The 116,960-nt window shown below is 53.1% G+C and overlaps 10 protein-coding genes and 1 long non-coding RNA gene across 19 annotated transcripts; 6 read left to right on the forward strand and 5 right to left on the reverse strand.

Moving 5' to 3' along the window:
* Nucleotides 1-14,759: 14,759 nt before the first annotated feature.
* On the forward strand, nt 14,760-34,521 carry ZNF335 (zinc finger protein 335). 2 transcript variants are annotated; one of them, XM_080814269.1, is made up of 27 exons: nt 14,760-15,420; nt 16,740-16,980; nt 17,833-17,910; nt 18,137-18,436; nt 18,528-18,662; nt 19,449-19,595; nt 21,605-21,857; nt 21,938-22,115; nt 23,094-23,206; nt 24,300-24,318; nt 24,461-24,577; nt 24,659-24,735; nt 24,832-24,992; nt 25,687-25,919; nt 26,841-26,934; nt 27,054-27,148; nt 30,218-30,477; nt 31,456-31,567; nt 31,654-32,028; nt 32,795-32,937; nt 33,023-33,177; nt 33,269-33,372; nt 33,450-33,527; nt 33,615-33,698; nt 33,778-33,843; nt 33,928-34,009; nt 34,096-34,521. In XM_080814269.1, exons 1-27 carry the CDS (start codon nt 15,220-15,222, stop codon nt 34,221-34,223), a joined length of 4,029 nt encoding a protein of 1,342 aa, XP_080670395.1. In that variant the 5' UTR covers nt 14,760-15,219; the 3' UTR covers nt 34,224-34,521. The 2 variants fall into 2 exon arrangements, with proteins under 2 accessions (XP_080670395.1, XP_080670396.1); XM_080814270.1 differs by having other exon boundaries at nt 19,449-19,592.
* A 712-nt stretch (nt 34,522-35,233) lies between these two features.
* On the reverse strand, nt 35,234-46,683 carry PCIF1 (phosphorylated CTD interacting factor 1). 2 transcript variants are annotated; one of them, XM_080814272.1, is made up of 17 exons: nt 46,543-46,683; nt 44,344-44,517; nt 42,818-42,960; nt 42,603-42,727; nt 41,305-41,442; nt 40,981-41,111; nt 40,696-40,850; nt 39,961-40,108; nt 39,767-39,850; nt 39,427-39,526; nt 38,292-38,454; nt 37,427-37,599; nt 37,200-37,286; nt 36,926-37,110; nt 36,144-36,237; nt 35,869-36,044; nt 35,234-35,772 (listed from the first exon to the last, which is right to left on the reverse strand). In XM_080814272.1, the coding sequence occupies exons 3-17, from the start codon at nt 42,939-42,941 to the stop codon at nt 35,547-35,549; spliced, it is 2,109 nt and encodes a 702-aa protein (XP_080670398.1). In that variant the 5' UTR covers nt 42,942-42,960; nt 44,344-44,517; nt 46,543-46,683; the 3' UTR covers nt 35,234-35,546. The 2 variants fall into 2 exon arrangements, with proteins under 2 accessions (XP_080670398.1, XP_080670397.1); XM_080814271.1 differs by having other exon boundaries at nt 44,242-44,517.
* Nucleotides 46,684-47,565: 882 nt separating this feature from the next.
* Nucleotides 47,566-70,784, forward strand: PLTP (phospholipid transfer protein). 3 transcript variants are annotated; one of them, XM_080814273.1, is made up of 17 exons: nt 47,566-47,806; nt 57,737-57,790; nt 61,449-61,559; nt 61,647-61,746; nt 62,614-62,742; nt 63,451-63,606; nt 64,560-64,623; nt 64,696-64,759; nt 65,417-65,508; nt 66,261-66,437; nt 66,525-66,584; nt 67,774-67,938; nt 68,032-68,099; nt 69,564-69,606; nt 69,711-69,774; nt 69,860-69,936; nt 70,375-70,784. In XM_080814273.1, the coding sequence occupies exons 2-17, from the start codon at nt 57,766-57,768 to the stop codon at nt 70,504-70,506; spliced, it is 1,527 nt and encodes a 508-aa protein (XP_080670399.1). In that variant the 5' UTR covers nt 47,566-47,806; nt 57,737-57,765; the 3' UTR covers nt 70,507-70,784. The 3 variants fall into 3 exon arrangements, with proteins under 3 accessions (XP_080670399.1, XP_080670400.1, XP_080670401.1); XM_080814275.1 differs by lacking the exons at nt 47,566-47,806; nt 57,737-57,790 and adding exons at nt 60,672-60,838; nt 61,262-61,358; XM_080814274.1 differs by lacking the exons at nt 47,566-47,806; nt 57,737-57,790 and adding an exon at nt 60,594-60,838.
* On the reverse strand, nt 70,628-76,508 carry CTSA (cathepsin A; the record flags this gene model as incomplete). Its single annotated transcript, XM_080814276.1, has 15 exons — nt 70,628-71,134; nt 71,356-71,460; nt 71,639-71,728; nt 72,386-72,461; nt 73,119-73,261; nt 73,340-73,418; nt 73,495-73,586; nt 74,173-74,257; nt 74,580-74,671; nt 74,985-75,140; nt 75,374-75,460; nt 75,551-75,601; nt 75,838-75,949; nt 76,093-76,274; nt 76,455-76,508. The coding sequence occupies 15 exons, from the start codon at nt 76,506-76,508 to the stop codon at nt 71,051-71,053; spliced, it is 1,488 nt and encodes a 495-aa protein (XP_080670402.1). The 3' UTR covers nt 70,628-71,050.
* Nucleotides 76,509-76,583: 75 nt separating this feature from the next.
* On the forward strand, nt 76,584-79,827 carry NEURL2 (neuralized E3 ubiquitin protein ligase 2). Its single transcript, XM_080814277.1, has 2 exons — nt 76,584-77,622; nt 78,843-79,827. The coding sequence occupies exons 1-2, from the start codon at nt 76,881-76,883 to the stop codon at nt 78,956-78,958; spliced, it is 858 nt and encodes a 285-aa protein (XP_080670403.1). The 5' UTR covers nt 76,584-76,880; the 3' UTR covers nt 78,959-79,827.
* Nucleotides 79,828-80,031: 204 nt separating this feature from the next.
* Nucleotides 80,032-81,276, forward strand: SPATA25 (spermatogenesis associated 25; the record flags this gene model as incomplete). Its single annotated transcript, XM_080814279.1, has 2 exons — nt 80,032-80,263; nt 80,645-81,276. The coding sequence occupies exons 1-2, from the start codon at nt 80,143-80,145 to the stop codon at nt 81,274-81,276; spliced, it is 753 nt and encodes a 250-aa protein (XP_080670405.1). The 5' UTR covers nt 80,032-80,142.
* A 43-nt stretch (nt 81,277-81,319) lies between these two features.
* Nucleotides 81,320-85,292, forward strand: LOC308349543. The gene is made up of 3 exons (XR_013967455.1): nt 81,320-81,802; nt 81,909-82,018; nt 84,600-85,292. It is a non-coding gene; the product is annotated as an uncharacterized lncRNA (long non-coding RNA).
* Nucleotides 81,934-84,938, reverse strand: ZSWIM1 (zinc finger SWIM-type containing 1). The gene is made up of 2 exons (XM_080814280.1): nt 84,908-84,938; nt 81,934-83,942 (listed from the first exon to the last, which is right to left on the reverse strand). Exon 2 carries the CDS (start codon nt 83,795-83,797, stop codon nt 82,427-82,429), a length of 1,371 nt encoding a protein of 456 aa, XP_080670406.1. The 5' UTR covers nt 83,798-83,942; nt 84,908-84,938; the 3' UTR covers nt 81,934-82,426.
* Nucleotides 85,293-86,089: 797 nt separating the features above from the next.
* On the reverse strand, nt 86,090-96,123 carry ZSWIM3 (zinc finger SWIM-type containing 3). The gene is made up of 2 exons (XM_080814281.1): nt 95,924-96,123; nt 86,090-88,500 (listed from the first exon to the last, which is right to left on the reverse strand). The coding sequence occupies exons 1-2, from the start codon at nt 96,076-96,078 to the stop codon at nt 86,565-86,567; spliced, it is 2,091 nt and encodes a 696-aa protein (XP_080670407.1). The 5' UTR covers nt 96,079-96,123; the 3' UTR covers nt 86,090-86,564.
* Nucleotides 96,124-96,493: 370 nt separating this feature from the next.
* On the forward strand, nt 96,494-108,598 carry ACOT8 (acyl-CoA thioesterase 8). Its single transcript, XM_080813061.1, has 6 exons — nt 96,494-96,699; nt 97,959-98,095; nt 103,879-104,104; nt 105,998-106,155; nt 106,701-106,895; nt 108,338-108,598. The coding sequence occupies exons 1-6, from the start codon at nt 96,581-96,583 to the stop codon at nt 108,454-108,456; spliced, it is 954 nt and encodes a 317-aa protein (XP_080669187.1). The 5' UTR covers nt 96,494-96,580; the 3' UTR covers nt 108,457-108,598.
* Nucleotides 108,562-113,893, reverse strand: SNX21 (sorting nexin family member 21). Of its 5 annotated transcripts, none has more exons than XM_080813057.1 (4): nt 113,807-113,893; nt 113,264-113,479; nt 112,618-112,785; nt 108,562-109,618 (listed from the first exon to the last, which is right to left on the reverse strand). In XM_080813057.1, the coding sequence occupies exon 4, from the start codon at nt 109,598-109,600 to the stop codon at nt 108,944-108,946; it is 657 nt and encodes a 218-aa protein (XP_080669183.1). In that variant the 5' UTR covers nt 109,601-109,618; nt 112,618-112,785; nt 113,264-113,479; nt 113,807-113,893; the 3' UTR covers nt 108,562-108,943. The 5 variants fall into 5 exon arrangements, with proteins under 5 accessions (XP_080669183.1, XP_080669182.1, XP_080669181.1 ...); XM_080813056.1 differs by having other exon boundaries at nt 113,212-113,479; nt 113,807-113,887; XM_080813055.1 differs by having other exon boundaries at nt 112,628-112,785; nt 113,212-113,479; nt 113,807-113,877.
* Between the last annotated feature and the right edge of the window lie 3,067 nt (nt 113,894-116,960).

Consider the following 116,960-nt stretch of genomic DNA (forward strand, 5'->3'; position numbering starts at 1 on the left):
TGCTTATGCCTTAACCCTTTCCTTATTCATCCTGAGTCAGACTAGCACTCTTCTGGATAAGCAGCACCATCTCCTGTCACTTCTCTGTCCTAGCCTCTGGAATAAAATTGGAAGACTAGCCTCTACCTTCATTCCTACCCTTCAGGCAGGCAGGCAGTCAGTCAGTCAGCAAACCTTTACCAGGCTTCTTCTAAGGGTCAGGCTCTGAGCTGGGCCCCTGAACTCAGAGGGTGACAGAGTGATGTGTGTAAGACAAACACATTCACAGACATTGACAATCCCCTTTGACAAAAGCCACAGCGAAGACCATCCATCCCTTATTCTCAGGGCCTGGTACAAAGTAGGTGCTCAATAAATGTGTGGAGCACAGAGGAAAAAGTGATGTGGGGACAGTGGGCTGACAGGGGGGAGGACCAGGATAGACTTCAGAACCCCTTCCTCTCCCTCACTGACCTCCCACCACGCAGCAGTTGGATGCTGTGGCGTGTTGGTAATGATGACAGGCTAAGGACAAGAAAACTCAGACCCAGACTCTGCCTGAGCTCCCAGCTTTGTGCGCTGATTGGTCTAGACCCAGACTGTCTGACCCTATGGCCAGCAGGCCCATGTGCCTGTTTGAATTTAAATTAATTAAAATTAAATAATACATAAGATTCAGTTCCCCAGTCTCACTAGCCACATTTCCAGTGCTCAAAAGCTACTTGTGGCCACTGGCGACCACAGTGTACAAACAGTACAGGTTAAGGAACACTGGCATCACCATAGTGAGTTCTTTTGGACTGTGCTGCCAGTCTAGAGCAGTGACTCACAGGTTTTGAATTTCAGGGACGAGTCCATGTTCAAAGGTATTTGAGAAAGGACATAAGATCGCCAACTTTTGGGGGCACCTGGCTGGCTCAGTTGGTAAGCATGCAAGTCTTGATCTCGGGGTCGTGAGCTCCAGCTTTGAGTGTAGAAATTACTTTAAAAAAAGGGTTGTGGGCACACCTGGGTGGCTCAGTCCATTTAAGAGTCTGCCTTCAGCTCAGGTCATGATCCCAGGATCTTGGCACCAAGTCGTGCATTGGGCTCCTTGCTCAACGAGGACCCTGCTTCTCCCTCTGCCTGCTGCTCCCCCTGCTTGTGCGCGCGCTCTCTCTCTGACAAATAAATGAATAAAATATTTAACAAAAAGATTTCTAACTCTTCACTTTACCAGAAAACCTTAAATGCAGTAATAATGATTAAAAAAAAAAAAACATGGTTAGTAGAAGTAATATGAAATCTTGCACTGGATCCTGGGCTTAAATGGCCCGCATTAAGATATATTCATGGCATAATTGAAAAATTTGAATTTAGATTGTATATTGGAGGGGTGCCTGGGTGGCTCAGTTGGTTAAGCGGCTGACTCCTGATTTCAGCTGAGATCATGATCTCAGGGTCCTGGGATGGAGCCCCCCCACCCCACCCCCCGCCCGAGTCTGGCTCCGTGCTCAGCGGGGAGTCAGCTTGGGATTCTCTCTCTCTCCCTCTGCCCCTCCCGCCACTCTCCCCATCTCTCCCTAAAATAAATAAATCTGAAAAAAATCTTTTAAAAGGATTGTATATTGGATAATTGTGCTGTGGTTATGGAGACAGTGGCCTGCATTCTTCAGACATTAGGGGGGCAGCTTTAGGGGTGAGATTCGAGGATGTCTGCACTAACTCCCTTCCTTGTGGTTCAGGAAAAAAATACATATTTATAGAAGTATAAATATAAACATCAATGAACATAAATATAGAGAGAGAAGGAGAGAAGAAGCAAATGTGCCAATATAGTCACTGGTGAATCTAACGAAAACAAGTAATAAATAGTAAAGTGAAAGCAGACACAGAGCTGGTGACTCTAAATGAACATTATAGGTGAATTCACTGTACCCTGCCTGCAACTTTGCTGGAAGTTGGAGATTTTTTGAAATATAAAGTTGGGGGGCACCTTGGTGGCTCAGTGGATTAAAGCCTCTGCCTTCGGCTCAGGTCATGATCTATCCTGGGATCCCAGGTCCTGGGATCGAGCCCCGCATCAGGCTCTCTGCTCGGCAGGGAGCCTGCTTCCTCCTCTCTCTCTCTCTCTGCCTGCCTCTCTGCCTACCTGTGATCTCTGTCAAATAAATAGAGTCTTTAAAAAAAATTAAAAAAAAAAAAGAAATATAAAGTTGGTGGGGGAAATCAGAAGTCAACACAGTGGCTCCTCCCCCGCTGGGCAGAGCCCGAGGGGTCCTGCAGGGTAGGGTCCTGCCCAAGTTCTTGATGGGGGATCTCGATCACATGGTGAGCTGTTGGGTTACATTGTAACCCTGCCCTTCCCCCCAGAAAGCGATACCCACCCGGAACCTGTGAATGTGACTGCATGTGGGGAAAAAGGGTTTTTGCAGATGTTGTTAAGGGTTTTGAGATGAGGTTATTCCGGATTAGGGTGTGCCCGCAATCCAAGGACTAGTGTCTACCTAAGAAGAGAAAGGTAGAGGGAGGTTTCCCCAGAGACAGAGAGAGGAGGCTTAGAGGGACGTGGTCACAAGCCAAGGAATTCCTGGAAACACCAGAAGCTGGAAAGGAAGGATTCTCCCAGGGAGCCTTCTGAGGAAGCATGGCCCTGCAGACACCTAAATTTCAGACTTGCGGCCTCCAAAACCAAGAAATAAATTTCTGTCCTTTCAAGCCACCAGGTTTGCGGTCATTTGTCTTGGGCAGCCCCAGGACGCTAACATGGGTGCGTGCGCTTAAGGAGAATTCATCAAACTGTACACTTAAGATTTGTGCTCATGCTTCTATCCATGTGTGTTATACTCCTTCAAAAAGGTACTTGGTGGGGGGGGCATCTGGGTGGCTCAGTGGGTTAAAGCCTCTGCCTTCAGCTCAGGTCATGATCTCAGGGTCCTGGGATCAAGTCCCACATCGGGCTCTCTGCTCAGCGGGGAGCCTGCTTTCTCTTCTCTCTCTCTCTCTGCCTGCCTCTTGGCCTACTTGTGATCTCTGTCTGTCAAATAAAGAAATAAAATCTTAAAAAGAGAAAAGAAAATGTACTTAAGGAGCTCCTGGGTGGCTCAGTCGGTTAAGCCCTCAGCTCAGGCCATGATCCTGGGGTCACGGGATGGACCCCCGCATCAGGCTCCCTGCTCAGCGGGGAGTCTGCTTCTCCCTCTGTCCCTCACCCCTCTCTCACTCTCTCTCAAATTAATAAATAAAATCTTTTTTTTAAATGTACTTAAAAATAAATAAATAAGAAATGACTATTTACTTTCAGCTTTCATTTTTTAAAAAATCTTAAAAGAAAAAGTTTAGTAAGGACATCACCTCAAAATGAAATTTAACATTGTGACACTATTTCCCTTCATTTTGCTAAGAATCCGCAAACATATCTCACCATAGATAAGCACCGACTACAGATGGGCTGCGTCAGAATCACCAGGGGAGCTTTAAAAAATACAGAATCCCAGACAGAGAGGTCACAGAGAAAGGATAAGGAGTCCAGAAATAGACTTGAATACGTGTGGGAATTCAGTATATGCTAAAGGTGGCATTTCAAATTAGTGGGGGAAGACAGATTATTCAATATGGTGTTGGTTCAACTGGCTAGCCACTTGGAAAAAAATAAAGCTGTATCTCTACCTCATTCCAATTTACCAAAATAAATTCCAGATGGATGAAAATGTTAATTAAGGAAAAAAAAACCACAACCCTAAAAGGACTACAAGAAAATGTGAGATGTTTTCCTTTTATAATCTAGAGGTAGGAATTGCCTTTAACCAAAATTTGCTGAATACTTATTCTTTAACTTTGTGCTTGGTGCTAGAGATGGGAACAAAGGTGCTTGCTCTCCAGGAGCTCATACTACTGAGGGTGATCTAAGACACTGGTGTCCAGGTTGTACGAGTTCACTAACCATTAATAATAATGTTTTAAATTCTTTGCTTTTTAATAATCTTAGAGTGAGGGAAGCATTTCTATGCACACCGAAATCACAAAGCTGTTATGAAAAGATTCATAAATTTTACTACATGAAAACAAATGGTAAAAAAAAGCAAAAAAAAAAAAAAAGGTCCTCATGGGCAGGAGAATGAAGATATATTGCTTAATGGGTATGAGGTTTTCTTTGGGGGGTGATAAAAATATGTTGGAACTAGATAGAGGAGGTGGTTGCATAACATTATGAGTGTACTAAATAGTACTGACTTGGAAACTTTAAAGTGATTAATTTTATATTATGTGAATTTCACTTCAATTACAGAAAATAAATAGAAATGCAATTTTTAAAATCAACTTTAAAAATTCCAAATGGAGGGAGAGACTCCAAATGCCTCACTGGGAAAAAAAATTGGTAACACCAAGGGGAGACAAAAAATTCATTTCCCTAGGGGCACCTGGGTGGCTCAGTGGGTTAAAGCCTCTGCCTTCGGCTCAGGTCATGATCCCGGGGTCCTGGGATCGAGCCCCACATCGGGCTCCCTGCTCCGAGCCTGCTTCCTCCTGTTTGTCTCCCTGCCTCTCTGCCTATATGTGATCTATGTCTGTCCAATAAATAAATAAATTTAAAAAAATTCATTTCCCTAATATACAAAGAGTTCTTAAAAATCAATAAGACAAAGATAAACAATCCAGTGTTGGGGAGTGAATAACTGGAATAACAGACAACCTCATATATCACCGGTAAGAATGTAAATTGGCATGAACTTTTGGGAATGTAATTTTGAAACACTGCAATTTAAATGGACATAAAGTTTGACCCAGCAGTTTCATTGCCGAGATTTCTCTTCTTACAAATACACTTACACAAGAGTTCATGGCGTTATTCTTGCAACTCAAGAAGACATACAACTTGAAAGGTGTTTTGGGATACACTGTTTATAATAGCAAACAAATAAATGTAGGTGTCCTTCCATAGAGAACTGGTTAAATGCGATACATCCACTGGGCATTGTATCCTATCCAGTCCTCAAAAAGAACAAGTTGTATCTACATGTGCTTGTGGAAAATTATCCAAGACAAGGACGATGAAGTGTGTGTTGGGGTAGGGAAGGAGCAATGTCCACAGAAGTTAGTGTTATATATCCAGTGTGTGCAGATTCTTTTTTTTTTTTTTTAAGATTTACTTATTTGGCAGAATTTGGGGGAGAAGGAGCAGAGGGAGACAAGCAGATTCTAGGCTGAGCTCAGAGTCTGACACAGGGCTCGATCCCAAGACCCTGAGATCATGAACTGAGCTGAAATCAGGATTCAGACTGAGCCACCCAGATGCCCCCAGTGTGTGTAGATTTTTAAAACATTTCTGGACAATACACAAGGACTTGGTAACAGTGGTCACCTCTAGGAAGTCCCCCTTAACACTGAGGGACAGGGAGAGAGATTTTTACCTGAACTTTCTTTCTTTTTGTACTTCTTGAACTTTTAAACTATGAACGTATATTGCTTTTTTATATATTACCTTTTATGGTTAATTTTAATTTTTTTAAAGGATTTTATTTATTTATTTGACCGAGAGAAAGAGAGAGAGTGCAATCAGGGGGAGGGGTAGAGAGAGAGGGAGAAACAGGCTCCCCACTGAGCAGAGACTTGCGGACCCCGGGATCGTGACCTGAGTTGAAGGCAGACTCTTAACCAACTGAACCACCCAGGTGCCCCAAGGTTAATTTTTAAATTATTAAATTGTTAAATTTAATTTTAAGTTTCTTAAACATAGGAAAAGTATAGATAATAACGAAACAAACTCACGTTCTCACCAACCAGATGAAGTAATTTAACATGACAGATGCATTTGAAGATCCCTGTGCATCATTCTATGGCTCCTCCCCTACCTCTCTCCCTAAAGGTCACACCATTCTGAGTTTGGTGTTATGAGATAGCCATGGTTTTGTGGGGGTTTGTTTTGTTTTGTTTTGTTAGGTTTTTTATTTATTTATCTCACAGAGTGGGAGAAGCAGGCGCCCCACTGAGTAAGGACTTGCGGACCCTGGGATCGTGACCTGAGCGGAAGGCTGATGCCCAACTGACTGAGCCACACAGGCACCCTGTGATAGGTATGTTTTTATTCCTGTGCCTTAAAATTCTTATTAAAATTTCCATATGTGGGGCACCTGGTGGCTCAGTGGGTTCATTGCCTCCAGCTGAGGTCATGACCCCAGGGGCCTGAGACTGAGCCCGGCACTGGGCTCCGGGCTCACTCGGGAGTCCACTTGTTCCTCTCCCTCTCCCCCTGCTCATGCTCTCTCTCTTTCAGATAAATAAATAAGGGACGCCTAGGTGGCTCAGTTGGTTAAGCGGCTGCCTTTGGCTCCGGTCATGATCCTGGCGTCTTGGGATCGAGTCCCGCATCCAGCTCCTTGCTCGGCAGGGGGCCTGCTTCTCTCTCTGTCTCTGCCTGCCACTCTCTCTGCCTGTGCTCACACACGCGCTCTCTCCCTCTGACAAATAAATAAGTAAAATCTTTTTAAAAATAAATAAATAAAATCTTTTTAAAAGTAAATAAAATAAAATAAAATTTCCATACCTATCAATAAAAACCATTATTTTGCATGTTTTACCCTTCGTAGAAATAGTGTTAATTTTTACAGTATAGCTCTTAGGGGCAAGTCAGGTCTTGGATCCAGAGGTCTCCCTCCCGCCCTTCTCTGTCTGTGCCCCTCTCCACAGGACAAGGAGCCCAAGGGAATGTGACTTGCGGTGACTGTGAGCCTCTTAGAGACCACATGAGGGTATTCGGGCCTCCAGGACTCCCAGTCCAGACAGCCTCCCGTGCTATGCAGCACCTAGGCAGGATTTCCTCCAGGGTCCATCCTTCTGAAGGCGGGCCATCTACCCGAATGCGCACCCCTAGATCAGAGGGGTGGCCAAGGGCCTACTGTTTGGGAAGGGGCGAGATGGGGAGTAAACGGAGTGGAACCTGGGGGCGGGGCACACAAAGTGGGGTGAGGAGGCTTCAGTGGGATGCAGATGGGGGGGTGGGCCTCTGTATTCTCGCCTCGGGCTATCCTCCCCCGCCCCCCAAGCACACACATTAAATTCTGTGCATTTGACTACTCACTTTTCCACTCAACATAACGTTTTGGGGCATGATTGATTTTCACGCCTGTATAGTATTTCCTTAAAATTTTAAAAGTTTCAGATCCCTGGCCCGTCACCTAGAGAATTCTGACACGGGGAACGGGCCAGATGGCTTCTGCAACTTTTGGAAGCTCTGTGAGGTGCAGCTGGGCAGCGCCATTTGGGAACCATGGGAGATAAGCCCCTCTTGGCATGCCCCTGGTTTTGTACCAGCTCACATTGTCACTTTCCGCTGCTCCTCCACGGGGTCCTCAAGGTCGACCTGGACGGGCCACTCGCGGCACAGGCCACCAGCCCAGCGGCCTGGTTCCGGGCTCAGGGACCAGGCGGAGGCGGCGGGCGCCCCCTGCTGGAGACAAGCGCGAGCTGAGCAGATGGGTCCCTCCGCGCCTCCACTCTGCCGCGCTCACCCAGGCTTTCCCCATCTTTTAACGTGCATTTAGGGTACTCCACGTGGACACAAATTATTGCCATCTGCTCTGCCTTCGTAAGACGTTCACACGGAACACAGACATCCTGATAGCTTCCTTTTATGGAACCTTTATTAGGAATGAAGGAGTGCCCTGGCAGAGGAGTTGTGGACTCAGGTCTGGGTCCGTCGTCTGATCCCTGTGTGACCTACAGCAAGTTATTGAACCCCGGGATAACTCAGTTCCTCGTGAACAAAATACGGGGCGGTAGTCCCACCGATCTCACGAGACTGCTTTGAGGATTAGAGTTTAAAGTGGTGCCTGGCGTGTGGCAAGGACCAGTCACTATTAGATGCTAATGATTAGTCACAGCGACAGAGAGCTTACTGGGGCCAGCTGCTGTTCTATGTTCTTTCTGCTGATTATATCATTTAATCACCACAACTCCCTGAAGTGAGTATGGTTCTATTCTTCTCCAGTTTACAGAGGAGGAGAGTGAGGCACAGAGAGACGAGCTACTTGGCAAAGGCTCACAGGGTCAGGGGTGAAGCATGATTTGAACCCAGGCAATTGTACTCTAGAGCCTATACTTTTCAGGTTTTTGAGAGAGAGAGCAAGCGGAGCGGGATGAGGGGCACAAGGAGAGAGAGAATCCTCAAGCAGATTCCATGCTGAGCACAGAGCCAGATGCAGGGCTCCATCCCAGGGCTTGATCCCAGGACGCCAAAAACAAGAATTGGGTGTTCAATGGACTGAGCCAACAGGTACCCTGAGAGCCCATACTTTTTTTTTTTTTAAGATTTTTATTTATTTATTTGAGAGAGAGAACATGAGAGGAGAGAGGTCAGCAGGAGAAGCAGACTCCCTGCTGAACAGGGAGCCCGATGTGGGACTCGACCCCAGGACTCCAGGATCACGACCTGAGCCAAAGGCAGTCGCCCAACCGACTGAGCCACCCAGGCACCCCGAGAGCCCATACTTTTAATCACTATATCCTCTTGGCAATCTGGTGAGGCATATACTATGCCCATTATACAGCTGGGGACACTGAGGCTCAGAGAGGTGAAGTGACTTGCCTCAGATCACACAACTAATTAGTGCTGGAGCCCTGGCCTGGACTCACCCCAGTTCTGTTTCTTTGCACTGTCTCATGTAGCTCTGTGACAACCCAGAAGGCAAGGTGACCCTGTGTGACAAGGGAGGACCCTGAATGGAAATGATTGAGGGACTTGCTCGCAGTCACAGAGCCAGTTAGGAAGTTAGTAGGAAGCTTTCTCTTTTGGGGGCGAGGCCCAAGGACGTTCTCTCTGGGGCCCAGCACCTCCTCGGTGCTCTGCTGTCGCCGGCGGCCATCCCTTGCCTGTGTGATCACAACTCCAGTTCCCAGGCACCAGAACCGAGCACACTTGCTTCGGGGCCAGCCTGGGCACAGCTGTCAAAATGGGGTCTCAAGCTGTCTCAAGCTGTCACTCAGGCTGAGCTTGGCCTCCAGATTGGTTGCTGGAGCTTCCGGTATGGCTTGAGGCTCGGATTTCATTCCCCTGCCCTCTGGGAGGCAGCTGGTACCATGGAAGGGGTAGGCGTTCGGAACGAAACAGTCCAGGGTTCAAATCTAGCTGTACCCCTTCATTTCTGCACAACCTTGGGTGAGTTTTCTCATCTCCCTGAACTGCTATTTCATCACCTGTAAAGGGAGGGTAAGGTTCATCACTTTGCAGGCTCCTGCAAGGATGAAATGCAATCAGGTATGTACACCATTTGGACACAGAAAGTGCTCAATAAACGTTAGATCCCTTTGCTAGTCCTTTGCTCCAGACCTTTGTCTCCTGCCCTTTACAGCTCCTCCCAATAGGCCCAGCAGTCCCCACTTTCCCTTCCTGAATAAGATGTCTCCAGGCTTGGGTTGGGCTGGTATAGAACAGGCATCCTCAGGACACCTGGGTGGCTCAGTTGGTTAAGCGGCTGCCTTCGGCTCAGGTCATGATCCCAGGGTACTGGGATCGAGTCCCACATCGGGCTCCTTGCTCAGCAGGGAGCCTGCTTCTCCCTCTGCCTGCCTCTCTGTCTGCCTGTGCTCACTCTCTCTGACAAATAAATAAATAAAATCTTTAAAAAAAAAAAAAAAAAAGAACAGGCATCCTCTGCAGTGGTGGCAGGGGCAGGGGCAGAATAACATCCCCACATATAACTCAGTACTGTTCATTGGCCTCAGAAAGACTGACTGAGCACCTACTATGTGCCAGCCACTATGCACCTACTATGTGCCAGCCACTGTTCTTGGTCATGGGGCTGCAGTGGTAAACAAGAAAATCAAGATCCCTGTTTGCTATATATCACTGAGAACCGACCAATTCAGTGTTCAACTGCTGGGTGGGACCACCCACGCTGACACTAGACCCATTCTCTGCCAGCCGGCACTCTTTTCCATACATCGTTTCGTTTAATGCTCCCAGATACCAGAGGAAGTATTCATATCCTCAATTTATAGGTGAGGGAGTGGAAGTAAGTAACTTGAAGAGGAGGCAGGGACTGACTGTAGACAGTCTGATTCCAGGACCTGAGCTCAACTGTGTTCCTGCACACTCTCCCATTTACTCTTCAAAGTTTGTATTGTTATTCCCATTTTACAGGTGAGGAAACTAAGACAAAGGGAATGAGGGCTGGCCAAGGTCATACAACATATAAATATACTGGGCTATTTGGACCCTAGGTGTGGCCTGACTTCAGACCCCAGGTTGCCCCTGATTCATTCAACAACTATTTTCTCCCCAGCAGGGGAAGAAAAAAATTGGACCTGGGCCTGGCCTTGGGAGGCCAAACCTGTTGAGGAGGCTGGGGGATAATCGGCAGCTGTGGCGTAATCACACAGCGGTGTATGTCACGGCAGAGGCGTGCAGAACGTGCTGGGGAAACATACACTGGGGAGATAGCAGCTCTGCTGGGAAGCAGTCCTGGAAGGCTCCCTGGAGGAAGTCATGCTTAAGGTGAATGTGGAAAGATAAAGCGATAAAGAGCCTTAGAAGGATCAAATGGAGTTTGGGGCCAGGGAGAACTGCCTGACAGCATACACATTATGTGGCTCCTTCCTAGGTGTGGGACTATTTGGGCCACTTCATTTTTCTGTTTATCTTGAGTCCATTCACTGCCCTCTGCTCCACTCCTTACGGCAGAGGCTGGTCCATGCGAACCATGCTTCCTGAGCTCCTTTGACAATTGGCTTCTGGTTGTTTCGGCCAATGGGAAGCCCTGGAGAGATCAGAGTAAGATGAAAGGAGAAGCTGGGGTATTTCTCCCCATCTCTCTCAGCCTTGGAGGTGGGGAGTGGCTGCATCAATTTCAAGGTCTTCTCCATAGTGACGGGTCCTGCAAGAAAGGCCCACTGTGGTCCCTGCTCCTCTCTGGGTGGCTCTGGTTTCTGGTCTTGGGGATGCCATCTCCTCCCTGTAGAGCTCCAGCCCTAAGCGAGAGAGGGTCTTGGCTTCCTGAGTTGCTGCTAACCTCGGGATTGCCTCCGCTTCCCCTGGTTGATTTCTGCTCACCGCACAACTTTGTGATGAACTTTCCATATTAGATTCCCTCTTTAGAATCATCTGGTATGGGTCTCATTTTCCAGGGTAGACCCCTGACACTCTGTGTCTCTGTTTCCTAGCCTATAAAAGGAGGGTTCAATGATTCATTCAACAGATAGGGATCTAGTGGCTTCCTCATGACTGCGAAACTATGCTAAGTGTTGGGAATATCACAGGAAACGAGATCCATTAAAAGGCATAACATCCACACACTGCCCATCCTTCATGTCTCTGCGATGATCAGAAGAGGTGCTTGCATAAACATCTCCTGCTGCCTGGGTTTCAGGAATTGCCATCACCAGCGAATACTGCTCGGACCACAGCCTGTTTTCTGAATCCAAGTGTCCTGGCTCTGAGGCCTTGCCCCACCCTTCCTCTCCCCAATCCTCAAGGAGAAACATTTCGGACAAATGAAAGGAAGCCTTAATTTACACCATGGGAAGTCAACTTAAGGGATTCATTATCTCAAGTGGTGGTACAGTTTTAAGCTATAAATAGGTTTTTAAGAACAGGTTTAGCTAAACCCGTAGATGGCCGTGGGCACGGAGACAGAAGGTAGAGTTGTGCCCAGAGCACCCACCTGCTGATTGTCTACTCTTAGCTCTGCTGCCCTCCTGGGGCATCTGGTATAGTGGAAGGAGCAGTGCACTGGGAGGGAGGAAACCAGGGTTTGAATGCCGGCTCTGCTGACCAAGTACATGACCTTCGACAAGTCACTTCATTGCTCCTGAGCTTATTTCCTCATTGGTCACATGGGAATATGGAGAGTGTCAAGGATCTCTGGTTGTGACGATTCCAGGTTAAAAATGCAGGTAAAGCCCCTCCTGTGCATAGGGTACCTGGTGAGCACACAGTAAACACTCCCTAGTGCAATTATTACTTGCTGCAGGAGCTCTGGCCTGGAGTCGCAACCCTCTCCATTAGACCAGGAAACTTGCTGTGTGACCTTGAGCAAGTCACTTTCTTTCTCTGGGCTTCAGCTTCCTCATCTGTAAAATGGGAAACTAGCCCTGCCTGGCTGAGGAAACAACAGTTAAAGGGTCACCTGTAGGGGCGCCTGGGTGGCTCAGTGGGTTAAGCCTCTGCCTTCGGCTCAGGTCATGATCCCAGGGTCCTGGGATCGAGCCCCGCGTCGGGCTCTCTGCTCAGCGGGGAGTCTGCTTCCCTTCCTCTCTCTCTGCCTGCCTCTCTGCCTACTTGTGATCTCTGTCAAATAAATGAATAAAATCTTAAAAAAAAAAAAGTGTCACCTGTTAATACAGTTACTGCATGAGCAACGGCACAGCAATCTGAAAGTGTGGCGTCTGGAGCCACACTGCCTGGTTTTCAATCCCAGCTCTACCCCCTACTTAGATTGCTTTCATACTCTGTGCCTGTTTCCTTGTACATAAAGTGGAGTTAATGACAGCAACTACCTCACAGCGGGGTTGTGACGTAGGTAAAGTGCTTAGAACAATGACTGGCACACAGCATTGTAAGTGTTGTGATTACTAAGCATACAGCACAGGGCACCTAAACTGCTTGGGGCTTTTGAATCCCACAGACCTGCGTCTGCCCATATCCCACCCTCCTGGTGGTGTGACCTTGGACAAGTCATTTCCCCTCCCTGAACCTCAGCTTCCTCTTCTCTATGATGGAAGATGATAACAACCTGCTTCCTTAAGGCATCAGGATGCAGCAAAGCGTGTGTGCAGTGCCTGACTTGGGAGCGGTGCTCATTTGCAAGTGCTTCCGTCCTCTTCACCTCTTGGCTCCTCTCCTCAGCATTCTCCTCCATGGTTCACTTTGTCCTTCTGAGGTGCTTCTTCGGTGCTTCTAAGAAGTCTCCCCCTCAGAGGGGAGGCAATAATGACAAACAGCATGTTTGGGTGGGAAGAACCCTGGATATGCAGTCAGAAAACCAGGGTAGGCTTGCTTGTCTTTGTAATGGAAGGATTCTGAGATGCTGTTTCCAAGGAGCCATGACCTTGGGTAAAGAGCATTCCCTCTCTGGATCTTGGGCCCCTCTTCTGTTCCATGATGAGGTTGTTACCTTTTGCATTGTGATATCCTGCAATCCTGTGATCCGGTGGCAAAGGCCAAGGTTAGGACTGAGCCTTAGTTGGACTGGGGATGGGAATGCATGCTGTGGGGCTACAACATCCTTGGGAGAGGTGGCATGGTCAGAGGCAGAATATATCCTACTGGCAGGTGGTGAGGGTTGGGGGTGGCTCTGGAGAGGTGAGAAATCAGGTCCTCATACCTGCCATCGCGCCACTGTTGACCCAGGCCTGCTCTGGGGGCCTAGTCCTGCTGGATGGGAGGGAGGGGGTGAAGGGGGGACCCAGCCCATCCAGAAGCCTCATGCCCTATCCCCCCTATGAAAACCTGCTTCTAGTAAAGGACCAGGGAAACCCCCTCATACTCAAGTACACACAAATTATAACAGCTCGAAGCACACTTTGCCTTTTTAAATAGGGTTGATATTTTTTTAACAGTTTTTTGAAGTCTTCCTCCCCTCGACCCATTTATATTTTTCAATTGAGGAAAATAACTCGTGTAACACAGATTTGGGGACAAACCAAGGCACCAGGCTCCCTCACAAAATGATATATAGGCTTAAACAGAAAATAGTGCCAAAAAAAAAAGAAAGTAGTGCCAAAGATGGCATTTGCGGCATCAGAAGAGCGGCAAACCCGAAGGGCTGCAAAGCAGGACTGTGGAGGCTGTCTTGACCTCCAGCTCTACTAATGCAACAAATACGTATGACTAAAGTTCACTAAGGCCCGGGCATTGACTCCTCTGCATTTCCCCGAATCTAGCCACTGGCACTTGCCTCCGGAGTGCCCTTATGTTACTTTAGACCAGCCACTTCCCATCTCCGGGCCTCAGTTTCCCATCTGTACAAGGATTGTATGTTCCTCTCCTCCCAGGACACATCAAACCTAATTAGGAAGGATTCGATCAGGCTCGATAAGAGCGTTAAGTCATCGGTCCTGAGCCAAGCGAAATGACTAATGTTTATCCCTCTCCGGCCAAGCCAAAACCTCCCCGGCGCCGCACACCCTTAGTAGCTGTTCCGGGAGGGGCGTGGTCAGGCCGCTGAAGACCACGCCCCCAGGCCGTAGGGCAGTCTTCGCCGCGCCCAACCCTGCGGCCTAGGGAAGGGACCCAGCAGTGACGTCACATAACCACTCCCAGTGTAGCCCTCCGCCAAGAAAGAAAATAGTCCCCAATCCATCGCAGACTCTGCCATCCAAACTTCACGACATATAAAATACTAGACTCTCTCCGGACTGAGCAATGGTTCTGAGGCCTCAGGACAAACTTCTGACACACCGGAAAGCTGTCTTTCTCTGGGTCGGCGTAGGAAGTAGTCCCGGCCTACGGTGGGCCGACGGGTCCCTCCGCAGCGGGGGAAAGAGGATGGCGACCTCGTCGATGCCGGAGTCGGAGAGGAGTGCGGCTACGAAAGCGTCAGGTGAGCATCGGGTAGAATCAGGTGGCCCCACTGCACCTTGCCGCGAAGTGGGGGCAGACTGCGGGGATAGCCGGCGGCGAGCTCCCGGGCCGGCGGGGCTGTCCGAACAGGGCCCCGGGGTCCCAGGCCCTTTAGTCGCTCTCGCACTTGCCTGAGCGGAAACCCGGCGCCGCCACAAGATGGCGTCGGGCCTGGAGCGCAGGCAGCGCCGGGGACAGCCCCGAGTCGCCAGGCCCCGGGACCGTCGCTGTCAGCCCCCTCCGCATGGGAACCAGGGGAGGGGGGAGCGAGCCACTGACCCAGGGGGCCTGCGGGCTGTACCACCGACCCTGCACCCGGGGGGACTCGGGGGGCCGAAGGGCTAAACCACTGAGCTCGGAGCGGGCTCTTAGAGCGAACCACGCTGCGGGAGTCATGGAGGAGAGACGAGGAGGGTCAAGATTACCGGCCATTGACCACCCTACCGGGGACGGGGAAGGGTTCCGGACTGGGAGGCCAGGCTTCTCGGTCCGGTTTTCCCGAGGCTCCTGTCTCTGGGTACACGAGAAAGCCCCTCCCGTAGGAGACTCAGTCTTTGCACCTGCAAAATGGGCACTCGGGCGCAGCTGGGCGGGCCGTGGTTGCCCGGGCCGGGGAGGAGGCCCACCTGTTCCAGCCCGCGTCACCTCTCGCAGAGTGAAGGATCCAGATCCTGCGCCTCGCTGTCAGGCGGCTCCCCGAGCCAATGGAGGAGAACGAGGTGGAGAGCAGTAGCGACGCGGCCCCTGGTCCTGGCCGGCCGGAGGAGCCCTCTGAGAGCGGCCTGGGCGTGGGCACCTCTGAAGCGGTGTCCGCCGACAGCAGCGACGCCGCTGCCGCTCGGGGGCCGGCGGAGGCCGACGACTCTGGCGTGGGGCAAAGCTCCGACCGCGGCAGCAGCTCTCTGGTATGGACCTTGCTGGCCGGCGTGGGTGGAGGCAGGGACCGCAGGCAGCATGCCTGGCAGCCAAGGGAAGCAGCCAGAAAGGCTGGCTTGTAACTAATACTTGTTGTTGGTGTATCGTGTGTCGGGCACCTCGCCAAGCTCCTAACATGGATTTTCTCATTTAAGCCTCATACCTCGTAAGGGGTATATATCACTCTTGCACATCTTAGAGGGAAGGAAACCGAGGCGCAGAGAGACGACAGAGCCAGGGTTCAAATCTAAGCTGTAGTCTTATCCACTCCACTACCTACTGTCCTCACTCTTTGAGATGCAGGTGTCCTGCTTCAAATCTTGGCTCCGCCTCTGATTCACCGGGAGACGTCTTTGAGCCTCATTCTTCTGTCTATAAAATGGAGCAGGAAGACCCGCCTCAGAGGGAGTACTCTTGGACACGTTCTGTGAAACCTTTATCATTTCCTCCTGGCTCTGCCATTCCTGGCTCTCTGATCTTGGACAAGCTACCCTACTTCTAGCTCAGTTTTCTCATCTGTAAAGATGAGATCTTTACAATGTGAGGATTAAATGAGTTAGTACATGCAAAGCAATTAAAACAATGCTCAGCACATAGTACACATTCAGGAAATATTACCCATTACTGTTCTTATTACCTGCAAGATAATGAATGGCTTCCAAGGCATCACAGTATAGAGCTGCCCAAAAATGGACCCCCTTTTGGGGTCCAAGGGTTTTGTTAATTCAGCAGAGACGGGCCTACCATGTGCCCAGCTTGTGCTGAACTCTGGGGATACAGCAGGGAACAAGACAGATGTGGGCCTGGCCCTTATGGAAAGTACAGTCTGACCTAGGAGATATTACACTACAGAGGGAACCATGATGAGGGGACACAGGTGACTGTAGCACCCAGGACAGAGAGGTCCTCCTTTGGCCTGGGGGTCAGGGTTAACTTCCTAGAAGAGGTACCAGCTAAATGGTGGTGAGAAGGCTGGGTAAGAATCAGCAATGGTGCAACGCTGAGAAGCATTTCAGGCAGAGGGAAGAGCTAATTCAAAAGTTCAGTGAAAATAGCTCTGCCAGGCTGTTGTGTAGGTGTGGGGATTATGGGGCCTCTTACCTGACCAGAGTCAGAGACCCTGGAACTTGTTCTTTGGTGGTCCTGTGACTGAGAGGCATCTACCAGTCATCAGTGGGCCTGACGATGTGGATGGCTCCACTCACCATGTTTTCGGGCCACGGAGGTCGATCTAGTGGGTGGCAGGCGACGACTGCCTTGCCCCATCGCGGCTCCTGAAATTCGTCTCTCCTTGTTTCCTGTCACCCAGGAGGAAGTATCTGAGAGCAGCTCGAGCACAGACCCCTTGCCCCATGGCTACCTGCCTGATTCATCTTCTGTGTCCCATGGGCCAGTGGCAGGGGTGACAGGTGGCCCCCCAGCCCTGGTGCACTCCAGCGCACTCCCAGACCCCAACATGCTGGTGTCCGACTGTACGGCTTCTTCCTCAGACCTGGGCTCAGCCATCGACAAGATCATCGAGTCCACCATTGGGCCGGACCTAATCCCAAGTGAGTCCCACAGAGGCAGCGAGAGTCAGCCCATGGGGCTTTCCTGCGGGGTCTAGCAGAGCCAGCTGTGCAAACTTAGGCAGGTAACCCTATCGCTTTAAGTGTGTCACATGGACACAGTAGCCCCTGTCTCATAGTGGTAAATGAGGTGAAGATTTCTGGAAACACTGTCATATCGTGCTTGGCATTGATAAACACTGAATGAACATGGCAACTATAATACCTGGCTATGTACTGGAGTTTGCTCTAAGCACTTTACATACAGTACCTCATTAATTCTCCTGGTAACCCCAAAAGATAGGTACTATCATCCTCACGGCCTAGGAGAAAAGTCTCAGGTACAGAGGACCCACTGAAACCAGCAGGTGGGGGGCCACAGGCTCAGAGGGGAGGCTGTGAGAGTCTGTACTCGTGATTTACCACACTGTACCCTCTGTTATCAATGGTGTATATAAAGGCCACAGACTTCAAAAAGCCTTGGGGTCATGTGGGAAGCCAACCCTGAGAAAGTGGTAAAGGGGCTAGGCCTTGACCTTGGGGGAGTTTGGAGACAGGGAGGGGGACTCTCCAGGTTTTAGTTAAAGGTCAGAGGTGGGGCAGCTGGGGTAGCCGTGGCATCTGTGCGATGGTGAGCCAGCTGCTCGGCCAGCCTCCCTACAGCCCTACACCAGACCTCCCTACAGCCCTGCTCTGGGCAGGGGTACACGGGCAAGGACAGGGTGCAAGTGAGGCTCGGGGGTGGGGGGCGGGGCAGCACAGCTGGATTGTAGTTGGTGCGGGTGAGCCAGAATGAGTGTGGGCAGTAACAGTTGTCATTGTCAGCTGGGACTCCCCTCCCCCATCTCTGCCCAGGCTGTATCACCGTAACCAGTGCTGAGGATGGTGGGGCTGAGGCGGCACGGTACCTGATCCTGCAGGGCCCAGACGATGGTAAGACCCTGGGGAGCAGCCCCGGGGAGCCCTGCAGTGAGTGAGGGAGCTGGAGAGGGAGGCTCCTCCACAAACACACTGTGTGATCTTGGCAGGTTGTCCGCTGCTCCCTCTTGAGGGAGTTGGGTTCTAGGATCCCTGGTCCTGCCTGGGAGGGGCAGCTGTCACTCGTGGTCCACCTACCCCTCTGTGTCCCCTCCCCTCTGATTCCCTCACCCACCGACAGGTGCCCCCATGGCTTCGCCTATGTCCAGTTCCACCTTGGCCCACAGCCTGGCAGCCATCGAGGCCCTGGCTGATGGCCCCACATCCACGTGCCTGGAGCCACCGGAGGAGGCACAGGGTAGACCCAGCTCCCCCTCGCAGCCACCCCCAGGCTCTGGCACCGAGGAGCCAGACCTGCAGAGCCTGGAGGCCATGATGGAGGTCGTGGTGGTCCAGCAGTTCAAGTGCAAGATGTGCCAGTACCGGAGCAGCACCAAAGCCACACTGTTGCGCCACATGCGGGAGCGGCACTTCCGACCAGGTGCACTGATAGCTGCCTTGCTGGCTGGGCTGCGCGGGTTGGGGTGGAGGGCCGAGAGCCAGACATGGCAAAACTACTCTGATCTTTGCAGCAGCGGCAGCTGCAGCTGGGAAGAAGGGGCGTCTGCGGAAGTGGGGCACCTCAGCCAAGACCCGGGAGGAAGAGGGGCCAGAGGAGGAAGATGATGATGACATTGTTGATGCCGGCGCCATCGATGACTTAGAGGGTAGGCCACCGTGGCTCCCAGGCGTGCCACCACTATGCCCATCTCCAAATACTTAGCTGCATCTGGCCCACGTGGAGGGCTGGGAAAGAGGAATCAGCACAGGTTCAGCCATGCAGGTGCCTCCAGTATAAGACAGAAGTTGGGGCATTGGGGTCAGGATCTCTGTGTGCAGTTGTGCAGGCTGTGCACTAAAAAAAGCACCACATCTAAGAGGGCCACATTCACATTTGTGCAACAGAAATAGAAGACCAGCCATATGAACTTTTTTTGTAGCTATATTTAAAAAGGTTAAAAGATAAAATGAAGCTTAATCATAATTATCAGTGGGATATTTTACTTCCTTTTTTTATACTAGTTTTTGGAAATCCAGTGTCTCAGTATAGACCAAGCATGAGTGCTCAATAATTACATATGGCTAGTGGCTCCTGCACTGGAGAGCATTGTCATCAGAGTTTATAGATTTGAATGTTTATTCCAACTATTTTCTAACAATGGCTGTAAAGTGTCTTAAGGAAGGGGCAGCTTTTTCTAGTTCATGCAGTGGTGCTGGGTTAGTGGTAGGAGTCTGGGAAAGTGCAGAGAAAGGATTGCAGGGGCTTAGAGAGAGGCGCTCAGAGCCAGTGGGAGGTCAGGAGGGCTTTCTGGAGGAGGCATCAACTGGTTGGTGGGCTTGGAGAAGCAGGCAGGGATGGGAAGAGAGCCTCTTCCCAGGGAAACGAGGCCAGGGGTCAGGCCTGAAAGGGCGGGCCCAGGACTGATACCCACCTTCTCTTGCGGTCCCCACAGAGGACAGTGACTACAATCCAGCTGAGGATGAGCCCCGGGGCCGGCAGCTACGGCCCCAGCGCCCTACTCCCAGTACGCCAAGACCCCGAAGGAGACCTGGCCGGCCTCGGAAGCTGCCTCGGCTAGAGACCTCGGACCTCCCAGGTGGTGAGAGTTGGTCGTAGGTGGGGCCACCTGTCCACCTTCTGTAGAGTCTTGGGGACCAAGTGTGCCATGCAGGGGCAGCACATAGCAAACCTAGGGGACCTGCAGGCCTCCTCGTAAAGGGACAGCCCTTTCAGACTGAGCTGGAGAAACCCTGAGTTAAGAAGTGATATGTGGAAAGAAAAAAAAAAAAAAAGAAGCGATACGTGACAAGGCTCCTCAGTGGTAAAGTGGTAAGGTGTCACAGCACAGGAGAAGTTGGAACCTTTATAACGAACTAAGAAGATAAATTTTATTTTTTATTTTATTTTTTTAAGATTTTTTTTATTTATTTATTTGACAGACAGAGACCACAAGTAGGCAGAGAGGCAGGAGAGAGACAGGGGAAAGCAGGCTCCCCACCGAGCAGAGAGCCCGATGTGGAGCTCGATCCCAGGACCCTGGGATCATGACTTGAGCCAAAGGCAGAGGCTTTAACCCACTGAGCTACCCAGGCGCTCCAGAAGATAAATTTTAAGTATGATTACTAAAATGAGAACCAGTCTGAGACCTAAAACTGTGTCCAGGGAGCCCTGACTTGGAGCATTACAAGCTGTGGATTGGAAAGCCCCATGGGCATGATGGCTCTGCCACCTACAGGCTATGTGACCCACAGCATGTGACTTTGCCTCTTGAATCCCCTGTTGCCTTTTGATGAATGGAGGTGATAGCACCTGCCTTTCAGGATTGCTCTAAGGTGTAAAGACACAAAAATACACTGCAGCTGTTTTTGTATATGCAGTCTAGGGGAGATTCTTACATTTTTCTTAGCATCCTTTTAAAAATAAGATTTTAAAAACCTTATTAATATCCGTATGGGAAAGCTCACATATCCTAAGTGCCCAGCTTAGGGAATTTTGACAAGGGGAATACCGCGTATAGCCAGCACCCCTGTCAAGAAGCAGAATGTCAGCAGGGTTGTCTAGATCACTCTTCATTTTCTTTTTAAAAGATTTTATTTATTTATTCGAGAAAGAGAGTGAACGAGAGAGTGAGCACAAGCCAGGGGAGCGGTAGGGCAGAGGGAGAGGGAGAAGCAGGTTCCTCACTGAGCAGGAAGCCCAGTGCGGGGCTCAGTCCCAGGACCCCGCGATTGTGACCTGAGCCAAAGCCAGACACTGAAACGACTGAGCCACCCAGATGCCCCTAGATCACTTTTCATTCTTAAATTGTTAAATTGAGGGATGCCCTGTGTGGCTCAGTTGGATAAGCGGCTGCCTTCGGCTGGGGTCATGATCCCAGAGTCCTGGGATCGAGTCCCACATCGGGCAGGGTGTGGGGGGTGGGTGGTCCCGGCTCAGCAGGGAGCCTGCTTCTCCCTCTGCCTCTGCCTGCTGCTCTGCCTGGTTGTGCTCACTCTCTCTCTCTGACAAATAAATAAAAATTTAAAAATAGATAAATTAAAAAATGTTACATTGGAATGCTGCTGATGTTTTTGAATAGGTAACACATTCAGGTTGCTCAGACTTCTAGAGGTTCTGATTATGTACAGTGATGTGATATCTCCTCTCTTCCTATCTGCTCTCCAGCCTGCCAGCCTCCCTAGGGAAAACCAATGTTAAAGTACCTGCTGTCACTCCCAGACTCTATAGAATGTTCCCGTGAGGTCACTAGCGCAGCAGTCATCACCTCCACTTGCCAGATGAGAAAATGAGACTCAGGGCAGCGGCTTTGCCCGAGGACACACGGAAGTCCCGTGTGCAGGCTCAAGCAGTACACGGGTCTCTCAACAGGGAGGTCCCAGCTCTTTTGCTGCTGCTGCGGACTGCTGGGCGGGGGTTGTGCTGTGCTAGTCGGAGGCCAGTGTCCACACTGCCCTCTAACTGCGGGCCGCCTGCACCAGTCGGTGACCTGACGTCCCCATCAGCGGTCTGTGACTGTGCTTTAGGGAGATATTTTGGCTGGCCTCTGGCGCACCTGTCAGCATCTGCCCTGGTGTGTCTGTAGCTGATTTGTGACCATGTCCATGGCAGGTGTGGAAGGAGAGCCTCTAGTGAGTTCCCAGAGTGGACAGAGCCCTCCAGAGCCCCCAGACCCCGAGGCTCCCAGCTCCTCGGGCCCAGGATGCCTGGTTGCCCTGGGCAAGGCCGACAGGGCCCCCGTGGACCCCGGTGTGAGCCAGTCAGATGCGGAGAATGCGACCCCCTCCTGCCAGGATGAGCCTGCTGCCCCGCCCCGCCGCCGTGGCCGGCCCTCCAGGCGCTTCCTGGGCAAGAAATACCGCAAGTATGTAGAGCAGGGATGGGAGTAGGGGAGACAGCGGGGGGCGCAGCCCAGCCAGACTCTACCCTGTGCCCTCCTGGCAGGTATTACTACAAGTCCCCCAAACCGCTCCTGAGGCCCTTCCTGTGCCGCATCTGCGGCTCCCGCTTCTTGTCCCATGAGGACCTGCGCTTCCACGTCAACTCCCACGAGGCCGGGGACCCCCAGCTCTTCAGGTGCCTGCAGTGTAGCTATCGCTCCCGCCGCTGGTCCTCACTCAAGGTACGCAGCATGGGGGTGGGGGGCACTGGGATGGAGGCGAGGGCTGGCGGGCAGTGCCAAGATGGAGTGGCGCTCACAGGCCATTGGCGGGGCCCTCCCACTCCTCTACAGGGCACGTTCAGTGGTGTGCCGCTGTGCGCTGAAGTTCAGATGTGGGCGGCATGGGCAGTTGTGCAGGCTGCACACTGTGTAGTGGTGTCACATCCTCAGAGGTGCTGTGCCCAGTGCAGATAGCAGAGATTTACTTAATCACCACACATATGGGTGGATGACAGTAAAGCCCGGTTCTGTCTCGTTTAGTATGTTAGAAAGTTTTCCAGTAGATGGCAGTAATGTGTCTCAAGAAACGAGTTCCTTTTTATATCATTTACCTAAGGTGCCAGTGGGCTCGCTGCAGCCCTAAGCCGTTTTACCAGGGTATGGTAGACATGCTCGAGTTCCATGCCCATGCAGCCTAAAGAGGTCGCAGGTATCAACTTTCCCATTTGACTGACCCAGGAATCTGTGGCTTGGCTTGGCCAAAGTAAGGCAGAGAGTTGGCATTCGAGTGCAGTAGGGGGTACCTGGAGCACAGGCCAGAGCCCCTCTGCTTTCTGCACACAGTTCTTCCTACCTCAAGACAGGGCCCCGTGGCCTGGAAGTTGTTCCCAAAACCCTGCTGGGGGACAGTTGTCCCCAGGGGCGGTGGGGAGGGCATAGGCTCTGGAGCCGTGCTGCTTTGGCTTGGCTCCAAGCTCTCGCAGTCACCAAGTCACTCGGGGCCAAGGTTACTTCCCTCTGAGCCTCGGTCTCACATGGTAAGCCAGCATAGGGCCTAGCACAGAGTAGGTGCCCTTATTGGGGAGAGTCCCCAGCCCTAATAGGCTCCAGCTCCCTCGTTCTGTGAGCCTGTGCCCACGGCAGCCCTAAGGCTGTGGGCACAGGTTGAGGGTACAGGGGAGGCCAAACTCAGCCCACTGTCATTCCCCTCTATCCTAGGAACACATGTTCAATCACGTGGGCAGTAAGCCCTACAAGTGTGACGAATGCAGCTATACCAGTGTCTACCGGAAGGATGTGGTCCGTCACGCAGCCGTGCACAGTCGAGACCGGTCAGTGCGTACAGGCCAGGGGAATGGGCCAGGGCGGGAAGCGGAGGCCCAGCATCACCGTGTTTCCCCCTTGCTTGAGCACCTGCCCTGGGCCACCCCATTGGCAGCACTTACAGACAGCAGAAAGATAAGGCCGTTCAGCCCAGCTCACTTGGCTCAGAGCAGTATTGGGGCCTGGAGGGCTCTTGTCCCATCTCTTCTCTGCCGTGTGCTTTGTAAGATTGGGACAGTCGTTGTTGAGGGGCTACCTAAAGGAGTTCAGGAAATCATCTAAAGGTCTTGTAGACTCCCAATTCTCAGAGCATAGACCGAGCAGACACAGGACACCTGGGCGGAGGAACGAATCCTTCGGGGCCCTGAGGTTGCTCACCGAGTTGTCATTAGATCTGCAGCTTCAGGAAAGCGTTCGCTTCACTTGGCGTGCTGTGTGAGCTGAGGTTGGATACAGTAGTCCACGAGGACAGGGACTTTTTTTTAGATTTTTTAAAAATTTATTTATTTGACAGAGAGACACAGTGAGGGAACACAAGTAGGGGGAATGGGAGAGGGAGAGAAGCAGGCTCCCCGCTGAGGAGGGAGCCCGATGTACGCCTGGATCCCAGGACTCTGGGACCATGACTTGAGCCAAAGGCAGATGCTCAACAACTGAGAGCAACCCAGGCGCCCCAGGAAAATGACTTTGAAAATGTGCTTGTGGGAAGCCTGCTCTCTATGATGCTTACGGGTTTTCTTTTAAAAAGGTAGGGCAGGCAGGGGAGAGGTAAAATTATGGACATCAGGTCAAACACCTGTTTCACTAACTCTTTCTGCAGGACTTCTCAGGGCTCTAAAATGCACATTAAAAAAAAATAAATAAAATAAAATCCCCTTTTTTTTTTGGAACAAGGAAAGGAAGAAGGCACCATTCTAGAATTTATTTACAGCATGCCTCTTAGCATTTCCTAGCGAACTCCACTTGGGGAAACCCTGCTCTGAGAGAAGGGCTTGGCTGTGCATTAGAAACACTCAGAGCTGAGGGTGGGTCTGGTCAATGTGAGGTTTGAGGTGGGCTAGGGGAAGCAGTGGTCTGACTCCTATGCCTTTCTGCCCCCAGGAAGAAGAGGCCAGATCCGGTGAGTCTGGGACCCTGGCCCAGGAAGGGAGCCTGCTCGAGGGCTGCTTGTGAGGTTGGGGGCAGGAAGTGAGGTCTCACCCTCTCTCCTCCTCCTTCTTTCTTCATCTGGTCCCTTCTTGTCCCTTCTTGTCCCTTCCCAGGCCCCAAAGCTGAGCTCCTTCCCTTGCCCTGTGTGTGGCCGTATCTATCCGATGCAGAAGAGACTCACACAGCACATGAAGACACACAGCACCGAGAAACCCCACATGTGTGACAAGGTGTCTGGGGCTGAGAGCTGGGGGCAGGGTGAAGGGGTCTCCCTGGACAGTCCCCCATCTAACTCACCCTACCCCTCACAGTGTGGAAAGTCCTTTAAGAAGCGCTACACCTTTAAGATGCACCTGCTCACACACATCCAAGCTGTTGCCAACCGCAGGTATATCCCCAAGGAGGGAGGGGGCCCCAGGGCTGGAGCACCCTGCCCCAGCGCCCCATGTGATTGCTGAGCTTCCCTCCCTCTCACCACCGCCAGGTTCAAGTGTGAGTTCTGTGAGTTTGTTTGTGAGGACAAGAAGGCACTACTAAACCACCAGCTGTCCCATGTCAGTGACAAGCCATTCAAGTGCAGCTTTTGCCCCTACCGCACCTTCCGGGAGGACTTCCTGCTCTCCCACGTGGCTGTTAAGCACACAGGTCAGGCCAGCCCCGCCCCACCTCCACTCACCCTGCCCCCAGTCGCAGGCTCAGTGCTGTCCTCTTCCTCCACCTCGGCAGCCCCTGTCCCACCAGCAGCCCCTATCCCGCCGGGAGAGTGGCCTCGGCTGCTCGGTCGTAAGGGAATCTCCCCCTTACAACTCAGCTCAGCCGGCTCTTCTCTGCATGGTCATGGGCCACCTTGCCCGGTCTGAGCCTTCCTTGGCTATGAAAGGAGTACCTACCATGTGATGGTTGTAACAGTGAGCTCTGTTCCCTGAGCCCTATCTGTGCTGGGTACTGGATGGGAGACGTGTTGACGGGGGCCCCGTCCTCACGCATGCAGAAGGTGCATGAAACAGTTGGTTCTTTCTCCTCCTCCACAGGGGCCTGTGCCTCTGATGGGCATGCTGGGGGAAATTAGACACACCCGGGGGCCAGATTCCTGTCTATCTGGGGGCAATGATTCATAAGAGAAGTGTGTGGTCCTGTGATGTGAAACTAGGACTGTCCGAGGAAGACTGGGAGTATGAAGGGTGGGCCTGGTTCCTGTCTGGCCTCGGCCACCAGAACGAGCTGGGGCGCGCAGCACTGGCGGGGAGACAGCTGGAGAGGCCCGGGGACCCATGGAAGGCTTCCTGGCCTGGGGGTGCGGGGTGGGAAAACCCAAACGTCCGTCCGCCTGTGCCTACAGGGGCCAAGCCCTTTGCCTGTGAATACTGCCACTTCAGCACACGGCACAAGAAGAACCTGCGCCTGCACGTGCGCTGCCGACACGCCAGCAGCTTTGAGGAGTGGGGACGGCGCCACCCTGAGGAGCCCCCTTCCCGCCGTCGCCCCTTCTTCTCTCTGCAGCAGATTGAGGAGCTGAAGCAGCAGCACAGCGCGGCCCCCGGACCACCCCCCAGCTCCCCAGGCCCTCCTGAGGTAAGCTCAGCCAAGCAGGCAGCAGACAGAGGGGACTGGGGGGGGGAGGGGGGCATGGTCCAGGATGACAGTGTCCCGTCACCTCTCCCATCCCCAGCATCCTCATTGGCATGTTGGGGACAACAAAATGGTCCCTGCCTCTCCAATTGTGGTAAAGAGCTGATGAGGTCACAGACCTGTCAGCCCTAATAAGCTCACAGGGGGAGTGGCTTTCCAGGGCTAGAAATAGAGAATGAGACCGCAGTAGCTTAACTGTAGTAGTTTATCATTCTCAGAAATGAACCCAAAGGTCAGCAGCCCAGAGCTAGTGTGGCAGCCCCATGGTCAGTCATCAGGGACCAAGCTCTGTCAATATTTTTTCCCAGCCATCCTAGGCATACGACTTCCATCTTTGTAGTTGCCTCATGGTCCAGTTTAGCTGCAGGAGCTCCAGCCTTCTAGCCACATCCCAGGCAAGAAGCAGGAGGAAGGGATGGGAGAAAGGCAGAAAGGAAGCCTGCCATCCCCCCATCTGTCTTCCCGGTGAACTTAACCAGAAGCTCCTGCTTAGCCACAAGGCCACATTACCTAGCAGCAAGGCAGGCCAGGAAGTAGTCTCATAGCTGAGAACATTGCTTCCCCCTCCCCTGCCCCAAAAGCTGGACCTCCACTATGTGCAGGTGGAACACAGGCTCAGGCGTCAGCCTTGTGTTCAGATCCTAGTTCTGCTACTTAACTAGTGGTGGAATCCTAGCCTGTTGCTTCTCTGAGCCTGGGTCTGTTCCTCGGGCGCGCTGAGCTGAGAAATCCCTTGAGACGTAGTTGTGTGAAGGTGAAACAAGCCGACGCATGTAAAGCGCCCGACCGGTAGGAGGCGCTTGGCAACCAGTGCTTGCCTCCGAGCTGCCCCCTCTCAGGCTTGGCCACGTCCCCACCCCGCAGATTCCCCCCGAAGCAGCACCTTTCCAGGCACCCGAGACCCCCCCACTGCTCTGTTCTGACACGCTTGGTGGCGCCACCATCATCTACCAGCAAGGTGAGCTCTGGAGGAAGGTGGGGGCCTGGGGATCTGGGCGGGGGCCGGGCTCGCGCTGGGGCCCGAGGAGGGAGAGGGGGCGGTGGCCAGCTCTCAGGCTCCCGTCTCCCCCAACCCAGGCGCTGAGGAGTCCACGGCAATGGCCACACAGACGGCCTTGGACCTGCTGCTGAACATGAGCGCCCAGCGGGAGCTGGGGGGCACAGCCCTGCAGGTGAGCCGCCCCAGCCGCCTCCCCACCCCCCAACCCCGTGCAGCCACCTTCGAGGCCGGCCCTCAGGGCACCCCCACTTAGCCCGGGAGACGGTCCACCAAAACCCCGGGAGCAAACGCGGAGGAGGGGGCTCCCCTGGGCCAGGGAGGTCAGAGGAGCTCCGCTCAGCTCGCGTCCCCGTGACCTCTGCCGGCACCGGTTAGCGCCGCCCCTGTGGCCCTGTTCGGCGCTGGTGTCCCAGCTCCGCAGCCTCTCTGTGTGGTGGGTCCAAGCCGGCTTCCCATCTAGCCTGGCGCCCTCACCCGGTGACACCTGGCACAGCCGGGAGGCTCCCCGGCTGTCTCCGCTCCAGCCCCTCTTGCCGCTGCACCTCCAGCCCGGCAGATCCTCCCCCAGCTCATCAGAACTCCTCCCTCCGCCCAGCCGCCTGGGGTCACTTTTACCCCGCTCGCCCCCCCCCACCGCCCCCCTCCTCTGAGGCAGGGAGAGCTTTGTTAGCCCCTGCTGCCTCCCTGCCCTGAGCCTTGTGAAAACGTAGAATCTGTATTTGAGATATTAAATTCCAAGAACTTGGAGCAGTAACGTGCCACTGGGGGCCTAGAAGACAGACAAAACTCTGTGCAGGAGGGAGCCTGGTGTCAGACCTGGAGAGCTTCCTAGGATTTCAGTGGTGCCTTTGGGGGTGTATAGAAGTTGCACATTTTTAGATAGTTCAATCTGTCTTTTATAGTTTTTGCCTTTGTATCCTTCCTAGAAAGGCCTCCTTCACCCCAAGATTATATGAACATTCATTTTTATTCTCTTCTTAGGGTTTCATTTTTTACACTTAAGTCTTTACTCCACCTGGAATTTATTTTTGGTGTATGCAGAAAGGTAGGGGACTAACTTTACTTTTTTTCCCAAAAGTTCTCCAGTGCAGTATATGAAATAATCTTCCCCAGTGGTTGCAGATGTCCCCTTTATCATGATGTCGATTGCCATGCGTCCGGACAGGTTCTGTTCTATTGCCCTGTCTGCTGCTCCCATGCCAGTATATAACATTTCCCCTCCCCGCCCCTGATTACAAAAATAGGTGTGTTTGAAAAAAAACCAAAATGGACATTAGGAAATGTTCTATACAGAAAGTGAAAGTCCTTAACATCCCTTCCCACCCCCTGTAAATGGGCTAATAAGCATTTCTCCAGTTTCGTCCATGTACACGCTAACACAGAGACATTGTGTCCCTTAAAAAAATGGGATCAACGGGGCCGTCTGGGTGGCCCAGTCGGTTAAGCGCCAGCATCCCCGCTCATGGTTTCAGCTCAGGTCATGATCTCAGGATCAGGAGATTGAGCCCCGCATTGGGCTCCATGCTCAGTGCGGAGTCGGCTTGAGATTCTCTCTCCTGCCTCTGCCCCTCCCGCTTACACATACACGCGTGCTCTCTCCTTCAAATAAATAAATCTTTAAAAAAAATGGGATCACACTATTCATGCTTATCCACAGCCCACTTTTCTTCCCTTGGCACATGTGAGGCATGGTCTGGCTTGTGGCCTGCAGACGTCCTCTCTCCACCACTGCCACGTTACATCTCCACATCATTCCATCGTCCCCATGTTGTTAAGTTCATGCCGTCATTTATTGGTTGGTTGTTTCCAGTTTCTCATTAATCAAAGGCAGTGCTTTAGTGCGTGTATATTTCAGGTGCTCCTAAACATTTTTTAGTTTTAAAAAAAAGTCTCCTAGAAGTAGAATTGGTGGGTCTGAAGGTAAGAAGCCTCGTAGAGATATGCCGGTTTCTGTGACTGCCACTACTAGAGTGTGTGTCCCTGCACCTTTGCCAGCACTGGGTGCTGGGTGTCTCCAATCTTTATAAATATCTTCTACACAGTAGAAGTATATTTCGTGGTATTTTTTTTCTTAAATTTAAGTAATCTCTAATCATTGTAGGGCTTAAACTCCCAACCCTGAGATCAAGGGTCACATGCTCCCTTGACTAAGCCGCCAGATACCCCTCATGACCTTAATTTATAATTTTGTGACCATAAATGAGATTGAACTACTTTCTATATGTTCATAAACCATTTATTTCTTCTCTGACTGACATGTTTGTGTCCTGTATCAGTTTTCCTATTAGTTTTTTTTTTTTTAAGATTTATTTATTTGAGAGCATGAGAATGTGCATGAGGCATGGGGTTGCAGAGGGAAAGGAAAACCTTAACAGACTCCCTACCATGCCCAGAGCCCGACTTGAGGTCCAGTCCCACATGAGGTCCAGTCCCACGACTCCAAGATCACAATCCAAGCCGAAACCAAGAGTCAGACACTTCACCAGCTGCGCCGCTCAGCTGCCCCTATTGGTCTTTTTATTATCACTTTGCAGAGGCTCTTTACATATGAAGGAGACTTTTCTCTCTCGAATGCATTGTTAAATACCACATTTCTCTTGTTTTCTGATTTCAGTTTATGGTTTGTTTTGCTGATTAGAAAAAATCTTCCCACCCCAGGTCATAAAAATACTTATCCACATTTTCTCTTCATATTTTTAGAGGTTTTTTCCTATTATTACATTTCAGTTTTTGATCCATTTGAAGCAGACTTTGAGTAAGATGTGAGGTCAGCTCTTTTTTTTTTCTAAAATGGTTTGCCACTTGTCCCTTTACCCTAGGATTTCTCAATCTTGGCCTTTTGTGCCAGATAGTTCTTTGTTGCAGGAGCCGCTGTGCTGGCTGTGGCTGGCATTGTGGGTGGCATTGTGGGCTGGTTAGCCGCATCCCTGACAGATAACCCCAGGGTGCCAGTACCGGCCCCATTCCAAGTGCGAGACCCACGAATGTCTGCAGACTTGCCCAGCTGCCCCTGGAGGGCAGTGTCGCACTATCCTGGTCTTGCTAAGTTTATTTCCAGTTGCTGGGTGGGGCTTGGAGAGCCAGAGGGTACTTTAGAAAGAACATAGGGCTGGGATTGTACAAATGAGTGGTGGCAGCACTGAGTGTGGGCAAGCTTTGAGGCCGCGAGGTAGAGAAGGGCCCTGAACACCAGCCCCTCTGCCACAGCCCCTGCTCGTGACGCCCAGCGGGTCTGTTACAGGTGGCTGTGGTGAAGTCCGAGGACGTGGAAGCAGAGTTGGCATCCCCTGGTGGGCAGCCCTCCCCAGCAGGGGCCACTCCGCAGGTGGTAACCCTCCATGTGGCAGAGCCGGGAGGCAGCGTGGCAGCAGAGAGCCAGCTAGGCACCCCTGACCTACAGCAGATCACCCTGGCACCTGGCCCGTTCGGTGGGACTGGCTACAGCGTCATCACAGCACCCCCTATGGAGGAGGGGACATCGGCTCCTGGCACGCCTTACAGGTGAGACCTGCTGCCTGCAAGGCCCCTTTAGTTTGGTAGGTGTGCAGGGAGGCCTCAGAGGAGGGCTCTGCCCACCCGAGCCTAGTTGGCAGGAGGCAAAAATCCTAACACACGTAACATAACGAGCCACAGGAGTCCTATCTTTCTCAGGAGATTGGAAGCTACTGTTTTTTGGCCACTTAGATGTTCCAGGCACTGAACATTTGGGGACTCACTTAAACCGTTCTCGTGAGGTCCACGTTTCTCTCATTTTACAAGTGAAGAAATAAGCCAGAGACATTGAGTGACTTGCTTAAGGTCAGACAGGCAGTGAGTGAGGCGTCGACCCCTTGGTTCTGGAGTCACGTGCTCTCTGTTCTGGGTGATCCCTGAGGGGCTGTCCAGTTCTGAGCTTCGAAGCAAACTCTGGCTCCTCGCTGGCACTGGAGGCCTGGCAGCTGCACATGGCTTCCTCTACACTGAGCAAGTTCGGGGCAGAAATATTTGTATGCTCACTGAACTCCTGGGCCGTCTGAGAAAGCCTTTAATCCAAGCACTGTAGCGCCGCAGTGTGCGGTTGGGATGGGAATCCGGATCCCCGGGCAGCCGGCGGGCAGCCCAGTCTCAGCGTCTGCCATCTGCTCTTGATCTCTGGGTACTTGCTAGCCCTGCCTCCCCGCTCCCCTCACTGGCCCTCCTGCTGCCGCACTTGGCCAGACTGGCCTGGACCCCTGGACTCTCGGCCTCACTGCCACCCCACCCCGCCCTTCAGGGGAGCCCGATGACTACTGTTGGCACAGGACAGTACATTGGACCTATAGTCATCATTTATGGAAGAGACTGTTGAGGTTCAGCTGGAAAAGAGGAGAGCCAGAATTCAAACCAGGGAGTCTACCTGTGGTGGCAGTCCCCCCTCCTTTGATGACTTTCCTGGGGAAGGGGACTCCTGTGGCCTTCCATCCCATTAGAATTCACTCCTCCCCTCTTCGGTGCCCACAGTGAGGAGCCCCCAGGGGAGGCAGCCCAGGCTGTGGTTGTGAGCGACACCCTGAAAGAAGCTGGCACCCACTACATCATGGCAGCCGATGGGACCCAGCTACACCACATCGAGGTGAGGCTTGGGGTACCAACCCCTCCCCGGTGTCCCATCCTTCCCCCATCTTCCTCAGTACCTCATGCTCCCCCATCTCTCTACAGCTGACTGCAGATGGTTCCATCTCCTTCCCAAGTCCGGACTCCCTGGCCTCCGGAGCCAAGTGGCCCCTGCTACAGTGTGGGGGGCTGCCCAGAGATGGCCCTGAGCCCCCGTCTCCAGCCAGGACTCACCGGGTAGGAGACCCCCAGGGCTCTGCCTCCCCACCTCCTGCGGCCAGCAAAGCCCTGAGCCTGGGAGTACCACCATCACCACCGTCTGCAGCCGCGGCCTCATCGAAGAAGTTTTCCTGCAAGATCTGTGCTGAGGCCTTCCCTGGCCGAGCAGAGATGGAGAGTCACAAACGGGCCCATGCTGGGCCTAGTGCCTTCAAGTGCCCCGACTGCTCCTTCAGTGCCCGTCAGTGGCCCGAGGTCCGGGTAGGTGCCGCCCCCCCCATGCCTCCCCTGGCACTCATTTGGCCACTCCCCCCAAGCCAGGCCCTCTTCCCCTTCTAGGGTCAGAGAGGACTCCACAAGGTCTCAGCATTTGGGGAGCTCAGTCTGGTGGGGAACCCATTCAGACAGGGTGACTAATGCCAACAGTGTATGTGGTGTGAACAGACTACAGACGGCAGAGCAGACAGGGAACGGGTCATGTGAACTTGGGGTGCTGGCGCTGGCCAGCCCGGGCCAGGGAGGGGGCAGAGGCACAGGGGTGGTGGCAGGAGGCATGCTTAGGGAAATGCCAGTTGTCTGGAATAGAGAGCGTTCAAGGTACAAGGGAGGCAGTGGAGACAGTGTGGAAAAGGCGAGGAGGGCAGGTTCTGCGCGGGAGTTCTCCCCTTAAGGATTACAGATCCAACTGTGCACTGAATCCTTACAGCAGCTCAGTGAGGGGAGCAGGGCCCAGAATCCTAGAACGTCAGGGCTGGAAGAGCCCTTCAGAGGTTCCCTCATCTGAACATCTATCTCATGTTTACGCGGGGGTAAACGGAGTCTGGGAGCAGGGACGGGATTTTCTGAGTGACGTAACGACGGGCCCTGGGACTTGTTCCTCCTTTTGTACGCAGCAGTGCCAGATCTTGGTCTGGTTTGTACTTGTTACACAGTTCGTCCCCACCTGCAGACAGGTTCCCCAACAGCTCTGTCCGTGCAGTGCCGTGTGGCCCCCCAGCCAGCGCCCCTGCCTCTGCCCCTTCTCCAGGCCCACATGGCGCAGCACTCAAGCCTGCGGCCCCACCAGTGCAGCCAGTGCAGCTTTGCCTCCAAGAACAAGAAGGACCTGCGGCGGCACATGCTGACCCACACCAACGAGAAACCCTTTGCGTGCCACCTCTGCGGGCAGCGGTGAGGCCAGGGACAGGCAGGCGGGGGCTGCTAGGCATGCGTGATGGGGCTGTCCCTGAGCCAGCCTTCTCTCTGCCCCCATCAGCTTCAACCGTAACGGGCATCTCAAGTTCCACATCCAGCGGCTGCACAGTCCTGATGGGAGAAAGACGGGGACACCGACTGCCCGGACCCCAGCCCGGACCCCCACCCAAACCATCATCCTGAACAGTGACGACGAGACGCTGGCCACACTGCACAGTGAGCTGCCCCTGGGGGACCAGCATGGGGGGGCTGGGGTATGTCAGGTTTCACGCGAGTCCTGTGTGAGCACCCTCCCCTCTCTGCCCAGCTGCACTCCAGTCCAGCCACGGGGTCCTGGGCCCAGAGCGGCTGCAGCAGGCACTGGGCCAGGAACACATTATTGTGGCCCAAGAGCAGACCGTGACCAATCAGGTGAGCGCCTGGGCTGGGAAGTCACGGGCCAGGGTGGGGGCACACAGTCGAGGCTGGAGCTGGCTTGGTCCTGGCAGGAAGAAGCCACCTACATCCAGGAGATCACCACCGCGGACGGCCAGACAGTGCAGCACCTGGTGACCTCCGACAACCAGGTGAGCACCTCTGCCAGCACTGCCCTCCCTCTGCCTGCCCCCAGTCAGCAAGGCCTCAGCACCTGCCTTATCTCCACCCTTCTCCAGGTACAGTACATCATCTCCCAGGATGGAGTCCAGCACCTGCTCCCCCAGGAATATGTGGTGGTTCCAGAGGGCCATCACATCCAGGTAGGCCGGGCCTGGGCAGGGGAGGGCGGGGGAGGGGTGTACAGCCTCCTCACTCACCACATTGCCTTCCCCTCTGCAGGTACAGGAAGGCCAGATCACACACATCCAGTATGAACAAGGGGCCCCTTTCCTTCAGGAGTCCCAGGTAGGGCCTCTAGGGGGATCAGATGGAGCTGGGGCACAGGCAGAGCTCCTCCAAGGCCGTATCTCACTGGCTTCTCCACTCTAGATCCAGTATGTGCCTGTGTCCCCAGGCCAGCAGCTGGTCACACAGGCCCAGCTGGAGGCCGCTGCACACTCAGCTGTCACAGGTACGGGGCGGGAGCCTGACGCCCATGGGGACCCAGGTCGATCTTCTGGGGCCTCAGGCTCACCGTCTTCTCCCCTCCCCTGGCAGCGGTGGCCGATGCTGCCATGGCCCAAGCCCAGGGCCTGTTTGGTGCGGAAGAGGCGGCACCCGAACACATCCAACAGCTGCAGCACCAGGGCATCGAATACGACGTCATCACCCTGACCGACGACTGAGCCCCAAGGGCCCAACACACACTGTGGATATTGGGGCCAGCCATGCTGGGGGTGGGGGGGTGTGGGACCCACTGGGACTCCCTTCCCTGTTTCACCTAGGGTCTCTGGACACTGAGCAGCCAGTATCCTGTCACTCTGAGAGAGCCAGACCTGTGCTGCTGGGTTTAGGGGACAGCCATGGGCCCCGGCCAGGACATGCCGGGTGCCCTAGCCTGCAGGCAGGCTTTGGGGAGAGAAATTTATTTTTGTTTGGATGGACCCACTGGCCCCTCAGTCTCAATAAAGGGACCAGAGTCCAGTCCTGACCATCTTATTTTTGTCCGAAAGGACTTGGGAAATGGAAGGAAGGAGGAGCCTATTGCAGCTCACGAGAGCTGCCCTGGGCCCCACAGTGAGGCCCGCCCTGCCCCTTTAAGTGTGGTGGCCCAGCAGCAGGGCAGGCCCGTGGGGCTGAGGCCTGATACTGGGGGAGATGGCTGAGCTGGTAAGAACCCCCTGAGCACCTTCAGACCTTCTTTCCCTCTCCTGGGCCCCAGGAGAACATCTGCTCCAGGCCTAGAGGTCCTCAGAGGGCAGCACAGCCAGCTACCTGTCCGCACGGAGACCGTACCCTGAAACCCATGGCGGCTCCGGGCTGCTCTTCCCACTGAGCCCGGACTATGAATCCTGGCTGCCCCCTTGCTGTGGAGGCTCTGGGTCGAGCAGGAGTCCAGCTCTATTCCTGGGCACAGCCCCCATCCTCTGCTCCCTGGAGGTAGGACTGCAGGCCTGGCTGTGGGAGTCCGGGGCCTGCCGACAGACGACGCAGGGCTCTGGACCCCAGACTCGCCAGACACAGGCGGGGCTAGCAGGGACCCAGCTGGGGGCCAGCAGGGCGAGAACTTAAGACACTGGAGCCTGGGTTGGGGTGCGAAGACCCGGGGGATCCTAAGAAGGTGAGCCTCGATGTAGAGGGTGTGGTTCCAGGACTAACTCCAGGTTCTCCACCTTCTCTGCCCTCAAGACCCTCACACATTCTTATGGGGGTTTCTGTATTTCCTTTTACAAATGAAACAAGATGGCGATAAGATGGTTGGGATTGGGGGGAGGAAGGGAAGGGATGGGACCTATTTACACAGGAGTCGGAGTGAGTTTGAGGTGAGGAGTTGGGGGATCGGGCAGGGAGGGGGAGCCCTGGCAGAGCCATAATCTTCCTATGACACTGGCAGCCTGAGTCCCGCTGCCACCTCAGGGGGAGGGTCCTGGGGTCTGCTCTGCCCCAAGAGGCCCGAGTCCCAGCAGTCCATACCAGCACCCTGGGGCTCCTCCTCCCCGCAGGATGTGTTAAGTGGGGTGAGGCTCGCGGCTAGGGCCCTGTTCACGGCCCGAGTCCCGGTCCTTGTTCTCCGAGGAAGAAGAGGAGCCGGAGCCATGGCTGCGGCCTGACTGCCGGTAGGCGGAGCTCAGCTCCTGCAGCCGCTCCGGCGTCGGCCCCCACTTGGCAAAGCCGGGGTCATTCTGTAGGAAGAGCACGGCCGTGTTGTGGACAGCCTTGTAGTGCATTTCTTCCCTGTGGACAAAGGAACAGCTCAGGGTGGGGCTCGGCCTGGCATGATCAGCCTGGCCCTCCTCCCCCACCCCACCCTCGCCCTCCCCGGGCACCCACTTCTTGCAGACGTGCTGGGAGCCACTGCGGTACTCGTGCTCGAAGGCAGGCAGGACCAGCTGGTGGCGTTTGAAGCGGCTCTGCTCCATGCGGGTGAGCGCCGGCGTGGGGGGTTCTCGCCACTCGGGGATGAACACGATGAAGGACAGGGGCTCTGGTGAGCTCTCGAGCAGTTTCTACGGGAGGGGGCACAGGGTGGACATCAAAGGCTGCCCTCCAGGTGGCTGGCAATCCTACGTGCCACCCCTGCCCCCCACCCACAGCAGCACACCAACCTCGAAGTGAGAGACCATGGCATCCATGAGCTCCTCGCAGAACGGAGGGTTGGCCTCAAAGGAACCACTCAGCGGGGAGAAGTCCAGGCAGGGCCTGGGGACAGAGGTGAGCATTCTAAGTCCTACCAGGACCCAGGCCCTCCACCAGAAATGGGTGCTGCTCCCACATTGTTGAAGGGATGGGCCCTGGTCAGGCCCTAGGCCAACACTAACCCAGAATTCATCCTGGGACAAGGTGTCGCCAACTCCATTGAAGGGCTGAGGATGGAGAGGCTCAGGCTTGGTGGCCAAGTCCACCAAGCCACTTAGTAGAAGGGCAGGGACTCAAACCCAGTTCAGACACCACAGCACAAGCCCCAGCTGGTAGTTCCCAGCTACTGAGCCTTTCCCCTTATTGGCTCAGGCCTGTCTTCCAACTGGAGGCTAGGTCTCCTTTCACCCACGCTCACTCCCCTCCACCCTCCCAGTTAGTCTGAAAGGTCTCCGACGTCTGAAGTACCACTTCCCGAGCCTCTCGGTGCCTGGACCACGTGCTCCTACCCCAGCCTGGGCTAATTCACCGAGAAACCTGCAGGCTGGGTTACGGGCAATTAGGCTCCCGGAAATAGAGACCCGTCTGAGATCACACAGCAAGAGTTCTGAAGGCAGAGACTACACCCAACACTGCCGGACTCCCAAACCCAAAAGCATTAGGAAGTTGCTGGCCCAGGTGGGATCTCTCTGCTCTAGAGGAGCCCTTCCTGGGCCCGGGCAGAAGGGCCCCAGCAGCCCCCGGCTCTCACCCTCGGGAGCCGAAGTAGCCATCTGTGTCCGGGAAGGCAGAGCAGTACTGGCGGAAGTAGCAGTTGAGGGGCGAGGCGAAGCACTCAAAGGTGACGCCGAAGAGCCGGTGGAGGGCCTCAAAGACGTGCACAGGCAGCGATCCCTGCAGGCCTGTCCCCTCGTAGAGGCCGACGCCAAACATCATCTGCACAGTGGCCACCGCCGTCAGTCCCCTGGCCTTAGCCTTCTCCCCGCCCTCCAGCGGAGCCCGCCCCTGCTGCCCCAGGCCTGTACCTGGTACCGTCGGAGGAGACACCAGACTCGGGGCAGGAACCTCTCAAAGGCAGAGTCGTCAATGCAGCTGTAGCGGTAAAGCAGCCACTGTGGGACAGAGAGCAAAGGCCTTCAACAGCGCCCCCTCCTCCTCGCTGGCCTCCTGCGGAGGATGCTGGCTCCAGAAGGAGCCAGCCTTCCCCTCTCCCACCTGGGGGGACCTGCCTCCCCTTGACCCCAGCTCTTACCAGCTTGCTAAAGTAGTTGCGGCTGACTTTGACCATCTCTCCCTTATACCGGATGCAGACCACATTATTCTCCATATGCATCTCCACACTGGGCATGGGGGGCGCAGACACGGCCAACCGTACTGGGTAACAGTACACCAGGCGGGGCTCCACTTCTGGGGCCTCCACCTCCTCTGTGGGCAGGGAGAGCAGTGAGAGGCCACCCTGCCCCGGCTCTGCTAATTCTCACCCTGGAACCCTGGACAGCCTCCATGCCTGCTGTGCACTGGGTCCTTCACATGCGTGTCCCAGTAACCAGGGGAGGTAAGTCTCGTCCCATAGAGGAGCAGAATGCAGCTCAGACGGTTTGGTGACAACATTAACAGCCAGGCAGCTGGCAAGGGCAAGAGCTGGTGGCCTAGGCCAGCATGTTCTGTACTGACACAGGCCCCCAGTTCTGTACTGACACAGGCCCCCAGTTTTCCAGGCAGGAGTATGAGAACTGCATCGCTTGCCTAGGCCTAGGTGTAGGCCTAGAGCTTTCTGGGCCAAGCACTCAGAGTTACCCAAGTTCACGTCCGAGCCTGTGGCCAGGCACGAGACTGCAGTGTGGGGAGAAGTCCACCTAACTGCTTACCCCCAGCCTGTCTTCACCACATTCACCGCCTTCTGCCTTCCCCTTTCCCCAGCCCTTCTCCAGTTCCTAGAGGAGGGCTGAAACCCCTGAGCCCCAGGACAGCAGGTCCTGCCCCAGACACTGCTGGGGGAAACAGGCTCCCCCAAATCAGCCTGTGGCCTGGAGGGTTAGCCTCGCTTGTCCCCTCAGTCAGGGCCCAGGAAACAGAGTTGGGGCCTCACAGTTGGCTCCCTGCCATGGGCTCCCTACCTGGGATGTTGTTTTCCTTGAGGATGGCAAGGTGCTTCTCACGGATCCGTTTGACATACTCCAGGGAGATGTGGTAGATCTTACTACAGATTCCCTCCACGGAGTCCTTTGCTGCGGCTGACACGTGGGGGCCACACTGCCTCCGCAGGTGCTCCAGGCGGTCCTGGAGGAGACACTCCTGATCAGGGCTCCAGGGAGCTACTGGGGGAGGGCTGGTGGGTTCCAGCAGTCCTCGTTTTTGATACCAGCTCTGCTACTAGCACAGTAGCTGTGTCACTTGGACAAGTCCCTTGTCATCTCTGAATTTAGTCCTCCACTGTTAAGGAACACAAAGTACTTACCGGATAAGGCAGTTTGAGTATTAAATGTGATCATTCCCATTAAGGGCTTAACTGAGCCCCTGCCATACAGCAAGTGTTCAGTAAATGCCAGCACCTATAATGGGAGTTACACTGTGCCAGGTGCCATGATAACTGCTGGGGAGACAGACAAACCAGGTACAGTCCCTGCTCATAAAGCACTTGCCATCTACCACAGTGAAGAGACCATAACAAAACAGGGTACTTGGTCATTGCAGATTCGAAATCTGAGCTTTTAGCAACTGGCAAGGATTTAACTAGGCATTTGTTATTTTCCTGAATCACACGTGTGAAAGTGATGAGTGAAAATGAGTCACTCTGGCTAGTGAGTACACCTACCTTTGTCACTCTACGTGTCAAGTACAGTTACTATCGTGAAGTGCGAAACCTTGCCTCTTGTGAAAAATGGTCCTGAAAAGAAAGCCCATTGCTAGTGCTGGTGGAGACTTAAAGAAGTGACAGGTCTGGGCCAGAAAATGGAATCATTGTGGACGCAGTAAAGCAGGGCATTGAATCTGGTGCCAGCTCTTTGCTGTGGTGTAAGTTGAAAAAGCAGCTACTTACAGTGTGTGGCTGAGCACAGGATTCCATTAAGAACCTTAATGGAGACCGTCTTTAGGACGGAGCCGGAGCCTGGACAAATATCTCTACATGCAGAACTTTGGGGACCGACAAGCATCAAAGGTCTGCTGGGGGCCCCTGCCCAGCCTAGGCAGGCAGCTGAAGGAAGGAGCCACAGAGCCTTTCCACCAGCCTCCTTACCCGGGGCCACTCACCATGTAGTCCTCCTTGGAGGCGGAGTGGTCCTTCCGCAGCCAGCTGAAGGTGTCCTCCACGTTCCATTTGACCACCTTCCTGCTGTCGGGGGACGCACTCCTGCCAGTTGAGGGCATGTGATGGAGCCAACAGTCGGGCATCTGCTCCACACTTACTCCCCCCCCCCCCACACTGACATTCGGGCATCAAGGCATCCCTCACAGCCCCCGTGCTGCCTCTGGGAACTGGCTGCCTTCTGCCGCAAAGAGTGATGCCGAGCTCCATGAGATGGGCCAGAGAGCCCAGGACCTCCCCACTCTGATCACACACCCAACCTACTGGGGACAGGAGAGAGCAAACCTGGATTCAATGAGCCGCCTTGCCGCTTCTGCGTATTTAAAGAGCAGGCGCTTGGCTTCCTCCCGGAACTTGATTCGGGATAACCTGGGACCGAGAGCAGGCAGAGTGAGAGCCCTTTGATACAGGAGTGGCCGCACACACACCAACACCCACCCCTCCACCCCACCAAGTTGGCCCCAGCTCTGGGCCTGTACCTGATGGGAATGTCATTCATGATTTCACGAAACATGGAGGGTGACACGACTGGTTCACAGTTGCTTGGCAACAGGGGGTCAGAGCCTTTATCCACAACCTTGCGCTCCAGCATCCAGCGGTTGAAAGATTCTCGTGGGGGCTCGATGCCTGCGGGACAGACAAGCTGGTGAAGGTCTGGCTCGGTCAGCAGCCTGCACACTGGCCCAGCCCACAGGGGGCATGCAGGCACCAGAGGGGCAGCAGTAAATGGCACGGCCTATTACATCAGGAGCCCCGCCTCTAGGCAACCCCTCCCCAGGTAGACTGAGAATTGCGAGTTTTCTAGAGTGTTAGTAAATGTTACTTAAGAGTAAAAGGGAAAAGGAGAAACACCGTTTCAGCGAGTTAAGCAGGCTTCTTTACTAACGAATAAAAGCCGCAGCTTACTGAGGACTTCCCACTCCACTTCCTCCTTGTAGCAACGCTGCGAGGTCCAGGTACTCTGGTTTTCATGCCCTCTTACAGACACATGAAAAGGCTTCACACGTACCTGACAGATGGCAGGCATCCTGGAAGTGCTAATGATGGCTTTTGCGGTTACTGATGCCAGACCCCCTTTCTGTAAGGGGTTAGTGGAGCTGGGGCTCCAGCAAGCCTACGCGCTCAACTGCTAGGCTCTGCTGCACCATTCCCAAGCCCAGCTCTTGGCTAAGGGTGGGTGGAAACAAGGGTCCGGAGGCCCAGGAGGCAGTTACCCTCTCGCTGCTGGCACAGCTCCCGGTAGTGCTGCCGAAGCTTGAGGATGAGCTGGGAGCGAAGCAGCTCCACCTCGGGGTGCGGGGGCAGCACCTCTGAAGGCCCCCGGTGCTTGATGACAGCGTTGGTCTGGATGTCCAGATCCCAGTACACCCTTGTGGCACAGAAAGGAACGAAGAGGAAAGTAGAGGCAAGGAAGGAGGGGTGCTCCGCCTGCCGCCATACCCCACGGTCCCAGACTACATCAACACTGGATGCCCCCAAGTCAATAGGCAGGGACTCACTCAGTGGGTCGGAGGAGAGCTGCCTGCTGTTTATCTTCAGGGGATGTCCCCCACATTTTCAGTGTTGGGGTTCCTGGGATACTGGGGGAGCTAGGCACCGACGGGCCTGTGGGTGTCACGGGGATTTCAATCTAGAGCAAAAAAGTAAAAAGCACCAGGGTCAGGAGAGCCAGCCTACAGCTAGTGCACTGGCACAGTGGTGAGTTGTGCCCCAGGCCCCCTCCTGACCGACCTGCCACTGCCCAGCCCTCGCAGGGAACCTGTTGGCTGCCCACCTGGGGCAGCCGCTTACCAGCCACGCCCTCACAGCCCGAAGATGCTCACCTTGGGCTTCTTTACACCATTGCCGCTTGGCTGCTCTTCCGAGAGCTGCCGCTTTCGGGGCCTGTTCTCAGCCGGGGGGGTTTCCACCAAGCTTGAGTCTTGGGGCAGTGGGGTCGCATTCAGCCCCAAAGGGTCCGACTGGTGGAGGGAGACCAGCACAGTTGCAACCAGGGCTAGTGGCTTAAGAGTCCCACGAATACGGAATCCTGATGCCCTCCTGCCCCCTGCTCCTACTGCTCCAAGAGCAAAGGGGGCTAGGATACAGAAAGAGCACTGGGTTCCACTCCTGTCTGCCTCTTACAGTTGTGTGACCTTGGGAGAGTTACGGCCCTTCCTAATTCCCTCATCTTCACAATGACCATGCTAAATAGGCCCGACCTCCTGCTGGAAAGATGATTCAGTGAGTCTGTGAATATGACCAGTTTAATAGGACATCTGGCATGAGAGGACCCCTCTGTACATGTTAACTTCTCCTCCTTAAACATGAGAATGAGAGGAATAAAGGGAAAAATTCAAGAAATTCTTTTTTTTTTTTTTTAAAGAGCAAGGCCCTATGACAAAACTCTTTTGGTGACGCTGAGAATGAGTGATGGCAGGCAGGGTGGCCCTGAAGTCACATCAGGTTTGAGTCCAGCTCTGCCGCCTACTGGCTAGAGATCTTGGGCCAGTCATTTCCCATCTCTGACCTTCGGTGTCTTCATCTGCAAAATGGGGGTGCCAACCTGCTTAATTATGCCCAGTAAGGAAAGTCTGCCCTACCTGATAGGGATCCAGAAGCCCATGTTCCTGCCAGACAGCCCCCTCACGTGGGCACTTCAGCTCCTAGAACGTGCTTCTCCCCACTAACAACTTTCACTTCACTAACTTTGTCACCTTAAATGCTAATTCAAGGAGAAGCATTCCCTGTCCCCTTCCCTCCCCACGAGCAGACCAGGGTCCCTGGTGCAATCCAATGCTAGTCTTCACACGTGTGCCACACTGTGATCCTACCGGCTCCTCAGCAAACTGTGGGCCCCCTGAGTGTGCAAGGGCAGGACCAGTTGCTCACAACTGCACCACAGGCACAGTGCCCAACATGGAGCTCAAGTTCAGTATCACACACGATTACAATCAATTCTTTACGTGTCCATCTCCCCTATTTGAGTGTAGGTTCCATGAGGGCAGGGGCTGTGTCTGCGTGTCATTGTATCCCCAGGTCCCAAGACAGGGCTAGGCACATAACAGGTGCTCAAGATAGACTTGAGGAAGTCCCAGATGCTAGAAGCTGCTTGGGAGCCCTTCCCTGGACTGGCACTCACGATCACGTCATGCTGGCCTAGCACAGGCATCTCCCACAAGGACTGGTTGGTGAATCGGTTGAAGTAGTAGGGACGGTTCTCCCTCCGGCTCCAGCACTTCTCCCAGCCCGCATGCACCAGCTCCTCTGCAAACAAGCACGGAACCCAGCTGGGGTCAGCGCTGCTCCTGAGGCATCCTTCCTACCCCGCCACCCTACCCTGCCCCTCGCCAGTACCTGGAAGGTCCTGCACCAGGCGGATGGGCTTTGGAGAACAGGGCTGGCTCTGATTGGAGGTGCCTGGGGAGTGACTCAGCAGGGACGCTTCCTCCCGGGGGCTGCCGTGATTCTCATTGGCCATCTCAGCACCCACACCGGACCTGCCACACAGAGGACCGAAGGGTATCAGGCCAGCAGGACACGGACGTCAGCTCCACCCCTCACCCACCCATTACAATCCACTGAGAGCCCCAGTGACCACTTGCAGATGTGAAGATATCAATCCAGTCCTGTCCCTGGAGGGCTGGTGTGGTACCAGAGGAGCCCTGGGATCTAAGTCGCAGTTCCTGCAACTAGAAATGGGAGCACTCCTGTTGCTCCTTCTTCCTGACATACTCTCCCAATTCTCCACCTGGCTTGTCATGATGTTCACATGTTCCAGGAAGCATTCCTGGCCTCTGAACGTCACGCCCCACCCCAAGCAAGGTGGTCAGAGCCCCTCTGCAGGGCCATGAATACCTCCACTGTGGCACTCAATCCTGTCAGCGGGGTTTGTCTACCCATCAGATGATCAGAACTCCCAGGGCTAGGAACTGGGTCCAGTTCACGACTGTCCAGTGCTCAGCAGGGTCCCTGGACCCAATAGGAACTCTATTCATTCTGCAAATATTTACAAAGCACAGAGTGGCACAGAAGACAGAACAGGGTCTGCCCTTGAAAAGCTATTCCCACAAAAAAAGAACAGTAAATCCTCCTCTTTCCTGTTCCTCTCCAATAAAATCTAACTGGAACAGAGTGCAGCCCAGAGGGGACACGGCCTCTAAGTGGCTGCCTCATTCTGTGCTTCAGGGCAGGAAACAATCTGTTGCTAAAGAAACCAGTGGGACTGAGAAGAAATACCTAATTCAGTCCTTCCTAATTCCCAGGTGAAAATTTACTTTAAATACCAGGAAGCAGGTCAGCTCCTTCGGATTTGTATTCTCCATGACTCCCACCCAGTACATCCAGCACAAGCCTCGGTGGCCAGTGATTTCCCAATCTGGCTGTTAGACTCCTAGGTGCCCAACCAAGATTGAATTGGTGATCCCAAAGTTGTTCTCAATATGTCACAGCACCCCAAGAAATCATTTACCCACAAAAAGGCACAAAAGCATGTTGAAACATCAGTTATCTTTGCTTGCTGAAATTTTATCAACTCGTTGTGGTCACACTGATTATCTCATGGTGATCAGAAGCTCTGATTGGCTGTTGACAACATCATAGGAATCACTGGGACATTAATTTTATTTGTACACTCAGTCATAGATGTCTTCGTTAATTTGGAAAGGGAAAAGCAAACGATTACTTTGTCGGTACAGTTTGGCAGTAAAAATGGACGGAGCGAGAGGACATACATACAACCAGAAGGGGCCATGATAACAAAAAGGTTCAGAACCACTAACCGAGGGGAGAAAAAGCTTGATTCTCTGGGGAGGAGGGATTCCTGGTGCCTTGGGGCTGAGCCCATATGTCTCAAGCCTGAAAAAGGTCCCTCTTTTTCTCACCCTCTGGGGTCTGCAACGCTAGCATGAGAGGGTTTTCTTCTCCAATCAGATGGACCCCCACGTCACAGGGTCCCACAGAGGCAGGGGGGAGGCCTGCAGGAAGGCTCAGCGCAGGTGGGTGGGCTGGTCAGCAGTGGAGTGGACGGGGGCCCAGGAAATTCCTTGCATCAGCAACTGCAGAGCAAATAGAAGAGAGAGTCACAAACCTGTGAAATGCTGCAGCGCAGGGACAGCAGCAAAAGAGGCAATGATGCGGAGCAAGTTGGGAGCCCCCAAGGCAAGGAACACTGCGGGAGATCTGGGGTTTAAGGGACGAAAATGATACTTCTCAAATTCTGCAAACCGAAAGCTTCACCTTCAGACTTGCAGCCTGCAGGCACACAGGCCCTGTGTTGTGGAGGGCACTACGCCTGGTTTCAGGCTCTACGGTTGCTGTTTTGAAGTTTCTAATAAGTTTTTAACAAGGGAGCCCATGTTTTCATTTTGCACACTGGACCCCAAAAACTGTGTAACTGCTCCTATCAACCAAAATATCCCTAAGACAAGAGAAAAGCGGACACACCATTTGGCCCTTGTATGACACACGTCTGAACAGAGTGGGTCCACTTATACGCAGTTTTCTCATCGCAGTGTGCTACTATAAATGTATTTACACTTCCTTATGATTTTCTCATTAACATTTGATTTTCCCTAGCTGACTTTATTTTAAGAATACACTGTATAATACACATAATGAACAAAACCCATGTTCATCCACTACCTATGTTACCAGTAAGTCTTCCGGTCCACAGTAGGCTATTAGTAAAGTTGTGGGGAGTCCAAAGTTCTACTGGGATTTCCAGATGAACCGGGATCAGTGCCCCAACCCCTGTGTTGATCAAGGGCCAACTGTACATATCAAATCTCGGGGCGGGGGTGGGGGGGACTACCAAGCCACCCACAGTGAGCGAAAAAAAGTCAATCCTTTAAAACCACAATAATCATCATACATGTTAACGGATTATGTAACACAGTATGTCCACTTTTATTGACAGTTTCCCCAACAAATTATCTTGTGACACTAATGCACTCCGTAGCTGAACTACGCAGAGGCAGCAAGAACAGCACAGCTTAGAGGCCAAATGGGGACACTGGAGTTTTTTCAAAGCGACTGGGCATCACGAGGGCTTGTAAAACAATTCAGATTCCTGTCCCTCGCTTCACGTCCTAGGAGTCAGGAACGGGAAGGAGAGATACACAAGAATTTGTGTTTCTTAAAACACACCCCAAAAGGCGGGACCGGGAAACGCGATGACAAATTTTACACCGCTTCAAACCTTGACCAATTTTTTACGATTAAAGAATTTTTCTTAATTTCCCAGGTGATTTGGGAGCAGCCGGTCGATGACCGAAGAACCTGCTCTGGGTTTGGGCAGACCCGGGGTCCAGGTCCGTCTAACGCCTTCCGACTTATAAACAGGACTCATTCGACCTCGATGGTCTCTATACGTAGAGTTTGGCGTATTGTACACTTAAGTAAGAAGTAACTCTATTATTAAGATAATGTTTTTATTTTCCAAAGGCTTCCCCGCCCCCGTGCATACCGCAGTCTCACAGAGCCGACCAGCTTAATAAACAACTGTATCTGCGCAACGGGAGGAACGCACGAGAAGGAAAAGAACGCGGTTATTGGAGAAAGATGGGGCGGGACCATCTCAGTAATGCACCAATCAGAACCCCACTGAATCAGGAGGGCGGAGTCAAAGGACTTGCAAAGTGCGCAGGCGCGAGGGACGCTCAATGAGGGGGCTCCCCCCTACCCGAGCACGCGCACACCTTCCCCTCCCCCCAACCCCGGCGGGGGCGGGCTGTTTGGCGCGCGCGCGCCAGCCCATCTCCCGGGCTCCGCCCCCCGCCCCACCGCGCGCTCCCGCCCCCGGGCTGAGGCGACTCAGAGTCGGAGCCCGACACAAAGGCGGTGGCGGCGGCAGCAGCGGAAGGGCCCTAGAGGCCGCTCCGCCCGCGCTCTCCGGGCCCACCTCCCTCACCCAAGCCACCGGCCCGGCCGCCCACCCGTGGGCCTAAGATGGCGGCGGCGGCAGAGATAGGGCAAGCGGTGGCCCCGAGCGGAAAGCGCCAGAGGGGCCACCGCTGCCCGGCTTCGGATCCCCGGACCCCGGAGCGGCTCGCCGCGGGACCATGGCTTCCTGGGGCTCTTACCTGCCCGGAGCGGACTCGCGGGGACGCGGCTACACGTTCTGCTCGACCTCCCGTTTTGCCGCCTCCGCCTCGCCCTCCCCAGCGCCGCTGCCGCCATCTTGTGTCCCGGGCCGGGACTCCGCGCTGCGCATGCGCTGGTACCGCCTCTGAGGGACCTTGCCGCTGCCGCGCCGCCATCTTGAGTGTGGCAGGACCAGCCGACTCCACAGACCCTGCTCGCTTTCGGCCCCCTCCCCTTCCTCCCGCCCTTCCACGCTGTTCCATGCGGGTCTCAGGAGGGCACGGTAGCTTTGCAGTTTGTGGGTGTGGGCTGAGGAAAGAACGTGCTCACAAGCACGCTCCCAGCCTCAGTTTCCCCCCGCGAGCACACCCGCCGGGGATGGAGGACCCGGGTGGGAGGTGCACCGCCGGGGCCGGACTGAGAATGCGCACCGGGGGGCGCGGGGCGGGCTGGGAACCTGCGGGCGCTCTGCAAAGACGCCCACCCGGGGGCGGAGTTGTGGTGACGCTGCTCTGGGCGTAGCAGGGACCCGGGTCCTAGCTCCGGCTGGGCTCTGCCCCTTCAACTTCCAGTCGCTTGACCTCTCTGTGCCAAGAATGCTTTCCAGCCGTTTTCCATATCCAGGATGCATGCAAATCGAACCTTCGCCCATAGTGAGGCTACATAAGTTCTAAGTGCTCTTGAGTAGGAGAAACTCAAAACAGCCGCAGGAGACATAATAAACGGCTTTGCCAATTTTAGGAAATTATTAACTAAAAGCATCAGAGGGGCTCTCCCAACACTGACATACCTGTGGCTACTAGTTGGCGGTGCTAAGCCTCGCTGAGAGCTCAGACCGGCCACCAAAGTTAGCCCAGCAGGAGATGCAGTTGCTAGGTACCCCACGCCGGGACTCCCTGCGGGATTCTTCCGTAGGGGCGGACCGACCCGCTAGCTCCACCCCCCTCGGGCCGCCTTACTAAACTGACCTCTCAGCAGGAGCTTGAAAGGAACACAAGATTGCCACCTGCTGTTGGTCTGGCGCTTCCCAGGCGGAGCCGGAAGCTGCTGGTACCGCAGCTGGGCAGTAGCCTCTGCGGTCCGCGGTGCCTAGCCCCGTGCAGCCGGGTGGGGTTGGGGGAGTGCCACCAAAACGGGAGGCAGCAGTAGGAAGTAGGGAATTCATCAATCCTGCTAAGTTTAGAGCCCTGCTTCTCCATCCTAGATGTGTGGCCTTGAGGGAGCTGTTCGACCTCTTTGAGCTTTGGTTTCCTCTAATGGAAGGTAAGTCCGCCTGCCTTGTAAAGGTTTGGTGAGAATTAACTGGGCCTGTGAAGTACCCAGCACGTGTGGTACCTGGCCTTTAAAAACGTTAGGTGCTATCTCCTCACGGGGTTATGAGGATTGCTCCGAGTAGGTCTGAGCCCTCCAAAAACAAACCGGCCCCGTATAGGCCCAGTAGGTGAAGCCAAGCCTCCTTTACAGGGCACCAGTTCACTCGGAAAGCTCAGCGGGTTAACCGTCCGCCTTCGGCTCAGGTCATGATCCCAGGGTCCTTCCATGGCGCCGGGATCAGCTTCCCTGCTCAGCGGAGAGCCTGCTTCTCCCTCTCTCTCTCTGCTTGCTGCTCCCCCTGCTTCTACTCTCTCTCTCTGTGTCAAATAAATAAAATATTAAAAAAGAAAAGAGAATAGCACACACACAGGAAAGTGCACAAAACGGAAATGTAAACCTTGATCTGTCACAGAGCAGAGACCCATGTGAACATTACTCAGGTCAAAGTATCATCAAGCACAGTGTAATCACCGCTAGTTTCTTTCTTTCTTTCTTTTTTTTTTTAATTTGATGTATTTTCCTTTATTTTTTATTTTATTTTAAAAAATTTTTTGATTAACATATAATGTATTATTAGCCCCAGAGGTACAGGTCTGTGAGTCGCCAGGTTTACACACTTCACAGCACTCACCATATCACATACCCTCCCCAATGTCCATAACCCCCCACCCCCAGCAACCCTCAGTTTGTTTTGTGAGATTAAGAGTCTCTTATGGTTTGTCTCCCTCCTGATCCCATCTTGTTTCATTTATTCTTTTCATACCCCCCAAGCCCCCCACGTTGCCTCTCAACTTTCTCATATCAGGGAGATCATATGATAATTGTCTTTCTCTGTTTGACTTATTTCCCTCAGAATAATACATAATACCCTCTAGTTCCATCCATGTCGTCAGAAACGGCAAGATTTCATTTCTTTTGATGGCTGCATAGTATTCCATCGTATATATACACCACATCTTCTTTATCCATTCATCTCTTGATGGACATCTAGGTTCTTTCCATAGTTTTGCTCTTGTGGACGTTGCTGCTATAAACATTCGGGTGCACGAATCGCCACTAATTTTGTGGTAATCACTTCTTTGCTTGTGTAGTTTTACCATGGAAGCGTGTATCCCTAAACACTACAGTTTCATTTTGCCTGTTACTTGAACTGTATACAGATGGAATTCTACAGTCCTTTGTTGTGTTGGCCTTCTTTTGCTCGACATTGGACTTGGAAAACCCATTTATGTTGTTGCACGTAGCTATAGTTCATTCTGTCTTCCAATGGATATTTATCTACTCTACTGTTGGGAGATATTTGAAGCCCCCCACCTCATACCTTCTTTCTGAATTATTATAGATAATAATAACAACAAAATTATTATATTTAAATAAGTGAACTAAGCCATTAAGTATGTAAATATTTGAATGAATGAGTGAATACTAAGACCATTCTCCAAACTGCTCTTCCTGTCCTCCACCCTTGCTTCTCTCCTAGTCCTAGTCCGCCCCCTCCAGTCACAGAGATCTCTTTAAATCTGGTCATATAGAAAGTCTGTTCAAGTCACCCTGGGCTTAAACCCCTTGAATATCTCCCCACTGACTGCAGGGGTTTACAAGGTCGTAATTATAAGGGGAGCTACCATGGCAGAGCGTTGAGTATGGACTGTGTCGAACACTTTACATACATTCATGTTATTCATGATCCAGACCTTCAAATGACCTCTCCTTCATCAGGCCCCAGCCTTCACGAACTACGTGCAATTTCCCCAAAGGTGCCAGGTTCTCTTTGAGCTTGGGCCTTTGTATATGTTGTTTGCTCTCACTATTTCTCCCCAATTGGACTCATTCAGCCTTCAAGTCTTACTTTAAAATTTTATTTATTTTTGGGCGCCTGGGTGGCTCAGTGGGTTAGGCCACTGCCTTCGGCTCAGGTCGTGATCCCAGGGTCCTGGGATCGAGTCCCACATCGGGCTCTCTGCTAAGCGGGGAGCCTGCTCCCCCCACCACCGGCCTGCCTCTCTGCCTACTTGAGACCTCTATCTGTCAAATAAATAAATAAAATCTTTTTTAAAAAAATTAAATTTTATTTATTTTTTATATGAGAGAAGGGAGGTAGGGGTAGAAGGTAAAGGAGTATCTCAAGCAGGCTCCCTGCTAAGCATGGAGCTCGATGAGGGGCTCGGTCTCACAACCCTGAGATCATGACCTGAGCCAAAACCAAGAGTCAGATGCCTAACCGACTGAACCACCCTGGTGCCCTCTTCAAGTCTTACTTTAGATGTCACCTCCTCCAGGAAGCCTTCACTGAACCAGGCTAGGTCAGTCCCCCTCTTCTGTATTCCTACAGCAGCCTGTGCTCAGTGGACTGCTTAAGGGTGGGGCTGGGACTTGTTCACATCTGTAGCACCCATACCCAGTGCTGTGCCTAACCCTCTGTAAATATTTGTTGACCATGGACAGACCACACTGGGTTGAAGCCTGGGTGATTTTTTCCAGGTATCCCCGTTTCTATTCCAGGCTCTGGTTTCTGTGGTGGGGACACCAAGGCAGTGCCTTTGAGATGCCAAGAAAAGCAGAAGTTGCCTGCCGTGGCAGAGTCCTTGCCAGCAGCCTGGAGTCCGCTACTTCCAAGATAGGGATGAGCAGGTCAAGCAAAGATCCTGGGGCTTTCAAGCACTCCATCAACTTTTCTGAAGAAGCCTAGTGAGTTGCGAGAGGTGGTTGAGATAAGCAGGGCTCCTCCAGCTTTAGCCAGTCCTGGCTGGGAGCCTGCTGGCAGAGCCTCTAAGGACCTCAGCCTAGACTCCATATTAAAGCAGAAACATAAACATCCAGGCTCAAGCTGCCACATACCTTCACCCCCTCGTTCTTTGCCTCTACGGTAGGAAGCTGTTGAGAGGAAACCACACATCCCAACCCCTGAGGTCCTGGTGGTCCGGGAAGGGAGGCTCCAGCGTGATCCTGATTCAGGCTGCCCCCACCCAGGTCCAGCCAGAGCTGCCCATAGACTCTGCTCTGCCATTTAAATAACACTGAAGCAGTTTCCAAGGTCAGTGGGCCTGGCCCTAGGGAAGCTGCAGAAGAAAGTCTTCCACCCGAAACTGTGGTTTCCACTGGGAGTGGCTCTCTGGCCATTCTGGGGCCAGATGAGAGAAGCCATTTAGGCCAAGAATAGACGAGGGGAGTGGGGCGTTTCCTCTAGCCTTCCTGGTCCTTTAAGTGTCTGATGTGGTGTCCGGCTCCCCTCATTTCTTCCTCCAGCTGGGCCCGGTATGAGGTGGGGCCCACCCCAGAACCTTGAGAACCAAAGATAAATAAGACAGACTGTCCTCGGGCTGCTCACAGAGGAGGCGGGGAGGCAGACACAGAACAGGAATAAACCCTCTGCTACAGGGAGATAAGGGTTCTGCTGGGCTGACCAGGGGGGTGGGCCCTGCAAAAGAGAAGGCTTCAGAAAAGAGGGAATGAGCTGACTCTTGCTGGAAGGATAGGACTTTCCAGGTGGGCAAGGATACAGCCCGTCCCAAGGCCTGGAGGGGTGGAAAGGGATGGCATGTTGGGGGAACTCGTGAGCCCGAGCACACTGCCAGGCAACAGGGAAGGTGCAGGTCGGGTCAGGGTCCTGAGTCCCAAATTCAGTCCCTGTTCTGGGTGAGCACCTGGCATGTCCAGGTGGCGTCTGGATCATCTCAGGATGGGGGCGGGGGCGCCTTCACCCTCTCACCCATTCCTTCTGATGCCAGTTCTTACTACTTTGGGCAGAGCAGCCATGAACCAGGATGTTTACCCTCCTATGAGCTGAGTCTGCAGAATGAAATCCCAGACTTCTCCAAAAAAAGAAAGCCAGGGTGACAGCTGGCAGCTTCATGAGCATCTGAAATCACAGAAAACTTTGACCAGAGAGGGGGAAGAGGGAGGACACCAACTGGGTTCCTAGGACGCTTGGCTTCTGACCCAGAGATCTCAACCCTGGTGGGAAAAACTTTAATAATAAAAAACACTTGAATAATTTATGTATGTCGCGAGAGTCACCTGTTTCAAATGTACCATTCAATGATTTTGAGCAAGTGTACAGCACTGTGCAGCTATCCCAACTCAGAACATTTCCATCCCCCCAGAAAAGAGCTCTCGTGACTGTTTGCCGTCACCCCGTCTTCCCACGCCCCAGACCCAGGTAACCACTACTCTGCTTTCTATCTGTATAGAGTTGCCTTTCCTGGACCTTTCTCATAACGGAACCATACAGAACACAGTGTTTGCCTCGGTCACTTCACTTCACGTCCTGTATTTGAGACTAGCCGTGTCTCTGCACCGATCGGTAGTTCATTGTTTTTTCCTGCTGAATGGTCCCCCCGCCGCACTGATACGGCATGTTCTGTTTAATCTGTTTACGGGGTGCTGGACCTTTGGGTTGTTCTCCACTTTTTGGCTGTTAGGAATGGTGCTGCCATGAACATCCGTGTGCAAGTGTTGGTGTGAGCGTTTCTTTTCCTGTTTGTGGAGTAGACGCCCAGAAGCGGAATTTCTTTGTATGTAGTTAAATGTGTGCTTAACTTTTTAAGAAACTGGCAAAGCCCTTCACTATGTTACGTCCCTAGCAGCAGCATGTGAAGGTTCTCATCTCTCCACGTCCTTGCCGATGCTTGTTACTATCAGTCTTTTTTATTATATCCTGTTGAGGAACTTTTAAAAATAAAACACCCACTGATGCCTGGGCTTCAGCCCAAACCAACTAAATCAGAGTTCTGCGGGGGCGCCTGGCAGGTTCAGACCATAGAGTGTGTGACTCTGGATCTCAGGGTCCTGACTTGGGCCCCACATTGGGCGTGGAGTCTACTTTAAAAAAAAAAAAAAATCAGAGGGGCACCTCTCTGGCTCAGTCTGTCCAACACTTGATCTCAGCTCAGGTCTTGATCTCAGGGTTGTGAGTTCAAGCCCGGCATTGGGTTCCATTCTGGGTGTGGAGCCTACTTAAAAAAAAAAAAAAAAGAAGGGGTCCCTGGGTGGCTCAGTGGGTTAAAGCCTCTGCCTTCTGCTCAGGTCATGATCTCTGGATTCTGGGATCGAGCCCCGCATCGGGCTCCCTGCTCAGCGGAAAGCCTGCTTTCCCCTCTCTCTCTGCCTGCCTCTCTGCCTACTTGTGATCTCTCTCTCTCTGTCAAATAAATAAATAAAGTCTTTTAAAAAAAAAGTTCTCTAAAAAAAAAAAAAAAAAGAAGGAAAGAAAAAATCAGAGTCTCAGGGTTTGGGGCCGGCCATAGGCATTCAAAACAAAACAAAACAAAACAAAGCAAAACCCTCCCTATTTTAAAAGCTGCTAATGTGGGGGCGCCTGGCTGGCTCAGTGACTTAAAGCCTCTGCCTTCAGCTCAGGTCATGATTCCAGGGAACATGCTTCCCCTTCTCTCTCTGCCTGCCTCTCTGCTTACTTGTGATCTCTGTCTGTCAAATAAATAAATAAAATCCTTAAAAAAAAAAGTAAATAGGGGCGGCTGGGTGGCTCAGTGGGTTAAAGCCTCTGCTTTCGGCTCAGGTCATGATCCCAGGGTCCTGGGATCGAGCCCCGCATCGGGCTCTCTGCTCAGCAGGAGGCCTGCTTCTCTTCCTCTCTCTCTCTGCCTGCCTCTCTGCCTACTTGTGATCTGTCTGTCAAATAAATAAATAAAATCTTAAATAAATACATAAATAAATAAAAGCTGCTAATGAGTGGGAAGGTTGAAAACCGGTGATCTAACTTCAGGCAAGAAGTTCTGACCTGTGGGGCACTGAGAGGGACCTCAGGCTGGCCAGCAGCCTTTCCCACACCAGGAAACATAGGAGGTTGAGGGTGGGAGGCAAGCTGCCTGCCAAGAAGGCACATGAAGTCCCAGGGCAGCCCAGCCCATTGGAAGGTGAGGACAAGGGGCCTGGGAGTGGCTTCGGTCAGGGAGTCCTGATTTCTGCAGAGTCAGCTGAGAAACTGAGGGAGCAATGCCCACCCCCCACACCCCCATCCCCAGCTGTTACTTTAGGGATTGTTCAGGCCTCTGAAGAGATTAGCAGAGTATGGCATTCCTGGCTGCAGGCCAGCTCCAGAAAACCCCAGAAAGATGTAAGGAGAGGGGTGGTGCCAGCAGGAAGCACAGGGAGCTTAGAGGCTCAGGGGGCAGTTAAGGCAGTACTGCTGAGTCCATGATAAGATCTCCCATTGAAGGGTCTGTTGGTAATAACAACCCGCTCTGTGTACCAGACCCTGTGCTGGGGCCTGGGGAAACAGCCGTGAGTATCAGGTTCCTGCTTCCCTGGGGCTTACAGTCTGCTGGGAGAAATATCGAATAAAGAATGAAGCAGAACAAAAGGAAGTGATGGGGAGGGGTCCTCCCAGGGCAGGTGACACTTGAGGAGAGACTCGAGTGGATGAAGGAAGATAACCATGCAAAGTCTGTCTGCAAAGGTGCAGCGGGTAAAGGGAGGGGTCAAGGGCAAGCTTGAGGCTGAGTGAGCTGGTATCCAGGCGTTGATGGAAGATGGTTGGAGAGGATGGTAGGAAGGAGCTGGCAGCCTGGAGTGCTTCTGGGCTCGTAGCCAGAGTCCAGGTCTTATTTTGTTTGTGATGGGGAGTGAATGAGGGCTTTGCTTTGTTTTTGTTTCTTTTAAAATATTTTATTTATTTATTTGACACAGAGAGAGAGCTCACAAGTAGGCAGAGAGGCAGGCAGAGAGAGAGGGGAAAGCAGGCTCCCCGCTGAGCAGAGAGCCCAATGTGGGGCTCGATCCCAGGACCCCGAGACCATAACCTGAGCTGAAGGCAGAGGCTCAACCCACTGAGCCACCCAGGTGCCCCTGAATGAGGGTTTTGAACAGGGTAGGAAAATACTACCGTTTCTACTTTTTCAACATCACTGTGGTTGGTGCAAGAAGACTAGATCTTTAGGGGCAATAGTGATGCAGGGAGATGATACTACTTGTCAAGGTAAAAGAAGAAAATGGCCCGGACTGGTGCAAATGGAGAAGTGTGCTTAGGGATGGGGAGGGGGAGGACCTTTTGGAGTTCAGGACACCAGGATCTGCTGACATGAGGTTTCAGGAAGTAAGAGACTCAAGGATAACTCCCCGGCTTCTGCGTGAGCTTCAAGCATCTGGGTGAGGAGGGGCCTGTGATCGGAGATGAGAAACCTGGGAGAGCAGCAGAATTTGGTACCACAGTGGGGACAGTGCTGAAATACAGCACTAGCTGAGTGGCAATAGGGAGGGAGGCCGGAGGGCTGTGATGTCCTCCTGACTCCCGGCTCTGTGTATGTTGGGCCCTCAGAGACGGTGGCAGCAGAGGAGCCCAGACAAAGTCAGGATGCTGGAATGTGTTGGGTGCTTCTTGTACCCTTTGGAAAGGCCTGCGAAGACAAAAGCACAGGCTGAACATGGTGACCCATTGTCCTCATCAGAAGGAAAAGTCACTACCGCTTGCAGCCCCCTCCCTTCAGTTACTGGAAATTTCTATTTCTGGCTTATGAACTCCAGACATCTAGGCAGCAGTGGACAGATCTTCCACACCTTCCTCAAAGCAGTGAGGCTGGGAAGCCCATGCTGAGTGCTAACAAAAGCAGGGACAGGAAGTTTAGAGAACCATCAAGAAAGAGGCCCACGTGAGGCAGAGTCAGCCAGAGGCTACAAGAAGCATGGAAGCAGGCGGGGAGGGTGAACGTGAAGAAGAGAGAAGTCAGAGGGTGAGTGAGCTGCTCGAGGCCCAGTAGCTGGAGAGGTACAAGGGACAGGGGTGCACAGGACCCTGGAGCGGGGTAGCAATGCTCCATGAGAAGCGTTGGAGTCCTTGACTTTGAAACTTGGTAGATCTTTTGGGGGCCAGGTGGCCGGCTCCATCCGCAGAAAAAGAAGCTGGTCTTCAAGGAGAAAAGTGGGAAAGAAAAGGAGAAACCCAAAGGCCAAGTGTCCAAGCTTAGCAGCCACAGAAGGGCAGTAGCAGCTCTGCGCTGGGTGCACTCAGACAGCCCCAGTCCTGTGTTTCTTGTATCTCCATTTGGTAAATGTCTGGCCCCCGCCACGTGTCATTCCGCCTGTTTGGGGAGATGTAATCAGAGTCTCCTGGGCTGACATCTGCCCCCCACACAGAGCTCTTCCCTCATTCCAACTCTGCCCCCTGTCACTCGTTCCCAGGCACACCCAGGGGGACCAACCCAGGCCCGTCCACGAGCTGCAGGGAAAAGAAGGGGGTTCACTTCCTGAGGGGTAGCTTGGATGTGCCTCGGGGGCGGGAGAATGGTCAGGAGGGGAGATGGTCTGACGCAGCTTCTCCAAGCCATGCAAGGATCCAAAGAAAACACAGCTGGAGGTGGGGAGAGGGAAGGGGAAGCCAGGCTAGGCATGTTGACATCTTGGGCAGGAATCCAGTTGGTGTCCTGTGGTCTACTTACTTGGACCATTTAGTTCCTCCCTTTGTACCTCAGTCTGCCAGTCTACAAAACAGGGGCAATGATAGCTATTTCGAGAAATTGCTGTGAGGATTAAAAGGGGTCATTTAAGAAGAGACACAAGTGAGCGGAGTGGTTAAGAGCAGGGGCTCTGGAGCCAGACTGACTCGAGCTAGTTCCTTAACCTCTCTGGGTCTCTACACTTCCTCATCTGTAAAATGGGTTGATGATAACCTGTCTTATAGGACGTTATGAGTTTTAAGTGAGTTGATATCTGGAAAGCACTTTTTGTTTGTTAATACTAGCACTTTTGGTTCGGTTAATACTAAAGACCAGAGACATTTACTGAGCCCTTTAGTGTGCCAAGTACTAGGCTTAGCATTTTATATACTTTTATTTGGTAAGTTTGTTTGTTTGTTTGTTCTGAGAGAGAGAGCATGTGCACAAGAACCAGGGTGGGGCAGAGGGTCAAGCAAACCTCCTGGACCAGTGGGGAGCATGTCATGGAACTCTATCCCAGGACCCTGAGATTGTGACCTGAGCCAAAGTCAAATGTTTAACCGACTGAGCCACCCGGGGGCCCCATATACTTAAAAAAAAAAAAAGAAAGAAAGAAAAGACTTACTGGGTCACCTGGGTGGCTCAGTGGGTTAAAGCCTCTGCCTTCGGCTCAGGTCATGATCCCAGGGTCCTGGGATCGAGCCCCGCATCGGGCTCTCTGCTCCGCGGGGAGCCTGCTTCCCCCTCTCTCTCTCTGCCTGCCTCTCTGCCTACTTGTGATCTCTGTCTGTCAAATAAATAATAAATAAAATCTTTAAAAAAAAGATTTACTTATTTATTTTAGAGAGAGTGAGTTGGGGGGGGGAATGGGCAGAGGGAGAGGAAGAGAATCCTAAAGTAGACTCCCCACTGAGCGCAGAGCCAGACGTGGGGCTCCATCCCAGGTTCCCGAGATCATGACCTGAGCCAAAATCAAGAGGCGGCGGGTTAACCTACAGAGCCACCCAGGCGCCCCAGCATGTTACATACTTTATTTAAAATCTCACCACCACCCAGAGAGGTAGGCAGGTACTAGATCATCCCCATCTTACAGATGTGGAAACTGAGGCTCTTAAAGAGATTTACTTTTTTTTTTCCAAAGTTTTTATTTATTTATTTGACAGAGAGATCACAAGCAGGTGGGCGGGCGGGGTGGGGGCGGGGATGCAGGCTCCCCGCTGAGCAGAGAGCCCGATATGGGGCTCGATCCCAGGACCCTGAGATCATGACCTGAACTGAAGGCAGAGGCTTAACCCACTGAGCCACCCAGGCACCCCGAGATTTACTTTTTAATTTACTCTAGAACAGGGGTTGGCAAACTACAGCCCATGGGCGCGAATCCAGCAAGCAATCGGATTATTTGCTGCCGTGGAGGAGTTTGAACAGCTGACCAGAGACCACAGAGCCAGCACAGCCTAAAATATGTACTATCTTATCTGACTTTTAACAGGAACAGCTCTCCGACCTCTGCTCTAGAAAATGACAGGAGCCGGATTTGAACCAGGTCTGTGTGGTTCCAAAGCTAATTAAATAATGCTTTGCTCTCCTCGTGGTTTAACAATATCGCTGTGCTGGGTGCACAACAGGGGCTAGAAAAGGATTTCTGTCCTGTCCGTTTGAGGGCTCGGAAGTCCCTGCTTCCCTCTTCAAAGCTGGGAGTGAAAGTGGAAGGGATTTGGGGCTTCTGATCTCATCATCCCTCAGGTCAAGTGTTGAGGACTCAGGGAGGTTGCCAAAGACCCCCCTGGGCTGCCCAACTGCCAGTGTCACTGAAGTGTGAGGGCTGGGGGCACATACTTCAGGAGGAAGGGGAAACCCAAGGGACGGAGAGTCGGGCTACTAGGGCAAGTCCCTGGATTCAAGGCCAGTGAGTCCATCTTGTCCCCGAGCCCAGGGCTGTGTTTAGGGTCAGTCGGGCTGAGACAAACATGGGACAGGAGTCCCTTAAGAATCTGGGGTGCTATAGATGTCACCTGTCCCCCAGACACACCTGAGGGCTCTAAACCAGTTTAGTCACTCAGCAAATAGGGGGGACCTCCTCTGTGCAGGCACGGTTCTAGGCACTGGGAATAAGTGGGGAACCAGATCCCAGCTCTCACGTACACAGACCATGTCTCCATTCACCAATACTTTGGTAGACCGATATTAACTGGTCACAAGATGTATAAAGCAAATAAGCCAGGCTGATGCGACTGAGAGTGATGGCGAGGTAGGCAGGAAGTCCTCTCTGAGGAAATGCCGCTGAAGCTGAGACCAGCATGACAAGGAGCGAGCTGTGGGAAGATCAGGTGGAAAGGCGTTCCAAGCAGAGGGAACAGCAAGTGCAAAGGCAGTGTGGCCAGAGCAGAATAAAGGGGGATGACAGAGGGTGGGTGACGAGACAGGGGCACGCGTATAGCATGCCTGGAAGTCAGGGCACAGAGGCTGCAGTTTATTCTGAGCGTCATGGAAAGCCCTAGATGCTAACAAAGGACGCTGATGATTGTAGCTGACATTTTCTGAGCCCTTACTAAATGCCAGGTGCTCATCAAGTCCTTTAAATGCATTAACTCTTAAAAAAAAAAAAAAAAAGCATTAACTCTTAATCCCTACAAGCAGTCCAGATGTGGAAACAGGCCCAAAGAGGTTAAACCACTGGCCCAAGATCACACAGCTCCGTTTAAAGCTCTATTTAAGGCCGCGGGGACAGTGACACGCGGGAAACAAGAATCTCCTGCAGGAGATCCCAGTGATACAAAGGTGGAGCTTGCATTTCGGTTAGGAAAATGAGAAGAGGGGTGCCTGGGTGGCTCAGTCGGTTGAGCATCTGCCTTTGGCTCAGGTCATGATCCCAGGGTCCTGGAATGGAACCCCATGAGCCCCACATTGGGCTCCCTAGTCAGCAGGGAGCCTGCTTCTCCCTCTCCCTCTGCCTGCTGCTCCCCCTGCTTGTGCTCTCTCTCTGTCAAATAAATAAATAAAATCTAAAAAAAAAAAAAAAAAACGAAAGTGAGAAGAAAGAAAACTAACATCTGCCAGGTTTTCTGCTTGAGCCAGGCTCCAGGAAGAGTGAGGGCTACTAGAGTTCAAAGGCATTAAGGCACTTCCTCCTCTGGATATCCTTAGCTCGCTCTTCCTTCCTCTCCTACACCCTTTCTGTCTCGCGTGCTTGTGGGGCGTGCCTCTAATTTGAATAACCAGTATTTATTTGGCACTAATGGTGTCCCATGTACTGTGCTCAGCACAGCCAGGAGGCACATTTATTCTTGCAACGACCTTGTTTCTGTTTTAGGAAGAGGAAGCTAAGTCTCAGAGCTGCTTCAGTAGGGGTCCAAGAATTGGACGAATTCCAAGAATTTGAATCCTGGTCTGTCAGACTCAAGGAGTCTAAGCACTAGCTCCTGGGCTAGAAACACCACCTCCCACCCTTTCACAGTTCGCGGGTGTTCCGGTAGTAGCTGTCCAGTGGTCTTTACCTCTGGTTTCCTGTTAGGGTGGGTCCATACTAGTGCCAAACTCATAGGTTAAGATTAAATAAGTTCCTCTAGATCTAGGATGACTAACCATCCTTGTTTGCCTGGACTGAGGGGGTTCCCCGGAAGGGAGACATTCAATTTCAAAGCTAGGAAGGTCCTGAGCAAATCAGGACATGTTGGCATTCCTACCTGGGTGAGTGCTTAGTGCTATATACGTGTTCAGTGGACACTCACCTTTATCGCTTTCCCTTTCCTCTTTCATCCATTTCACAACAAACAAAGGTTAGGGTTAGCCAGCACCTACTCTGTGCCAGTCCCAGGAACTGGGGACACACCGCAGGCAGTAGATGGAGATACTGTGCGGAGAACCTAGCTTCAAAGGTTCACACACACAAAATCCACAGTCCCTGGGAAACACCAACCCTGCCTGCCTCTGGGGTGACTCCAGCAGTCTGCGCCCGTCCTCCTGGGCAGGCAGCACTTGCTTGGGGTCTGGTGGGAGAAGGCTCCGGGGCCTGTTAAGTCCCTACATAGTGACATAGAGACATTTGGTGGTGGGTGTGTGTGTGGGGGGGTCCCCTGGTGAAGCCTTGCAAGAAGAGGTCTTGATGATTGTAAGTGGAAAGGAAGAAAATTGATTTTGTGGGTGGTCCCAAGTATCCCTCACATTTTGCTGGATGAGGAGACTGAGGCACAGTGACCCAAGTGAAGTGACTTCTCAGGATCATACAAGAAGACATGGGCATTTGGAATTTAAACCAAAGTCCCAGAGAAGCAAGGACTGTTGGGATTGGGCGGGCCAATTCCTGCACTTCCCTCCCTCCTTCCCGGCTTGGGTCCCCCACTTGTCTTGACAGCGGCCCGGCCTGTCACGGGGCTCTGTACAGCCCTCTCCACCCTCGCTGCTGCCAGCGTTCCGCCCCGTCCCCTCCCAGCCCCTGAGGGAGGAGGGGAGAGCGGGAGCGAGGAGGGGGGTCGGAGAGGCCCGGCATTATAAAGGCGGCTGGAACAGCACTGCCCGCCAGACCCCGCCGCCCGGATCCCCTGCGCAGCCCGCCGCCCCACGTGACCGCACCGACCCCCCCAGCTCCGCCGCAGTGAGTTGGGGCGCGTCCCCATCCATCCCCAGCCCCTCGCTGAGCTGCATGGTCTACTGAACCCGGGTGGGGAAGAGATCCCATGAAGGCGGGCGCTGATATGGGGGTTGGGGGGGGTACCGGGCCGAATCCCGATGGCAGGGATTTAGGACCCGGCGGAGCCGGGAGACCGGTGAGCCCGAGGTCGGGCCGGCAGCCCCCTCTACTTCCCCCGGCGCGGGGCCTGGGAGACTGCAAGACACCCCCCAGGAATGCGCGTGCAGCCGTTTCCATAGTAACAGGCAAGCCGCGCCCGCCCTCTGCTAAAGGAAAGGGGGGGGCGCTGGTACCCGGGAGGTCCAACCTCATCACGCGGCGGGTGCACGGGGGGGACCGAAGATGTCCTCTCCCTTTCCCCCGTGTCCCAAATCCTCTGGGAACCAGAGCGCGAGTCGCATCGCCTCTCTGAGCCTCAGTTTCCGCATCTGCCAAATGGAGGCAATATAATTGGTTCCAAGTTCCCTGAAGAGCTGTTTCGAGGGTAAGGATCCGGCCAGTCCCTTTTCTGGTTGGACAACGGGGAGTGGGTTTTGGCGGCCCTGATGACTCCAGCGACCCCACCCCACCCCAGGCCCGCTCGCCATGGCTCTCCTCGGGGCCCTCCTCCTAGCGTTTCTGGTAGGCGCTCATGCGGAGCTTCCCGGCTGCAAGATCCGCGTCACCTCCAAAGCGCTGGAGCTGGGTAAGGCGCGGGGCCGGCTGAGGGCCGATGAGGGAGGGGTCGCCCCGGCAGTGGGCGCAGGATGTAAGGGTCTCGCTGCTACTTCAGTGAAGCAGGAGGGCCTGCGCTTTCTGGAACAAGAGCTGGAGACCATCACCATTCCGGACCTGCGGGGCAGGGAAGGCCACTTCTACTACAACATCTCGGAGTAAGCAGGAGACCTGGGGGGCGGGGCCTAGGGCCGGGGAAACAAAGTGGGTGGGGTAGGGGCGTGGCCACACCTAGGGGGCGGGACTCAAGAAACAGGATGGGGCGGAGAATATAAAGGCCAAGCCCTCCAACATAGGCGGGACCAAGAACCGCAAAGCAGAATCCTTGCAGGCTGAGGCGTGGCTAAAGAGCCCCGGAAAGGGGGAGTCAGGAAACTTGCCAGTGGATGAGAGTGGGGTCTAGGCCCCGAGGTGGAGCTAAAGGGAAAGGTACCAGAAAACAAGAGACAAGAACTCCTTGCGACGGTGGGGATAGGAGAAATGGGATATGCAGCTCAGCTGACAGAGACAAAATCAAAGGATTCGGTTAAAAGAGCAGGTCAAGCCACTACAGGGTGTGAGAGGGAAGGGAGTGCAAGCAATCAGGCCTCTAAAGAAGGGGTGAAGCTCACTTTTTTTTTTTTTTTTTTTTTTTAAAGATTTTATTTATTTATTTGACAGAGAGAGATCACAAGTAGGCAGAGGCAGGCAGAGAGAGAGAGAGGGAAGCAGGCTCCCTGCTGAGCAGAGAGCCCGATGCGGGACTCGATCCCAGGACCCTGAGATCACGACCCGAGCCGAAGGCAGCGGCTTAACCCACTGAGCCACCCAGGCGCCCCTGAAGCTCACTTTTAACACCTGGGTCGGGAGAAGCTCATCTCCGAGCTGTCCAAGTCCAGGCCGGGCACTTGAGGGGAAGTGGGAGAATTCCTTCCACCCACCTCAGCTTTCCCAGGCCTGGACCGGGAGAGGAGGGAATGAATTTCCTGTGGTTGGGTGGGCCCCCCTCTTCGTGGTCCTGAAACTAATCCCGAGGCTTCCTGAAGGGTGAAGGTCACAGAGCTGCAGCTGACATCCTCTGAGCTCCATTTCCAGCCAGAGCAAGAGCTGGTGCTACAGATCAGCAACGCGTCCTTGGGGCTGCGGTTCCGGAGGCAGCTTCTCTACTGGTTCTTGTGAGGACCTGGCCCTGCCGGGGAGTGGAGGGTGGATCAGGAGGGCCGGGAGGCCGCGGGGCTGTGGGCAATCGTTTAGCCTTCCTGCGTCTCAATTTCTTCATCTGTGCAATAGGGACAAGCAGACCCACTTCATAAGGGTTTGGTAGAATGTCTAGTAAACCGGGGAAGTGATGTCTTATTAAGAAACATCATGACAGGAGGCTCCTGGGTGGCTCAGTGGGTTAAAGCCTCTGCTTTCGGCTCAGGTCATGATCCCAGTGTCCTTGGATCGAGTCCCACATCGGGCTCTTTGCTCAGCAGGGAGCCTGCTTCCTCCTCTCTCTCTCTGCCTGCAGGGAGCTCGCTTCCTCCTCTCTCTCTCTGCCTGCCTCTCTGCCTACTTGCTATCTCTGTCTGTCAAATACATAAATAAAATCTTAAAAGAAAAAAAAAAAAAAGAAGTATCATGACCGGGCGCCTGGTGCTCAGTGGGCTAAGATTCTGCCTTCGGCTCAGGTCATGATCTCAGGGTCCTGGGATGGAGCCCCGCATCGGGCTCTCTGCTCAGCAGGGAGCCTGCTTCCCCCCCTCTCTGCTACTTGTGATCTCTCTCTTGTCAAATAAATATATAAATCTTTTTAAGAAAAGTATCATGAGGTATGGAGTGGGTGGGGGCTGGAGAAGACACCGTTAGGCTGGACATTGACTGCCCCACCCCCCTTGCAGGTATGATGGGGGCTACATTAATGCCTCTGCTGAGGGTGTGTCCATCCGCACTGCTCTGCAGCTCTCCCGGGATGCCACTGGCCGCATCAAAGTGTCCAACGTCTCCTGCCAGGCCTCGGTCTCCAGAATGCATGCGGCCTTCGGGGGAACCTTCAAGTAAGCCCGATCTCCAACCCAGGGCACCCCCGCTTTGAGCCTTACTGCCTAGTGCGATGCAAAGTGCACAGACTTGGGAGCCAGGTCAACAGGGTCCAACTCTCAGCATCCTCATTTCCCTGCTGTGTGACCTTGGTCAAGTCACTGAAGCTCTGTGCCTGAATTTCCTCATGGGTAAGATGAGGATGATAATAGGAACTATTTTATAATTTTTATGTTTTGAAGACCGTTTGTTAATATATGTACAAATATTTAGAACAGTGCCTGGCATGTTAGTGGCTAGCTTCCTAGATAAGAGTAATTGTGAGGATCAGTATGTGCAGCTGGACATGAACTCAGTAATTGGTAGCCCTGATAAAAACAATAGCTTAATTTCAGGTTTGGGGCTGAGAAGGGGACTTTGTGATTATTCTCAGAGTGGGAAAGAAAAGATGGTGGATTTATCATCTAGTGTTGATATACTGCCAAGTTTTTATTTATTCAAAAAATAACATATATGCAAGTCCTTGAGGACTCATAAAGGAACTCAGAGCCTAGCTGAAGGGACAACATATTTGTTATTGGGGCTTTGAGGGAGGAACTGAGTCCTCCCTGGGTTCAGAAGAGGGTAATCTGGGAAGACTGCCTGGAAGAGGAAGCATCTGAGCCTATACAGGGGGACATACAGGACAGGAACGCTGAGGGTGGAAGGGAGGATATGAGTAAGCATCTGGAAGTGGGGATGCTTACAGCAGGTTTGAAGAACTGGGGGTAAATTCATGGGGCTGGTGGGGGGCAAGGGTTAGGTCTTGAGAATAAGGCTAGAGAGGGTATTTGGAAACCCTCCATTAAAGAGGTGGTAATACAGTAAGGCCGAGCCGCCACCTCCCCATCTGTCAAGCTAGTGATTTCTCCTGGACCTGGATTGGGGTAGGGCAGAGTCTGGGCTCACGTGGTCTCTCCCCTCCTTGCAGGAAGGTGTATGAGTTCCTCTCCACATTCATCATCTCGGGGATGCGCTTTCTCCTGAACCAGCAGGTACAGCAGTAGTGTGTGTGTGGGGTGCCCTCCTCTCTTTGGAAGGCCCTGACTCTAGACCCCACCTCGCAGATCTGCCCTGTGCTTTACCACGCAGGGATGGTGCTCCTCAATTCACTCCTGGACACTGTGCCTGGTGAGTTGGTGCTGGCTGGGAGGGGAGCTCCGGGCCATGCCTGGGACTGGACTGGGGGTGAGGAGGGGGCCAGGTGTGCAGCTGCCAGGCAGGGCCTCAGAGTAGCCCCCTGCCATGCCCTGGCCTCAAATAGGGCCTCTGCTGCTGACTGGCCACGTGGTCCTAGGTAAGTACTCACCTCTCTCTGGGCCCTGGTGTCTTCGCTTGGCTGCCGATGCCTCCTTGTGGGGGTTGTTGGAAGGAGTAACTGAGCGATGATTGTCTAGGTCCTCGATATGGACTTGCTGATCACTGGGAACTTGTCTGTATTCATCCCTTGCACGTAATAGGTGTTCAACTAACACGAATTCCCTTTTCCTGCTGTGACCTCTGCCTGCTGTGGGATAGAGATCATCACGCCCCACACACAGGGCATGGGGAACAATGAGGGGAAAGAATCCCTTGCCATCTTGTTAGTGATCTCGTGGAGCCCTTGTCATAGGGGTGGCGATGGCAGGAGTCGTCATTAATATTGCTGAGCACTGAGTGCTTCCCGCGTAAAACCCATTTGATCCCCACAACAACCCTGTGAGGGAGGATTTCTAATCACCACGTTGTGGATGAGAAACAGGCCCAGAAGGGTGAACGCAGCTTGAGTGACTGCGCTCCTTCCCACAGTTCGCAGCTCTGTGGATGAGCTGGTTGGCATCGACTACTCCCTCCTGAAGGACCCTGTCGCTTCCGACAGCAACCTGGACATGGACTTCCGGGTGAGCTGCCTGGCTGCTGTGGTGTCTCTGACCTAACCAGACCTCCTCCTTGTCCCCGGTGTTGCTCATTTTGTCCTCTGAAGGCACAGCTCTGGGCCACTCCACTGCTGAGTGGACCCCCATGGCCTGCAAAATTCGGTTCAACTCCTGGGTCTGGCTTCTGAGCCTTGTTAACCTTGTCTGGCCCCACCTTTCTAACTTCACCCTGTTTCTCTGCACTCATTCTTTCCCAAATATGCCCCTGGCTTCCTGCCTCAGGGCCTTTGTTCATGCACTGCCCTTTCCCACCTCCCCTGAAGGAGCTGGACATAACAGCTCTATGGACATAATCTATGTAAATGTAAACAGCAGCTTTTCTCACTCCTGTTCTCTATCTTTCAAGACCCACTCACATGCCACCTTCTCCCTGAGCCCCTTTCCTGGGTGTCCCTTCTCTGGCCTAATAGGAGTGCTCCCTTGCAGAACTCCAGCTGCCCTCCTTTGAATGACTTTTTAGGAGTTGTGCTAACAACGAGGGCACCTGGTGGGGTGTTGGTAGAGCATGCAACTCTGAATCTTGGGGTCGTGAGTTCACGCCCCATGTTGGGTGGAGAGATTACTTAAATAAATACAACTTAAAAGAAAAAGTTGTGCTAATAAGACCCCTAAAGACAGCAGCTGGGTCCAACCCCCACCATCCCTCATGGGGCCTGGCACCGGGTGTGGGAAGATCCGGGTGCTGGGCCAGGCTGACCCGGATCCCTCAACTGCAGGGGGCCTTCTTTCCTCTGGCTGAGGGGAACTGGAGCCTGCCCAACCGGGCGGTAGAACCCCAGCTGCAGGAGGAGGAGCGGATGGTGTACGTGGCCTTCTCAGAGTTCTTCTTTGACTCCGCCATGGAGAGTTACTTCCGGGCGGAAGCCCTGCAGCTATCCCTGGTGGGGGACAAGGTATGTCGGGGTCTGTCTGCTGGATGGCCAAGAGGGGACCTGTCCGAAACTCCTGATAACCCTGCCTCATCCTCTTCCCCTCTCCAGGTGCCCCACGATCTGGACATGCTGCTGAGGGCCACCTACTTTGGGAGCATTGTCCTACTGGTGAGTGTTGGCGGGAGGTAGGGATGTGGCCAGGGTGGGCGGCCATACCACCTGCACACCAGCGAGGGGACGCGTGAGCTGTACAAGCAGAGGCCGCCGCAGCCACTGTGCAGTAGACAGGAGGCCCGATCTCTCACCTGTGGCTAAGTTCTCTTATTTGTCAAGGTCGATTCCAGGTCTGTGAAGGGCCCTTGCTACTTCTTCATGAAGCTAGGAGGAGGGCAGGCTGAGAACCCAAGCTCTCTAAGTGTAGGGACTCCAACAATGACTGATGTATTCTTTTTTTAAGTTAATTTTTTAAATAATCTCTACACCCATCGTGGGGCTCGAGCTCATTACCCTCACGATTAAGCGTCCCATGCTCTACTGACTGAGCCAGCCAGGCTCCCCTGATGTATTCTTCTTTTGGCTTATGATTTCCCCTTGTTTCATGGGAAGAGGGTTGGGAGGTCAAAATCTAAAAAGTATCTCAGTGGTCGTTAGAGGGCTTGCCCTTAATCTCTTCTACACTATACAGCCTCCCAGGGCTGTCGCTGAGGATTAACTGAATCAATTCATGTAAAGAAATTAGAGCAGTCCCTGGCGCAGGTTAACTGCTCAGGAAATACTAGCTGCCGTCCCCGCTGCTGTCATCCCCATCATCACCATCTACCTGATGGCCAAGTGGTGGGGGAGGGGCATGGACTCTCTGGCCAGACTGCCCAGGTCTGCATCCCAGGGTCTGCACCTGGATGACTCCAAAACCTTGGACAAGTTACTTAACTTCTCTGTGCCTTGGTTTCCCCATCTCAAAGATGAGCATGATAATGCCCGCCTCACATGGTTATGATGAGGTCTGAATGAGCTAACACAGGCAAAATATTGGTCGGCGCCTACACGGGAAAGAGCACAGCAGTGCAGAGAAAAGGACGATACGGCAGAGGGTGGGGATATCTGATGCAAACACTGTCCCTGAGGAGTCTGGCTGGAGATAGATCCCCACTAGCAAGAACTCAGAAAAGCAGTAGAAGGAGACATTCCATCCCTCACATGAGCAAAGGCACAGAGGCTGGGCACAGTTCTGAAGGGTCTGGGAAGCCACACCAGTGGGTCTGGGATCCCAGCAGGCAGAGCCTGAGCCACCCCATGTTCCCTCCTGGGGCTCATCAAGGGGCAGATCTGGGACTACCCCCCCCCACTCTGTCCCCAGAGCCCAGCGGTGATCGACTCCCCGCTGAAGCTGGAGCTGCGCGTCCTGGCCCCACCTCGCTGCACCATCAAGCCCTCGGGTAGCACAGTCTCCGTCACTGCCAGTGTCACCATAGCCCTGGTCCCGCCTGACCAGCCCGAGGTCCAGCTGTCCAGCATGACCATGGTGCGGACACTAGAGCGGGGGTACTGAGGGTCGGGATGAGCATGCTGTGGACCCCGTGGGTCAGTAACCCTGCCCCAACCCCCTTGCCTGTAGGACGCCCGTCTCAGCGCCAAGATGGCACTCCGGGGGAAGGCGCTGCGCACCCAGCTGGACCTGCGCCGGTAAGCAGCCAGTCAAGGTCTCGGGCAAGCGCTTCACCTCGCTGAGCCTGAGTGCCTTCAGGATAGTCGCACCTGTTCAACAACTGGGGAGATAAAATCCACTCAGATCTATAGCTGCTGGGGAGCTAGGGTCTTTGTTCATGTGTAACAAATGCATTTTAATTAGGTGGAATTTCTCTAGATTATCTTACGACCCAGAGGCAGGCAGAGCAGGTATTCTGAGAGGAATGAACCAGCCCAGCAAGGTTAAGTGACGTGCCCACGGTCCACAGTCACACAGCAAAGAGCCTAACCGCAGGGGTTCAGGCAGAAACAGCCCAACTTTTCCGATCTTAAGAGTCACTTCACCTTCATTTTCTTCATGGACTAAATGGAGGGAAAAATAGCACCTACTATGCGAGCCACAGGCAGCCAGGGGCTACTACACGGCAGGGGCAAATGTGCCACGGTCTGTGGAAAGTTCTACTGGACAGCACTGTCCCAGAGGTTAAATGAGATATTGCATGGTGGTGCATGGTTAAGAGTGGTTAAGAGTTTAGATTCTAGTGGCACCTGGATAGCTCAGTGGGTTAAAGCCTCTGCCTTCAGCTCAGGTCATGATCCCAGGGTCCTGGGATCGAGCCCTGCATCAGGCTCTCTGCTCAGCAGGGAGCCTGCTTCCCTTCCTCTCTATCTCTCTGCCTGCCTCTCTGCCTACTTGCGATCTCTGTCTGCCAAATAAATAAATAAAATCTTTAAGAAAAAAAAAAGTTTAGATTCTAGGGGTGCCTGGGTGGCTCAGTGGGTTAAAGCCTCTGCCTTCAGCTCAGGTCATGATCCCAGGGTCCTGGGATCAAGCCCTGCATCGGGCTCTCTGCTCAGCAGGGAGCCTGCTTCCCCCTCTATCTCTGCCTGCCTCTCTGCCTGCTTTTGATCTCTGTCTGTCAAATGAATAAATAAAATCTTGAAAAAAAAAAAAAGAGTTTAGATCCTAGAGGCAGCTTCTGCCCTCTACCAGCTGTGAGACCACAGGCGAATGCCTTCGGCTCTCTAGGCTCAATCTGCCTCATCTAAAAAGTACAAATCATTTCATAGTGCTTACTTCTTAGAGCTGTCAGGAGGATGAAGTCACGTTGGCATTTTAAAATATCTTACTATTTAACTTCTGTAACATGCTTAGCACCTAGGAGGAAGTAAGCTCTGTAAGTTTCATTAAACAAACACAAATCATACACGCCAGGCGGTCAGGCCAAGTCTGGTATACAGGAAGTAGTCAATTAATTACAAGAAGCAAACTTGAAGAAGAGGAACCGAAAGCGGGAAAAGGACTCCTGCACCCAGGGATGCACATCTGGCGAGTGGCAGAAGCCCCAGACAGGTGTGAAGATGGCAACATCTGAGGATGAGACTGAGGGGCATCTGGTGGCCCGAGGAAGGGGAACTTCTGGGCCTTGTGCTTACTGGACACGTCTTTCTCTCCCGTAGGTTCCGAATCTATTCTAACCAGTCCGCCTTGGAGTCACTGGCAGTGAGTTGGGGGTGGTGGGGGTGCCGAGGCCGGGTCAGGGCTGGGCAACGGAGGCCTGTTGGCTTCCTACTGCTTGCCCTGATGTCCTGCCCTCTCCCTCCCAGCTGATCCCGCTGCAAGCCCCTTTGAAGACCATGCTGCAGATTGGGGTGATGCCCATGCTCAATGGTAGGGCTGGAGGTCGGAGGGCAGGAGAGGGAAAAGAGAGGGGAGCTGGGTGGATCCCGGCTGAGCCAACTGCTCCCACCCACAGAGCGGATGTGGCGGGGGGTGCAGATCCCACTACCCGAGGGCATCAACTTCGTGCGTGAGGTGGTGACGAACCATGCGGTGAGTGGGGGGTTGATGGAGGAGGGCAGAGCCTCCCCGCCCCTGATTCACCACCAACCTAACTGGGCTACCTGACCCCAGCTACCCACTCATTGACAGCCCCTCCCATTTTAATCTTCCATCATCAGACTTCTCCAGCCCTCTGCACAGCTGTGCCCTCACCTTCTAAGCCTCTTCCCGGATTCCACCCCTAATATCTACTTATCTTGACCGTCTGAGCTAAGAGGTCACCTCCTCCAGGAAGCCCTCCTTGACCTCCACAGACTGTGTTCCTGCAGCCTCTCTTTTACACCCTTCACAGGGAGCTAGAAGACCTTCTTTGCCGCTCCTCCTGTCCCACTAAACAGAACCCCTCAAGGCTAAGAACTCTGTCTCTATCTTGAAATTTTGGCCTCTGTGATGGAATGAACAGACTCCCCTCTCTGCCCCACTGCACAGGGCTTCCTCACCATCGGGGCTGACCTCCACTTTGCCAAAGGGCTGCGAGAGGTGATTGAGAAGAACCGGCCTGCCGACACCCGGGACCCCTGGACATCCAGTGCCCCTCCGCCCTCCACAGCAGCTGCCTGAGTCCTCAAGCCCACCCTGGGAGGGGCTTTTGGGACTCCAGACGCCTGTCATCCCCTCCCCCAGGACCTCCCACCCCCAGCCTATAGTGTCCTAATCCCCAGTGCCACAGAGAAGACAGGGCTTTAAGCTGTACCCAATTTAATTCCATAATCAGTCAATCCATCGATTACAGTCCGTCCACCCTCCCCATGGGCTGTGCTGAGCTCTGCTGTGTTCCAGTGCATGAAGGGAGGGGCCAGGCCCCACCCCAGTCGGGAATAAAGTGCTAACTCCCCCAGGCTGTCTACTGAGGCACTGGGGCCTGGTCTGGGAGGCAGAGGGCTGTGGAGGGGGCAGTGGTGGTGGGGTAGGTTGGTTCTGGAGGCCGGGATCTGCCCCACAGGGGCATTTTGCATAAAAGAGGGCCTCCCTCCTAGCAGGAGAGGCAGGAAAGGGGCTGGATCAGAAGGGGGACTTGTCTCTTGTCAGTATGGCTGCATCGGGCAGAAGGGGGACTAGTCTCTGTCAGTACAGCTGCATCGGGCAGAAGGGAGACTGGTCCCCGTCAGTACGGCTGCTTATTCAGGAAGCGGGAGAACATGGTGAGGGCAGCCTGGGGCTTGTCGGTGGGGACCATGTGCCCAGCGCCCTAGAAGCAAAGCTCTGTGAGATCACCTTCCTGTGTAACCCCTCCCCCTGGAGGCCCCCTCCATCCACCTGGATCCCTCCAGCCAGTGACCCTCTTCTCCCACTCCCCCCAGAAAACTTGCTCTTATGGGCCCAGATGGTAACCCAGTGTAACAGGGAGCTGGGAGGAGAGGATGCGCATCCCCTCCAGCCCAGCCAACCCTCGTCAGGCCCAGGCTCTACCTTGATGGTGAGAAAGGCGATGTGGGAGAACTCCTTCACGAAGCCAGCAATCTGCTCTCCGCTGTCCCCGTAGTCCACTAACCAGGGCCGGCGCTGGACCTCCATCTGCCCCACCAGGAAAGACTTAGCAGCCTGCTGCTGCCCCATCATCTCTGCTCACAGCTGCCAGCAAGACCTCAGGGGCCCGGAACTCCCCCAGGTTTGCCCTGTCTGTCTACCCAGAGCCCAGCCGCCAGGCACAGCTGCCCCATCCCTCCCCAGAGCTGGGATCCTTGCGCCTTACCTTCTGGTTGAGGGAATCCACAAACCACTCATCCCCCATGAAATTGCAAGCCATGTCTACATCTCCGTTGTATAGCAGGATCCGGTATTTCTGGAGCCGGGCAAGAGAGGGAATGGGAGCTCTGGAGTGAGCGCAGGGCCCAGCCCTTCCCTAGTTCAAGCCCTACCCCTTCGGGGAATTCAGGAGGCCCAACTAAATAGCATGAAGCAGGAAACACTCGGGTTTTCTGTTTTCTACATGTCCGGTGTTCTACAGGTCCAGTGCTCTACTAAATGCTTCACCTATGAAGGTGGATACTGTTATTAACCCCATTTTACAGGTGGGGAAACCAAATCTCAAGATATGAGAAATGTGCCCAGGGTCACACGGCTAGCAAAGGAACCTGCACACAGTCCATCTGACACTAGAGCTCCTGCTCTAACCACTGTGGGTACAGAACCTGGTCCTGACTGGCTGTCAGGGTCTCCTAGATGACCTTGGACAAGGCTCTTTCCCACCCTGGACCTCCATTTGCCTGTCTGTTACACATCCTCCCAACTCTTCTCCACCTAAAGTGTCCTTGGCCGATGCAGAACCCCCAGCCTCCTACCACAGAGCAGCATGGGGTGGGGGACAAAGCCACGTTCAAATCATGACCCTGTATCACTGGGCTTCGTTTCTTAGAGTTTCAGCTTCTGGTGTCCAGAGCGGCACTCTCAAGGGGGCCCTGAGGTTGCTGTCGGCCCCCACCGCGCGGCCCCCACTCACCTGCGTGGTGAGCAGCTTCAAGTACTGGTCCTGCACACTTTGGTAGAGACGGCGGTACTGTATGTTCACCAGAAAGCTGCGGGAGCACGTGGGCAGGCCCCACGAAGACCAGGTAAAGGGGAACAAAGAGTCACATGGCAGACCTCCCCTTCCTGTCCCCTCCCAGCTCGAAGCTCCAGCCCAGGGGGCAGAGCTGGGATTCAGTCCCCTCCTTGTGTCACGTCTCTAGGACTTAGTTGGATGAGAGGCTGGAACGCCGAGGTCCTCAACTCACCCCCGTTGGGAAGCGTAGATGGAAACATTTAGTGACGGGTCCACGATTGGGATTTAGCACCAAGGGGCCCACGGGTGTGAGAACCGCAGCGCGTTAACGGTAGGAGGGCAGGGGTGCTGGCCAATCAGAATGGACTTGAGTGGCCCCCGCCGTGCGGGGCGTCACCATGTTACTCAACACGGGTCACAGGAAATCTGTGCAACTGGGGACTGTAGCAGAGCGGGGGTGGGGGACAGGATCTGTTGACTTACTACTGGGGAAGCAAACTAACATTTTACCAATGAACTGGTGAACCACCCATCAGCTGAAGGGTTAGACTTCCTGTACAACTAACTCACCGCCACACCCTGAGGGCCACCCCTGAGAAACCCTGGCCAAGGGGTTCCTGGGAACCCATCTGATACCCACAGGCCCCGAGAGCCTGCCACCCCCCGGCCGCGGCTGGCCCCAGCGCCTCACTTGCACATGTCCCAGCGGGGCAGCTGCTCAGGGACGTGGAGGGCCTTGCGCACATAAGGGTTGTTGAGGTAGGTGGAGGCGGCCGTGGTGTTGGTGCAGGGCGGGTCCATGCGCACCCTGTCGCCGGAGCGCAGCAGCAGCGCCTGGGAGCGCAGACCAAAGGTCAGGGTCTTTGCCACCCTGGCCCACCCCCACCAGAAGCAGCCCAGATGCTTGCACACCTGATGCCGTGTCTGCTTGAGTGGCAGGCGAGTGAAGATGTTGCCAAAGTCGTGGAGCATGACAGTGTCCTTCTCGAACCTGCAAGTTAAGTGGGGGATGGGTGCCTCAGTCTCCAGGCGGGGCTGGGGCCCCCAGGTCACACCGCAGGGCCTACCTTAAATGGCCGGGCACACCCCCAGCACAGGGGGCGTAGAGGTTGTAAATGTTGAGGCCTGAGTTGCCCACGATGCGGGACACTTCCTGTAGCTGCAATGACACGCCAAGCCACCTCTGTGTCACAAAGCCCTGGTCTCCCCAGGATCTCACCAACACATCCCAAGATTCATCACTCTCCTGCTTTGCCTCTTGTTGTTACCCTTCCCCACTTTTTTTTACAGGTAGGGGAACTGAGGCTCAGTGGAAGGAATCTGCCAGCCCAGGGTCTAAACCCTGGTGGTGGCACTACTTCCTAGCACTGTGACTTCAGGCGAGTAACTTTAACATTCTTGACATCACTTTCCTCTTTTGGAAAATGTGGACAATACGACATCACTTAAAGGAGAAACTTGAATATTAAATAATCTGCACTGCTCTACATCAGCCCAGTGCCTGGAACACTGTAGGTGTGAGAGATCCTTTCCCCCCCAGGGATTCTAGGATTTGCCCAGAAAGTCACAGGAAGTAGTGACAGGAACACATCCCTAGATGTGTCCCAGGAAACACCAAATTGCTGTAGGAGGCAAGACAGGAAAGCCATAGGGGACAGGGTCAGGGAGTCCCCAAGGAAGGGATGTGGTCCTCTTCTCTGGGCTGGGGGTGTCAGGGGTGACAGAGGTTGGGGGAAGAACCTCACATTAGTCACGCATTCTGGGTCGGTGTTGTCGTAGAAATTACACTTGTTTTGAGAGCAGCAGTGGGTCTGGAGGGAAGACCAGAGCCTGTAGGAGAGGCACAAAAGCATTCAGGCCCAAGGGGGGCCTCCCACTTTCTCCCTCCAACCTCCCACCACTACCTGCCTCCAGGGGACAAGGAAACGGATCACAGGGGATGGTATGGAGGTTCTCCACCTAGCTGCTCTGGGGCCATCCTGCCAGCCCTCCTCAGTCCCTTCCCTCACGGAACACTTCTAGCAACCCCAGCCCCCACCTCCTGGTCATAAACTGGGGTAGGGCCCCAGGGGGTATCATGTGCCTGGAGAGCAGACCTGAGATCTCATGACCTGCCCCACCCGGGAGATTGCCCAACCGCCCCCTCCCATACCTGTTCCCCAGAAGGCCATGGTAGTAGGCGAAATAGACCAGGGAGTTGTCATTCTGCTCATAGGAGGAGAGTCCATTGCCCACAGCCAACCCCTGTGAAACAGCCAGGGCATCCAGGTCATCCGGAGGGAGAGGAGGAGCCTCCCTGGGCTACACCCAGACCTCCAGCAATCTGGACACTGAAATCCAAGCTGGTTTGTGGGGAGGCCACTCAAAGTAAAGAACAGATCTGGCTGGCTGACAGGTGAGCTTCCGTCGTGGGAGGCACGTGAGCAGGGGTAGGCCAGCCAGTGGCAAGTGCGTTACAAAGGAGACCAAGTTGGACCGGGAAGATGGCCTGTCTGACCTCGCTTACCAAAAGGCCGTGACCATAAGCTGCCTCACTCCCCTCCCGCAGCAGCCCTACCTGCAGGTTCATGCTGGGATCCTGCATGACCAACACGGCCAGGGTGGGGATGTAAATGCCGGCATAGCTCTCTCCCGTCAGGAAAAGCTCATTGTCCTTGTACTCCGGGAAGAGGCGGAAGAAATCCTTCAGGGCCTCAAAATTGCTCTGGGCGACCTAGGGAAAGCAGGATGGAGGGAACCGAAAGCTTCTGGTATTGGAGCTAGAAAGAACTTCAGAGATCATGACACCCACCACCCACTCGGAACAAGAGGAAGTGGCTTCGCCAAGACCACACACAGCCTGCGAAAGAGCCCAAAACAGACTCCAGCACCATGTTCTTCTCTCCCGGCTCATGCTACCCTTAGAGAACTGGGGAGGCTGGGCCACAGGGCAGGCACTGGACTCACCTCGGTGTCGTTGGTGGCATAAGCCTTGTCATCAGAGTAGGAGAAGCCCACCCCAGCTGGGGACTCAAGGTACAACACATTGGCAATCTACATGGCAGGAGGAAAGCAACTGAAGAAGGCTCCCCAACCCATCCGAGTGCCCGGACACCCCCACGGGACCCCCGGCTCCAGCTATACCAGGTTCCAGGAATAGGGGTTGTACTCCAGCGTGGCACCATCTGGCTGCACCTGAAGAGGAGAGAGATGGCTGAGTGCCAAGGGCCACTGTGCTGGGCACTCCACACTCGGGCAAAGCCCCTGCGAGGCATAGAAAGTCAGGTCAATGGTACAGACGAGGGAACCCAGGCTCAGGAGAAGGCACACTGGGAACACCTCCAAGTCCTGCTCTCCCTCCTCCCCAGCCCCTTCCTTTAGGGACTGTCCCCTTCCTGGTTGTAGGGGGGAGACAGTGGCTTTCCACTCACCAGGAAGGGGCCGTGCTCTGTGAGGAAGCCATCTAGGGAGCTGCAGCCGGGCCCTCCGTTGAGCCAAAGCACCAGAGGGCTGCTCTTGGGGTCCTTCTGCGATTCCACAAACCTGGGAGGGGAGGCAGAGCGGGGTAAGTGCCGGCGGAGGGACCCCTCCCAGCGCGCCCTGCTCCCAGGCTCCCCGGGAGGTCTTCAGACCCTCCCCTAGCTCGCGCCCCGTCCCCTCCCCGCCCCGGAGGGAGGGCCGCAGACCAGTAGTGGAGGTGCTTGGAACCGGAGCCACGGAGGTAGCCGGAGTACTGGCGGAAAGCCGGCTGCTTGGCCAACCCAGGCAGGCACTGGATCTCATCCACGTCCGGCGCTGCCTGGCCTGCGGGCGCCCAGGGCAGGAGCAGCAGCAGCAGCCAAGGAGGCGACAGCGCGGCTCCGATCATCTGCGGCAGGAAGCGGGGCCGCCTGTTTCCGCGCTCCCTCGCTCCTCCGCGCTTCCGCCGGGCGGCCCCGCGGAGGAGCTGGCGGCGCGCGGCCAGAGAAGTCCCCGGCCAGGCTCCAGCGCCCACCCACCGCACCGCCCCGGGCCGCGGGTCCCCTCCGGCCTCCCGGGACGACCTCACCTCTGCTCCCCCGCGTCCTCGCTCTCCTGGAGGGGCCCGGTCGCGGGAGGTCATGTGGAGTCGGAGTCACGTGGGTGCAGGCGTCACGTGACAGTCATCCTGCCAGGGCCTCCCCGGTCCCCCGGGACCGGTGCCTCGCAGACGGTGGCCTGCGTGCGGTCAGAGTCCGCGGTCCTCCCAGGTCGTGTCGCGCGCGCCAGCCATCAGATGACCCAGATGTGGGCGGCCAGGATCCCTCGGCCTCCCGGTGGGTCCCTGTCCAAGCGGGATGGCTGAGCAAGCGGCGCTAGGACCCCCGGGCAGAGCCTCGGGACGGGCAGTCGGGGGGATGGGAGGGTTACCTTACTTGGTGCCCCCGCGGTCACCCTCTGATCACGCCTCCCAAAATAGCCCCCGGCGCCCGCTGGCCTGTCTCGTGGCCGGGAGATGGCTGCTGTCTCCGACCCCGTGGACTTGGGAGCGGCCTGGAGATCCGCGCGTCCCGAGCCCCGTCCCACCCGCTTCCACCAGGTGCACGGTGCCAACATCCGCGTGGACCTCTCCGGGACGCGGGCCACACGCGTGGAGAGTTTCGCTCACGGCGTATGCTTCAGTCGCGAGCCGCTGGCCCCGGGCCAGGTATTCCTGGTCGAGATCGAGGAGAAAGAGCTGGGCTGGTGCGGGCACCTGCGCCTCGGCCTGACCGCGCTAGACCCCGCCACTCTGGCCTCCGTGCCCGAGTTTTCGCTGCCCGACCTAGTCAGCCTCGGCCACACCTGGGTCTTCGCCATTACGCGCCATCACAACCGCGTGCCCCGAGAGGACCGCCCGGAGGCAGAGGCATTGGCCCCCAGCCGCCCCCCAGCCCTCCTGGTGGAACCATATCTGTGCATCGAGCAGTTTCGCATTCCCCGCGATCGCCTGGTGGGTCGCAGCCGGCCCGGGCTCTACAGCCACCTCTTGGATCAGCTGTATGAGCTGAATGTGCTGCCACCGACCGCGCGCCGCAGCCGCTTGGGCGTTCTTTTCTGCCCACGCCCAGACGGCACTGCCGACATGCACATCATCATCAACGGCGAGGACATGGGCCCTAGCGCCCGGGGGCTGCCAACCGCCCAGCCCCTCTACGCAGTGGTGGACGTGTTTGCCTCCACCAAGAGCGTGCGCCTGGTCCAGCTCGAGTATGGCTGTAGGTATCCCACCCCCTGAGCAGCGACCCCTCCTGGCCCAGTGTGGGAACAGGAACTTGCTAGGATTCTCAAGCCAGCTAGCTAGACTTCGGTTTGTCCAGCCTTAGTTTAGGAGTTAGGGAATCAGGGGCACCTGGGTGGCTCAGTGGGTTGAAGCCTCTGCCTTCGGCTCAGGTCGTGATTCTAGGGTCCTGGGATCGAGCCCCATATCGGGCTCTCCGCTCAGCGGGGAGCCTGCTTCCCCCTCTCTCTCTGTCTGCCTCTCTGCCTACTTGTGATCTCTGTCCGTCAAATAAATAAATTAAAAAAAAAAAAAAAGAAGTTGGGGAATCAGACTTGAAATTCTGCCTCTGCTTGGGATCTTGAACAAGTCACTGCCTGGGTCTGGGCCTCCGTTTTGGCATCTCAGCTGTGACTGCCTGGGTCTGGGCCTCCGTTTTGGCATCTCAGCTGTGATCCATTAGGTTGCTTGCTTTGCTAGTGTTTTCTGTATTAACCTAGGGCCGGGATTCTAAACTGTCACACTGGGGCTGCCTTGGAAGTTGTGTGCTCTCTTATTAGACAAATGCTCCTGGATTTGGGCATACCAGTTGAAAAGCATCATAGGCTCCAGATTGTTCATGCGATCTGGTCCTTTATAGCCTTCTTAAGCACCCCCCCCTTTTTAAAAAAGATTTTTAAAAAAAGATTTGTTTATTTATTTATTTGACAGAGATCACAAGTAGGCAGAGGTTGGGCGGGGGAGCAGATTTCCTGCTGAGCAGGGAGCCCGATGCGGGGCTCGATCCCAGGACCCTGGGATCATGACCTGAGCCGAAGGCAGAGGCTTGAACCCACTGAGCCATCCGGGTGCCCCTAGCCTTCTTAAGCCCTTTATTTATACCTCTGATCATTTTATGAATTCAGTGAACTAGAACCCACTCTTGTGTCAGACCTGTGCTGGAGGCCCGGGTGTGCACAGGTGAGGCAGGCACACTGCCTGTGCCCCCAGCAACTGCTAAGTGGGGGTTCCAATAGAAACAGGGCTGCAGCATTGTGGAGGTTTTGAAAGAAGTGCTATGTCAACCACATGAACGGCCTGTGACGCAGGCTGGGCCTAGAAAGCAGAAGGGACTTGCCCAACTTAATGACAAAAGGAGAACCAGGACCTAGATCTTCTGGGTCTCAGCCTCAGATGCCCCTCCAGTTAAGTTTGCCTCTGACAGCCTTCTTTCCACAGTGCCGTCCCTGCAGACTCTCTGCCGCCTAGTCATCCAAAGGAGCGTGGTGCACCGGTTGGCCATTGATGGGCTCCACCTGCCGAAAGGACTTAAGGATTTCTGCAAGTACGAGTAAAGGCCTGCAGCGGCCCTAGAACCGGGCCACGTGAGCATGTCCTGGCCCCGGAGCCGTGGCTGGTCTGAAGCTGGCCATGTTGCTGCCGGCCAGGCCTGGAAATAAACACAGCTGATGCTGACACTGATCACTGGAGGGTCTCCTTGCCCTGGAAGCCCATGAGCAGCACTTGTAGAAACACTGAAAATCAGCAGGTCAGAGCAAGACAGGGCATTTTATTTAGTTATTTTTAAGATTTTATTTGAGAGAGAGCACATGATCAGGGGGAGAAGGAGAGGGAGAAGCAGCCTCCCCTGCCGAGCAGGGAGCCGACCTGGGGCTCCAATCCCAGGACCCTGGGATCATGACCTGAGCCGAAGGCAGACGTTTCACTGACTGAGCCCCCCAGGCGCCCCTAGACAGCATTATAGATATCACCTAGACCAGCGGTTCCTAGTCGGGCTGCTCATTAGGGTTATCTGGGATACACTGAAGAGCTGATGCCCCAAACCCCATCTCCAGAGATTCCCATTCTGATTGTTGGAGAATTAGGCCTAGACGTTGTTCTTTTGTAAAAGCTCCCCAGAGATCCTAATGTACAGCCAGGATTGAGGAGCATTCCCCTAGAATAGAGGTCTTGACTTTGGCATATAGTATAACCACTTGAGGGACTAATACTAACTGGGTCTGACCCAGGGGTTCGGATTTAATTGCTCTGGGATGAGGCATCAGGATTTCTGAGTGCTCCCCAAAGAATTTAATGTCCATCCCAGTGTGACACCCTGGACCAACGATTTCATCCTGCGATGGGAAACCGAAGCCTAAAGACGGGAATGTATTCTGAAGTCACACAGCAAATGAACGAGGGCGGAGCACTCCTCTCATACTGCAGAGCACAAAGCACTCGCTTCTTTATTGGTATCTCTGATCATTTGCTTCCATGACAGATAATCTCATTTAATGCTCACGACTTCTGGTGAGGAAGTGAGTATCATTACTTCCATTTTACAGAGGAGAATATCGAGGAACAAAATTATCCAAGTGACTCGCCCAAGGTAGAGGTAAGAACCTAGAATGTCCAGTTCCTGGTCCAGCACTCTTTTAACCCCATGCTATTGTCATATACAGGTTCTAGAATGAACAGGTCAGTGCTGTGAGGTGGGTTCCAGGTGTAAAGGGGAGGGACTATGAGGTGACATTCTAGAATGGTGGAAGGGGTAGGACAGGAGGCAGAGGACTGTTCCCTCACAAACGGGGGCTTTGGGGCAGCCATGTCCTATTTCGTGTCTCCACAAACTCATCAAGGTCTTCTGCCTTCCAGCCAAGGTGAGAGAGGGGACTCCTGGAACTGGAGGGGGCACCACAACTTTCCCTGAGAACTTGTTTTCCTGGCTCTGGGGAGGTGGAGGTTCTGCTAGACATTTCTGGGCTGGCCCTGGAGTCAGTTCTCTGAAGAAAGCCATTCCAAAAGGCCTTGCCAGTAGCTACCTGCTCACTCATTCATTCCACAAACACTTCTCCATTACTTACTCGGTGTTGGGGACTGGGGGTGTGGATATGAGTAAAACACCTAGTTCCCAACCACTAGACAGCCCCGTTGGGCTGGTCTTAATCGCTCGTTTCCAGTACTCTGCTCCTGTGCCCTGCCCCTCAGGGCCTCTGGAAAGACACCGAGAGTAACATTCCATCTTGTTCCTGTCTCTACAGGTGGGGCTGCTTCTCCAGGCTCATCCCTTGGCCTCTATAGTCCTATAGAGCCGGTGGTGGTGGCCTCTGGTGGACTAGGCCCAGTGAGCCCGAAAGCTGAGCAGGTGGCTCCTGTTGCCCAGGCCTGGGGCCCGGCCCTGGCAGTGCCGGAAGCCAGGGGCTGCCCTGGGGGGGCTGGCTGGGAGACACTGCAGCGGAAGGATTATGGCCGATACAACCACAGATTCCCTCTCGCAAGGCAGCCGGAGAGCTTGGGCTGGGAGGATGGCTGCTCCAGAAGCAGAGCTCCCCGCCTGGGTGGCCCCAGCAGGCCTGGGCCCCTGCTGCTGTGTGGGCTGTCACCAGGGGTTCTCCCGATGCCCTCTGAGGCAGTGGGGAAGGAGGCCAGCTCCCAGCCTGACATTTGCATCCTTACCCTGGCCATGATGATCGCAGGCATCCCCACCGTGCCTGTCCCAGGGCTTCGGGAAGAGGACCTGATCCGGGCGGCTCAAGCTTTCATGATGGCCCATCCGGAGCCAGAGGGGGCCGTGGGGGGGGCGCGGTGGGAGCAGGCCCGTGCCCACACAGCCTCTGGGCAAATGCCCCTCATGAGATCCAGGAGAGGCCAGCCTCCTGGCTCCTGCTTGTAGCTGGATGAAATAGCACCAGACACACAGGGCAGCTTCTCTGTATGGTTTTTGGGCAGATAGAATTGGGAGTGCCTGTGACACGGATGGGGACAGGGTGGTGGTATGAACCACTCTTGTCAATACAAGTCTTTCATCAGGGCCCAGACGCAGGAACTTTCTCCAGATGCCAGTAAGTCAGGAGACAGGACTTCTCAGAGTAGTTACAATGAAAATCACCTGAGGTAGGGGGCCTGGCTTGGAGTGGAGGCCTCTTTTGTCTTGTTTCAGGATTTGATCAAGATTGTGGTACAAAGTCCTAGGCAACGTGAATTTTCCTCTTGCCTGACATTTCCCAGCCAGCTGAGGGCAAGTGATGGGACCAGTGTCAAGGAAGGAAGATGAACACTTGAGCGCCCACTGGTCATGGACCCATTACAGGCAGGCTCTCCTTTAATCTCATCAGTGCTGGGAGGATATCCATTTTTACAGATGAACAGATCGAGCCTTTTGAGGGGTGACTTGCCTGATGTCCCAGAGCTAGTAAAAGGTACAACCAGGCCTCAAAAATCAGGCATTGAAAGAACTGGGATTTGCACGTAGTGGCAGACTCCAAAGTCTATTCTTTCCATGATATTTGCTCTGCTGTCTTCTAGAAGATACAAAACGAGACGAGGGCTGGAATAGGCAAATGTGACTTTAATGACCTCCCTGTGGGGGCCAGGGAACAAAGGCTGGGATCCACTTCCTCTCCTCTGTGGGTCAGGTGAGTCATCTAATGACTGGGGAAGCTGTTACCAAGCCCCTGCCCTTGATCTCCACCCAGTGTCTTATCCTAGAGCAGGGCCACCTGTTTCTAAGGCCCTTGAGCTAAGAATGGTTTTTAATCCTTTGAAAAGGCTGCCAAACAAAACCAAACCAAGAATATACAACAGAGACCGTGGCCAGCAAAGTCTAAAATATTTACTGCCAGGCCCTTTACAGAAAATGTTTGCTGACTCCTGTCTTGGGAACTAGACACATTTTAGGTAACAGGCCGCGGTAGAATAGAAGACCCTTGTCCTTTCCCGGAAGGAAGGCCCACGGAAGTATCATAGTGTGAGTGTGTGTTGTGCATGTAGGGGTGGATGTGAGCGGGTATGTGTGCATGAGCATCTCTGGGCATGGAAGGTAATCAGAGTTGGACCTGCTCGTAAGGGCCGATCCAGCTGTCGGCCAGCTCCCGCAGGGTGCTGTACCTCCGTTCAAACTCCTCCTGGCTGCAGTGCCGCAAGAGCTGACCCACCTCCTCGGTGAGGAGAGCCACGGCCAAGTGCTTATCCAGCGTCTCACTCCACTTGCTGCCCAGAATGTTGTCTAGACTGGCGGCACAGCCTGCTGTCCACTGGGCTGGCAGCATGTCGGGCTGAAGCACCTGGTGGCGAGCACTGAGCATGGCCAGGATGTGGCGGCAGGGCAGGTGGAAGGCCTGGTGAAAGTAGCAGCTGCAGCTGGCAGGGGGCTGGGGCTGCACCCGATGGGTGTCCTCCAGGATCTGGATGTTCACCTTCTCCGAGCCGGAGCCGACGAGGTGCACAGATTTCTGGACCACAGCAAGCTCCCCCAGACAGAGCTGGGCGGCCGGCCCCGTGCAGATGGCATTGAGGGAGTGCTGGATGCGGGCTTCTACCAGCCGCTCCACTTTGGGGCTTTCCGGGCTGACATCTAAGGGGGCGTGACTGTTCTGGGGACTCAGGCCCAGGCTGAAGCTCGCCTCGTCTCCCGCATTCTGCTGCATGTACCGGAGCAGAGAGGCCATTCCTTGTTCCACACAGGGGATGGTGCCGAAGAGCTGGCTGAGGACGCGGGTGGTGACCTCCAGGCCCTGGAAGTAGCGGCTGCTCTCAGCTCGGCTTCGCCAGCGGTGCGCCAGCCAGATCCGGTCATTGAGCAGCCAGTGGGAGTGGAGCTCGGGCAGCCGGGCGGGAGGGATGCAGCTGCTCAGGAGTGTATACAGCTTCCTTAGGTTGCCAGCGGTGGCTGAGCACATTGTGCTCTGCAGGGCACTGAGGAGCACCCTCTCCACAGGCTGTTCGAGGGACAGCTGATAGAACTTGCCCTGGAGGAACTTACAGATGTGAAAGGCTGAGAGCAGGACCTCAGCTGCGGGGAACTCCATAGCGAGGGTGGGCAGCGGGAGGAAGTGGGGATCCACCAGGATGGTACAGACTCTCTCCCATGCTGGGTTAAACTTCTTGAACACCTGGAACATCTGGGCCAGGCCTTCAGCATCCTCCTTGGCCGGGATGGCGAAGTAGACTGCCCGGGCCAAATGACCCTCCAGCTGCACCCGAGGTCCATCTACCAGGAAGGTATATAGCACCTTGCCGGTTGGGTTATAGGTCCGATGGATAAATAAGATCTCAGGGAAATGGGCAAAGACCCCTTGCATAAAGCAGCTCTGGTAGTTGAGGGTATCTAACTGAGCAGTCTTGCTAACCTGATACAGCAGCATAGGTGGGTTTGGGTCCTCAATCAGGAACTCATTCAGCATTGTCAGGGCCATGGGGGAGATGGGAGACGTCTAGATACCAAGTCAAAATACTTTCTCTGCAAGACTGCTGTCCAGGAGACTCTCAAGGTCTCAAGCTCCAAGCAAGTTGAAGAGTGAGGCTGGGATGTAGTTCCCCGATCTTGTTCCAAAGATGCGCCTATGGAGAGGAACAGAATCTTAAGGAGACAGTAGGGGCTTGGCTCCTCAATTGTTCATCCAGATAATATTGCTTACTGTGGATCAGCACTGTTCTGGGGGAGATGCATGATAAACATGTAAACAGATAAAGATATAACAGGCAATGAAGGTTGCATAGCGCACAAAGCTGGGTAACAGGTAGACAGTAAGATGGGAGAGGGAGAGAAATTTAGCTAAGGCGGGAAGGGAAGGTGTCTCTTGGTGGGGAGAGAGGACGACATTGGAGCTGAGACCTAACTGATAAGCTGGCCGTGGAAAGATTCAGTTCCCAGAGATTTAAGTGGGTGTGACGGCTGGAGGTGCATATGGCCTCCCCACCCCCCTAGATAGCTTTTTAAATATTTGTTTAGCACTTTATATTTACAGATTACCGCTTGGCATCCATTCTTCCATTTGGTCCTAGTATATATAAGAGAACCGTTATTGGCCCCAAATTGTATGATTCTAGGCAAGTCAGTGACTCTTTCTGAGCCTCAAGCCCTTGAACCACGAACAGGGGCTATCACATGTGCTTGGCTTCTCCTGCCTCTCCATAAATCCCTCTATTAACTGCAGTACTGTGTTTAAAAGCTTCGTCTATTTGGCCCCAAACCGGATTACTGTCCCCATTTTACAGATGAGAAACTGAGGTTCAAAGAGGTTAAGTGACTTTCCCACCATTACTCCGTAAGCAGCTGGAAGCTGAGTCTTTGGCTCGGGATCCTGACTGCTTTCCAGAGTACCTGAGGTCCAAACACCAGAGAGGGGACGCGGCCTCTGACCTCTCACCTCTAACCCGGGTGGGAGGATGTAGATATCAGACGTTCCCATTCGGAGTCCGGCCGGAGCCAGAAGAGAAGTCAACCTCCCACCCCTTTGGGAGCTGTGTCACGGCTGACCGCGATCATCAATCGCCTCACACCTCCACCCTTCAGAATCACTCACCCACTGCCTGGCTCCGTCGCCATTTCTCCCTATTTGACCCTGCCTCTGACTCTGACTGACCTCTAGGCTCACCAACCGCGGCACCAGCTTCGCCGTGACTCGGGCCAATGGCCTGAAGAGTTCGCGTTCGGTTTTGGGGGGATTAGACCAATCGTAGCCCGGCGACTTGTGGGCGGGTGCTGTTCCTAGGGTTACGAGGGGCTCGGCTGGCGGTGACCAATGAAAGCCCGAAGACACTAGCATCCACGCGAGCCTGAGCCCCGAGGCTGGAACTCCGAAGCCCCGCGTCTGGGCGGGGGGGAGGAGACTCTGGAAGGCCGTGTTACTATGGAAACTCCTCCGAGGCCGAAAATGAAAAAGGAAAATAAATAGCAGTGCTTTGTGGATTTTTCTTTCCTGGTCAAATTCCAACCTCCTCCCGGGGGGTTGGGGGGTGGGAAAGGGTGGCTATGGGGTTGTACTATCTTCCGCCTGATAGAGAAACTGGGGCCCAGGTCTCAGATTCTGACTTCTCCACCAGGGGTCGGGGGCCCAGCCGTAACAGTTGAGGAAATCCAGATCTCTTTATGAGAGCTGAACCTTGTGTTGCCTAGCCCCACCCCCTCCAGTGTTTTACAGAAGAAACAGATCCAGAATGGCCCTATGACTTGAGGTTTGAGGTCATGGCAGACCAGTACAGGAGCCAAGACTGCCAGCCATCTGGGAAAGCTGGGTAGCTCCCAGGTTTTAGGTGATTAAGACTATAAACTAGCAACAACAGAAGCCCATACTGGGGCTTAGAACTGGAAGGAAACTGCTCTGCTTATATAAATCTAGAGGGTAAATGGGGATTAGAACAGGCCAACACTTATCTTTACAGATGAGAAGCCTGGGGTTCAAGAAATTAGAAACTTGCCCACAGTCCCCCAGCAAATATAGGCAGTGGAATCTAGGGTTTAGGTTTCCCCCTGCCCCACATCGATTTGGCTTCCTCCTACTAGAATTCTAGGCAGCCTGAAATCCTTGTTGAAGCCTAGATTGGTAGGAAGAGGATGGAGTTGGTGGTGGACTGCTCAGACTTTGAATTTAAGGCATCACGTGCTTTGCACTCCACAACCTCATTACATTCCTTCCCTGTTCAGGCAGCACCCATTTCACCTGCTTCTTTGATTTTATTAAAAACAAACAAACAAACAAACAAAACCAAAAAATGCACAACTTTTATTTAATATGAATAAAAATAAGTACAAACAACAGAATCTTTGTAAAGAGCAGCAACAGTCAAGGATCACCCTCTGTCCCTTTGTCCCTGAAAATAGGTCCTTTTACCAGGTATATTTTGTCTCACCTAATCCTGGGCAGGAGTTCATCTCTCTAATGGTAGTAATATCTGATCTCAGGAGTCAGGGCAGAAAGAGGGGTGACCTTTCAGCATGGAGATAACTTTGGCCTTGACATTGAAGGAGGCTCTGGAGGAATGACAACGGTAGGGCAGAAAAGGGGTGGGTTCAAAGGACTGTCACACAGCGGGGTCCCTCTTGCCCCTCTTGTAACAATCTTCCTAGCCCTACCTAGGAAGACACTGGTGAAAATGCTGACCCCTGGCATGTCCTGCCTGCCTGAGTTCCCAGACTTCCAAGGAGAGGGGTCTATGGTCCAATGTGCCAGTGCAAGTGCTTCAGTTGTGAATCATGGCTCCAGTGAGAGGGAGTCCCTCTCCTTCCTCTGGCTTTCCCCAGAGGAAAGGGAGGCGGCCCACATCCTTGAAGTCCTCTGGCTGCTGACTGGGCTCAGGCGGCTGGCAGGGGTCCGCCCAGATGTCCACGATCTTGCGCAGAGTGGAACAGCGCTCCTCCAGCTCTGGCCCCTCCGTCTGCATGAGCAGATTTGCTAGCTCCCTGCTTAGGTCCTGAATCATGTCACTCCGTCCTTCTTTCCCAGGCTGGCCTGTGTTTAGGACCATGACGGGGTCCCGGAGCTCCCCACTGGGCCCAAGGAGGTGCTGGTACCTCTTCTGCCACCGGCGGCACACCATGGCTTCTCCCACGGGCTTCTGGCTGGTGTGCAGCAGGGCCAAAATGTGCCGGCATGGCAGGTGGTACCAGCGTTGAAAGGAACAGCTGCAGCTACGGCCGTCTTTGCTCACCTGGTGAGAATCCTCTAGTAGCTGAATGTCCACAGAGGAGCCAGCCAGGTCCACCACGTGAGTGGAGTTCTGTACCACCTCCCACTCATTCTGGCACAGCTTATAGGCCAGTTGGGAGCCACTGCCGTGCAGGGCGTCTAGCATGCCGCCCTGGGAGGGCCGCACCTGTGGCTGCTGCTCCAGCCGCACCCGCTGTGCGCCTGGATTGGGCTCTTCCATGGCGAGCCTGGTGAGGCTCCCCCAACAGGCTCCGAATGCCTTCTTGGGCCTTGGTGGCAGGCTGGCTGGCCGGGCTCTCTTTAACTTGGGAGGAGCTGTGGGCAAGTTCTTCAAGCCTTTGGTATTAAAGAAGTCTATATAATCCACAAAGCGGAGGATGCAGTCCGGCAGAGACTGCTGTTCCCGGAAGAGGCTGGACACCTTGCTGGTGACCACGTCTAGGCTGTCCATGTACGTGTTACACGCGTGCAGGCCTTTCCTCACATGCATGTACCAGAGCAGTTCACAGGAGAACCAGTGGGCCTGCAGGAAGCCGAAGAGCTGCTCATCTAGTAGGGCTTGGGACATCTGACGGAGATTTTGCAGGCTGGCATTGGAAGTGACAAACACGGCCTCCCGCAGGGCTTCCTTCATGAGCCTTTTAAAGGATGGATTTGCTGAACTCCGATGCAACTTCTTCTCCAGGAGCCGGGTGGTGTGGTAGATGGAGAGGAGGATACGAGCAGCAGGGAAGATCTCCTGCAGGATGGCTCGGTGAGGGAAGGACGGGTCCACAAACACCACCTTGACCTTGGGCCAACTGGAGTTGAACTCTGTGAAGATACTCAGCATCTTGGCCACGGAGGTAGCTGTCTCAGCCTGAAGCACAGCGAAGTGTACCACGCGACCCTCTCGTTCCTTGTTCTCCACCAAGAAAGCATAAAGGATGTGGCCCTGGGCATTCTCCACCCGGTGTAGCAAGAGATTCTCTGGGAAGCGGATGAACAGATCACTCATCTTGCTGCTCTGGAAGCTGAGCCGGTCCAGGTCTTGGCTGTTGCCCACGCTGAGAGAGGCCATGGAACCCTCATCCACCTTAAGAAAGTTCTTCATCACTTTTGCTATCTTGGCCAGGTCAGAAGGAGTGATGCCCTCCTGCTCTGGCTTTGAGGGTGCTTGGGCCTTATCTAAGCAACATGATGGTTCAACGGGGGACTTCTCAGCCAGGTCAAGGTCTTTCTTGATTGCAGACTTCTCAGGCTGGGGTTTCTGCAGGCACGCTGTCTTTTGAGATCTGTCAGCGGTGTCTCCTCTAGGACCTGCAGGTTTGGAGTCAACATGGATATGCTGGGTGTTGAGTTCACTGATAAACAGTCTATCCAGTTTCTCATTATATCGCAGGAGCAAGTACGCTGGGCACATGTCCGCCTCTGAGGTTCTCTTCCTGTTTGACTGAGTCCGAATACAGACAAATTTCACCTGCACGTATCTAGAGAAGGTAGAGGTGACAGTGAGAAAGGTGCTGCCCGCCTCTTTCTCTTATAAGACAAGACCCTGGGGACGCCTGGGTGGCTCAGGTAGTTAAGGGTCTGCCTTCCCCTCAGGTCATAATCCTGGGGTCCTGGGATTGAGTCCCACATCGGGCTCCTTGCTCAGCAGGGAGCCTGCTTCTCCCTCTTCTTGTGTGCTCTCTTCCTCAAATAAATAAAATCTTAAAAAAAAAAAAAAAAAAGGACAAGACCCCATAGGGATACAGCGGCTGATATGTGTCCCCAGAGATCACGAAGCAGTGTAGGATGTAGGGAAGGGAGACTGACATTCACACTCTAATCCCAAAGTGTTTGACTCTTTTATCAAGACCCTGTCCCACTAACACGGCAATCATTTTCATCATCCGCAGTTCTAAGCCCCACTCCTTTCATTCACCCTCTATGGCCCATCTGTAGTTCCCAATGATTCAGTGTGAGGCAAGACATGAGGGAAAACAGACAACAGGCAGTAGCAAAGGGCCAGCTGGCTCCTCACTGTTTAAAATGTCCCCTTTGGGGGCACCTGGGTGGCTCAGCGGTTAAGCGTCTGCCTTCGGCTCAGGTCATGATCCCAGGGTCCTGGGATCGAGTCCTACATCTGGCTTCCTGCTCAGCAGGAAGCCTGCTTCTTCCTCTCCCATTCCCCCTGCTTGTACTCCCTCTCTAGCTGTGTCTCTCTCTGTCAAATAAATAAATAAAACCTTAAAAAAAAAAGAAATTGTCCCCTTCGTTCCTGCCTTTTGGGAACTACTGCCTTTGCCTTCTCTTCCTCCAGACAGTAAAGATACAAGTGGCTGTCTCTCACAGGAAACATCTCTATTCATCTCTCTTTTACTTCAACAAAAATGTCCAAATCCTAAGAGAGTCTGAGAACCCCTGGGTCAGATGATCTTCAGGTCCCTGTCAGCTTTACCATTCTAGGCTGAAAGTGAGGATTCAAAGGAGAGGGGTGATTAAATTGAAAATCTGCTCTTTTCCTATCCCCATTTGACCCATGCTTCAAGGCCAAATCAGGTCCCACCTTCTCCAGGAAGGCTTTGTGGATGTCTTCAACCCACAGTTAACTGCTCCCTTTTCTGAATTCATAGCATTTATTTAACATAAAAGGCTTAAAAACTTCTCTGGGTGGCAGTAAACAGTGGAGATGTTGGAGGCTAACTGCCTGGGTATTAATCAGGGCTCCACCACTCAGAAGCTCTATGACCTTGGGCAAGTCACTTTACCCTCTGTGTGCAGTTTCCTAGTCATAAAATGAGACTATCTGATTAAGATTGTTATGAATATTTAGGGGTGCCTGGCTGGCTCAGTTGGTAGAGCGTGCAACTCTTTTCTTGGTGTTGTTAAGTTCAAACCCCATGTTGGGTGTAGAGGTTAGTTAAAGATTGTTATGAGGCTTAAGACTCAGATATAATATTTAGCCCATAGCCTGGTTCAGCCTTTTATTTATGCTAAATAGAAGCCTGCTGCTGTTATTACAACTCCTATGCCTTCTGACGTTCTCTTGGGTGTTTATAAAGTACCTTTACAATTGGATGGGGCTGTCATCAAGTGGAAGGACTGATTTATTTCTCAGTGTATTTCAAGCACCTAACACAATGCTATTCTTTTAACAGATGCTTATCAAAGATGTTCTGATAAATGACGCATAGACCGTGGGTGGGATGGGTCACACCCCTGCCTCCTCAGGGAGTGTCCCAGCCACCAGGAAAGGGGGAAAAAATCTCAGCCCCTGGCATGACGTGACACAGCCTGGGCACCTCACTAACCCTTTTCCAAACACTCTAATCTAGCTGGTCCTGTCTGCCCACCCCGTGGGGTAAGCTTAGAAAAACAGGATATGTCAGGCCTGCAATAACAGGGTGGAGTGGTCCAAGGCTGAAAATGCCTGTACCTGTTGTGTGCACAGGGCGGCAACACTATCCCCAGCTCAGGCCAGGAAGGGGCCGGAGCAGCCCAGTAACATGGCAAGGCCGGTCAGTGGTGACTGAGGTATGGATTCTGCCCATCTCAGCAGCCCCTCCTCTCCCACCCCTCACCATCTTATTTTTGGTGCCCTAGAAAGACAAACTGTCTATAGCTTCCTGGATTCACTATGCTGGGTCTCACCTCTCTGCCTTTGCTTGTGTTTGTCTCTCTCTGGAATGCCCTTCCCACCTGCCTTCATCTCAGAGTTTACTCATCCTTGACTACATGCAACCATCATCGTTTCTAGGAAGACTTCCCCAAGCCCATACACTGGGTCCTACCCTTTTGCTGGCTCAACATCTTAGCAGAGCCCTAGCTCATCAAATTAGATCAACTTCATGTGCTCTTAGTGCATATTTATTAGGCTAGTCCAAAAAAAGACACTGGTGAATCCCAACCAGAAAGGTCTTTCAAATCTTTCCTGGTTCCATTAATGACTGACTTGTACCTCCCAGGGTAGAAAACTTGGCATTCTTTTTAACTCCTCCTTTTCCACATCGATACCCAATACGTTAACAATCCGTTCACATTCTTTCCTACCAATACTACATGTATTAAGGTATTATACGCCAGGCTATATTAAGCCCCTAACATGCGCCATTTTAGACGAGGAAAGGGGTTCTATTATCCTCATTTTACAGATGGGGAAACAGGCTTAAAAATGTTCTTGAGGATACCAATCTGGGATTTGAACTAAGCCTGCCTGGTGACAGTCTGTGTAGTTAACGCTTATACTGCCTGTCCACTTTCAAAATCTCTCTCCTTTCCCAGAAAACTCATTTTTACCCTCATCAACTTGACCCTCAACAACTAGTTGGGTTCAATAACTTCCTTAAAGATCTCTAAACATAAAATGCATGTTGTCATCATGCATTTCAAACATCATGGGTAGTAGGTTGAAGCTTATTTTTTCCCTGCTTCATTTCATCTTTTTAATTGAGATATAACCTACATACAGCGAAGTATACAAAAAGTATACAAAAAACTGCAAGTTGTTTTAATCTGTACTTAGTTGTCTCGAGGCTTAAAACATCACTTCCTTGAAGACAGGCATAAGGTTTCACACCTTTCTGAATCTCCCTTACTGCCTTTTTTTTTTTTAATATTTTATTTATTTTTTTTGACAGAGATCACATGTAAGCAGAGAGGCAGGCAGAGAAAGAGGAAGAAGCAGGCTCCCTGCTGAGCAGAGAGCCCGATGTGGGGCTCGATCCCAGGACCCTGGGATCACGACCTGAGCCGAAGGCAGAGGCTTTAACCCAATGAGCCACCCAGGCGCCCCATCTCCCTTACTGCTTTTATCTGAGACTGCTCAACCAGGATCTGGAGGAAGGGAGTCAGCCAGCCTTGCTTCCCATCCACTTTGTCGGTGTTTGCATTCCCTCCTGGACAGCGCTGCCAGTGTGCTCCCAGTGTCCGCTCCCACAGCTAAGCACACACCAGGTGCACGAAGCTCGAGTACCAAATGAATGTTAAATGATTGACTGCAGAGCACAAGAGGTTATCCTCCTAGCATAGGAGAAGTATACTAGGAAGACCACTGGGAGCGTTCCATCAGAACACTCAGCTTCTGGTCCTAGCACTATTCCTTTTCCTAACTATGACTTTGAACAAGTCCTTTGTTGAATTTCAAACAATTACCAAGTCCTGTAATGTACTGAACACTAGTGGCTCACAGGGCAACACAGCATAATTAGATAGTCTCCACTCTCTAAGTCTAGTGAGCAGAGAGAGGCCACATAGGAGGCCAGTGAAATCAACATTAAGTGACTGGTTAAAGAGAGGTATAAGCAACATACTTATACCTGAACAAAGAATGATTCACTCTCTGGGGACTGGTACAGATTAACTAAGGCTTTTGATGAATTTTACATAAGATTTCCATCACTGTATGTAAATTACACCTTCAGCAATGAACAGGATTTTTATGGGTGGAGTAAAGCCATTTTAGACAATATAACTTGAGTTAGCAACAAGATTCTGAGTCAGAAGATCTGAGTTTAAGTTCCAGCTCTACCACGTACTAGCTGTGTGAACCTGGGCAAGTCATTTCACTTCCTCTGAGCCTCCAAATCCTTATCTGTAAATATGGAAATCATAAGAGTACTGGTCTATGAAAAGTCAGTACCTCATCCAAAACCATCCAGAACCACTAAAAGTGAATTCATGTAAAAGGCTGTGAGTGGATCTGTGGGTTGCTAACTCAAAAGCCCTTAGCCCCTTCTTCATTCCTAACAGAAAGCTAACTTAATTTGGGTTGCCATTCCTCCCCCACATAGCTAAATATGTCAGGGCTCGTCTAAGCCAATTAAGGTAATCTCATTAGAAATGGGCAGGGATACTGGCCCAATTCTGGAGAAAGAAAATGACGGAAATCTGTAGGAAACCAAGGAAGGCTTTTCCCTTTGGACCTGACTCCTGCATTTGTGCCATGTGGGAGCCTTCCTGCAGGCAAAGCTGAGACCTGAGGATGGCAGCATAGAGAGACATAAAAAGCCTGGGCCTTGGAAACAGTCACCTTCAAAGGCCCCCCTCTAGACTTCTAAGAAATAAGCCATTTTGAGTTAGAGTTTTCAGTTAATTGCAGCCAAAAACATCCCCCAGAAATAACATATCATAGTAAGAGTGGAAAAAAAGATTTCAGTGGAACTTTATCTTAAAATAGGAGACAAAAATTGTGAAGTTTGAATTATATTTAGGGGCATATGGCTGGCTCAGTTGGAAGAGCATGCGACTCTTGATCTCAGAGTAGTGAGTTCAAGCCCCATGTTGGGTATAGAGATCACTTAAATAGTTAAGAAAATATAGGGACAGTTGGGTGGCTCAGTTTGTTAAGTGTCTGCCTTTGGCTAGGGTCATGATCCCAGGGTTCTGGGATCAAGGCCCGCATTGGGCTCCTTGCTCAGCGGGGAGCCTGCTTCTCCCTCTGCCTGCTGCTCCCCCTGCTTGTGCTCGCTGACAAATAAATAAAATCTTTAAAAAATATATGTTTAACAAAATGTAGGTTATAATGGCAGCATATGCCAATTCTTAAAATAATCAAAGCATGACTTATAGTGTCAACTGTTGGGTTTTTTTTTTTCCTGGTGCATTCTCCCCAAACACTATGATACTTCATTTATGGTCTCAATTTTACAATATGGAAAGGTCAGTTTTAGGGAAACATTCCTGGGCTTTATCAGGCTTCCCAAGGGCCTAATTTAATTCTTTACTATGCATATCCTTTGTCAAATTCCTATCACGTCATCAGCCTTTTGATTTCCCTTCTTCCCTTGTTCGCAGGTGTCAGGCGGAGAGTGATGGAAGGAATTCTCGATCGTTACTCTCAGAGACTTCACGAAGTCCTACAGCTCTTGGGAGATGTGTAATTCCAGTTTGCACTTAGTTTTATCTCCATTGTGTTATCCTGATGTTTATGACATCTATTGACTGGCCAGAAACTGAGTGCCAAAGATGCTAATGGGACCGGTAGAGATAAGCAGGACATTATTTAGTAGTGACTAATTTTATTAGTGCCTGGTTTATTAGCAAGAGTTTTTCATAACATCTGCTTTCCTACGGGGCCTTGTGACTATGCACACATGGAAAATGAAAACCCAGATAATAAGGGCCTTGTTCAAAGGGTGTGAGAGGATTAAATAAAAACAATGCAAAAGTACTTAGCAGAGTGTGTGGAATGCGGTCTAAACAAATGTCCCAAAAAAGGTAGCTATTACACTGAACAGCAATGGAGAGAGACAGGAGACTACTTCACGGACTGTTTGATGACTATCAGTCCCCAAAAAAACATAACAAAAAGAAAAACACAACAGCCATATACAAAAATGAGAGGGGAAACTGGGCATAAAAATCAGAATCTCCCAGTGGAATGGGACTTTTGGTCACTTAGTGACAACTCCCACAGCGCATTTGCCTCTCGAAGTACTGTGTCCAAGTACCACTTTCTGACTGTACTAGTTACAGCTCCGGTGAGTACTTACAGAGCACCACGATTCTGCTCCTACATACATTTTCTTACTTCTTCTTCACCACACCTACCTCATTTTACAGAGGACGAAAGGGTCAGAGAAATTAAGTCTTGCCCAAACTCTAGGGTAAAGACTGTCTTTTGGACTCCTGACCTCTTCCTTTTAACCACTGATGGGGTTCAAGGCAGGCTGCCCCAGGATTTGCCACTTTCGCATGTGGATTATTTTGAGCTGAATACTACCGAAGTCCAACAGACTCAAGAAGAGCTCTTCACCTCTCCCTTAACTGGCTAATGTAATTGAGCCAGGGAGCCCGTAAAGTACTTTGAGCTGGCCCCCCTGGAGTGTGTTCAAATTTGAACTGACTTGCAATTTTTTTTTTAAAGATTTTATTTATTTATTTGTCAGAGAGAGAGAGAGAGAGAGAGAGAGCGAGCGCGAGCACAAGCAGAGTGGCAGGCAGAGGCAGAGGGAGAGGGAGAAGCAGGCTCCCTGCCGAGCAAGGAGCCCGATGCGGGACTCGATCCCAGGACGCTGGGATCATGACCTGAGCCGAAGGCAGCCAGCCGCTCAACCAACTGAGTCACCCAGGTGCCCCTGACTTGCAATTTTTAAAAAGTGGAGATACTGATCCAAAGCCTGGATTTTGGACTTCTGCCCCCCCAGTTCTGACAACACCGGCTCTTCATTTTCACCTGGCGGCCATTAGCTGGAGTTGATTAGATAGGGCCTGCTCCCCATCTCGCCCCGGTCACACCTCGGTGGTCCCTGCTAAGAAGACCTGATGTCTGTTGTCATTTCATCGTTCTTTCTCTAATGGTCAGATTAAAAGTTAAACTTTCTTCCGCTGGGCTGTTTCACCTGACCCCTGAAGATAATGGAATTGTCAACCCTTATCTTAGCCTCTCAGCCAGTTTTCTCAGCTGCCAAAAGGGAAAAATACCATTTAATTCTCCATACAGCCCTGCGGGGTAAATCATGCATACCAACGACAGAGAAGGACGCCTGGGGCATGGGAACTGTTTTTAAAACGGCTGTTAATCTCAGACGCTCAAGAACCGTGTACAAAACGAACCAACGAATCCCTAAGCAAACTAACCAACAACGACCGCGTTAATTGCTTTGTCAAGAGAACACTGATGAAGTAAGTCCTCCCGAAGGCGTTTTTATCTATTTGTGAAGACAGTACTTTGTATGAGGGATAATGCAGGTGCTCAAAGAATGGGGCAAATTGCAGTTATTCTGGGAAATCGGGGAAAACTGCAATGGAGTGAATGAGTGAAGGGGAAGTGGGTGGTCAAAAAGCGGTGCCTGGGAAGGTTTTTTGCTCTTTTCACCAGGCACAAGGCCAGGTGCTTAGTGCCTGCTGGAGACCTGGGCCCAGCTGCACTCCCTCCTCCTCCAGGCCTCCCCACCCTCCTGCCCCGCCCCCGCCTCGCCCCGCCCTTACAGGATGTCCTCGCGGATGGAGGTCCCGTGGTTGAGGTTGTGGAAGCGGACGGAGACGCAGTCCCTGAGAATGAAGGAGCACCTGTTCTCCTTTTTGTAGGCGCTGAAGCACTCCTTGAAATCCTCGTAGGTCTTGAAGCAGCTGCCCAGCTCCATGGCCGCCCCCTCAGCCCACACGAGGGGCTGGCCCTAAAATCAATAGCAGGGTTCAGAGGTCACACTATGAGGGCCTACAGGCTGACGTGTGTCCAGTATGCCTGAAGGGTCGGTCCCGACTGAGTGGCCTGTTACGGAGCTTAGGAGGAGCCCTAGTACTGAGAGGCACATGAGGGTCTGGGGGCGTCTTTGCTATTTGACGGAGGAGAAATGACAAACAGCGCTTATTATTTAGTCCCGGGTTCCGCCCCCTCACAGTCATACCCAATCATACGCGGGATTCCCAGACTGGCAATCATTTTCTCCAATTGCCAGAGAAAGATAGCCGCCTCTCGCGAAGACTGACAGGAACACCGGCCAATCACAACTTGGATTCCGCTTCCTCAGGGTTGGCAGGGGATTTCCGCTTACTGGAGGAAGCTGCCGGAAGAAGCTCCGCGTTCAGAGCGGGTCTGTTCGTGTCCGCTTAGCGCAGTACCCTGCCCCGCAGCAAGTGAACCCCATGTCGTCCCGGCAGGCTCCAGAGGACGAACAGGGAGGCGGCGATCCCCCAGGGGACCTCCGCAGCGTCCTGGTTACCAGCGTGCTCAACCTCGAGCCGCTAGACGAGGATCTGTTCAGGTAGCCGGCCACATCTGGCTCGCATCCCCCCCCCCGTTGGGACAGAGGCTTCTGATCTCGACTGCCGCCTCCGCGTTGCCCCCTGCTGATAGCCTCCTGGACGAGGATGGGTTCTGCGCGGGATGCAGGCTCTGCCGCGTCTGGGAGAGCAGACCTCCCCTCGCTGCCCTAGCTTCGGCCCTCTGCGCGCCAGGTCTGCGCAGCCCCGCCAACTAGGAGGTCCTGGCAATCTGGGCATATAAAGTGGTGGCCTAAGACAGCCGCCTCAGCAGCCACCCTTGAGGAGTCAGTGTCCCTGGGGGAGCCAGCCCAGAAAGGGTGGTGACTTGTCCAAGTGCACGCAGCTGATCAGGTTTAAAACTTACAAGCAGCTTCTTGCATATTCATTGTCCTTTTCCTCTTACATACCTCGTTCCCTCCACCACTTGGAGGGATCTAGTAGCTCATTGCTCTTTCCAAGGCCTGAGCCAGTTTCCTTCCAGATGCCACCTAAATGCTTTCTGTAGCTAGAGATTTAATAGTTTCGTCCTTCAAGGTTCCTACTGGCTTTTCAGAAACAAACTTAGGTGTTAACTTCCCTTCCCCCTAGGTAATGAATTACAAATAACTTCCTGGAGGGCTACTTGGAATCCATTGTATTAAAAAATGTTAACTTAGGGCTGGGCTGGGTTCCTTGGTAGGAAGCTGGAGTTTCACCTCTGGGGTCTTAGTTTCTGCATCTGTGCACTGAAGGGTCAGACTGGAAACCTGAGGGCTCTTAAGAGTCCTAGATCTAGTTCTTGGAAGAACTGGACCGTCTAAGTGGCAGGTTTTAATGCAGTCTGCCCCCAGTTCTTCGAGTTCGTCTTGGTCCCCTAACAGCCTTGACAGGCTTCTGCCTTATCCTTGAATACAGCATTGGAGGAAACACTGGACCTGGGGACAAAAGATGCAGAGACTGCTAGGATTGGCAATATTTAAGTTGTGTCACCTTGCTCAAGTCACTTTCCCTCTCTGATTCCTGTTCTCTTTGTGTAAATAAGGGGATTGGTTCCTTATCTTTAACTGAAGCCCATAGAAGGGTTGGGCGGTCTTGAAGGCTGTGAAGTTCTATGTATGCTGTATGCAGAGTTAGGGTATTTGCCTGGGAGAAGGGTTCATGGCTTTCATCAGATTTCAGGAGGATCTCAGAGAGATCCTGCCCTATGGGCTCAATAATGGTTGCAGGATTTGGCCCTGTGTTTGACCCAAGTATTTCCTGCCTTCCCCTCACCCCACAGAGGAAGACATTACTGGGTACCCACAACCCAGCGGCTGTTTGGAGGTCAGATTGTGGGCCAGGCCCTGGTGGCTGCAGCCAAGTCTGTAAGTGAAGACGTCCATGTGCACTCCCTGCACTGCTACTTTGTACGGGCAGGTAAACTATCCCCCCCCTTATCCCCAACCCAACCCTGGTGGCCCAACAGCCACTTCTTACTGTACCTGGAGGGCTGACTGAGGAGATGGAGGGAGAGGGAGGAAGGACAGTGGTTGGGGGGAGAGAAACTATTAGTTGATTCCCTTTAGGGGAGCCTAGAGGAACAAAGCGTGGGGCCAAGAAGAGTGTTGGACCTCACACCTCCTGAGATCACTGTGTGCTTGTTGATGTGAAAGTGTTGGGGTTCAGAGCAAATGGTCCAGGAAGAATTCTTGAAATGTCTTTGGTGCAAAAAGGTGGTTTTGTTTGTTTGTTTTTAAAGATGTATTTTTGGGGGTGGGGGGGGTTGCCTGGATGGCTCAGTCAGTTAAATTGCTCCCTTCAGCTCAGGTCATGATCCCAGGATCCTAGGATCAAGGCCCCCCGCCAGCTGGGCTTCCTGCTCAGCAGGGAGTCTGCTTCTCCCTCTCCCTCTGCCCCCTACCCTCCTTGTACTCTCGCTCTCTCAAATGAAGAAATAAAATCTAAAAAAATAAAAAAAGAATAGAGTGTGGGGCAGGGGTGCGGCAGAGGGAAAGGGAAAATCTCAAGCAGATTGCGGTGTCCCTGAGATCCTGATCCGAGTGGAAATCAGGAGTTGGAGGCTTAACCAACTGAGCCACCCAGGTACCTCCAGAAAGGTGGTTTTATGAGAGCATGGGGCAAGACCCATGGGCAGAAAGAGCTGCACTGGGGTTGTGATGAGTGACTGATTGATTGTATACTTTTGAGTTCGCAGGGGGTTAGGGACAGCACAAGCCTCCAAGGTATTTTGGAAACAAGGTTTCCAGGAACTTGAGGGGGGCTAGCTGTTGTTAGGAAAAGGTCATTTATTACTGGCTAATAAAACCTTAGTCGTGAGACTCTTCAGATATTTATCAGTGGGCCAAATGCTTGGAGGATGATTGCCTACATACATCTTGGGGGGTAGAGATAAAGGAAGTTTCCAGAGGAATTTCTTTGTTTAAAGGAGACTTACAGGGGTGGGGGTCTGGATAATGTTTAAGCTAAGATTGCCTTTTCTCCTTAGCAAAGTATTAACATTGAGGTAGCTGAGTTCCGAGAGGAATGTCACTCTGCCTGTTTCAAGGACTTGTCAGTGCGATGTTTGTAGTAAGGAAATTTAATTTCTTCTTTTGCCTTTGTTTCCCACATCACTTGTTATCTGGCACGAAATGACATTAAGACTTTGTTGCTTAACTGCTCCCTGCCGGTTTTTGTTCATTCTCTCCACACCTTCTGGTGCCAAGCCCTGTACTGCATCCTCAGGGAGGTGCTGTCACCTCTGCTAAGAGTTCCACAGTGGGCAGCTTGGCTTGGAGAAGAGAGCACCAGCCTGCAAATCAAGAGACCTTGGGTCTGTTTTCAGCTTTGCCACTAACTTGCCAAGCAGTCTTTTTTTTTTTTTTTTCTTAAAAGATTTTATTTATTTGACAGACAGAGATCACAAGTAGGCAGAGAGAGAAGAAGGGGAAGCAGGCTCCGCGCCAAGCAGAGAGCCCGAAGCGGGGCTCGATCCCAGTACCCTGAGATCATGACCTGAGCCTAAGGCAGAGGCTTTAACCCACTGAGCCACCCAGGCACCCCTCACCAGGCAGTCTTGAATGAGGTTACCATCCACATCCCCACTAGGCTTGGTTCATCCCACCTGAAAAATGGAGAAGGGGAGGGTTCTGGAATGTTGCTGGTTTCCCATGAATGAGAACTGATATTCTTTTTGAATGAGGAATTTATGGGAATAAGTAAAATTTGCATGATACGGAGCATAGGTATGTATGTTATCTTGTTACCTTGGTCCTTACAAGTCAACAGGAGGGGTAGGAATTCCTGCGACCATTCCAGAAGGAAATGGGGACCAGAAGAGGTTATGAAACCAGCTCCCTCAGTGCTCAGGGAGGCAGCACTGGGATTTAAACCTGAGTGTGCGTCTCCAAGCTTCATAACTCTGCCCTCCTCCTTTGCTTTTCTCTTTAATCTTGGGACGTAATTCCAGACCATGGGAGAGCTACCAGGTTTTGGGGGAAGGATCCTTTTCCTTGGAAGGTCTCCATCCAGGGCAGCGTAAAATGAGGCATGCCCACGCTACTATTTCAAAATAATCATCAATCATTTGTGTCCCTACTTCAGTGTATATTGAATAATTGGCAACTCTTACAGGACTATTAAAATAGAAGTCAGGGGACAGGAGACTAGTAGTAACCGGATTTGGGAGAAGTGATTGTGTTAAAAAAAAAACAAAAAACAAAACCAAGGCTAAGGCATATTGTTACAGTTTTATAAAGTTTGTTCTGAGCTTCTTTGCAGCAAGGCAAAAAGGGAAGCTCTCTTGCAAGTGTGAGATGTGACCTCCCAGGGGGTCCAATGATGATATTTCCATATTTTTAAATAAAAGAGGCTGGGATGGGTGTGGCTGTCCTCGGCTATTTATCAATTCTTTTTCAATTCTTTTTCTAAAAATTGTAGGATAGAATGATAGTTGTTTTTTTTTGGTTTTGTTTTTGTTTTCAGGTATTGCTCTGCAGATAAAGAAGAATGTAGTACAGGGGTCATCTGACTTGAGATAGGTGTAGAGCTTGGCAAATCAGAGTATAGAGTCATCAAACATTATTTTGCAAGGGGCCAGATAAAAAGTAGTTTGTGTTTTGGAGCACTTGGCTGGCTCAGTCAGTGGAGGAGGTGACTCTTGATCTCAGGGTCATGAGTTCAAGCCCCATGTTGGGCCCGGAGCCTCCTTTAAAAAAACTATTTTAGGTTTTGAGGGCAAAAGCAACAGACAATATGTTAAAAAAAAAAAAAAAGGGGGGGGGCTTGTGTGTAGTTAAAAAATGTTATTAATGGCATCAATTTCCTCATCTATTCAATGGGGGAAAAAACCTTTGCATAGCTATTGTGAAACCCACTTGAGAAAACCTGACTTAGTGTCTTTCTTTCTTTTTTTTTTTCAAGATTTTAATTAATTATTTGACAGAGAGACACAGCGAGAGAGGGAACACAAGCCAGGGGAAGTAGGAGAGGGAGAAGCCGGCTTCCCGCAGAGCAGGAAGCCCGATGCAGATGCAGGGCTTGATCCCAGGACCCTGGGATCATGACCTGAGCCACCCAGGTGCCCCTTACCCCCACTTTTTTTTCCTTAAGATTTATTTATTTTAGAGAGCCTGCTGGGTGGGAGGAGGGGCAAAGGGAGAGAATTCTCAAGAAGGCTCCCTACTGAGGGTCGAGCCTGATTTTTGGAGTGGGGGCTCGGGGCTCGATCTCAGGACCTTAAGATCATGATCTGAGCTGAAACCCATTCAGAGCCTTAACCAACTGAGCCATCCAGGTACCCTGACCTGCCTTAGTTTCTAATGCTATGTGGCACCCAGCAGTCACTCCACAACTGTTTGACCCTTCCTTCAATATATTCCAGGGCCTACCTGCTCTGTTCTAATAAAAATGTCCAAGAACAGGTCTGGAACTCATTCACACTGAAAGGTATATCACTAGTAACTAGAAGTACTGTATTTTAGCTACAGCCAAATATTAGATTAGAGCCTTTTTTCTTCCTTTTTTTTTTTTAAGATTTTATTTGAGAGAGTGAGCACGAGCAGGGGGAGAAGCAGAGGGAGAGGGAGAAGCAGGCTCTCTCCCTGCTGAGCAGCAAACCCAACATGGGGCTCAATCCCAGGACTCTGGGATCATGACCTGAGCCGAAGGCAGATGCTTAAGTGACTGAGCCTCCCAGACGCCCCATTTTTATTTCCCTTTTAAAGTTTGTTGGTAGGTAGGGAAAGGAGGGTTCCTTGCCAGCCCCTGAAATCAGATTGTACATGTAACTGTTTCCAGGATATGGACTCTTGGGAATCCCTTCCTAAAGGCCTGAAGACCCCCATTCTGATAAAAATGCCCCTTTGGCAATGCCGGCCAGCAGGTTGCTGAGCAAACCAGCCAGCTTTGGATGGTGATACTTTTTGCTGTTGAATGAGCCTCGGGTGCGTGATTGGCTCCCCATTTGGATGATGATGGAGGAAGCAAACTGGTTGAGACCTGCTTCCTTCATCTGAATGTTGAATATCGTCCCTAATTTGTCTCACTGCCAAGGTATCAGAGTTCTCCAGCATCAGCCTGAATCAGACACAGAAGGACTTCAGGGACACCAAGGAAGCTCCTCCTAGAAACCCTCCTGACTGGTTTTTTGAGGACTAGCTAATAGGCCTCAACCCAGGGCCAGTGACTTCCATGCTACCCTGGGGATGCAGATACCCAAAAGAGAAGGGCCAAGTGACTGTTGTTTGCATCTAGAATGAAGTGACTGACTGGCAGCAGGCTTTTCCTAAGAAAATGAATAGTCAGACAGATAATGGCCAGACCATATATAAAAATAGAACTCTGGGCTGCCCAGGTGGCTCAGTCAGTGGTGTGTCTGACTCAGTTTGGGCTCAGGTCATGATCTCCTGGCTCGTGAGATCAAGCCCCGGGTTGGGCTCTGCACTCAGCAGGGAGTCTGCTTGAAGACACTCTCCCTCTGCCCCTGCCCCCCCAAATAAATACATCTTAAAAAAAAAAAACAGAACTGTGATGCATAGTTGGCAGCAGGCATCACAGGAAGCCAATCTACTGTCTACACATCAGACTTATAGGAAATCAGGCCGCCATATCTGGCAACCAGTCCAGGCAGCCAAACCATAACCCCTGTTAACAGTCAGCCCCAAACACCAAAGACTGGACTAACAGCTGATAGCTTCCCTAAGTTCTGTCCTTAGGACCAACCAGAGAAAGCCAGATACGCACACCTACCCAGTTACAGAGACTGCCTGCTTCTAGTTCGCTTCCCTGCAGACTGCCCATGCCAGCAGCCTCCTGGAGTGCCACAGAGTCGATCTTTTTTCACGGTAATGCTTTTCTGCTCCTCTGCCTGCCTTTGAGTTTCTGCCAAATATAAGTGATGGTGACTGACTCCCTTGCTATACTAAACTCCGAATAAATAGCTTTTGCTTGTTCTAAAGCAAACAGACAAAAAGGCGCAGGCCAGAGTTGCTGACCTCTGATCTAAAAGATTAGTCCTGTGGGGCGCCTGGGTGGCTCAGTGGGTTAGGCCTCTGCCTTCAGCTCGGGTCATGGTCTCAGGGTCCTGGGATCGAGCCCCGCATTGAGCTCTCTGCTCGGTGGGGAGCCTGCTTCTCTCTCTCTCTGCCTGCCTCTGTGTCTACTTGTGACTTCTCTCTCTCTGTCAAATAAATAAATAAAATCTTAAAAAAAAAAAAAAAGATTAGTCCTAGACTCATGACAAGATCCCAGTCAATAGGTGAAACCAGACAAAGCTGGGATTATTTTCTTTAACAAACTCATGGAGCACTTGACTGTGGCTGGACGTTATTCTGAACACTTTACAACTCCAGTTGAATTCTCCTTAAGATCCTGAGAGGTATGATCCCTATTTTACAGATGGGCAAACTGCTCAGAGATTTTCCCAAGGCCACATGGCTAGTGGCTAGTGAGTGGCTGGGCCAGGATGTGAATGCAGGGAATGTCCCCCCTGCTCCGGGTTGTGGAAGGAGAGGTGCTTCGCTTGTCCTGGAGCACCCGAGAACAGGCTCTGCTATCCTCGCTGTACCCCTAGTGCCCGGGCCATAGCAGGCCTCAGTCAGGGACTACCGGGTAGAAAAGAAATAGAGAAGGAATAGCGGAGGTGCCTGCCCAGCCGTGGTGATGACGACCGCCCATATGGGGCTCTTTTGGACACACCATGTCACTTGTGCCTGCTGCAGGGGACCCCAAGGTGCCGGTGCTGTACCAGGTGGAGCGGACGCGGACGGGGACGAGCTTCTCGGTGCGCTCCGTGAAGGCCGTGCAGCACGGCAGGCCCATTTTCATCTGCCAGGCCTCTTTCCAGCAGGCCCAACCCAGCCCCGTGCGGCACCAGTTCTCCATGCCCAGCGTGCCCCCGCCCGAAGAGCTGCTGGACCATGAGGCCCTCATCGACCAGTATTTAAGGTGAGAGAGCTGGAGGCTCCGGGACACCTGCCGTTGTCACCTGGGAGTGGGTCATGGAATCCTTTAGTGGGTCTTGACCGGCATTTAAAAAAATACAGATATTGGAGTGTATCGTGTGTAGTCAGGGTCAGCCCCCTTTTCTGAAACTTGAGCTTCAGTTGTGTGTGTCTGTGGTGTGCGTGTGTCTGTGCGCGCGGGTGAGTGTGTTGGGTCGTGATGTAAGTGCAGAGCTTCTGATTCAGCCGGGTCAGGTACTGTTACAGCTTTCCTGGTTGTTAAAATTCAGACACACTTCTGTGATCACTTGGTACATACCTCTCCAAACCCTGAGTGGTCCCTCTGCTCCTCCGGGATCACTCATGATCCGGCAGCCTAGCAGGTAATGCCTGGCGTGTGATGGTCCCTGCTGCCTTTGCCTTAGTGTGTGTTCAATATTTGAATATCACCTGGTGAAATACCTTTCTCGCTTGGATCACAGCCAGTAAAGTTGGGAACATTGTGGGGCAGGGGAGAGAGCTCGGGGTCCCGACACAGGACGGACACATGAACTCTGGCCGGGTCTGTGTCTCTGTTAGTGTTCCCCTGCTGTGTGACTTTGCCTGGCTCTCCGGCCTGCCTCTGAGTCCTGCTTTACCTAAAAATCGGGAATGGTCATGTCTGTCCTGCCTACTTCACAGCTGCATCCCAAGGAGACCTCTCCTGGCCCGTGCTGCCTGCTGGGGAGGGAGCAGAGCACCGATGGGATAGAATGGGTGTGATCTTTTGGTAAAGGCCCAGATTCAAATGTAGACCTTTGTTTCTGCTAGCTGTGTGAGTTTGGGCAAGTTGCTTTCCCACTCTGAGCCTCTGCTCGCAGGTACCAAGGTGCTAATTGTGATTCTTACCTCACAAAGCTGCTATGAGGATTAAGTGAGGTAAGAGATGATAAGTAACTCCATGAAAGCTCCGTGAATTGTAGTTTTAGCGCTGCCCACAGAGAGGAGTGCGCATAGGGCCTGGTCTGCTGTCAGCACTCCCAAATGTTCACTGAAATGAAAGGAGGACATTGTTCTTAGAGGTCCCTGAATCTAGAGCTATGCTGTCCAGCTAGGAAGTCACTAGCCACATGGGGCTGTATTAACGTAACATTAAATAGAATGAACAATTCTGTTGTCGCACTAGCCACACCCCAAGCACTCAGTAGCCATGTGGCTAGCAGCTTCCTAGTGGGAAGTGTAGGTACAGAAATGTCCCGCCATCACATAAGGTCTGTGGGACCGTGCCCTAGAAGCGGGGGCTGAAAATGGAAGCCCTGGTGAAGAGCTCTCAGGGCGGTTGTTACCAGGGCGGAGGGACTTCCCGGGAGATGGGAATTGGGAACGCGGTCTTCCCAATTGCTTAGGGTTCGGTTGGTCGGTCCGAGTTGCTCAGCCTGCTTCCTGAAAGTGGAGAATAGCGAAGTGGGTCAAAGCCTGAAACATGGAGCCAGACTGCCTGGGTCCACATGCTGCCTTCTCCACTGCCTGAGCAAGCTCCTGGAACTCCCGGTGCTCATTTCAGGTCAGTTCTCCCGTGGGGGCGATGACCGCACTGTGTCACAGGGTTGTCGTGACGAGGTCATGTGTGCTTAGAAGCGTGCCCGTGGTAGGGTCCGCCTTGCCACTCTGAAGTGTTAGAGGAGGTAGGTGGCCGTCACCAGCTCCATTTTGCAGTTGGGAAGAGAGGCTCAGCGAGGTAACTCAGCTGGCACAGGGCCACAGGGCGCCTAAGTGGCAGAGAAAGGAGTCAGACACTGTGCTCTTCTGCCTGTCAGATGGGAGGGGAGCTGTGGGGAAAAGTCAGGAGTCCCTGTGGAGGAATGAGGGGGTCACAGAGGCAGCTCAGAGAGGCTCTCCCTTTCCCCTTTACTTACAGGGATCCCAGGCTCCAAGAGAAGTACCGAGTGGGACTGAACCGAATTGCTGCCAAGGAGGTCCCCATTGAGATCAGGCCGGTAAAGCCACCTGCCCTGAATCGGCTGCAGAGCATGGAGCCCAAACAGATGTTCTGGGTGCGAGCCCGGGGCCATATTGGTAAGAGGACCCCAAGGACTGGGGCTAGGCGTGCCCTTTGTGGCACGGGGCGTGTTACTTCCCCTCTCTGGGCCTGTTTCCTTGTCGGTGTGATGGGGAAGTAGCTTCTCACGAGGACCCTCTCTGCTGCCTGCATGGGGATAAATGGGATGGTGACTATAATAATCCTCATGGAGACCCTTTCTGGAGAAGACCAGGCACCTTGCTGAGGTTCTCCTCTAGGACCCCTACTAGCCATATGGCCTCTGCGCAGGCTGGAAGAAGACACCCCCTTAGAGGGCTCATTGTGGGGGACTTAGGGAGTGAAGGCTGGATTTCAGTCCTCACTTAGCGCTGCCCTCTGCCCATCCCTACCTCCTTTGTCAGCTGGCGCGCGTGCGCGCGCGCACACACACACACACACACACACACCCTCAGGCCAGGCGCCCTCATGCAGCAAACGGTCTACACATCTGTGCACGGCAGCCCCTCTCTGCGTGCCTCCCCACAGGTCCTGAGCTGTAAAGCCCAGGAGCCTGGGGCTGATGGGCCTGCGCGTGTTGCAGGGGAGGGCGACATGAAGATGCACTGCTGTGTGGCCGCCTACATCTCGGACTATGCCTTCCTGGGCACGGCCATGCTGCCCCACCAGTGGCGGCACAAGGTGCGCTTCATGGTCTCCTTGGACCACTCCATGTGGTTCCACACCCCCTTCCGAGCGGACCACTGGATGCTCTATGAGTGTGAGAGCCCCTGGGCTGGTGAGTACCGGGCCACGGGGGACAAAGGGGCTGATGGGAGGGGGGCGCGGGGAGGGTGGGTTGGGGCAGGAAGCCTGCTTTCTCAGGTGATCCTGTGGGGCACCGCCCGTCGCTTCCTCTCCTGGCCCCCTAGTCTCTGGCATTGTTGTCTTCAAAATGACAGCATGAGGCTCGAGAGGGGACACCTGCTAAGCTTAATTTCTGTAGCCTGCAGGGAGTACCAGAGACCCAGTTCTAGGCCCAGAAGCACCAGATTCTCTGTGTGATCCTGGACAAGTCCCAGCTCCTCTCTGAGCCTCAGTTTCCCCATCTAAACAAATAGGGTCACATAGAACAGTGGTATCTGAATGCGGTGGCACATCAGCCAGCCAGCTGGGGAGCCTTTCCAAAGCAGATACTCAGGTTCCACCCCCAAGATTCTGACTCAGCAGGTCTTGGATGAAATCCAGCAAACTATTTTTTAAGCAGCTCCCTTGAGCAACAGTGCAGATTAACCAACCTGACTGGGGGTCAGAGCCCTCCATAGTCTCTAAGGGCTCCACTACTTGGGATATTCATGGTGTGCAGAGAAGCCCAGACTTGTTCATCAGTGTCTAGTCTCAGAGCCCTGGGCTCCTTTCTAGGCAAGTATACTTCAGATAAAGAAAAGCCTTGCTCTGTAAAACGGGGGCAGAACTGAAGGGAATCTCTCTTCAGGGAAGGGGGACTCTCCAGCACCAAGAGTGTTGCAACACAAGATCAGCAACCTTGTGGTTAGAACACCTGGCTTCGGGTTTGGCCTGCTTCTTATGGCCGAGGGCCTGAGGCTCCCTGGACTTCGGTGTCTTCATCTGGAAAATGGGCCTGCCTCACTTGGCCATTATGAGAACTAAGTGAGCTCTACTCTGTATAAGGGAGACCAGCAGCTCCCTCTAGAACCTTCCACTCAGGCCCACTGCTAGCAAGGGAGTGGTCAGGCTGGGAGGGTGGCCAGGTGTGATGGCCCCAGGTCCTCCCCACATGCCCTTTTTCCTAATAGGGGTGAGGATGGGTTTTCATTTGTTTGTTTTGTGAATTACCACCCTGGAGCACCCAGTTTGATTCATTAGAAAGGGAACTGCTGGGTTTCCTACTCTTAAGTGGCCAGAGTGGGGACGGATCTACTTAGCCAAGCTGCTGACCTGAGACTGCCCTCAGAATTCTTCCCCCTGTGAGCTTTTTGAGGAAGCCACTGGATATGTGAAAGTGCTTTCAAACTGTCAAGTGGGGTTCCCTTAGGAGTTACCCCCAGGGACCATTCCTGATAGGCTCATAAAGGGGCACTTAGAGACTGGGAGAGGCCACAACACTTGATGTGCCCTTGGACGGGGCAGCCAGAGCAGCTGCACACTTTCCAAGAAGCATTGTCTGGCTGGGCTCTGAAGGAGAGAGAAGGCCGTTCTCACCCTTCCCCTCACCCACAGGTGGCTCCCGGGGGCTGGTCCAAGGGCGGCTGTGGCGTCGGGACGGCGTCCTTGCTGTGTCCTGTGCCCAGGAGGGCGTGATCCGAGTGAAGCCCTGGGACTCAGAGAGCAAGCTGTAGCCAGAGGGACCAGCTTGGCCTGGGGCTTCAGGGGTCACCCTTCTCCCAACACCTTACAGTCAAGGGCTGGACCTTCTATCCCCAAACCCAATAAAGAGACTAATACCACTGGAGCTGCTGGCCTTTAATTCCCCTGGGCCAGATGGCAGCCCTACTCCAGGACTCCGGAGGAAGAGTCCCTAGCCCTCGGGCCAAGGAAGAGGTAACATTGACCTACCCTGGGGCATAGTCCCCAGACATTCATGAGCTGGAGAGGCTGCATCAGACTATCTCCCTCTGCCACCCCAGGGCAACCCTGGCTGAAGCTTGTCCTAAGCCCAGCTCGACAGAAGGAACATGTTTCCTTGGTTTGCTGCAGATTCTTTGTAGGACTTCTAGGGGTTCCCAGCACCCCCTACAGCTTCCCAACTGCTATTCCTGCCCTCCTTGCCCACCCCCCATCCCTGGGCGGTGCCTCTCCCCACAGTGGCCTTCAGTGTAGGCAAAGTCAGTCCAGTTCCTCCTTGATAAGCAATTCTTTGAGACTGGGGGGTGGCGTGGGGGTCAGGCCTGCCTCCTGCAGGGCCTGGAGCCGGGCCTCTGTTTGGCGTTTGTCCAGGCCCAGGCGCCAGGAGAGCCGGACATGGGCTTCCAGAAAGGGTGCCAGCAGAGGGTGGGGGTTCTTGTCCCCCAGCAGTTGCAAGGCCCTCTCACAGCACGCCCGGGCCTCCCCAGGGTTCTCCAGCTCCTGGTGGCACACAGCCAGCCCAGCCAGGGTCAGCAGTGGGCGGTCTGGGCCCAAGGGGGTGCCTAGCTGGGTCTGCAGCTGCCAGGCATTGGCCCAGAGCGCCAGAGCCTCATGATAGAGGCCAGTGCAGGTGAGGCTCTGTGCCCGCCGCAGCTCGGGCAGCACGAAGAAGTCCTGCAGGTCCGGGGCACGGCGCAGCTCAGGCACTGCCTGCAGGTGGCTCAGAAACTGCTCGAAGGCCCGGCTCCGGCGGGCGATGGTCTCTGCGGTAAAATTCCGGCGCAGGCGCTTCCGGGGGAATGAGATGGCAGCCATGGGGCCCCGGAACTGTCGCTGCAGGTTCCGATGCAGCCGCTCAAAGTCCGAGTAGCGGCGAGAGATCTGGGCTGGCTGGCGATCAGGTGGCCCTGGACCCATCACGGCGAGGGTGTAGAGCTGCAGGGAGGGTGGGGTCAGTGCAGGTGTGAGTTGTCCATGCACCCCTTCCCTCCCCATACCCACACCTCAAGCTGCATTCCCCCACTTCTTCCCTTGGCCCCTGAGACTGGGCCCAGGAGGGTGGGAGCTGCTGGGGCGGCAGCCAGGGAGCCCAGTCCCATCTTACCTGAGGCTCGTCTGAAATGACCCAGGCCCAAGGCAGCACGGGGAGAGAAAGACAGAGATGAGCTTCAGTGCCTAGACCTGCCACCCCCTTTGCCCTTCCAGGGAGCACTCCCTTCCCATAGGGCAGTTAGCTCTTCGGACAGCCCCTCTGGTAAACCAGCTGGGAGCTGAAGCCCAGGCCGATCTCTTGGGCCACTGAACCAGCCTTCAAGACCAGCTTGGACTTTGTTCCGCTCTGGACACAGAGCCCCCACATCCTTAGCCAGGTTATTCCAAAGCAGACCTGGAGGACAGGTCTTCAGATAGATCAAGTAGTGATCGTTGTGAAGAGGGCATCAGGGCACACCCCCCAGTCAGCTACTCCCTTGCAGTGTGTCGTCAAGCAAGGCAGTCCCCCCTGGGGTCTTGCTTTCCTCTCTAGTGAGCAAAGTGGTGACCTAGGTCAGTGTCCCCTCACGTGTGGGATGCGTATAAGTAAATGTTGGGCCTGAGATTCTAGGTGGTTGGTACTGGAGTAAATAACACTGAAGTGGAGACAGGAGGTGACCCCCCCCCTCCTTGCCGAGTACTCCTTGAATCCTGACTACAGGTTGAGAAGCTCTCAGCTTGGTTTTTTGAAACGCATTTCTCCAACACTTATCTCCCCTTTCAGAAAAGACCCAGAAAGCAAATCTCAGGTCTGGGCCTTTAGGCAACAGGATTCGTGCAGGGTTTTAATGACATGCTCTCATTTTCACTGTTTTTATTGTATTTAATTCATTAATTTTTATGGTTGTCTTTATGGCAAACAAGGCTTTCCAAATACCGTAGTGCTTTGAAGTCTTTTGAACTTATTTATGAAAAAAAATAGGTTTACTTAAAAATGTTAAGCAAGGAATGGTACAGTAGCATTTAGCTAGGACAAGAATCATGAAGGTGGTCCTGGAATGAGTGATGTTTGAGAAACGCTGATCAAGATGACCACGAAGCTGCCCTGGGGCCCGAGCACCTGTATACAGATTAATCTGTAATAATGCTGACCCACCAGGTTTAAAAAGGGGGATTTGTTAAGCATGAGATACTGAAGGCACACTAACACCAAACCTGGACTTTTCTCTCGAATTTGTTCTGTGAAACTGCCAATATTCTAGCCACCTCTGGTCTATTTTATACTTCTCTTCAAGATTCAGTGGACATTAATACTAAGGATTAAAAGATTTTACCTTAAAGAAGTTTATTTTACTCCCGCTCAGTTCTGCGTTCCCAAAAAACACTGGCTGCAAAAACTTTTTGTTTTTTTTTTTTAAAGGAACAGTTATCAACATTCCAGGAAACCAGTTTCCTTCAAAATACACTTCAGGAAGCATTGTCTAAAATGACCCCTTATATTCATGTAGCTTTTACTTTAAATTTTAGGCAAAAAGGAAACATTTTATATCCATTATTTCATCTGACCTTTGTAATGTCCTGCCAGGACGGGTAATAATGACAGTAGCTCCATTAACTGAGCACCGGCCCCTGTCATGATGTGCTGTGCTGGGCACTTTACTATGGAGCACAGCAAGGAGGGAGCCCCTGACTCTGACAGCAGAGGAAGCGGGCTACAAGAGAGGCAACGGGCTCCAAGGCTTCCCCTAAGTCACATAGCTGGTAAATGGTCCAGCTGGGATTCAAACCCAGGCCCGCCTAATTCCAGAGTCCCGGCTTTCAACCCCACCCCAGGAACAGAGGAAGGGACTTGTCTCTCTAGACATGGGCCAGAGCATATCCGGCCATACTGCTCTATCTTGTCATTCTCTTCTAGAATCACCCAGTACTTCCCTGCTGCCTGGCCATTCCTGAGGGTCCCTTTCCCAGTGCATGAGGCCTGGCTGGGACTTTCGCCACTTAAGACTAGATCATCAGAGTCGATCCTTGCTCAAATTGGAGCAGTCACCCCATAGGCGTGGCCCTTGTTTACTCACAGCGCAGAAAGGAATGAAGAGGCCCAGATGTGGGACAGGGCTCCAGGCCCCTTGCCTGCTGAGTCAGAAATGGAGGAGGGTGGTGAAGATGAGGGAGGTCTGAGTCTGCCGGGACTGGCCAGGTCAGGCTGGGTTTCAGGACCTGGCAGACCTCATTCTCCCATGTCAGTTTCTCCTTTCCACAGGCAAAACCAGACTCCAAGGCCTTCCCTTGCTCTCATCTCAACACCATTTGCCCCCTAAATCTAACCCTCAGAACAAGATTGTTGTGTACAGTGTGGGTGCCCAGGGATTGACTGACCTGGGGTATAAGGCCCTAGACACCAGACATTTTCAAGCCAAAGTTAAGTCATAATAGTTACCATTTTATCAAGCACTTCATAATGCCAGGCACAGTGCTAAGGGCTCTCTGTGCACTCATTTAATTTCTTCAACAACCTTCTGCATTATTCCCACTCCTCAGATGAGGAATGAGCGTCATCAAAGTTACACAACTCACCCAACGTCAAACAGCTGATAATTGGGGTCTGAATCAAGGTCTGGATTCAAAACCCATTTTTTTTTTAAACTACTAACCAATGCAACTTGGGTCTCAGGTCTGACCCAGATAATAGTCTTTCTTGTGTATCTTGTATTTTGCTACAGTTTGCAAAACCTGGGGGAAGGGGGGCCCACACGGCAGTTCCCTTAGTCTCAAAACCAGGATGGGGAGGCAGATCCATAATCCCTCAGAAAGCTAAGTCATCTGCCCAAGGACTTGATCAAATTACATCCCCTTTCTGACCTCAGTTTCCCCATTCCTAAAATAGATTGACCATTTATCAAGTTGGGAAGTTGGGAGTCTTTCTCTTAGCTAGACTTTCAGACTCAGCCCAGGGGTTCCTGGACCTTCACTCACCACGTACTTGGAGGGTGGGTCCTTGACCACATTGGCGCTGGTCACCTCGAAGAGCAGCCGCTGGGGCACGAGGGTGTTCCGGGACTTCTTCCAGAAATCCTGCAGCTGCCTTGCCAGCGGCTGACTGCCCCGCTGCCCATCAGGTGGAGAGCTCCGATCTGAAGGGCACAGGACCAGTCACATTAGTGGGCCTGGGGCTAAGGGCCACATAAACCACGTGTGACCTCACTCATACTCCCAACAGGTGAGACAGGCTTTATTTCCATTTGACATAATGGAAAGTGAGGGCCAGAGAGGGACCAGGTGCCAAACACCATGCCTGGCAGACAGTGGGCTCTAAAATATTTCCACCCCAAAACGTTGCTAGCACATTATTACGATTTGTATCCCAGACGCTGTACATTTAATACCCCCAGCAACCCCAAGATGGGAATGATTTCCCTCATTTGACACAAGGGAAAACTTGGCTCAGAGAGGTTTGTGACTCTCTCAAGGTCACACAGCCAAGAAACGGCTGGGGAACAGGGCTGGGGTGGAGGCCTAACCGAGCCCCAGGGTTCCCGCCTCTGTCTTCGGCAACTCGCCTGCATCTTCTCCCGACGCCCCGTCCCCGGAGGGCAGCGGGTCGGGGCCAACCTCCCTGTCGTCCTCGTCGTCCTCCTCCTCTTCGTCCTCGGCGCTGGTGAAGCTGAGGGTGCCGCTGAGGCGGGAGGACAGGCCCTCGGCGTCGTCATCCTCCAGCTCCGAGCTCTCCGGGAACTGCTCGGCCTCCGGACCGGTCGCCGCCTCCCCCGGGTTGTCGCCGGCCAGGGCGTGCCGCAGGCGGTGCAGGAGCCGCGAAGCCATGGCACCCTGGGGGGAGCCCGACACTGAGGCCTGGGCGTGGGCGGGAGGGAGACCCGGGGCCCCGCGCTGGGAGGAGGGGCGGGGCCCAGCCGGCGGAGGGAGGGGCGCGGCGGAAGCCCCGCCCCAGCCCGTTGGGGGTCCTACGAGGCCCGGGCGTTGCCTGGCGTCGCACCCTCCCACCGCCGTAGCCTAGGGCCGCGCTCTTCCCGGGATAGGCCGGGATCCCCCCTCTCGTCTCTTTTGCCTGCTGGCGCGTCTCTCCCTCCCGCGCCCCGCGGTGTGCTCAGGGGCGCGCGATCCCCCGGCGTCCGGGGTGCAGCCCCGGCAGCTTACCGAGGCCGGCCGGGCTTCGCCGGGCCCAGGCCGCTCACAGCGCCGCTCCGGCCGCTTCCTGCCGCCGCCCCGCCCCCGGCCCCGCCCGCTCCCCGGAGCCTCCCGGGAATCCCGGGCCCTCCGCTCCGGGAGGGACTTGGGAATCCTGGGTAGGCCTGGGCGAGCCCCAGCCTCCTGCGGGACCGTACCCAATCCGCAGGGGCTCGCACCCTCCGCGAATCCTCCCACCCGTCCCGAAGACCCAGTCTGTCCCGGCTGCCCCCACTGTATCCCACAGTCTCCATCCAGCACTCTAACTTTCCAAAGTCATGCCACAGTGGAAAGCCCATCTCGCCGGTGAAAAAATTGAGGCCAAGGAAGACCTATTATCTGAGTTGGAATCTGACGTCGAGCCTGGAGCCTAGGTTCAAGTAATACTAGTACTAATTCTGCAGTCCTTGTAAGGACCTTGATCCAGTGCCTGGCGCCGAGCAGGGGCTGACAAATTGATCAGTTACATAGTGAATGTTGTTCCCACAGTGCTCACAGGTTCTTTGCAATCTCACTGGAGCCTCACACGTAGGAAGTAGCAGACGAGGAAGTGAGATCCAGAAAGGCAGACTTACTTGCCCAAAGTCACACAGCTTGCCAGTGGTTTCTGAGTGTGGGACCTTGCAGCCTACCTCTCCTGAGTTCCTCATTCTGTTCTTTTCCCACACAGAAGGCCAGGCAATCTCAGCAGCTCCTCTGAAGGGCTGGCTGTGTTTTATCTTTTACCCGGAGGGCAGCAGTGGGTCAGGAAGAATTTATTGTCACTTCCTGTCAAAAGGCCTTGCTGTCGTCCAAGTCCAATCTCGAGCAAATAAGATCTGACAATCCTTCCTACCGTTTTTGAACGGCCCAGGAGAGGTGGGGGAAGTAGCTTTGAATGGGAAACACACTCCCTGCTCTGCTATGCACAAAGGTTCCACCGTGACCTACATCCTGTTCTAGGCGTTTTCTGTGGGGCCACACACAGCTCACACTCACATCTTGGGGGAGGGAGCTGTTACCAGATAATAATGGTCCATTTTCAGGATGAAGAGGCAAATTGACTTTCCCAAAATCCAGTGCTAGGAAAATAGAGGAGCTGGGATCTATGCCCAAAGTCCACGCTACTCTTCATTCAGCTTAGCAGTAGGGGGTGGGGGCAAAAAAGGACACACTTCATTTCTTAATTCATTCAACACTCACTCATTCACTGAACACCAAACAATATTAACTTGTTGTGGCCTATGTCTCTCAAGTCTGGGTACAAAGCAGGTGCTCATAAAACCATGGGCCGTCAGAAATCTGGTCTGGTACCTGTATTTTACAGAAGGGGAAGGGACCTACCTTGGGTCTTACAAATCGGATGAGAACTAGGTTTCCTGAAGTCTTGTATTCTCCACTCTCCTTGGATTCTGTATAGTATCTCCCTACAGCTGCCCTGAAAGATGGTCATTAAATTCCTGGTTGCATACATTCAGTGACAGGAAGCTCATTCTCTCTGGAGGCTTCCCGTTCCCATGATTATTCCGACGGTTAGGAATTTCCTCCTGTTAACCAGATGCCCCTTCCTCCGGTTATTCGTATAAAGAACACGATACTTATTGAGTGTGTGCTAAGTGCTGCGTGCTGGGGAACGCAGCGATGAACAGTAACAGTCTTCGGTCCATGGAACTCAGAGCAGGCATGTCATGTGGCATGCTCAGGGCCGTGATTAAAGAAACTACTGGAGACTGCCTTGGACTCCCTTGGCCTTAGTAGGGGAGGAGGGATCCCAAAGGAAGTGATGTTATTTTTTATTTGTATTTTTTTTTTCAAGTAATCTCTACACCCAACGTGGGGCTCAAACTTAGGACCTGGAGATCAAGAGTATATGGTCCACTGACTGAGCCAGCCAGGCACCCCTTTAAATGTATATTTATATATATATATATATATATAAGTTATATATTTTATATATATAAACATATATATGTTCTATAACATATGTATAAATTATAGATATTTTATTTTATATATTTAACTATATTATATATTTAAATATATTGAAATATATACATATATGTATATATACACATATATGTGAATTAAATATTTATATAAAAATAGATATACTTATATATTTAAATACACATTCATATAAATATAAGTAAATAAGTTAAAAAATATATACATATATACCCATGACACCAAGATCAAGTGTTGCATGCTGAGGCACCCAGGAGGCTCAGTGGCTAAGCGTCTGGCTTCGGCTCAGGCCATGATCCCAGGGTCCTGGGATCGAGCCCCGCATCGGGCTCCCTGCTCAATGGGAAGCCTGCTTCTCCCTCTCCCACTCCCCTTGCTGTGTTCCCTCTCTTGCTCTGTGTCTTCTCTGTCAAATAAATAAAATCTTAAAAAAAAAAAAAGGGTTGCATGCTCTACTGTCTGAATGAGCCATGTGTCACAAGGAAGTGATGTTAAAGCTGAGAAAGTTGACAGGGAAGTGAGCAGGTGAAGAGAGAGACGATGGGAATTCTGGCAGAAACAAGCAGCACGTGCAAAGACCTGGAGGCTACACAGGGCGTTGTTTGGAGCTGCGTTTTAGTCTGACCAGAGCACAGCAGCAGGCAGGATGGGGAGGGAAGGGGATGGAGATTGGAGGCGTCAGAGGGAATAGGTAAATTTGCACCTCATCTATTTTCCTGAATAAATGAAAGAACAAATTAATGAACAAATGATTGCTGAGGGTTCCAAACTCCCTGCTTCAAAGGAATCATTAGTGGCTCCAGGGCTCACATCCAAATTGGACTCCCCTGATGTCACTGCCCCTTGGCTCTCTGCCCAGCCGGGGGAGGCCTTATGTAGTCTGGCCTAGCTCCACTGAGCTTTTCTTGGGAATGCCTATAAATAGAGGAAGATGGCGGCCCAGCTGCCTCCGTCCGTCTGCCTTCCTTGGAATCCAGCCTCCTCTCACTGGCCCCAGGCTGTGCGCTCAGTTGTCTTCGTGCTCTTTCTGTTGGCTTAGCCACTGTCCACAGCATCGCCTACCTCTCCGACACCCAGTCTGGACCCTGTGGGTTTGGAGGATGGGCTCCCTTCAGCCTGGACTTGCTCTGCCCATCCCTTCACTCTCCAGATGGACAGCTGAGGGGCTTGGGACTTCTTC

The sequence above is a fragment of the Martes martes genome, assembly GCF_963455335.1.
Source record: "Martes martes genome assembly, chromosome: 9".
NCBI lineage: Eukaryota > Metazoa > Chordata > Mammalia > Carnivora > Mustelidae > Martes > Martes martes.

What these genes read in the sequence shown, in the direction of transcription:
- ZNF335 (XM_080814269.1), top strand. Translation starts at nt 15,220, where the DNA reads ATGGAGGAGAACGAGGTGGAGAGCAGTAGCGACGCGGCCCCTGGTCCT. An exon ending in GACCTCGGACCTCCCAGGTG is followed by an intron (nt 19,596 to 21,604) that starts GTGAGAGTTGGT and finishes TGTCCATGGCAG; the next exon opens with GTGTGGAAGGAGAGCCTCTA. An exon ending in CAGAGGGCCATCACATCCAG is followed by an intron (nt 33,699 to 33,777) that starts GTAGGCCGGGCC and finishes TCCCCTCTGCAG; the next exon opens with GTACAGGAAGGCCAGATCAC.
- PCIF1 (XM_080814271.1), bottom strand. Translation starts at nt 44,306, where the DNA reads ATGGGCTCAGCCCCAAGGCACCAGGAATCCCTCCTCCCCAGAGAATCA. An exon ending in TCAAGCTTTTTCTCCCCTCG is followed by an intron (nt 42,961 to 44,241) that starts GTTAGTGGTTCT and finishes TCTGTGTGGCAG; the next exon opens with GTCCGGTGTGGGTGCTGAGA. An exon ending in GCAACTACTTTAGCAAGCTG is followed by an intron (nt 37,287 to 37,426) that starts GTAAGAGCTGGG and finishes TCTGTCCCACAG; the next exon opens with TGGCTGCTTTACCGCTACAG.
- PLTP (XM_080814273.1), top strand. Translation starts at nt 57,766, where the DNA reads ATGACAGGAGCCGGATTTGAACCAG. An exon ending in ACTCCTGGACACTGTGCCTG is followed by an intron (nt 64,760 to 65,416) that starts GTGAGTTGGTGC and finishes TCCTTCCCACAG; the next exon opens with TTCGCAGCTCTGTGGATGAG. An exon ending in ACCCAGCTGGACCTGCGCCG is followed by an intron (nt 68,100 to 69,563) that starts GTAAGCAGCCAG and finishes TCTCTCCCGTAG; the next exon opens with GTTCCGAATCTATTCTAACC.
- NEURL2 (XM_080814277.1), top strand. Translation starts at nt 76,881, where the DNA reads ATGGCTGCTGTCTCCGACCCCGTGGACTTGGGAGCGGCCTGGAGATCC. An exon ending in GGTCCAGCTCGAGTATGGCT is followed by an intron (nt 77,623 to 78,842) that starts GTAGGTATCCCA and finishes TTCTTTCCACAG; the next exon opens with TGCCGTCCCTGCAGACTCTC.
- ZSWIM1 (XM_080814280.1), bottom strand. Translation starts at nt 83,797, where the DNA reads ATGGCCCTGACAATGCTGAATGAGTTCCTGATTGAGGACCCAAACCCA.
- ZSWIM3 (XM_080814281.1), bottom strand. Translation starts at nt 96,078, where the DNA reads ATGGAGCTGGGCAGCTGCTTCAAGACCTACGAGGATTTCAAGGAGTGC. An exon ending in TCCATCCGCGAGGACATCCT is followed by an intron (nt 88,501 to 95,923) that starts GTAAGGGCGGGG and finishes TACCTTCTCTAG; the next exon opens with ATACGTGCAGGTGAAATTTG.
- ACOT8 (XM_080813061.1), top strand. Translation starts at nt 96,581, where the DNA reads ATGTCGTCCCGGCAGGCTCCAGAGGACGAACAGGGAGGCGGCGATCCC. An exon ending in CTAGACGAGGATCTGTTCAG is followed by an intron (nt 96,700 to 97,958) that starts GTAGCCGGCCAC and finishes CTCACCCCACAG; the next exon opens with AGGAAGACATTACTGGGTAC. An exon ending in GCGAGCCCGGGGCCATATTG is followed by an intron (nt 106,156 to 106,700) that starts GTAAGAGGACCC and finishes CGCGTGTTGCAG; the next exon opens with GGGAGGGCGACATGAAGATG.
- SNX21 (XM_080813055.1), bottom strand. Translation starts at nt 113,473, where the DNA reads ATGGCTTCGCGGCTCCTGCACCGCCTGCGGCACGCCCTGGCCGGCGAC. An exon ending in GGCGTCGGGAGAAGATGCAG is followed by an intron (nt 112,786 to 113,211) that starts GCGAGTTGCCGA and finishes TGTGCCCTTCAG; the next exon opens with ATCGGAGCTCTCCACCTGAT. An exon ending in ACCCACCCTCCAAGTACGTG is followed by an intron (nt 109,619 to 112,627) that starts GTGAGTGAAGGT and finishes CCCTCCCTGCAG; the next exon opens with CTCTACACCCTCGCCGTGAT.